Source organism: Chelmon rostratus, chromosome 10 (genome assembly GCF_017976325.1).
Source record: "Chelmon rostratus isolate fCheRos1 chromosome 10, fCheRos1.pri, whole genome shotgun sequence".
In the NCBI taxonomy this organism is placed as follows: Eukaryota; Metazoa; Chordata; class Actinopteri; order Chaetodontiformes; family Chaetodontidae; genus Chelmon; species Chelmon rostratus.
Genome location: NC_055667.1, coordinates 111,229 through 252,507, shown reverse-complemented (window position 1 = coordinate 252,507; position 141,279 = coordinate 111,229). Strand labels below are relative to the sequence as shown.

Here is a 141,279-nt window from a genome sequence, read left to right as displayed (position 1 = left end):
AAAATACAAAATAAAAGCTGATTATGTACATGTACATTTTATACAAAAGGGTATGTCAGAGAAAAAAAATAGGTAAAAAAAATATATATAGATATATATTGCTGCTAGAACTATAAATTCTGTAGAATTTCACAGATTATACACAAATTGCACATGGTGGACAAAGTGACTACAGCAATAATGATACTGCACTAAAATAAATATGTATATGTCACAGTAGAATACTATTATGTATTGATATGTAGAGTACTCAATGACAGTGGAGAGCAGTATTGCAAGGTAATAGGTGTATGATAAATCACTGCAAAAAGCAGTCTGAATATGGAAACCAGTGCTACATTAAGCAAAGCTGGAGTTGAGCACTCTAACAGCTGTTAGTATGAAGGACCTGCGATTGTCACACCGTGGTGAGGTTTGTCTCGTCTTGGGGTTTTTGTCTTGTTATTTCCTGTTTTATTTTGAAAGCCTAACTCTCCTCTCGTTTCAGAGCACCCATCCTCCTGTGTCATCGGTGTGTCCGTCCTGATTACCCACCTGTTCCTGATTACCCTCCATGTGTTAAATAGTCTTCCTTGTCTTGTGCCAGTGTGTCTTAGTCCGAGAACTGATTCACCCGTGCATGTCTTTGTCCTGTTCCCATAGCCACAGCATCTCTTCCAAGTGTTCCACAGCCCTCTTCGTGAGTGTTTTTTGTTTCTAAGTTTTATAGTTCAGATTTTGACTTTTTTGTTTCTCCAAGTTAACCCGTTTTGTAGTCCTCATTAAGAGAGTTTTTTGTTTGTTAGACTTTTCATTCTTAGTGTTAGTATTCCTCTGTTTTCTAAAGAGTGATTTTCATTTCAATAGATTTTCTAGTCAGGTTTTGTTTTCTGTTAGTTTGTTGTATTCTTCCTCCCTCGGGAGCGATTTCAGTTTGTAGTATTCATCGTAGTGTTTCTGTTATTTTGTTATCCTCTGCAAGAGCGTTTTATGTAAGTTCTTTTCATTTCTTAGTTCAGCATTATTGTGCATATCCTTAGTAGTATATATATAGATATCTAGATAATTTCATAGCTCCGTTTTCCTTTGCTAATCGAAGAGGTTTGGAATTCCGTGCTAATAAAAGCTGAGTCCTAATTGTGTGCCGGCCTGACATTACACACTGGCCAGTATGGACTCAGCAGAGGCCGGCCATCTCATGGCAGCGGTGCACACCCAGGAAGCTCGACTCTCCCGTCAAGAGGAGTTCCAGACGGCCATGGCTTCACAGCTATGCCAACTCTCCTCCCAAGTCCAGGACCTAGTCGATCACCTGCGGCAAACCTCCAGGGCTCCCGCTGCGCCTCAACCTCCTGCCGTCGCCACAGCCCCAGAGCCGGTTCATCCCTTCGTCAGGGCGGGCCCCAATCTGGCTCCACCGGAACGATACTTCGGGGAGCTGGGACAGTGTAAGGCCTTTATGATTGACTGCTCTATACACTTTGAACATTCTTTCCCCACTCCAAGATCGCCTTCATGATCCCGCACCTGACCGGTCGAGCCAGGGCTTGGGCGACGGCGGAGTGGGACCGAGACTCACTGCTATGTTATTCCCTCAAAGACTTTAAGGAGGCCTTAGTGAAAACTTTCAACCCGGTAACCACCAGCAGGGAGAAAGCCTGAGAGCACAGTGGGCTTAAACAGGGAAGCCACTCAGTCTGCGATTACGCCATCCATTTCCGCACTCTGGCGGCGGAAAGTGGATGGAACTGTATGACGTTTTTCTGAAGGGGCTGTCCACCAACATACAAGAAATGCTGATACCACTGTATTTGCCCCCGGATCTAGACTCCCTCATCGCCCTGGCCATTCGAACCGACAACCACATGCAAGAGCTCAAGCAGGGTCGGGGTAACCGACTCCCTGAGGAAAGATCCCCACGCGCCCCGAAACCCAGCTGGCCGGAGCCTCGCTCCCTGCTTCCTGAGCCCAGCCCCTTCCCACCTTCGGGGGGAGATACCGAACCCATGCAACTTGGCCTGGCACGACTGAACCCAGAGGAACGTCGAAGGAGATTGCTGAAAGGGCGGGCTTTTACTGGATCATCTCATCGCTTCATGTCCGACCAAGAGACTCAGGCCAGGGGGCGTGCGCACCACGTCGGATCACCCCTCACGAGTGCTCACCTCAGTCAAGGTAACACACCACGACACTACAACTAACCTCAAAGCACTCATTGACTCTGGGGCCAATGAAAATCTCATGTCCTGGTCCTTGGCTACCAAGCTGGGACTCACCCGTCTAAGCCGATAGACTCCCCTGTTATGGCCAGAGCTCTGGACGGAAAAAAACTGTTTTCCAAAACCCACACAACTGAACCTCTGGAGTTGCACATTCAGAGTCACAAGGAAATAACCAACTTTGTACTGTTCCAGTCTCCATCTCAGACTCTAGTTCTTGGCTACACCTGGTTATGCAAGCATAACCCACATTTAGACTGGAAGACAGGAGACATATTGGGGTGGGGACCGGACTGTCACGAACACTGTGAGTCAAACTCAGTGCACGTTAACTACAACCCTGCCATTAACCATTTTTCTGTTCATGTTACCACAGACCCAGAGGCCAACCTGAAATCTGTGCCTTCCTGTTATCACCACCTCAAGGAAGTATTTAGTAAAACCAAAGCCATGTCCCTTCTTCCTCATAGACCATATGACTGCGCAATTGACCTAATCCCCGGTTCTACTATTCCCAAGGGTCGACTGTACTCTGTTTTCAGGCCAGAGAAAGCTGCTATGAATGATTACATTCAAACCTCTCTCAAAGCGGGGCTCATCCATCCATCATCTTCTCTGGCCAGAGCGGGGTTTTTCTTCGTGGCCAAAAAAGACGGATCACTCCGACTATGTATAGACTACAGCCCTTTAAACGACATTACCATCAAAAATCGTTATCCGTTGCCCCTCATGTCATCTGTGCTTGACCAGCTCCAACAGGCAAAAGTGTTCACTAAACTAGACCTCAGAAATGCATACCATTTGGTCAGAATAAGAGAGGGCGGCAAATAGAAAACATGGTTCAATAAACCTAGTGGACACTATGAGTATCTTGTTATGCCTTTCGGTCTTACCAATGCCCCTGCTGTTTTTCAAGCTATGATAAATGACTTGTTAAGAGACTTCATTGATCAGTTTGTGTATGTTTACCTGGATGGTATTGTTATTTACTCGCCCAACCTTGAAACCCCCCCCAAAAAAACAAGTTGCCACACTATTACAACGATTACTTAAACATCAGCTGTATGTCAAAGCACTTAAGTTAGCGCTGTGACGGAATGGCCTATTCCCAATAGCCGCAAAAAGGTTCAGCAATTCCTTGGATTTGCAAACTTTTACAGGCGGTTTATCAGAGGCTCTCACCTACATCCTCAGTGTTGTCCAGAGGGCAGTCTAGGACAGAGTCAGCTCTCCTGACCAGTTTATTAAGTCTTTTCTGTCCCTGTCAGAGCTACGTAAAAGATTGCAGATGCAACCTCAGAGTCATAAAAAGTCTTTAGTAATGTCCTTTATCAGGGGTGTCCAAACTTTTTTCACTGAGGGCCACATACAGAAAAATATTGGAAGGGCTGGGCCACTTACCAGAGGTGAGGTATAGTGTTATATTATTGAATATGATTACAAAAAATAACTCCCTTCATCACAGCTTTCCATCAATGGGTTTTTATTGATTTATTCAGAAAAACGTTTGGCAGCTCATTCTCAGAAAAGCAGCTTCAGATTTCTTCTTAGTAATGTACGGAGAAAGAGCAATAAAGGGGAAAATGGGATGGATACGTTTCAAGCTTGTTATTTAAGTTATTTGGCCTATTAACACACGTATTGACGTAAATTAATAGACTGAATTGGACTTAATAGCAGAAGTGCATATAATTTTAGTGAGTTATTCTGGTGAGTATTAGCTGCGCTGGGTATTTAAATCAGTCGAGGTCCGATGCCACTCAGGCCAGACAAATGTCACTTGATCAAGGAGTGACTGAATCTGCATCAGTTGAGATCAGTTGATTTTGCACAGTGTGTGCGCTGTGCACAGCGATGTGTACTCTGGGTGTTAACAAGAAACACGCATATAAGAAAATGTTGCACAAAAGCAGAGTAGTGACAGAACTGATGCAGCATTATTGATATTTGTCGCACATGTACATACTAGTTATGTGCATGCATGCATATTAACATTAACATCATATCAACATATTTTTAACTCAGCTAAAGTCCGATGTGTAGAGGGAAAGGAGACATCACAGTACCCTGCGGAGCCCCAGTGCTGCAAACTGCCTTGCTACTATTGAAAGGAGTAAAACACACAAAATAGAGAAGAAATAGAATAGAATGAATCCTTGAATATCAAATGAAGGCAAATTGTTTCAGAAACATGTTATATGTCATCGGGTTTGGAAGCAAGAGCCTACGCTGACAAAGCTGTTTCCCAAATTATTCTGCTGTTGTTCACATAATCTAACCATGTCTGCTTTGTGTGTAATTGAATAGATTTGAACTGCCACTATATTGTGGTGGAGGGGTTTGAGTACTCGAATGCTCCTAGGAGCGATGTTGTCCGGGGCTTATTGCCCCAAGTAGGGTCAAGGCAAACAGATCCTAGGTGATGGGTCAGACTAAGAGCGGTACCACAGCCCCCGATGAAAGAAATAAAAACAAGGACCACTAGGTCTCCCAGACTGGCCTTACCGGGGCCCCACCCTGGAGCCAGGCCTGGGCACCTGGTGGCCGGGTCTTTGCCCACGGGCGTAGCCCGAAGGAGCGACGTGGGCCAGCCCTCTAGTAGGCCCATCACCCACAGGAGGGATCAGAAGGGGCCGATGTGGTGGGATTTGGGTGGCAGTCATGGGCAGGGGCCCCAACAGCCCAATCCCTGGACTCTGAATCTGGCAATGGTGACATGGAATGTCACCTCACTGGGGGGGAAGGAGCCCGAGCTATTGCGGGAGGTTTAGCGGTAGTGGCTAGATAGTTGGGCTCACCTCCACGCACGGTTTGGGTTCTGGAACCCATCTCTTCGAGAGAGGCTGGACTCTCTTCTACTCTGGAGTTGCCCGGGGTGAGAGGCGGCGGGCTGGTGTGCGCTTGCTTATAGCTCCTCACATTAGCTGCCATGTTGGAGTTTTCCCCGGTGAACGAGAGGGTCGCTGCCCTACGTCTTGTTGGGGATGGGGACAGGTGCCCCAGGTAGAGTACCCGCCCTTCTTGGAGTCCGTGGGAGGTATGCTGGAAAGTGCTCCGACTGGGGACTCCATTGTTCTACTGGCGGATTTCAATACTCACGTGGGCAGCAACAGTGTTTCCTGGAGGGGCGTGATTGGGAGGAACGGCCTTCCCGATCTGAACCCGAGCGGTGTTCTGCTATTGGACTTCTGCGCTAGTCACAGTTTGTCCACAACGAACACCATGTTCAAGCCTAAGGGTGTCCATAAGTGCACGTGGCACCAGGACACTCTCGGCCAATGAGGTCAATGATCGACTTTGTGGTTGTGTCATCTGACCTTCGGCCATATGTCTTGGACATTTGAGTGAAGAGAGGGACTGAGCTGTCAACTGATCACCACCTGGTGGTGAGTTGGATCCGCTGGCAGAGGAGAAAGCTGGAGATACTTGGCAGGCCCAAACTGGTAGTGAGGGTCTGTTGGCAACGTCTAGCAGAACCCTCTGTCAAAGGGGCTTTCAACTTGCACTTCCGGGAGAGCTTTGATCAGATCCTGAGGGAGGTTGGAGACATGGACCATGTTCTCCGCCTCCATTGTTGATGCAGCTGTTCGGAGCTGTGGCAGTAAGGTCTCTGGTGCCTGTCATGGCGGCAAACCCCGAACCCGGTGGTGGACACCAGAAGTAAGGGATGCCATCAAGCTGAAGAAGGAGTCCTATCGAGCGTGGCTGGTTCGTGGGACTCCTGAGGCAGCTGACGGATACCGGCAGGCCAAGCGTGCTGCGGCCCGGGCGGTTGTGGAAGCAAAAACTCGGGCATGGGAAAAGTGGAGGAGGAGGTCGGCCACAAAGGGATTCTGGTAAACCGTCCAGCGCCTCAGAAGGGGGAAGCAGTACCCTGCCAATACTGTTTACAGTGGAGGTGTGGAGTTTTTGACTTTGACTGGGGTATTGTCAGTTGGTGGAAAGAATACTTTGAGGATCTCCTCAATCCCATTGCCATGCCTTCCGTAGAGGAAGAAGAAGAAGTAGGGGCTGGGGACCCAGAGGTTGGCTCATCCATCACTCAGTTTGAGGTCACCGAAGTAGCTCGGAAGCTCCTAGGTGGCAAGGCACCGGGGGTGGATGAGATCCGCCCTGAGTACGACTGGGATCCTGTCCGATCAGGTGAACAGAGAAGGGTTAAATCAGAGCACTGATTGTCACAACCAGCTGTTACCAACACAGAAATGTACAAATAATCACAAACTGCTCTTTAACTGTATAATAGCATTTATTTACTCCAGCAATACTGATCAGCAACCAATTATTCTTCAGGCAATAAACATCAATTGTCTAACTACAACTATAACACAAGCAGCTGTAACACAAGCAACTACACTAGCAAACGTAAAGGCAGCAAGCAAGTGTGTTGCACGTGTCTGTGTGTGTGTGTGTGAGAGAGAGAGAGAGAGAGCATGAGAGGGGAAGAGGGAGGAGAAAGGGAGAAGGCAAGATGATAGGCATGACTGCTCAGTGACAACGTTACACGAGGTTCAAGACTGCAAGGTTTGATAAAGAAATATGAGAAACACAATGGGCATGGGACATGTTTATCAGTGGGTCTAGTCTAGTAGTGTAGTGATTATATTCTGGATTGTAAAGGGAGCCAGTGCAGATAGGCTAATACGGGAGAAATATGGTCTCTTTTTCTACTTTTTGACAGAACATGTGCTACAGCATCTTGGACCAGCTGGAGAGTCTGTGGTGACCCAGTGGGGCAGCCTAATAATAAAGAATTGCAATAAACCAGCCTAATAAATGTGTGAATTAGTTGTTCTGCATTGTTTTTAGAATTGAGGAAGTGTCCCATTTTTGCAATGTAATATAGGTGAAAAGGGGTAGTCCTTGAAATTTGTTTAATATTGGAGTTAAAGGACATGTCCCGATAACACCCAGCTGCCAGGGTAGCTATATCATTAGATAATGAGTTTCAAAGGTGTTTAGGGACAAGTACTAAAACTTCACTTTTGTCCAAGTTAAGTAGCAAAACAGTGCCGGTTATCCAAGTCCTGAAGACATGTTCGAAGTTTAGTTGATTGGTTTCACATGGCTTCATTGATAAATATGATAGGTGCCATCTGTATAGCAATGCAAATTTATGGAGTGCTTCCTTACAATATTGCCTAAAGGAAACATATTTAGGATTAATTAAATTGGTCCAAGCCTAGAACCTTGTGGAACTCCATAACTAACTTTGGTATGAACAAAGGAATTGTCTTTAACATGTACAAACTGAAGTTGATCTCATTAATAGGATTTAAACCATATGAGGGCATTTCCTTTAGTGCCACTTAAATGTTCCAGTCTGTAATACGATGTCATTATCAATGGTGTCAAATGCAACACTACAGAGACTACAAAGTCTTTTGTCTGGTGTAATTTGACAGTCATTTCTAATTTTGTAACCACTGCTGTCTCTGTACTATGATGCACTCTTAATCCGGACTGAAAACTCAAATAAACTATTGTTATATAAAAAGTCACAACTGATTAGCAACTGCTGTTTCAATGATTGTAGAGAGAAATGGGAGGCAAGATATAGGTCTATAATTGACTAAAACCCATGGGTTTCTGAGGTAGGCTTTTTAAGATTAGGTTTAATAACAGCATCTTCTAAAGGACTGTGGTACATAGCCCGTTGATAAGCGTTGATCATATCTAATAAAAAAGTGCCAATTAAGGCAAAACCTTTATTAGGTGGCCTAGCTGGGATGAGGTCTAAGACAGGTGGATGTTTCAGATGAAGACAATGATGAAGTTAGTTGGTCTAATCAGTAACCTGTTGACGACAAGAGGTGATGACTTTTGTCTCTAATAATGAAAATCTTATCATTAAAGAGGCTCATGAAGTCAGAGCTGTAGGAATACATGGCTCAGTAGATAGTTTATTTATCTCCAAGGAGAAATTCGCAAAGTTTGCAGTAGAGTTATGACTGTCAGACTTGGACTATGACTTTGGTATCTCAGACGATGACCCGACAAGGACAAAGGGAAGACACGGACTTAAATACACAAGGGGGAAACACTAATGACACACAGGTGGAAACGATCAGACAATCACACGGGAGGGAAAACACAGGAAGTAAAGCAACACAAAGACACATAAGATGGACCTTCAAAATAAAACAGGAAGTAACCAAAACCAGGCAAAGACAAGACACAATGGGAAACTTAACAAATATACAAACAAGACAAGGCAAGGGTTGAGACTAAGACAATACAAAAACTCTCTTACATAAAACGTGGCATGACTATAGACTAAGACAGGACTCAAGCACATAAAACATGGCATGACTAGAAGACATTAGGAATACACAGAGTAGAACAGAGAAACGAACATGAACAAAGAAGACACTACAATGAACACTTACAAACTGAATGAGGCAAAATAAACAAGAGAACACTTAACAAAAACCGACGTGCAAGGCACGGGTCATGACATATACAAAATGGCCACAGCATCAGGTCAGCATCGGCATGGATTTATACATCCACTGAGTGGATGACTAGCTGGTAGGGCTGTAACAATCTGAGTATTCATGCTGAAAACACCATGTTACAGAAATCACAGTTAGGCACACGTAGCTGCATGCACATACACTCACACTTATAAACACACACAAACATAGATGGACACACACACACTATCGAGACCTGCTTTTCCAGGTACCTAATATATGAACCTGAACTAACGATATGGTACTAATCAAACAACATGTTGTTCACAACCATTACTGTGTAGCTACATTGAATTAGTGCGTTTACCAAAGTGTTCATTTGCGGTATACCAGTATTATTTTGTTTTTCTGTGTTATGTCATGACACTCACTACATGTAATAACCTTTTTAATTCTAGAATTTCTACTGAGAACTTGTCCTGGTTGTTACTTAAAGGATTTGACCTTTGTGTTGACCTTTGTCATTCCAACAGTGGATCCATTAACAAACTGATTAATAAAAAAAAAATCTTTAACTTCAAATGGTGCATTACAGGGGTATTACACTAATTTAATATTACACCTTTACACACTTGTGGCTCTTTTCTCATAACTCTTTCTTTAGATCCAAACTCCACACGTTTGGAACTGACACTTCTTTTCTCCCTGTACGGTTTGAGAAGCTGAATAGTACTTCTCATCACTAGTCAGCTGACTTTTACTGTGTGTAAATTCAGTGAACTTCCCCTTCAATATACTCAATGTAAAACAAAAAACATTTTATGTTATGTTATTTAACTAGATAGATGGATAATTGCAGCAGCAATTCACATATCATAAAACACACGTAACGCACTACAACTAATAATAGCTTACTAATGTGACAATCCAGTCCTATAATGTTTATTATTGTTGTAGTGTTGTAGCAAAAGGTATGCTTTGCTGATCAACTCATAAGAGGACTATATCAGTGTTAGGGGACAACATGCTTTATGGCAATTCAACATGTTTTACATTTATGCCTCTGCAGGGCTGGATTGACTAGGGGGATTAACTACGCCCAGCATCATTAAGCTGTGGTTGAACTGTGGCCAAAACAGCACATATTTGCAGAGGACCCTCTAACAGTTTAAACCAGCCATGATTTTGGAGTTAAATGGAAAAATTGTTGCCAAATGTTGAATTTCATACTTATTTAAACAGAGCCTATATGCACGGAAATAATGACAAGAGTTCATTTATTTGCTTGAATTTTGTCATTTTCCAAATTGTTTTAAAAATGTATGGCATGTATGTCAGAAAGCTTGGAAAAATATTGTTTTAAAGTGTTTGTCCTCCTTCTATGTGCTTTTAGTGCCTCTTATATTTTAAGCAAGCGTTCCATTAAATGTTTTTTATTAATATTTGATTCATATATAATACTGAACTCAGGATTATTAATCTGTTAAGGGATTACCACTCTGACGATACACATTTTTCTTGCTTGCTGTGTTTTCTTCTCAGCCAATCAGTGCAGTGATCTCCTGCTCCACAGGAGGGACCAGGTCATGAAGATCCACTTAGTGCTGACGTCATTAAGCTGCTTACTGCAGCAGGTGAATGGAGGGAGAAACTGAGAAAGATCTGTTTACATTGATGTGGGACTAAATTATTGTATTGGTAGAATGTAGAATATACTATCGATCCGGATTCTTTCATACTGCAGACGTGAAGTCCGGAGTTTGTGAGTTATCCAAGCAGCCAGGATGGAGAGCAGTGGCAAGGTAAATGCTTTGTGATCAGTACATGGCAATGCTAGAAACTGACTAGTCTGCTGTTGGACCTCAAGTCTGTCAAGTTATGTAAGGCAGGTGATAGCAGGGCCTTCTTACAGTACATAAGACAAGGTCATACTGAGCAATAATAATATCTGATAACAGGCCAAATGAATGGTCACTGCAGAGCGCACACAAGAGCCCACACCATGTATTTCTTTCTTTACTTGTTTATTTATGCCTCATTAGAAGGACACCATGGGAGGAGATCACAGCCTGTTTTGGCTATATCCCAGTTCTACAGTATATAATAGTATGCACTTTTATTTTTGTTTACACCTTCAATGATTCATTGAAGGAATGTTTTTTTGCAGTTTTATTTGAAAAATCCACAGCTACCTGCTTTACACTTGTGTAAAGAAGTATTATCAGCTAAATTTAGGCCTACTTAAAGCATCCAAAAGCAACTCAAAATGCAGAAGTATGTGGCCCATCAATTATATTATAGCATGAATTATTAACAATGCATTATGAATTTTCTGCTTGTAATTTTAAGTACTGTTTGTTCAGTTGTGTAATTCTATCAGTTATCATCTACTATTTTATAAGCAAATCATAGGTTTTTTAGGTTTTGTATGTTGTATTGGGTGGTAATTGTCAACCAATTTAATTGGGCAGGGCCACGTTTTGTAAAATCTCTCTCTGTGTTTGTGTGTATGTGTAGGAAAGGTAATACAGTTGATTTTAAACTTTGAGTCCTTTGCCACACATGTGTTTAATGTCTTGATTTATGTAGACCTTTATCTGTTTCTGTATAAAAAAAAACAGGTGACACCCCATCTGATGATGGCTGTTGGGACAGCTACGATTGGCTCTTTCCAGTTTGGCTACAACACTGGTGTCATCAATGCTCCTCAGAATGTAAGTATTCTGTTGCCATTTTCATATATTGGTGCTTTGCTGATGCTATAGTGTATGGTCACTTCAAAGAAAACATAACAGAAAAACAGAGGATTAAAGGTTTTAGTATTGTAGTTATGGTCACTTTCAGGCTATGCATCAGTAAGTAAGTAAGACCCCACATTCACCTTGTATTGATATGCAATTTGTACCTGGAATTCTTGTCGGCTCTTTGATGCTGTAAATATATTGGTAAAAGTATTCAAGAACTTCACTCTTAAACACTGTAGTGTCACCAAAATCCCTTTGCACATATATGTCAAATCGATTCCATAAAGGGCGGTGTGGATGCAGGTTTTCGTTCCAACCAAGGAGGAGCACACCAGGCCAACCAATCAACATCAAGGGATCACTTAGTTATCAGCTAAAGACTGGGGTCAGCTGATTAGTTGATTCCAGCCAGGTGTGCTCCTCCTTGGTTGGAAGAAAAACCTACAGCCACACGGCCCTTTATGGAATCAGTTCGACATGCCTGCCTTAGCACGTCAATGGTCTCCGGGTTGTTATACTAGGAAAATGTCTCCATATTTAATGGTCTTAATATTTTTTTTTAGATAAAATGTAGTGGCGCCAAATTCACGTCAAACAGCAGGAAATTCCTGATATTTAAATAATTTTTTGCTTAATTGTTTCATTTTAAGCAGAATTCATTTACCATTAAGACCATTTAAAAAATGTTCTATTTTTCACATATTAGAGCATTGGTTTAGGTTACTTTCATCAACTGACATACAGATTCAAACACACAATACATCTTAGGCTTCTGCTTCTTCTAAGAAGAATGAAAGTTTCTTTTAATCAGTAGTTGAAAAGTGGGGTTCACTCTGAATATCACTTTATGGTGTTTAATGGTGCAGTCTTAAAAAAAATAATTTTAAGGAAATAGTGTCCATTTCTTTTATGACCAATGAGTGAAAATATATACAATCACATTTGACAGGTGTTGTTCTCCTGTAGCTCAGACATTTTCCAAACTAAAGTGATTTACTTTCATGGCACCACACTGTACATGCAAAGTTACTGAATATTTTTCCCAATACAAAATCCAAAAATTATGCAAAAGCATTTTTTCCCCAAACTAAGTGGTGTTGTATCACCAGCAGGACACCAAATGTGTCAGAAGTGATTTTGTTGACACTTCACTGTCATGTTTTTTTCCAAGCTAGGACCCAGAATGCTGCATACAGACACTGAGACAGGAAAGTTTGAAATGAACAATGTCTTTTAATTAAACAATTTCCAATCTTGAAACGTGAAACAGATGAATCAGACAATACAACAGTTATCTTAAACAGAGAACAGGCAAGCAGGTGAAGACTCCAGACTTAGTTCTCACCATAGAAGGATTCACACAAAACTCCAGAGCAAGGCTCAGAATAAACCTGAAGCAGGCGAGAAACAGGAGAGTCAGGAATGCTGGCAAGCAACCGTACAAACAGGCTACTAGAAATTGGAGTTGACAGTTATCACTGTTCACAACAGATGATTGAATGAAAACTGGGTGCAGAGCTAGGGGTTTAAATACAGGACAGCAGGTGGGTAATTGTCAGATGAGTGTCAGGTGTGCTCAGGTGATGAGACAGAGGTGTGGACAGGTCACACACCCACACACAGACAGAGGGAGACACACACACAGGCAAAAAGAAAACAGAGACACAAGGAAAAGGGGAGGCAGACTGCCAATTATGCCATTATGTAGAAGCATGTTTCCAAACTAAATGTTGTAGTATAACCAACAGGAGACCCCTGATATGTGAAGAGATTTTTGTGGCACTACACTGAATGATAGTGAAGTTCTTAAATATTCTTCCCAATAAAAATTTCCCCACAATATGCAAAAGGCTTAGAGACTAGCAAATCTTAGAGACTTCGAGTCTGTGAATATCTTTCCAACTTTACTGAAATTAAACACAAGAGGTCACACCACAATAAGTGCATTTACAGAGGGGATGTTGAGAACTTCCGTCTCTCTCCCTCTGTGTTTCTCTGCAGTGCATTTGCAATTGTTAGTCTCATGTCATGAAGAGGAGACAAGCAAGTTTAAATGGTATTTTTTCAATTGTTTATTCCTGAGCCAACTGTATATTGTTTTGTGCTTTAGATCATTGAGAGCTTCTACAATGAGACGTGGATTAGCAGGTTTTCAGAGCCCATCTCTTGGACCACTGTAACAGCTCTATGGTCAATCTCTGTGGCCATCTTCTCTGTGGGAGGAATGCTGGGCTCCTTCTCTGTCAGCCTCTTTGTCAACCGCTTTGGCAGGTAAAAAATCCCCATAAATAACAGCATTATTTATCACACCTTCCTTTAAAAATTACAAAATTAACCATTAACGAATGCCCTTATTTTCTCTAAAGGAGGAACTCCATGCTCATAGCCAATGTCCTCGCCTTTATTGCTGCTGTGTTTATGGGCTTTTCCAAGCTGGCTGCTTCCTTTGAGATGCTCATCATTGGACGTTTCATAGTGGGTGTCTACTCTGGCCTCTCCACTGGCTTTGTGCCCATTTATGTTGAGGAAATCTCCCCCACATCTCTCCGTGGAGCATTAGGAACTCTGCATCAGCTTGGTGTAGTGATTGGCATTCTCATGGCACAGGTGAGATCCTTAACTCTTGAATCATGATTACCCTCTTCCTTCCCCACTTTCAGTATCGTTAGCAATGAGAAATGAGAAAACTCAGTATAGTGTGATAGTAGCACCATTTAAAGCTTCATACTGACAGTGCATTTCAGTGCATGTGGGAAATGGCAGCTTAGAAAACTGCTATGCGAAGCCCAACACTGAAAAATGAACATAAGGTATAGTGGGTGACAACAAGAACAATTTACCACCGCACACAACCAAAAATATTAATGCCCAATCAAGAAAGTCAGAAACCTCAGAAGAATCTCAAAAGGTTCATCACTGATGCAGCTGGCTAGAGCTGGCTAGCAAGAAAATGGATACCTTCATTAACAGGCCACCAGTGAGCCCACATTGAGTCTTCTTGCCTCAGAGTTAAGAGCAATATGTGTTTTCATGCAGAATGTTGAGCATGACACAAATTAAGGCTACGGTGGAAGACATAGAAGGGAAACTCTGTAGACTAAAGCTCCCATATGGACGAGGCAGTAGATCGGTTCACTGCAGTAGAAGCACTGCACTGAAACACATCCAAACAACAAATTGAGAGAAATTGGAAAGACTAGAGCTCACACTCGGAGACTATATAAAAGCTCAACCAAAGGCAATTTGGAAACTAGAAAGGCTCCTATTCTCAAAATGTGATTCCCTGTGTGCAGTTAGATATCCAATCCCGACCAAATCATGAGCTTCAGCCACTGAATCAACTACAGCTTGGAGAGGAATAGTCTGATAGCAGAAGGCTGCCTGAATTTGTAGTCTGGACTTTGATAGGGATGAGGGCGCAGATTGTCCCAGACCCTAACCCTAAAATCACAGAGAACTGCAGAAGGAACCCACGACATTTTTCCGGCTCATCAGTGAAAGGCTGTAGGGTTTGTGGAATATGACTCTCTTACCAGCATGCATGCAGCTGGTAATGCAGATGCCACGGACTTGGTTGGTTGAACACCTGAGGCAGACAGGGGCACTAACCAGGCTGGGGAAGAGGTTGGAGACGTTAACAGAGATAATTAGTTCGTTGTTGCTGTTATAGCATGTATGAGGTAGAATTTAATTTAAATTTTTTTTTTTTTTATTTTATTCACTCTAGTAATCCCAAACTGGGAAATTAGTCTCTGCATTTCACCCATCGCTGATTTACTGAAACACACACATGCACATGCAACATGCAATGAGACACACAGGAGCAGTGGGCTGCTGCATCAGGCACCCGGGGAGCATATTGGGGGGTTAAGTGCCTTGCTCAAGGACACATCAGCCGGCTAATGGAGGGGGGGAGTGAATACTCCACCACACCCAAGTTTCTCTGCCAGTCCGGTGGGGGGAATCGAACTGGCGACCCTCCGGTCACAAGCTGCTTCTCCAACCTCTAGGCCACGACTGCCCCCCAGAAGGATGTTTTACATTAGTGCAAAGAAAAAAAAAACAGTATGTGTGTGAACATAGTGCTACATTATACAGTGTTTGAGTTGAATAACCTGATGGCTGTTGGAGTGAAGAACCTGCGGTAGCGTTCCTTCTTACAGAGTGGATTCAGCAGTCTGTTGCTGAAAAAGCTGTTCGGGGGGGAGGGAGGGGGAGCCCAACACCTACGCATCCTGACGTAGGTGTTGGGCTGCTGCAGGTGGGTCAGGGCTGTGTGCAGGGTGATGGAGACAGCATCCTCTGTGGACCGATTCCCTCTGTAGGCGAACTGAAGGCTGTCTAGGTCATGATTACCGGGGTCAGAGGAACAGGCCGGTAGTCATTCAGGCAGGTGATGGATGTCTTCTTCGATACCGGAATGATGGTGATTTTATTCCCTTATCTTTACTTTCCCTTATCTTTACTTGCTGCAATGCAAATTTGACATGCTCAATGACAATAAAAGGATTCTTGATTCTCTTGAATCTTCTTGATTCTTAAATGCCCTCTGATTAATCAGGAAGGAGTTGGGATGGGTTAGCCTGAACACAAGGGTGTGTTGAAATACCAACTACCTAATGAACATAATAAACACTGGTTTCCCCATCACAAGCATGGAGCGCAATTTTCATATTTGCATTTTGGGCAAGTTGCAGTCATATAAATATATTAACTGGTGACCCTATTGAAGCAGTATATCATACAGTCTTATTTGGCATACATTAAAAGCATGCTGTAAAAAACCCATGTCTGACCCATAAATGCATCATTTCTATTTGTCATGTAATTTGTTTTTTCAGGAGCTCAGTTTTAATTTGTAGTACTCCTCCTGTAGACATAGGGTTCTTGTGCTGTCTGAGGATGCTCATCTCAATCTCTCAATTTTTTGTCCAGCAGGGATAATGTTGGCGCACCAAAAAAACACACACTTTATTAACACACACTTTTTTTTTTCTCGTTCATTTCACGGAATATCACCATGGCAATGAGCATGTAGAGAAATATACGAAATTGCCTCCATACGTCCTATACCTTAAATTAAAATTATTCTTCATATTCTTTTGATCTGTCTATTGGTCGATGAAAACCAGCTGGTCCTACCTGACAAGGTTTTCATCAGCTGAATCATTGAACTGTCTGTGCCTTCCTTCCTTCTTACTGTCCAAGAATATTCAATACAGTCTCTGCTACCTAAGACAGCTGTTTAGCAGGTGGTCCACCCCCTAAAAAAATGCAGTTTATATTATTGTGTATCTAAGGCAACTTTGCCTAATTGTGTATCTAAGGCAACTTTGCCAGCAGTTGTAAGTAAGTGGTATAGCAACCATACTGTATGTGCACAAAGAATCCCATTTGAGTGCTGCAATCTCCCCTCTCACTTTAGACCACAACACATACCACTTTATCAATCCGTTAGGAACTTCATTTATGCAGAGCATCAATGTGTGTACAATTCACATACCCAGCAACACAGCACAACACAATGTACCACACACACATGGCAGCAGCAGTCCAACAGTAAGTCAAAAAGTTTAGCAAAGCACAATACATGACTGGGTAATAAACATTAAAAGAGTATGTTACAAAATTATACAGAAACCTAATAAATGCAGGCACAAAACTCGATGGGCTCTCTTGGTCCTGAATGTGAGTGATCTGTATCTCTGACCTGAGGCTAGAAGACTGTATTGGCTGTGAAGTGTGTGAGTGGTGTCTGAAGCTATTTGTGTTCCTTTTAATTTAGTCCTGCTGATGTAAATGCTGATGAGTGGTTCCAGCTCTAATCAAATTATTTTACTGTTCTTTGCTATGATTTTGTTTAGCAGATTGCGATGGATGTTGGACAGTGACCCAAACCAACCTGATACTGAAGGTTATTACTGATTGATGAGACATTTGTAAAAAGCTGTCAGGCTGACTGGTGAAGCTGAAACTGCTAAATCTGCCTTGACCACTTGGGTTAAAGAGATAAACAGACAGAGAGAGACAGAAGGCAAGAGAGGGAAGGGTCGAGAGGTGGACAGAAATGCAATGGCAGTAACAATGACTGCACTATTAATAGACCATTAACTATATGTATATACATGATCTGTTTATGTATGTACTTGTGATATATGTTCATATTAGTAACAGATATATGTCCATAATACAACACTATGGATCTGACTATGGATGTCAGCAGGGCCATGGCAGGAGATGTAGCTATAATTTACAAGGCAGGTTCAACCACTATCCATGGGAGCCTGCGAGACAAGAAAGCACAAAGACTCCAGGGAAGAAGCCAAGTTAGTAACATGCTGTGGTGAGACATGAATGCAAACAGATGGAGAGGGAGAGAAGAACAGAGGAGCTTGGTGTGTCACTGGGAGTCTCCTGAAAGTCTGATCCTATAGCAGCATAACTAGGGCCTGGTCCAAGGCAAGCCTGAGCCAGCCCCAACTGTAAGCTTTTCAAAAAGGAAAGTTTTAAGCCTACTCTTAAATGTAGAAAGGGTAGCTCCGTCTGAAAGTCATGATGCACACTGGTGTACATTGCTACATTGGTTACATTGGTGTTAAAAAATATTCCTGTGAATTTGGTCATGACCTATAACATATACAGTATAATGTTCAGTGTACTGTACAGTGTTGTATGTAAGCAGTATGCTGTGTGTGTTGCATAGATCTTTGGGATTGAATCCATTATGGGAAATGCCTCCCTCTGGCCTCTCCTCTTGGGTTTCACTCTGCTGCCGGCTGTGCTGCAGTCCATCCTGTTGCCCCTCTGCCCTGAGAGCCCCCGGTACCTCCTCATTAACTGCAACGAGGAGAGCAAAGCCCGCAGCAGTGAGATACACACACTTGAATACACACATTTTCCATACAGACATTTCACAAAAAACACATGCATAAACAAATAATAGCAGTCATGATGTTCACTGTTAAAACACACAAGTCACATGTTACTACAGCGAAATTAACTGGCACCAGTGCTTCCAGAAAGGTTGGTTAGTACCTCATCTTTTCATCACACATAGTCACACATAGCCAGGCTAACCTGGCAACCTCAATTTGTGGCAGTTTTAGAAATCCCATTCCAGGCTGACATACAACTGAACTACTGTCTTCCAGTCTTGATGAAACTGCGGGGCACTGATGAAGTGGGTGAGGACATGCAGGAGATGAAGGAGGAGAGCCAGCAGATGATGCGGGAGAAGAAGGTGACCATCCCTGAGCTGTTTCGCTCGCCCATTTACCGCCAGCCTATCTTTGTGGCGATCATGCTGCACCTCTCACAGCAGCTGTCTGGAATCAATGCTGTAAGTAAAAAGACCAAAGAGGAACCATTGTGTCCTTTTCATTAAGGTCTACTCCTGGTACAGTCTAATGCAGGTCAAGCTAACAACTGTATGTATCAGAGGGAAGTATATATTTGATAGTTTGTATCGTAGATTTTCCTGTACTAGATTCTTTGTACTCTGGAGGCAGATTAAGCTCAGTGCTATGACTTGTCTTCGTGTACTTCTTGATACAGACAGTACATGCATGCAAAATCCATAAACATTCATCTGCATGGGATTATTCTTTGCTGCAACATAATGATGGATTGCAATAGACAGGGCACCTCCCTGTGGAGGTATTCTAGGCAGGTCATCTGGGTCACCTTGCTTAGCCTGCTGCCACCAGTATTCAGAGTCAGACAAGCTGAAGCTGATGGATGAAGGGATGACATGGTAGTGCAATTTTTTTCTTTATTTTCATGTCTCGCATTGAGTCTTTAGATACTCAAGTATCTATCTATCTATCTATCTATCTATCTATCTATCTATCTATCTATCTTATTTTATTTTATTTTTTTACAGTAGTTCTAGTGAGTTCAATTCTGAGTTCACGTCTCCAGTCTAAAGTCCTAAAGAGCAGCATACACTCACTAACACGAATTCTAGCAAATGTAAAGTAACTGAGTCTTGTGTCATGTCATCATTCTCAGGTGTTTTACTACTCGACTGGGATCTTTGAGCGAGCAGGAGTGTCCCAGCCTGCCTATGCAACCATTGGTGCAGGAGTGGTCAACACCGCCTTCACTGTGGTTTCTGTAAGTCACAAAAGAACCATTTGAAAACAAAAAAAAACATCCATGATTTGTCAACATTATGCCTTTACTTTGTAGTAAGGTACTTTCTCCCACATGCAGTTGTTTGTGGTAGAGCGTATGGGCAGGAGGCCACTTCATCTCACTGGTTTGATGGGGATGGCACTCTCAGCAGTTTTTCTGACTGTTGCCATGGCGCTGTTGGTAAGTGTTTGAGATCACCTTTTCAAAATCGATGACATTTGTTTAAAAAAATGACTGAAAGTCTCTGTGGTGCGCTGTATTCCTCAGGACCACTTCAGATGGATGTCCTATGTCAGCATTGTGGCCATCTTCAGTTTTGTAGCCTTTTTTGAAATTGGCCCTGGCCCCATCCCCTGGTTCATTGTGGCTGAACTCTTCAGTCAGGGGCCCCGGCCTGCTGCCATTGCAGTTGCTGGTTTCTGCAATTGGTCTGCCAACTTCTTAGTGGGGATGTGCTTCCAGTATGTTGAGGTAAGGCAGCTTTGATTAAAAACTACCTTGGCATTGTATATCTATCCTCAGTTTATCTTCAGTTCATTCTGTTGACTACATGCTGTAGCTTGTGTCCATCATTAACAGGAAGTCATGTTATGCCTTTGATGTCCCTGCAGCAACTCTTGGGCCCCTATGTCTTCATCATCTTCACAATCCTGCTGCTTGGCTTCTTCGTTTTCACCTACTTCAAGGTGCCAGAGACCAAGGGCCGCACCTTTGATGAGATTGCAGCAGGTTTCCGCCAGTCTCCTGGTCAAGGTGCTGACAAGTACTCAGCCCCTGAAGAGTTCAACACTCTCAGGGGGGATGACCCTGACCTTTGAAAACTGCCATTCATGCAGACACTAACATGCATCAAAGCTACCTGTTACACTTTGGACACACTTTTAGAACACTACCGTCATGTCTCAGATATCCCATAAGAGAATGTTAGGATCAGTATTACAGAAGAGGTTCAGTTTTCACACAGACTGTAGTAAAGATGGATGACCTGAGAAATTCCCTGTTAGATATTTTGTGTTTCAGCACAGGCTGTTAAAATCCTGGAAGTGAGTAAATTGAGTCTGTGAGATGCTAGGATGTACTGCAGCAGAAAAAAAATAAGGTGGGATTATTAAAAATGTGGAGTTAAATTAAGTAGCAACATTCTAATTCAAAATAGAAAACTGAAAATTTGTACATAATATGAAACTCTCAATTTCTTTTGTCATGTGTGGTAAGTGGTTCCATTTTCTATATTGGAGTTAAAATGATCATATTGAAGCATTTGATGGACTGCTTATATTAAATGGATATTAATGTTCTCTGTTTCCCACAAGGTCACTGTGAAAAAGTCACAATAATAGAGAGCACCAGTAAGCATTGGTGCAACACTGATAAGGGTAAAGGGTAAACAGTGATTAAGGGGTTTCACTGGTTCTGGAAAAACTTTGCTGTGTAATTTTGACTTTCTATGTCATGACTATGAGACTTAATTTGAAATTTTAAACTCATAATAACTCATTTAGAACTATAAGTTTATTTCCACCCACCTGTTTTATGTGCATATTCAATTTATGCCTAAAAAAAGACCCTGACTGAAAACACTGTATGTTCAAAGACTTAGTGAATAAATGATGACTATGAAGAAACATGTGACTTTAAAAGTGGTCACTTCCAGTAAAAAGCTGAAAACAGTTTTAACTTGAGATCTTTTAATGACATCATCTGTCTTCTTCAGCAATGGCAACGACTGGAGAATGAGCTCCAGCTTCTGTTTATCTCCATCAAACAATGAACCCATACTCACAGAACAGGCGTGGATGGAAACACATGTTACGGTTTTTCCAATTTTCTGAAAATATTATTAAAATTTACACTACATTTGGCTTGAAACTTGAATTTCTTACAATTATGACTAAGATACTTTTTTTGATAACAGCTCTCTGCATGTGTGTGTACATGTGTTTGTGGATGTGTATTACACATGCTTGGGGGACATACACTAAATCTGTCAAAACAGTCACATTATGGGGACTCGCATTCCTTATGGGGACAGAATGCAAGCCCCCATAAAACATCAAATCAAATCATCATAAATCATTAAATTTTGAGTTGAGAAAATTCTTTAGGGAAAGGTTAGTTGTAGTGTACGGTCAGGGTAAGGGTTAGGCAAGTAGTGTTTATGGTTAGGGTTAAGTGTAAATCTATGTAATGTCCCCAAATGTGAGCATGACTGTGTGTGTGTGTGTGTGTGTGTGTGTGTGTGTGTGTGTGTGTGTGTGTGTATGTGTGTGTGATAGAGAGAGAGAGAGAGAGAGACCAAAACATAGCATAGTTTTTTTCTGTTAATTGGGCTTATAGTTGCTCTGAAAAAAACACAGGGAAAACCCTGATTTTTATAAATTGCGTCCACATTTTGCCAATTTCCACGATTTTCATGGAATTTTATGACTGATTCCATTTTATTGTCAAATTCTGCAATTCTGTCCATGTTTTTGGCATTGGGGAAAATATTTGGACCCTAGACGTGTTCTTGACAACGTGTGGATTTTTACAGAACTCAGATGGAGTTGTGCTTTATCTGGTTATGCCCCTTCTGAAGCATCAATACAACCATGTGGTCTCAACTCTTCTATTCACTAAGACAGAGGTTCCAGAGTACTCTAACCATCTTAGTGTCACGGATCAGGTTCAGAGGCCCAAACGCGGACAAAGACACAGCAGACAGAAGCGTCCAAATGAAAATATTTATTTACAATCAAAATGCTAACACAGGCAGTGGTGGTCAAAACTACAAAACAAAGCTACCTGTGCTCACTAGCAACTAGGTGAAAAACTACCAGAAAACAAAACTAGAATGGAGAACTGAACTGGTGATTGGGATGAGCTGCACCTGCCCTCCACCAGCGTGGCAGTCATGCTCACACTGCCAGGGAAAGAAGGGAGGGAGAGGTACTGCCACTAGATGGTGCCAGAGGTGGAGGGCATGACACTTAGAGTTTATCAGCTTTTATGTACAAGTGTATTAAGGGATGGGACTTTCTTTAACTTGTGGCACGGTATGTTTGGAAGTCGGGCTGATGATGGCTGTCGATTAGGAGCAGCAGAGGACTATCGACAGCCACAGAAAAGCTCCTACCAATGCAAGTATACCCCACACAGGTTCACTTCCAGAAAAAGGGCATGAACAGTGAGAAAATACTGAGAGTAATATTACAGGTTTGAATTTAGAATAGCCTGTTTAGAATGGCTGTAGAAAATGAGTTCAAGTCGTCTGAGTGGAATAAATTGCCACAAGAAAATTTAAATTCCATTCTATTTCATTCACATACCCCAGACAAGATGAGCTCTAACATGCAGTGACACAGTTTGCTCCAGATATAATTGACTGCTGTTCACTTTAGATTTGCACTTTTTCACTGAACTCATGAAACTTACTGAATGTTTTCTTTTAATCAGTAATGTCACAGTTTAGTTTGATAAGCAGGCCTCTCTAATCTGTCATGTTAGGTTTGTTGCAATAGATACACACCTCAATGACAACATTCATTCATGTTTTATATCCCTTTTCAATAAGTTCACATTAACAGTGGTTGGCCTGTTCATGTTCATAACTGGCCAATGAGACTTGGTTTGTGCAAGTCCAACCTCTGTACGGGGCAGTCCCAGCCCAAGAAGATAACTGTGAACCACACCCTGACAGAGATCCTGCAAGAGCTCTGCCACTCTGAGCCCAGCGCTGCCTTATTTTAGGCAGCGCTGGGCTGCGGAAGGCCTTTCTTCACCTTGGGTGCTACTGGAACCAGCTCAAGTCCTCACTAACTTACCTCATGGGCATCTGGGAGACAATATACAAGAAAAACATATCAGATCAGACTACTGCAATCTGTCATTGCTGTCATCAAGCAAAGTTTGGGAAAACTCTTACACTCCAACTCTTCTACATAAACAGGCTCATGAGAGTATGACATAAACAGACAGAGTATGCCATGCACTATTCATGACTGAATAAAACTTGTGCTGTTGCTGTTGATTTGCTCTTTCTTAATGAAAAAGTGATAAAAAATACAGAAAAAAACTCAAAGGTATGAATAAATTACTGAGAACAGTGCATCGTCTTCAACACTGAAGCAACTACACCCTTATTATGGCAATTAGAGGGTCCACTATGGCAAAAGTGAGAGTGTGCATTTTGCCTGTTCATGTGATGATGCAGTGAAGTAAAGTCAAACCGCAATCTCAGATCTCACTACATCAAACAGAAATGCCATTTCATTCACATTACTTAGGCATTAAAACTCAGGATCAGAAGACACAGCATTTGTTTGGATGTGCTTCACTCTTTCACTTGCCACATGAATTTATTATCATCCCTCAATATTTCAACCTTCAGTCTACCTGTTATTCACCTTCACAGGGAACAACAAAAAGCCTCTCTCGGGCTCATATGTAGCCACCCAGAGATACACACAAACAGGGGCAGTAACTTACCCAGTCATATACCCCTAGCAATAAGGTCATGCAATATGGAAACTAATCAGCAGAAATCCTAGGTATCTATTAGTGCATTAACCCCTTGGCGCCTGAATTTATTTAGAATTATATTAAAAAATTAATTCTTTGTGTTTTTGCTTTAGAGGAATCCAATGTGGATTAAAGCTGTGTGATGCAAATTCACGACAATCTGTCATGTCTCGTCAAATCTGTTAAGCGTTTTTGTTCACTAGCGTCATGTCTTGTCATACACTTCCTGTCTTATTGTGAAACCTAACTCTCCTCTCGTTTCAGGCCCTTGACTTCCCGGTGTGTTTCCCGCCTGTCTGATTGTCTACCCCGCCCTAATTGTCTCCACCTGTTCATTGTTACCTCGTGTATATATAGTCCGCGTCTCCCTTTGTCCTGTGCCAGATTGTCATGTGCTTTGTCCTGTACTCGCCTTGCTCTCTAGCGTCCTTGATCCTTGTCTGTGTAAGTCTAGGTGTCAGTATTGCCTTGAGATCTTTTGTTTGCTACTTTGCATCTAGTCTAGTTTGATATCTTTGTTTGTTACTTTGTATTCTACCTTGAGATTAGTTCAGCCCGTCTCTTTTGTTTGTACTTTGTTATCTCCTCAGCCTTCGAGCTTTGATCATTCATTTCTAGTTTGCCAGGTTATCCTTAGCGTTTTCTGTTGTACTTTGTGTCTCCCTCAGTTTGCGTTACATTGTTTATCCTGAGCGCTTTGAGTTTAATAAACCTTTATTTTTGAAACACTGCTGAGCTGTCTGTGGTCTGCATTTTGAGTCCTCAAATCTTGTGCCTCCGGGCTTGTCACAATCGGCGTTAAGGGGTTAACTGGAGAAAAGTGCTAATACTATTGCTTCCTTAGAAAGAAACCATCACACTTGCTCTATGATCCTAGTTTATGATCCCCTCTGAGTGTGGAGACTGTTCATCTTATTGATTGACTTGCTGATGATTATCTGCACTGATCCTGATGGCACGCACACACATTTCAGACATATGCATGACTGGCTCTGTCTCAAAACATTCAGAAATTTATGACACCAAAGCCAAATTAAATAAAATTTGTGCCACCAAATTAAAGTTAAAATACATTTTGTGTCCAAGACAACAGAGAGAAACAACATTGGTTCCACCACGTCTCTCTAACCCATGACATGCATTGATTGCAACTTTGTGCACACAGCACTTTCCTCACCTGGTAGACTGTTCCACGGCATCACATTTTCTTTGTCTGTTTTTTTTGTAAAACACATCATGAAAATTTAGAGATAAATTTCACCGACTACAAAGTGTGGGAAATATGGATGTGCTCTTTGGCAGAGAGTTAGATGAGAAGACTGACACCATTTGCATACCTGCTGCCTCCACCACATGCACTTTTTCGCCTCGGTCTCCAGTGGGTTGGACCCGATGAAGCTCCTGGCCTGGGCTGGTATTTGGTGGTGTTGGCCAGCCTGCCAGGCCATTTGGCGAACCTGCAGTCACCATCTTCCCTGGTCTGCTCTCAAACAAATCGCACCTTGCTGCCACCTAAAGCAGCCAGGTAGCAACCCACCCTGTGAAATCCCAGCCTGTCTGCTCTGCCCAGCACAGGGACACATCTGCGATGGCCAATGAGGTCGGTGTGTTAACCGCAGAAACTACTGCTTACAATCTGGCTGTCTGGTTTTACAAACCAACCAAGAAACCAAGAAAAAACAACCACTGAATACAGCATCTATACTTGAGTCAAACTTTGAAGTTATAATCCTTCAGAATTTACATTTCCCATTACTCAATCCTTATAAACAGTAATGTTGAATTTGTTATATTCGTTAAATCATGTTTCCCATTACGGCTCCAGAGAAGGAGCGATGGGATGTCTTCAGGGTGTGTTTATGTCAAGAACGAAGTACAGGAAGAAGGGTGAGGGATGAGAGGATGAAAGGTGAGATCTGGGTTGTGGATGAAGGGATTGAGTGTGACGATGGACCAGTGTGAGCTGCTGGCGTGGAGACAGGATGGAGCCAAGGAAAGTTGAGGCTCAGAGTGGGGGAACCGCCTCGTTGGATGTTCTCGGATTTTCAGTTAAAGCCCAGAGGAACTCCAAGAGAAAAGCCGCTCATGGGCATCTCTGATGTTGATGTAGAGGCAGCTCCAGAGCAGAATGGATGCGCAAAGTGTGTCTTCCGGATCGGGATACGATTTTGCCGGAGGCATGTTTCTGAATACATGGTAGAGGTGGTGAGTATTCTGGAATGAGAAATGGGAAGGTGAGACAGCAAGCAGGTTTTGTTGCCTGGGATGTGGAAGGCATGGATGATGAACTGTTGTCACAGAAGATGGAGGAGGGGGTAAGAGCTGTGAATTCAGGTGGTCGTTGAGAACCACGTGCTGCTGCGGTAGCCACAAAAACCTACGGAAGGGTTTGCATTTGTGAACAGGTGTATGTCTTCTGGCTTGGTGACGTTGTTGTCATAAAAGGAAGAGATCAGTGGGGATAGAACGGGTGCCACAGCTTTAGCTATATCTTGCATGCATCATCAAGCGTGATGTGGCCGTGGAGAGATGGAGCAGCAGCGACCTTGGGGAATGACGCAAATGGCATAGCTGAGGTAGCTTTGCAGTGAACAGAGTTAGCATTTGGGGCATCAGTGGGCCAAAAGGCAATCTGAAACAAGTAAGGCAATCTATATTTGTGAATTATGAATCATTTCATTGTCCACTATTTTCATTATTTTTATTATTGATTGAATTGTTTATTGCTAGGCAGTGATGCTAGGATTAAGACAGAGTTGAGGATGATGCCAAGAATTGTATGGATGTGCTGAGACAATCCCTTTGTCTGAGGAGAGGGGAACTCCATGGTGGCGTGACAATGAGAAGGTCATTTAGGTGATGGATGACGTATGGCAGTTTATCATGTTTTTAAGATCCAGCAGAGTTTTAGGGTGATGGATGTTGGGGTAGCAGGGTGCAGAAGATGGTGGAGAAGAATTTATTTGGGGCTGAGAGGCAGTGATCCACTGAGAGCAGTGGTGTGAGTGCATACTGTGGCTGGATGGGATGTTGTGCAGCACAGGTCACGATTCAGCAAAGAGTAAGCTGCAAGACCCTGCAATTGAGCTCATGATCAAGTGTTCCCCAGTAATTTCCTTGGTTGAATTGCTGTGGGCATCCGGCAGCTTGGAATGCAAAGATAATATGGTATGTATAGTCATGTATGCACTGTCACCACTGGGCTGCTCTGCTCAATCAAGGATAAGAACCTACCTATGTTTTTTTTTTTGCACATGTCCATGATGTCATATAAGTTTGTCACAACTGTGCGTAATATTGCTATTATCTCTGAAATCCTTGATTTGAGGCAATTTATGTGCCAACTTATGATTGGTCGAATGAGATGTCATTTGAAGCCTGAGACTCCAGAGTGTAACGGGAGGCAATATATCAGCCTTCTGAATACGTTTCTGGAAGTTGTAACAGGGAAAACAAGGCGAGGGGAAGACAAGCACTTTACCTTGCTAATTATAATTTTCCTGGTGTGGGACTAGCAATGTCTTATTTTAATTGGAAATGAGAACACATATCTCATATCTTGTTTTGGTCAAGGTATCTCAACTGCGGTGGATTATCTGGACCTTTGTGGATTTTACCAGACTGTTTGTCAGAGTGTTAACGATCTGTAGACGTAATTGTCAGGCCGGGACTCGATAGAGGACTCAGATGCAGAGATTTTGCAGCACACAGGTTTATTAGCACAAAAACCAGATCTCTTCAATGAGTGACAAACAGGCTATGAAATTAATCTGTGATTTTGTTTCCTGGGGAGTAGCAGAAATTACTCACTAAATAAAGCAAAGAAATAAGAACCAAAAAACGCTCCTAATGGAGGACGAAACTCAAAAGGCTATCAAACACAAAACACTCCAAAAGGGAGGAATTCAGACTGGAGAACTAGCAAACTCAAATACACTAGGATGAAACGAAAGAGGATCTACAACAGACTATGGAACAATGGCTATGAAACAAAAAGACACTCTGAGGACTAAGATACAACTACGAACAAAATAAAGAACAAGAAGGCAAAAGCTTAAGAAATACAATGTCTAAGAAACAAAAAACTCTCTTAAGGAGGACTATGGCTTGAAACGAACAAAAACAAGGAACAAGAAGGCAAGGAACTAAACTATGAAACTTACAAACAAAAAATCACTCTCAAAGAGGAAAACAGGCTTACGTGGTTGAATACTGTGGCTGTGGACAAAGACAGGCTTGGAGGACTCGACCTACGGACAAAGACACTCTGGCACAAGGCAAAGGAGACGCAGACTATTTGAACACATGGAGGGTAATGGTGAACAGGTGGAGACAATAGGTAATCAGGGCAGACACAATGGTGACACATGAGGAAGGGCAAGTGCTCTGAAACGAGAGGAGAATTACACTTTCAAAATAAAACAGGAAATGACAAGACAAAAAACTCAAGACGATACAAACCTCACCACGGTGTGACAGTATTCAGTGAGTTGCTTGAATTTGCATCACTTTTAAACACGGTTGTATACCTCTTGTTTTGATCATATCTTGAAATGGTTTGAAATTGATTTGCAGACACTTTTTTGAATAGAACTTTTCCTACAAGAAATCACATGAAATGGGAGGGACAGAAAATGTATGTAAAAAAGACTGAATAAGGAAGAGAAGAGAAGAGAAGAGAAGAGAAGAGAAGAGAAGAGAAGAGAAGAGAAGAGAAGAGAAGAGAAGAGAAGAGAATACATAAGATGGAAAATAAAACCACTGATATCATAGATGTGTGTGTTTCAGAGCTTTGGGACTTCATTGACATTGCATCCCATTTCTTTCAACGGTTTCTGGGAACCTCCAATAAACCAGCAGCAGATGATCATAGTGTTCTTGAAGGCAAATAGTGAACCAGGGAGTTAGCAATGTAGCTTGGTCCTAGCTCATTAGGGCTTTGTATACAAGGAGGGGGGAAAATCAATTCTAAATGTTACAGGAAGCCAGAATATCAAATGATATACAAAGCAGTGTTAAGTAATGTATCAATTGTCACACTGTGTTTACTGCTAATTTAAAAAAAACAAAACAAAAAACACCCAGTCATTATACTATCATGTGTTACTAATTAACCCTGTTAACTTGTGGAATAATCCATACTGGTGTTTTTCTACACCGTTTTCAGTCTTTTGTTGCCCTTGTCTCAACTTGTTTGAAATGTGACTTAAAGTTACTTTTATTAAACCAGCAAGTTTTTTCTCGATTGAAAATGACACAGGCATCTCCCAGAAGATAATAAGATGATGTGTAAGAGGCATCATTGTGGAAAACATATCTCTCAGCTTTTTTTTCTTTACATTTGAACAAAAAGTGGTATGTCCAAAATTATTCATACCCTTTGCAAACTGTCTATGGAAAAATCCAAAGTTCTATACCATTCCAAATAGTCCAAGCTCTTCTTAGGCATCCTAATTACCCTGATTCATTGGGAACAGCTGTTTTAGTCAACTCAACAGGTGAAAAACAGCAGCTCTCTGCAGCTGGTTTGTGGACAGTCATGGCTGTGCATTGTGGCTGCTCACAAGTCAGGAAAGGGCTATAAGGCCATATCTAAATGTTTTTATGTTCCAGTGGCCACAATGCAAAGTATTATTAAAGAACACAAGACGTTCCGCCTTGTGGAAAATCTCAGAGGACGTGGTCAGAAGCCAAAAGTGAGAGCTGTGCTGGCCATGAGGATAGTGAGGAACCTAATGCTTTGGGGGTGTTTTTCAGCCAATGGACCAGGGAACTTAATCACAGTAAATGGCGCCAATGAAAAAGAGCAATATATCAAGATTCTCAACAACAACATCAGGCAGTTCGTAGAGAAACTTGGCCTTGGGCACCAGTGGACATTTCAGCATGACAATGAGTCCTGACTTGAATTCAATTGGGAATCTGTGGAGGGAGCTAAAGATTAGGGTGATGGAAGGAGACCCTCCAACCTGAAAGAGTTGCAGCTCATCGCTTAGCATGAATGGGCAAAAATACTAGTGGAGACATGCAAAAAGCTGCTCAGCAATTATAGGAAGCGTTTGGTTGCTGTAATAGAAAATAAAGGCTTTTCTGTTGATTATTAAGAAAGGTATGGATAATTTTGGACAAACCACTTTTTGTTCAAATGTAAAACAAAAACAGAACTTTTTTTTCCACAATGATGCCTCTTGTACATCATCTTATTATCTTCTGGCAGGCAGATGTTGGCAGGGTTTGCCTTTTCTTGGTGACTCGTAGTAAAAGCAAGTATTTGTTTCCTTTATTCAAGTTCAGTGATGAGAAGCAGCACTGCTGCTCCTTTTTCCTTTTCATTGGAAGGAAAAAATAAAATGTGTTATAATGGTTTGCCACACTACTGACATTTGTTCGTCCATGACATCATTATCAAAAATAATAAGAACAGTTAAAGTTCAGCAGTGCAATAAAATGACTGTGCAGTTAGACTGTACTAGACTAAAGCCTCATTATCAGCAGCAACTGTTCCAACCTCAGCCATGAACTCTAACCCTGATTCAGCTTTTTCAGAAGAGCTCTGTGTATGCGCCACCAGCTCAGCTGTTGCCTCTCTGTGGATATGTACATACAGCTGCTGCTGTTTCGTTTTAAATAACCGTTAACAATTATACAATATGTACTGGGTCAGGACTACTATATTCAGTAGCTAGGAATCACTGGAGAAATAATAATATTGTATTTATCGTCCACAAACCCCTTCAGATAAAACATCTGGGGCCTGTTGCACAAAAGTAGGATTCAGACATCCAAGATAAGTTATTGAGCCTGGCTCAACCAATCCAAAACAACAGAGTTCAGGCTTAATTGGTTGCACAAACGCCAAACCAGGATAAGTAGACACAGATTCATCAAGCCAGGTGAAACCAATCCTGTATAAGTTGCAATCAATCACAGATTCACTGATTCACCATGGCATCTTGTGCAGCTTACTTGTCCCCGTTGGAGCAGGAGATAATTATGAAGGCATATGAAGAGGTGAAAGACCAAATTTAAAAAAAAGGAAACACCGCCACTGCCATAAAACAACAAGAGAAAGCGTGGCAAAGTATTGCAGATCGCCTGAATGCGTAAGTATTGCACAAACACACACTCACTACTCCTCTGAAACATCACAATTACAATCCAAATAGTTTATTAACATCCCCAAAAACGTCCTGAGGAAGGAGAGGGCCCCCAGAGTGCCATCAGACGTGGACTGGGACAATCCAGCCATCTTCCCGGATGACGACAGTGGTCGGCTGATCAGAGACCAATATGTTTTAAATGATTTCAGTTAAAGTGCATTCTATACATTTAAGTTGAATATGGCCTGCACTAGCAGAGGAATTTCTGTTCTTTTCTATTCATTTGGCCTATTATGCTGTGTACTGTGTGTCTACAGGCCTGACATTTGTCTGTTCATTTGTTAAGTATGGATTTGTCCTGCATTTATTCCAGTGTGCAGACATGCAGGGTGTTTTATATACAGACCTTTGAGAATGTGTATTTATTCTTGTGACGAATAATATGCTTTGATTCTGTGCTTTCTATCTTGTAGAGCACTGTGTGACTTCACTTTTGAAAGGAACTGATGGATTACTTGCTTTGATTTATTCTTCAATTCATGCTGATCTCAGATTCCATGAGCGAAAGGGAGTAGGAAGAAGTGTAAATTTATTAAACCCTACCCCTTAAGAACTATTACACTTTTATCAAAAAACTAATGACTGAAACATCCAGATTCATCCTCAACCTATACATGATCCATATATTCAGCAATTACCGATAAATAACGTGCACAGTATGCAGACATTGACATGTTGTGATTCACAGAACACACCCAAATACCTATTAGTCATTACTATATTTCCCAAGACTCAATTCTTTATACCTTTTTTAAAACTGACTTATGTTAGATATTTGTTTGATCTCTACACAGAATTTGTTCCATAGTTTTACTCCACAGATCGTAAAACAAAAAAAACGTTTCAGTGTAGTGCGCACTTTAAGAATCTTAAAATTTAACTCACCCCTTAATTTATAACATCCCTCTCTATCACAAACCGTGAGTTATTCTTTGCTTTATACATTATTTGCACAGTATGCATAGCATAGTATTTGCATATATATATATGATTGCAATTAATGATCACAAATGTTTAAATAATGACAGTGGGTCTCGTTGAATGTGATACTAAGAATGTGTAGTGGGAGGTGGAATAAATATTGGTTTCCATTTGTGGTAACTGCTGGCTGAGATACGGGATGAGATTAAATAGATCCTGGAATTTAGCCTGGTCTGGAGCAGGCTAGCTCCACAGAATATATCTCCATGGTAACTTATGTCAAAACATATCCCACTTCCCCCTATCCTGCTTTTGTGCAACCAGATCAAGATTAGGTTGATCTTGGATAACCAACATATCCCGGCTTAATCCCTTATCCTGGTTTTGTGCAACAGGCCCCTGTATGATAGCCTCAGATTATAACACCTGTTGCTTTTGTTGTAATTGTATTTTTTATGCTAAATCATAATGCCTGAAAGTCAGCATTTCCCAATCCAGCTTGCAAGTCATCCAGTTGCACTGCTCTCTCAGCCTGGGAGGTGTGTTAGGATATTAATATCAAATGATATACAAAGCAGTGTTGAGTAATCTATCTATAGTCACACTGTGTTTACTAGTGATTAAAAAAAAAAAACAAAGACCCCCCATGCAGAGTAAAGCTGATGATGTAAGGATGATGAGGAGGTCATTAGTTTTGCAGGTCATCATTCATCACCACTTTCATTTTCTAATTTGCGCAGTTGTCTCCACCTTTTGCCCCCAAACTCTTTGCCAAAACATTCAGAAAATCTGAGGTCATTAATAATTTGAGGGGCCATTCTTCACAATGGTCAGAAGTGCAGGCCACTTAAATTCAGCATGACTATAAGGGGGTATGGTCAGAGAACAATTTATAACAATATCAAGGGTTGTGAATGTGAGGCAGTAATTTAGAGTCTACCAGAAACTAGTCAACATGGGTTTGAATATTTTGCTTGTACATGTGAGTGGCAACCACGGTTATAGATTTTTAATTTCAGGATGTTTCAATAACGTAGCAACCTAGAACACTGCATTCCCAAATTGCAGGTTTACCTGTGGTCCTCGAAGTCTCCAAAAGCAGAATGGGAGTCAGAGCCTTCAGTTATCAAGCTACTCTCCTGTGGAACCATCCAGGGGGTAGACACCCTCTTTACATTTAAAAGTTAGATTAACAGTGGCGAGGGAAAACTTCCTTTTAGCAGGCAGAAACCTAAAGCAGAACCAGGCTCTGGCTGGGCGGCCATCTGCTTCAACCACTTGGGTGAGCGAGAGAGACGGAGAGAGAGAGAACCCTGAACCTATGAACCCTAATCCTAATGTAACATCCTTCGTCATCTATGTTCTCCTCCATCCATAACACGCATGAAAACAACTGTAAATCTGCATCTTATTGGTGTGGTCTTTGTTAGTCAAAGGATATTACTACATTGGCTCAGGAACACTTGTTTGTAAATGACTCCATTAAGTTTTTTATTTATATTTTATACACATTTGCAGCTATATGGTTTTCATAGTAATAACTCATTCGACGGATTATCATGAAATTGAATCCAGTGCAATCATCATCAGCACATTTTAATGTGTCCAATACGTTGATTGATGACCCAGTAACTGTAGAACTAATGACATTCCCATCAAGCTACGCTTTGTGTTTAATGCTAGCCAGTGCAAATGCTAGCCTGCTAACATTGAAAATACCAATCTTGTTAACATTATATCGAATACCAAACAGTGGCATGTTAGCATGCTGACCCTAACATTTAGCACCACTGTGTACTAAGTACAATCTCACACAGTCATGGAGTAGCTGCTTGCATGGTTTGTTTACAGAAGGTAAAAGGTACATTTATGCATCCACAGTTGGAATGCTAGTTGTAGTCCCTTATGCCATTCACAAATAAAAAATTATGGGAATTAATAATTGAAAAAGTCATAAAAATTAACTCGAATTATTAATTATAATTTATGGTGGAGTGCCAAGGATAAACTGAGGAGTCAAACAGCCTGAGGTCAGAAGCAGCTCTGTAGTCCGGTGGTTTGGCAGGGGACATTTCAGTCATTCCTGTGTTCCCAGGTTCCTATGTTCCCCAGATTTAATATGGTACATAATGGGGACATGTCAAAGGGCCGTATGTTCCCAGGGTTAGGGTTTTGACTCAAACACAATGAGAGGGTTAATGTGTTAACAGAAAACTGAACTGGGGAACAAAAAACCCTGGAAACAAAGGACCTTAGGAACATAGATAGCCATCAATACTTCATTATCACTTGCCAGACAGCAGAAACATCAACAAGCTGTGGCTAGGGTGAATATTGTTGTTTAGTACTCATTGGGCTTTGCGCAGGCACTTCACCTTGCCAGTATCACTGACGCTCAGTAGATGCATACCAGTGATGTTCTGGGTAGTTTTAATCACCTGCTGCGGAGCTCTCCTGTCCTAGGCCGTGATATTGTCTATTGTTCCTTATAATGTTTATTGTTACATACTAGACCTTATAAACTGCTCTGATTACTGTTCCATTACTGTTATAGAGAAGAACCAGTCAAAACATGGACAAGACACCGTGGCCTGAGGACATGAACATTCATTAGCATGGGCTCAGGAATGTAAACATAGAATAGTGAAATAAAATGGGGCTCAAAAACTAATCTAACAAGATTTTCAACAAGATTTCATGTCTTTGTTTAGCTCTACAATAAGCTGCCCTGCAGAAATGTTTACTGTGTTATTGATTAGGTCAATATTGTGATGTTCCCAGCAGGCTAACCCTAACCCTGTACATCTATGAGGTAAGGGCAACTCCTGTCTGTCTGATGTTGGTGGTATGGTCAACAGCCTCACGTTAAGGTAAGGCTTCCACTGTGTGTAGTGGTTAGCCTTATCTCCACAATCTCCTCCATTATTCTGTGGTGAAGATTTGTTATCATCAGATTAGTTAGGCTATGTGGAAAATCCCTTCCTGTGTCATGCACTGTAACTGTACTATGTCCTGGAGTTGTCTGGAATGTAATGGTGGTACTTCACTCTGAACACATAATACAGTCATTATAGCTGTAGCTATATTCCACACTCATTAGTAATAAAGGTGATGGATGCTCATCTGCATGATATGATAACACACACTGAGGTTACTTGCTACAGATAAACTATTCACTGAGCTTTAGAAAGCAGGCAGAACAAATAGATAAGATGTAAATTTAAAACATGTTAAGGCAGCAGGTAGATAGTATAACAGTGGTCTGTGGTACAATAGTCATCATCCAACTTGTCACAGCATCATGAGATTAAAAGTAGTTTCATTCATATACGTCTCTAGGTCAATAACAGTAGACATCATTAAAAATCATTTTAAAATCTAAATCAAAAATTGGATTTGAAGTATTTTCTTCTGTGAAATAAGAACAGCATATAGCATTTTCACAATTAATTTTGTGAAGTTTTTCAATGATATCTGCCCATCAGGAAACTCTTAAAGACAAGGTGACAGAACCCCAAACCTGTATGACAACAAGCATAATTTATACGCTGGGAGTGCTGTGGAGGATGAAGCTACTCATCATGGTGGTCAAAAATATCAAAGATGTTTTGAACAGAGCCCTGGGTCCTGTTTAGGCAAGACAATAAATTTCATTTTCCAACATATTTTCCATTCACTCAGAAAAAAGTATAAAAAGTCTTTAAAAAAATACCGCGAACTTCTTACTCAAGCTTTGTATTGTAAATAGCAGCTTTTGAGACTATGCATAAAATACCAACAATTCCATCATGTACTTTCTTCACCTAAAAATGTTTTCATTCAGAGACTGCTTCATTGTTGAATGGCACTGGAGGTTGATCGAGCAGCTCAAACATATCATCTATGACCTGCCACAGACAGTTGTCCAAAGGAAAGTCATTGTCTACCAGATTGACCAGGAAGTAGTTGTCGTGGATGTATTTGATAATCATCCGTGAAGGGGACTCGTCTTCATAGAGTTTGGCCCACTGCTCGATCCACAAGGCAAAGGCTTCATCCTGACGAAAACATGGGGGCAGGTTTGGTGTGAGGAACATGTAGTAAGCAAACACATGTGCTTCTTTGTTACTTGAGTTTTTTTTTTTTATTTATCACATCAACATGTCCCTGTTATCTCTCAGGGCACCAACCTTTTCATAATACAGACAAAATACACAAAGGTTATTTGTTAGTGTGAGTAGGGAGCCTGACCCGACCAGATTGACACAGATTTGGTACTTGTGTTAGGACTAGAAGTAAAAGCATTTCTCAACTTTCTTAACCTTGGAAATCCCTCCCATTTGTGCTTACCCACTGACTGAGTTTTTAACATGTACAGTCATCACATTGCAAATTTGATTGTATTAACTGTTTATTGCCTCATCAGTCTCTCTTTATATTCTTTATTTGATATTTCTGCTCACTTATCTTATTGTTCAGTCTCTTTACTTTGCCTTTTTGTATTTGTTGAGCTGTTTGTCCTTTTTTCCTAAGAAAGTGAATTGAGTGCACTGTTTAAACCGGAGTCAAATTCCTTGTATGTGCGCACATACTTAGTCAACAAAGCTGATTCAGATTCTGATGTGCTACTTCAAAGGTGAGGGGATGGTGTTCAGACAGTAATGTTTTCAAACACTTGACAACAATGAGTTTTGACTCAAACTTTACTGCAAAACTTTTTTGCAACAACCAACACTGCACCAAGTAATAAATCAAACTTTTATTGCTCTATCTGGCACAGTGAATGACTCAAAGACTAAAACTTGGATGGTATCTGCTTAATGGTACATATAAAATATTCACTTAATTACTACAGGTCAAATTTAAAGATCTTTTTTTTTTCCTAATTCAAATGAAAGAGGAAATATAATATTGAGAGATGTGTTCATTGATTAATGTAATATAATATGGCATTATGGTGTACTTGCCACCATTGGAGAAATACTTTATTTTTCCTACGTGTATGTCAAGTTACCTGACATTTTATTTAGTATAAACATTTCTTTTAAAGAACACCGCTGTTTTTTTTACAGAGATGTCTTATTAATACCACATATGTCAGATTTGTGTTATTGGTAAATATAAGAGTCAAGCTATGAATTAAGTTTTCCATCATAACGTTGCAGAAACAAATTCATATTTACCGATGCCTGCCATTCTAATCCAATGCATTGTAACATTCAACAAGAGATGAGTAAAATGGGTGAATTGCTTCATCACTATTCTGTTTCAGTCTCACAGTGCAAAAGTCATTTTATATCATCAACATCTTACCTTCCAATACATAAAGCTGACCGGGTCTGCTACAGTAGGCTGAACAATCTCCCTGCCAGGAAAGATCCCCCATGTCACAGCGTTAGGCTGCATGTCGGGGGCGTTTGTCAGGTTACGGCCCTGCACACAATATTCATTATACATATTGATATATATATATATATATATATACTCACACACAAACACAGAATGACACAGAAGAGCTTTCTGTTCAAACTTACGTGCACATTAACAATGTGGTAGTTTACACGGGGCTCATACTTCTTTAGTACTTTGAGGAGAGCAGTCACATTTTCACTGGAGGTGAAGAACTCCAGATAGGCCTGTTGGATTTAAAACAGGAGGATTATGACAAAATACCAGACAAAAACAACCCACTCCCAAACCACTCCAACCAAAGGCACAAACAAGACGAAAAAGTGTTCCTACTTTCTGAAAGACATAGCCTCCTGCAGGTCCCCAGCCTACGATAGGGTCTGTGGAGGGTTTGCCGTTGATGTTGGGCTGGGAGTTGATGGTGAGGACTCCTCGTCTGTTGACTTTTTCCAGCTCGTCTTTCAACAGGTTGGTCTCTGGGGCCAGAGGCTCATCATTCCATGGCAAACACATCACCTAGCAGAAGGGAGAACCTTCACCTGTGATCAACATGGTATATGGTCTTATATTTGATTAGAGTTATTAGCTACACAACTGGGATAGCTGTTTGTTTAAAAGGATTGATTTCACATTTTGGGAAGCACACTCTTTCTTCCTGAGAGTGAGATGTTCATATGGGTATCAGTCTCATGTCTGTGCGTCAGTCTCAGGATGTGGTTAAACCTGGTACACCCACCAGCACTTTCCAAAAAATAATGAACTATTCCTGTAAGACTGATCACTGAACTGAAATGTTTCGAACAATGTAAAGTTTAATCTCCTGAACCAAACATAGCGCTGATCACAGTATCACTTCTTTACTCATGCTGCCTTTATTTTAAGGTAAGAGCACATTAGGCAAGGTAAATGTATCTGAGATTAGGAAATTATACTGTGTTACAAGAACCAAATTATTTGGATGAGAATTGACAGGGCCTTAGCTGTCTAATATGATCACATTATGTCTGGATTAGTAAAACAATGTTTGAAGAACAGTCCCAGTTGGAACACTTTTGTGACTTTGACTTTTGGTTCTGTGGGGTGAAAAGTCCTTTAGAAGTCACACCAGCGACAATGGAACACACAAGAAAAACACATGTCAGTAGTTTCATGTGAGGAATTATCGGTCATCACCATTGTAGAAACAATATTCATAGTTCCACCTTGCCTACCTTGTGTCCACTGCAGTTTTGTTGGCCTGTGATGTAGCAGGTGAAGACCTCATAGACGCTCTCTTCATTCATCAGCTCCTCACCCCACATCTGCAGTAGTGCATCTTTGGATGACTTGCTCTTTAAGTAGAACAAGTAGTAGTCGTTTAACTCACCAAAAGCTGGAGAAGAGGAGTTTCCCCTGAAGAAATCAATGGCAGGACACCATTTAATCTTTTCAATGTATACTTCATACCAATTCACAAATTTTTCTCTAATCCAAATTAACGATGTCAAACTGTTGATAATAATTTAACAATTATTCAGTAAATAAAATGCACTAATGAGGGAGCTGACAGTCAAGTTTTGTCATGTAAAATCTGTGCATGTGTAATTGAGCTGACCATCTGCCGTTGGGGAACTCATCCCAGTCCTGGGTTCTGTAGATGTAACTCTTGGGTCTGGATGCCCAGAAGATGGGTCGAACATCTTCTACCTTCCGTTTGGGATGGGCACTTACTGCCCAGGGAAGGGGCCGCCTGGTAAGGAAAACAAGCTCTGAAACGTTGCCTGCAATTGTAATTCAAAATCACAAGTCTGCTCATTATTTGATGACTGATCTGATAGTGCTATCGCTAAAATTAAGGATGTGATGTCATCAGCATTTAATTTGATGCCATGTCTCACTACAACAGTGCACTGCTGTGACTAGATTAGTCCCTCTTAAATTGTTCATCTGATTGATAGTGCTGCATTGCATATGACACTTGACTCTATTGCCCCCCTGAAAAAGAAGATAACAAAACAGAAGAGGTTAGCTCGTTGGTACACCCCCCAAACCCGCAAATTGAAGCAAATGTCACAACAACTTTAAAGGAAATGGCGTTCCACCTATCAGACAGACAGTGATAATTCCATCAATCATAATTCCATTGAATCATGTATTCCCTTAAGGCTCACTAGTAATGACTTCATGAGCTCCTTCAATGATAAAATTCTCACTATTAGAGACAGAATTCAGCAACTTCAGTGGGTACAGATTTATCTTCAAATACAGATACCATAGAAGTAGCAGTTAAACCTGTTGTATTTTTAGACAGCTTTTCTCCTGTCGAGCTTCACAAACTAATCTCAACATGATCAACCTCTGTGTACACTAAAGCAAGTCATGGAGTTCCACAGGGTTCTGCGCTTGGACCGATCCTATTCACTCTATATATGCTTCCTTTAGGCAACAACAGGAAACATTCCATAATTTTTCATGTTATGCAGATGATACCTAGCTATATTTATCAATGAACAGGACACTATTGACTTAGCGGGAACTGATGTTACAGAATATCAACAAGGCAGAGGGATGACTGACCTGGGGTCTTCTATCCACAGGCCTAGTTGTCGGAGCACCTCCATGGTGGCAACTTCTCGATTCAGTGTGTAGAAATGGAGGCCTGGTACCTTGCCACTGTCCAGCAGCACACGGCACATCTCCACCGCCTGTTGAATTCCGTAGTTACGGATAGCAGCATCATTGTCTTTGATGGGCTCGATGACTTTGGTGATCTCTTCTGGTATCTCGAGCTTCGACAGCTTGACAAGCTGCCGCAGAGACTGGTATCCCTGAGAGAAAAACTAGTTAAAGTTCAACTTTTGCCCAGTGGATGGTCTTTTTGTCTTGACTATATCAGATAACAGATACACATGTTGGCTGCAGACACAAATTAGGCTTCACTTTATCTTAAATCTATAGAGCTTTTCAAGAGCACCAGACAGTTCCGCCTACACAAAAGATTGGTTCTGGTTTGTGGGGTAAAACTTTCAGGTATCTTGTGGGAAGGCTGGGTGATATGGCAAAAAATATGATCCCATTTTTTTCATACTGATAAATAGATATTTACCACAACATATAATCTGATAATGCTGCCAGTTTAAAGAGTACGCAGATAATGACTGAATTCTGAAGAAACCACATAGTTCATTAGTTAAACTTTAAAATGTAATTTATTAACATAAAAAATAACAAAAGAATATATTGAATAACATCTAAATGTAAACATGTAATTTTGCAAACCTGCTTTATTTGCCTTAACAAAATGCAAGTTTGCTTGCCTTTTAACTTGTTAAAATAATAATGTGATTGCTGGGATGGTAACTTTTCATGCGATGGTAAAAATCTGTTGCGTGTCCCGTTTGGTGGGCACTAACTGACTGAAGATTGAAGATCTTAATCTGCATGTCATCTGTGTTGATTGTTACCATTTCTGTCAACTTCCCCAGATTGCTTTGATTGATTCATCAAACAATATTTGGTATTTGATTTGATTTATTTTTTTTGTAAAGTGGACATTTAAATTTCTTTTTCCCCAGCAGAAATGTATAATGAAAAAGTCAACAGATTTGAACCATTTATCTGTTGGTGTTACAGGCAGCATTGATAAAAATGTAGTTGATATGGGAGAGTGTTTGCATTATGGCAGTTGCAATTCGACCAATGGACAATGGAGTTTAGAGTTGAGATGAAACATCTCTACAAACCAATTATCTCCTGTTACCAGTGAGCCAGTGGTAGCGATAACTTCTGTTCTGCAGAATCCCAGGCATCTTTTGACAGTGGGAGTGAACATGTTGCAGTTTGTGTCATTAGAGATTTTAGAGAAGGTTTTCATTAGATTAAAGGTTTCTTCTTACGAATGTCAGAATGTAAGTAATCACAAAGAGACAATATCTAGTGAGCGGCAGATATTGTCTCTTTGTGACGAAAATGCCTTGTTGATGCCAGAGGTCAGAGGAGAATGGCCAGACTGGTTTGAGCTGATAGAAAGGCAACAGTAACTCAAATAACCACTCGTTACAACCAAGGCAGAAGAGCATCTCTGAACGCACAGCACGTCGAAAATGGGCAAATGGGCTACAGCAGCAGAAGACCACACCGCATGCCACTCCTGTAAGCTAAGAACAGGAAACTGAGGCTACAATTCGCACAGGCTCACCAAAATTGGACAATAGAAGATTGGAAAAATGTTGCCTGGCCTGATGAGTCTCGATTTCTGCTGCGACATTCAGATGGTAGGGTCAGAATTTGGCGTCAACAACATGAAAGCATGGATCAATCCTGCCTTGTATTAACGGTTCAGGCTGCTGGTGGTGGTGTAATGGTATGGGGGATATTTTCTTGGCACACTTTGGGCCCCTTAGTACCAATTGAGCATCGTTTCAATGCCACAGCCTACCTGAGTATTGTTGTTGACCATATCTATCCCTTTATGACCACAGTGTGCCCATCTTCTGATGGCTACTTCCAGCAGGATAACGCACCATGTCATAAAGCTTGAATCATCTCAGATTGGTTTCTTGAACATGACAATGAGTTCACTGCACTCAAATGGCCTCCACAGTCACCAGATATCAATCCAATAGAGCACCTTTGGGATGTGGCGGAACGGGAGATTCGCATCATGGATGTGCAGGCGACAAATCTGCAGCAACTGCATGATGCTATCATGTCAATATGGACCAAACTCTCTGAGGAATGTTTCCAGTACCTTGTTGAATCTATGCCACGAAGGATTAAGGCAGTTCAGAAGGCAAAAGGGGGTCCATCCTGGTACTAGCAAGGTGTACCGGTGAGTGTGTGTGTGTATATATATAATACATACATACATACACACACACACACACACACACACACACATATATATATATATATATGCCGCCACCTTATTGTGGTGGAGGGGTTTGAGTACTTAAATGATCCTAGGAGCTATGTTGTCCAGGGCTTATGGCCCCTGGTAGGGTCTCCCAAGGAAATCAGATCCTAGGTGATGGGTCAGACTAAGAGCGGTTCCACAGCCCCCAATTAATGACATAAAAACAGGCTCGCAGGCGAGTGCCTGGTGGCCGGGACTTCACCCACGGGGTCCGGCCAGGCACAGCCCGAAGGAGCGACATGGGCCCACCCCACAGTAGGCCCATCACCTGCAGGAGGGATCAGAAGGGGCCGATGTGGTGGGATTTGGGCGCCAGTCACCTTCTCATTCAATGTGTTTTCTTTATTTTCATGGCTATTTACATTGTAGATTCTCACTGAAGGCATCAAAAATATTGAAGGAGTTCCCAGAGGTGTTTAGCACTTGTTAGCCCCTTTGCCCCCACCTGCGGTCCAGCTCACCGCAAACCATCTCGATTGGGTTCAGGTCCGGTGACTGTGGAGGCTGCAGCACTCCATCACTCTCCTTCTTTGTCAAATAGCCCTTACACAGCCTGGAGGTGTGTTTGGGGTCACTGTCCTGTTGAAAAATAAATGATCGTCCAACTAAACGCAAACCGGATGGCATGGCATGTCACTGCAGGATGTTGTGGTAGCCATGCTGGTTCAGTGTGCCTTCAATTTTGAATAAATCCCCAACAGTGTCAACAGCAAAACACCCCCACACCCCCACACCATCACACCTCCTCCTCCATGCTTCACAGTGGGAACCAGGCATGTGGAATCACCTTTTCTGCATCTCACAAAGACGCAACGGTAGGAACCAAAGATCTCAATTTGGACTCATCAGACCAAAGCACAGATTTCCACTGGTCGAATGTCTATTGCTTGTGTTTCTTGGCCCAAACAAATCTCTTCTGCTTGTTGCCTCTCCTTAGCAATGGTTTCCTAGCAGCTACTTGACCATGAAGTCCTGATACCTCTTGAAGCTCATCAAGAGAATGTCAAGAGTGTGCAAAGCAGTGTGTGTGTGTTTGTGTGTTTGTGGGAAATTCAGAAGGGAGGCCGTCAGGTCTTCGTGATTTATTATTCAGCTGTGGGAGAAAGGCTTGGAGTAGAGTTCATCTGACGAGTGACAAGGCTAGAGTGTTTTTGTATTGCTTAGGCAATTTAGGTCTGTCCAGATTGTTAAGGAAGGACTGTATGTCTGATGAGTCAGGCTCAATGTTCAAAAAATATAAATATTGGAAAATATCTGAAAAATTGTTTGCTTTTTTTGTGGGTTTTTAGTGGTTTTGCCTCCTGAATTGTTTGTGGTTGAGATGTTGCTCTTATTTGTGTTGTCACAGTAGCAGCTGATTTCAAAATTATAGTACTTAAGTTGTTGAATCAGAAATTGAGTTTTATTTTGTTTGTAGTTTGTCATTTCATCTAGCAGGAATTTGAAATGTTGTTGGTCATTTTTTATTTGTTTCTTGAGATAGTTTGAGTACATGTGTGCAACATGCTTAATCTTCTGTTCCAAATGCTTTTCTAGTTCCTGTTCTATTTTTTCTCGTTAGTTGAAAATTATATTGTCTGGCTTCTAATTGCTACCTTACCTTTTACCCATAGTACTTACGCCAAAATTTCTGGGGAGTCATTCAATTCCATAACGGATGCCCACTCTCTGTGCATAAAGGCAGCAAAATAATAATCTTTAAGGAATGAGGTATTGAAACACCAGCGGGGAGAATGTGGATTCATCGTTAAGGTGAGGGACACTGGTGCAAGGCCACTGATAATGACTGGATATACAATGGTCTAAGAGACCTTGATTACAAGTATATTACTGATCAAATAGAAGTCAGAATTGGGAGAATGGCTGGTGTAGTGGTGCATTGTTTTAATAGTTCGGTAGAATTCCAGTTCAGTTACCAGCTGTGTTTAACCGATCGATTATGGGATCAAAGTCACCATGAATTATGATATTTGTTGGCTCTTGTAATGTAGAGAAAAATGTGTCAAAAAGAGATGGATTGTCGGGGGCGCTGTTGTGCACATGAGAGGGTAGACAGGCTTTGGTAAAGCTCCTCAGCAATGAATCTAGATTACAATGAAAATACACCTTCTTTAACTCGATAACCCTTGTGAACTGATCCTTATAACTCAAGCTTCTAACTGCTATCAAAAATGCCAAAAAAGTTTGCGCCACAGAAGAAATTGAGTGAGGAAGTCTCAGACGATGAGTCTCCGAACAGTGGTAAGCTAGCCGAGCCACAGGCTAATCATGTGCCGGAGATTGCAGCTGTTCTTGTTGCCGTACACGAAATGAGTAACAAAATGGACGATCGATTTAACTCTCTGGAGACTTCTCTACAAGCTACTCAGGCTACTTTGATGGAGCATGCCAACCGCACTACAGCGGTGGAAAATGTGAGCAGCGATCATGACGACCGGCTACTCAAATTGGAGCAACAGGCTACAAGGCTGGTGAGTGCTAACAAGGTCCTGCAAGAGAAAGTTATCGATCTTGAAGCAAGATCCATACGTCAGAATATTAAATTTGTTGGCCTGCCAGAAAACGCTGAAAATGGTCGGCCGATTGATTTTGTGGCAAACTTATCTCTACCCTTCTCGGAAAGGAACATTTTCCAAGGCCCATAAAAGTTAACCGTGCACACATGCTCCGTAGCCAGCAAGCTAATAACGCCAACCGACCCTTTGTTTTGACCGCCAGGATTCATGATGACCGTATCAAGGAACTAATCACGCAGCTAGCAAAGCAACAGGCCCCTTTGATGTACCAGGGCCAGCACATCCAGATTTTCCCGGACTTTCCTTCGGACATTATGAAGCAGCTTCTACTTTTTGTTTTATCACCCAGCCTTATATTGTGCACACAGGAAATCATGTGGTGCTAGCAGAAGATTTGGTTGTCGATATTTGAGTTTGATTTCCTGTTATTCATTAGCCAACATATATACTGTAGATAATACTGGACAATTCTATCAGCCTAAATGTATTAGTTGACCTCCCTTCTGGATCAAATCCTGGAAAGTCCAAGATAACATAGTAGAGGACAAGTAAAACAAAGTCAAACAGCAGGAGCAGAGTGAGTTCTTTAAAATCAGACTACTGGCAAAAATTTTCAACAATATTCACTGCATTCTCCAAGACAAAGAACCCTGTTCAGCCTTTCCTCAATCGATTTTTGTCACATGTAAAACTGCTCTGAAGGTCTTAATGGATGTGAATATCCTACTGATACCCTACTAAAATTAATTAGCAATTTTTTCTATAGATAGATACTTGATTAATCTCCAAAGATAAATTTACATTTCCAGCAGCTCAAAGGGTGGAAACACAAGGGCATGCAAAAAAGAACAACTTTCAAGTAAGGAGGCAAAAAAACACTACAGAATACAAACTAACAATATAAGAAAAAAATAGTGTAATAAAAATAAAGATACAGAACGAAGCTATACAAAATAGTCTGGCGGTTTTTATTTAGTATGTTCTTTCTATTACCCTTTAGTTTATTTTATTAGTGAAGTAGAGCCACTTGTCTTTAATCAAACATGGCTGTGTGTGGGTGTGTGTGTGTGTGTGTGTGTGTGAGTGTGAGACAGAGTGAGAAGTGAGAAAAGGCCAATACAAAATGAAGACTGGTTCCTATGGTTTCTTGAAGTTGTAGGACTAGTTTCGAGCATGAGCTCATCAGAAATCAACATGTGATATATTCACAATAAAAAGTGCAGAGCAGTATTTCTGTTCTTGGAAGCCACAGTGAGTTACCTGAATTGGGAAGATTCCAGGTAGGACGGGACATGTAATACCAATCGCTCTGCAGTCATCCAGAAACTTGAGGAAAGTCTCTGCCCTGAAGAACAGTTGGGTGATGACAAAGTCTGCTCCAGCATCCACCTTCTCCTTAAGGTGTCTGAGATCCTCCTCATAGCTCTCTGCCTCAGGATGGCCTGTGGGGTATCCTGGATACACATGCATATTCAAATCACTAACTCACACTTCAAAAGGAATTCCACTTAGTCCACTTACTACTGACATGGAGGCACAAAACATACCAGCGACACAGATGTCAAAGTAATCATCAAACTCTGATCGGATATGTTTAACGAGGTCGATGGCGTAGTTGAAGCCTCCCTCCTCTTCCTCCCAGTCTGCTCCCACTGGGTCTGTGGAGATAGCAGAATATCACATCAGATAGCAGCCATATGTCATGAGGATTTCTTAGTCTATACTGAAAGGCTTTGTTCAGACTGAAGGCAAATCAGATTTGTTTCTCAAATCAAATTATGTAAGACAGGGGCTTTGTTCAGACTGGCAGGCCAAATCTGTGCTTTGTTCGGTCAAGATTGTATCCAGGTTGATTTTAGAGTATCTAGACAAAAAACAAGTGAAATGCAATTTTTGCAAATTAGATCCAAGCCACATTTGAAGGTGGTTTGAAATGGGATTCCAATCAGATTTCTACAGATGCGTCTCAGTCTAGATGCTCTGGCCACTCAAATCAGATTTAAAGTGTTTTGCATCATTACTAAAACAGACAACAACAGTCTTCTGCACCACAACTTGACAGTGCAATGGCAAGAAGGGCGAGATGATGGATCTCCATTTCTTATGTTTCTGCATTGAAAAGCCATGTTGCCAGTGCATAGATACTGAAGCTAGATTCAATCCATGAAACACAAGCGGTATTATGCCTATTAAGACCAGTGTGAGAGAACAAATATCTGACATTGTCCAATAAAGTTGAAATTTTAATTTCAAATTTAAGCTTTATTTTCACAATAAGAAATTATATAAAATTATGACTGTCAAAATTTTCTTAATTCTAGCAAATCACTGTCATAATATTACAATTTTTCTGTTAAAACATTACAAGTCTAATTTGTGTCTGTCTAATCCAAAGCACATTTTGCAGATTCACCACATGACTGAACTATATAACTTCACTGTTTAACATGCAGATATCAGAAAAACATACATTATTCACAGATCAGGTACATGTCTTCCTCTTATGTGCTATGTGCTAGGAGCAGCAGCTGCTTAAGTAACAGACTGCTGCATCCACCCTGTAAGAAGGAACGCTACAGCAGGTCCTTCATACCAACAGCTGTCCAGCGTTGCCTAACTTTTTTTCTATACTCGGACTGTTTTTTTTTGCAGTGATGTATGATCTATCATACACCTAGTACCTTGAAATACTACTCTTTCCACCCTCACGAGTACTGCAAATATCAATACACAATAGTATTCTACTGTGAGATATACATATTTACTTCTGTGCAATATCATTAATGCTGTAGTCACTTTATCCATTCCATGTGCAATCTGTCTATAGTTTGTGAAATTCAACGGTATTCCTGGCAGTATATTTTTTTGGCAATTTTTCTACAGTTCTTGCAGCAATATTTATTTTTTATGTATATATAGTTTTTACATACTTTTTTCTGACATAAGCCCTGTGTATAATTGTACATATGTATAGTCTGCTTTTATTTTGTATCTTGTATTTCTCTATTTCTATTGCTATTTTTTTGCAACTGCCATTACCTGCTGCTGGTAACAACTGAATTTCTGGGGATTAATAAATCTTATCCTTATCTGATCTTCATTTCAATGCAGTTCTCTTACTCAATTCACAACCAGCCTTTAAACAAAAGGTTAAATACTCCACACACTGTACAAACAACTGGATAAATAATGGAGTGCACATTTACTTCTGTATTCATAAAATTTCTTACCACTCAGAATCACAAAAGGAATGCACTACATGGTACCATCACTCCTGTAATTGTGAATGTAAACAAATGCCACTACTCTTACCTCCCCTAAGTGCCATGATGTTCTTGAGACCCAGATGCTTTGCTTTACCCAGGTAACCAGTAATCGTCCCTTTGGTTTGGTTGCAGCAGGTCAGGTGGAGAATACTCTCCAGGCCACAATAGTTGACCGCTGTGCTGGCAATCATCATGGATGAGGTTTCCTTGTCCGATCCCGGGTCTCCTGCTGGATGCCAGGTAATGTCGATGAACAAGGGCCCTCCAGAGCCCATACGGTCAAATCTGAAGAAAAACGACATTCAAAATTGTTTGATTGTTTGGTGACAATGTATAGTGCTTAGTTGCTAGAGATGAACCCTGACACTGATCTTTCACTCTCTTATCTAGAATGCCAGCTTATCAAAATGGGTCACTGACATGTAAGCCTACTAAGTATTAGAAAAGCCATTGTTGAACTAGGCAGATGTGGAGTTAGACAAAGTTATTTTGGAAATAACAAATTATAACTTTTCACAAGTTATTTAACCATGTCCTTGTGGCCCACCTATGTAATGCATGGGCTTCATAGCACAATTTTAAGTACATTGTATTTCCCGTATTTTCCAGTGTGTTTTCACATGCCTTGAGATGAGGTTGACAGCCCCACTGGCTGTGCGGGGAGGAAAGAATTCCAGCGAGAACCAGCGGTCTCCAGACTCCATCCTCCTCCGCATCTTGTCTCTTAGCCTGTCCGACCGGTCTGCATCGAGCACCGGCGTGGAACACCGAGAGCTCTCTTTGGAGCTCTCCCCGCTGCTGTTGCTTGCCCCACTGGAGTCACTCTTGGATGACTGCCAGCTGCCGTCCCCTGGTTGAACCTGGTTCACCATGATGGCAGATTAAACTGAAAGAAAAGAAGACACAAACGTGTCCAACTCCTTTCAATGATTTTTACATTTTAGCTGTAGGCCTACTTTGACAGTACAGGCAAAAAGTCATATCACATACTGTTGCTTTTTTGACAATGCACCACTTCAGACACCATGAAAAAATGTTGAACAATCATCAGTACAAATTCATAGTACTACGAGATAAGAAAAGTCCAGGTTAAAGTTACATTTTTAAAGTTCTGCTTGCCGGTTTCTGTACATAATCCACCAGGATTATATAAAACACCCCAACACACACACACACACCAAAACCTACCCGACCCTCTACAGCAAGGATCAACGTAGCTATACCGTGAGTGATTTGTACTTGTACAAACACAGTGGCACGAGCGGCTCGTTTTCTATCCAGGTATCTCTCATATGCACGTACACGCAGCTGACAAGTTTGGTACTAACAAACGCCTATTTAGAGCCTGCTAGCATGTCAGCTAAGTGACTCACGAGCGAGGCTGGCCTATTGGTGATTAACATTACAATAAAACAGAAGTACTTCAACAATCTTAAAGACAGACCCAGGAACGTTCTCTTTACGCAGGCTAAATTAAGCAACCATTGCTTATCCCACCTCCACCAGCCGTTCGTATTTGTGTTATTAGACTGCGTCCCATCCAAATCGGCAGATACTGCGAGGAGACACACATGGAGAGTTCAAAGACCTCCAGTGCAGTACGCGTGGCTTACACTAGAAGGTGCTGCATTTACATCACAAGGGAAAACATGGCGTTTATACACAACCGATGAAAGCAACGGGTGGTTGACTCTTCGGTTCGTGAATCATTCTAAAATTAATTTGACATTATTTATTATCAACCCGACTCTGACTCTAAAATTCTAAGAAACGTTTTCAATAACGTTACTTAACTCGTACACACGATGCGTTTGATTTTTGTATTATTTGGTTATTAATTTTGCAAATTCATACATATTCTTGTCAAGAGAGACTGAGAGATCGCAATATATATTCAATACAATTAACAAATGTTTATTATTTGTGACAGTTATGATGAACAGTTGTTTCAAATACCGTCCAGGCATGTCCAAACTATTCCACAAAGGGCCATACGGCTGCAGGTTTTCGTTCCAACCGTAGCACACCAGGCCAACCAATCACCATCAAGGGATCACTTAGTTATCAGCTGAAGACAGATCAGCTGATTAAATGGGTCGATCCTGGCGAGCTCCTCCTTGGCTGGAACGAAAACCTGCAGCCACACGGCCCTTTGTGGAATAGTTTGGAAATGCAGCATGAAATATCCTTTATTTGTGGGAAACAGAATTGCGCAATGTTGCATGCACATTAATAAAATCGCACCCCTAGCCAATCAAGTGGCTTTCCTTGCAATATCACAAAAAAACTCATGGCGGAATATTTCACTCACTTCTTGCATGTGATTTAAAGCTCTTAGGGCGCCCGTAGTTCATAGCCCTGTGCGTAAATTACACGTAGTTTTGACATTTTGGAACAACTTCCTACCTTCGGCTGCACATGAAACTGTAGAAGTGACGCTACATTTACATGTCGTGGGAAATATGAAAACATTTTAAAGACAGTGTCAATACTATAAAGATACGGTTTAAAATCCAAGTTTAGGACACCAATACCGCAAGGTATTTCATTTGATGTAGACATGCCGCCCGATGTACAACATAAAATATGTATTTTTCATAATATTTTTCAGGACCCAATCTCGATGATGATCTTAACCGTTTTACTATCGACCACGAACACAGCATGACACAACAACCAAGATGGCGTGCTGTGGAAACTGTTTTTGTTGCCAATGTTGCTGCAGAGAAGGAGGGACGCGGACACCCGAAGAACTGGTAAAGCAAGATGCAATACTGGGGTTAAACGGGGATCTCTTGATTATTTTATAATCAGATAAATTTCCTTATTATTTATCCTGAACTCTCCTCGGTGCTTTATTCTGGCTTGCGTGTGCCACCCTGCTGCTCATTGTCTGTGTTCTCTTGTCACGTTACTCGCTTTTTCAAGCAAGCCACAATTACCTTAAAGACATCCTGAATGCAAAACCAACAGCTAAGCTAAAGCAGGCAGCATCTCTCCTTTTAATGTAATTTCGCCTGAGGGAGATGTTGTTTGGTGTTTTCTTTGCACTTATGTAGAGAAAACCCTCTGACCAAACTCCATTTACAAAAATTGCAAATTAGGACTTCCTTTCTTTGAGAGATACCGAGATCCTGCTTGAGGCATTGACAGGTAGTCACACCGCAATGGTAGACTGAGGCACTTTTTTTTTGTTTGTTTAGCACTAGGAGCATAGACGTACATACGTAGACGCCGCATCGAGCGCTGAATCATACGTCGACGTCGCCGCCATATTGGATGTGGCAAAAGCTAGCGATCTGTGCGTCGGTGTGTGCCACGGTAGCTTGGTGACTACTGATGTGTCATCCACATCATTTGATCAGAGCTACCACTTGCTCACACTAAAAAAAAAAAAAAAAAAAAGGAGGGCTGATGATTCCTTCTGTGGGCACAGTAAAGATGGTCACATCGGCTGAGTGGTTTATTCACCATTCAATGTCAGGGCAAGCTGTCAAAGTAACCTTGATCTGTCAGTTTGCCCGGGCTGAGATTGGCTCTGAGGATGTGTTTTTTTTTCCTAGGCCAACACCATTTTGTGCTGTTGTCACTAGTTGTGTTTGTCTTCACAAACTGAGGTTGCACCACTCTTCAGTTGCAGAGTATCAACACACGGAATAAGCTGTGCCATTCTTTTCCAAGGTTTTTAGCTTCCAAACAAATACAGAGGGAGAGAGAGAGAGCAGTTTCAACACCCTTGCAAATATCAGCATTTGAGTCTGAGATCATAACAGCAGTCACAAAAAACTTCAAACTCTTGAAGTTGCTCTAGCAACCGCTTGACCGATTGCTAGAGCACCGAAGTTTAGTTTAGTTGTCCAAACAGACACATAGGTATTTGGATTGATGCACTTGTTCTGTGCATATGCCATGCATATGAGTGGATGCTAACAGATTCAGTAGTTGTTGACTTGGTGAATAGTATCCATTTTGTTTTATCAGAATTAAGCACTACCTTATGCTTATGCTGTTGGCGTTGGAGGGAATAAAAAAAAAGACTGCAGACAATATATAATAATCAATATACACATTGTTTGAGATCTGTTTGAAATGGTACTGTGCTTAGTGAGCAAAAAAAATGAGGAGAGAAAAGATTTGAGTTGATTATTCACCAAGGTTTCTAAGATTTCAACACAATTTGGAGATTTGGGCAATAATTATTAAGATCAGTTTTGTCACCACCTTTATGCAAAAGAAGGACATGAGCTGTTTTTCAGGCAGTAGACAGTAGGCAGTCATATTATTTCAGTATAGACAGACAGATTAAAGATATGAGTTATACATTTAGCAATCAGCAGCACTGTTTCAGAAAACAAGCACCCAAATTTCCTTGTCTCGCTTGTAAGAACAGTATCAGTGACGTCCCAAACACTAAAGGCAGGTATACTGAAACTGAAGAAATGGTACCTTGTGATGTAGCTTGTGGTTGATGTTATGATTCAGATTACTAAAACTATTATGAAAAAGATGATTAGAGGCAACAAAGTGATTATTAAAAGCAGTGCTAATTTCTTTAAGATCTATTAGTTGATCTTGCCCACTGCCAGTGTGAGTTGGAAACAAGCTGTTTACAATTAGAAAGTGATTTAACAACTTTCCTAAATTTACCTGGATCATGGGAAGAGCTGGTAAAAGAATGCAGGTAATGGGAGGGGTTTTTGGCGTGTCTAGGTCAGCTAGGTCAGCAGTGAACCACGGACTAGATCTGGCTTTTACCCTAATTTTTCTTAAAAGGAGCATGTTTATTAACAATTGAATTAAAAACATTAATAAAATAATTTAAAGCAAGTTCTGTGTCTGGGATTTTAATAATAGCCCATGTGGAGCTTGGGTACAAATCATGAAGAAAGGCTTGATCGTTAAATTTTTTTTGATGCCTCCTAGTAATCATATGTGAAGCTACTTTTTTAAGGGTCACGTCTCTGATGCCGGCTGTAATTTAGTGATCACTTATCCCAGGATCAAAAACACCACTAAGGATTCATTTATCAGGTTTGTTAGAGAGTATGATATCAAGTAAGATGTTTTTTTTGGACGTCATGTAGATTTGGTTGTGTGGGTTCAGAAATAAGTTGTGTCAAATTCATATCAATACAAATCTCTTTCAGCTTGTTTGATGCAGATTATAACCAGTCAAGATTGAGATCACCCAAAATAACAAGGTCTGAGGTTACTAGAGGCAATGCAATGCAGGATTAATGCAGGATTAAAGTAAGACACAACTTTCCAGAATCATGTTAGTTTCAACCAACAGCCACACACTATTAAATCACATTAGCTGGCAATGAAGAATAAAGCTTTAAATAGTCTAACTGTTGTCAATAGAAAAAGTCATACAGCGTATGCTTAACGTGCAATTGAATAATCGCAAGTATATGCCATTAACAGTAGGTGACAAGGAAAGAAACCAATGGTTTTTTTTTTCTGTCGACCACACGTCCTTTTCCTAACCTCCTCCACCTTTGGCCAAAAATGAGCACGGGCAAGTCTTTTCTACAGATTTTAATCTTGTTGCACATCTTGGCATTTTTGTACATCTTCCAAACTTGATTGTGGACTGTTCTTTTAGAAAACTGTAAGAAAATTGTGCTTGTGCACCATGTTTTGTAGTTGCTTGGCTGAGAGGGGGATGACCTTGGTCAGGATCCTAATCACATCCCCGCCGGTGTTTTCCTTAAGTTGCCACTTGGAAGATTTGATATTTGATATTCTCAACTTGATTTTGGCACACATCTTATTCTTCTTTTTGGTTGTTGAGTGGTTAATGAGTAGCCATGATCTTTGCAAGTTCCAGGTGGCAATTATGTATTTCCATATTCATATTCGGGACAGGAATTCACAAGTCTTAAACAAATATGTACACAGCATCTTAAAACATCTTAATATTTAAACATACTAAGTCAGTACACAAAGGCAAAACAGCAAAACTATATTGGTTTATTTTTCCACTGTTCCAACAATCACTGAACTCTGGCTTGGTTGAAATAAACCCTTAATTCATGTAGTTGGGACAGGAATGAGAGAGAGGGCGGACATCAAAGAAGCAGCAGGGGAAAACAGTGTGTACGCGTAGAGGAATAATTTTGCATCTAACTTAGGAATTATTTTTCACCTGACATAATGACCGGAAAGATTTAAATATGCTGGACATAAACAGATTTTCCTGGTTAAAAATGAAAAGGAATTACTGGACAAAAGAAGTTGGTTTTGTAAATCTTGTCCATCATGCAGTGCATGATTTTCGAGTTTCTTCAGTAAATTTGATCAGTCATCTGACCAGACACCTGTCCAGTCTTCCCTGCTGCAACCCACAGCATAGATCATGGATTACCTCACCAACTAACCACAGTATGTGAGGACACAGGACTTTGAGTCCAATTTAGTTGTCTGCAGAACTGGGGCCACACAGGGACCAGTCCTGGCTCCCTTCCTCTTCACCCTCTACACTGCAGCCTTCATGCACAAATCAGTGCCACCTGCAAGATTTCCCAGCTTGGGATAAATAAAGTCTATCTATCTATCTATCTATCTATCTATCTATCTATCTATCTATCTATCTATCTATCTATCTATCTATCTATCTATCTATCTATCCATCTATCCATCTATCCATCCATCCATCCATCCATCCATCCATGACTCTACAATCATCGACCCCAACACAGATGGAGATGACAGGGGTACAGACAATTGTCCCAGGAATTTGTGAATTGGTGCGAGCAGAAGTGCCACTGAAATCCACTAATTGATCATCATGGCATCAATAAAAAAATCAACAATATAGCGTCAGATTAACAAAAGTTCAGATTAATTTATAATCATTACATTTCTAAACCCTCAAATGAGAAAACATAGGTTACTGGCCAGCTGGTCTCATTTGAAAACATACTGCTGCCATCTAAAGCAAAAGCAACAAAAAGCACCCTGGTACAAGTATGGCTGGCATGTGTTAGCATACAGTAGAAGCAATGCAGGATACATACCACAGCATCACAATGCATGGTCTTCATCAGTGAAATCGTTTCAACATAATCCAAAGTCTCTGTCAGATTCTTTTCAAAAGAAAAAATAGAAGTGTTCGGTTGGCCTGTGAGTATAGTTGCCTTGTTGCTTGTTTTGATCTGGAAAACAAGTGTTCAAATGTGTAGCCTGCTATTGGAAGAGAAATTAGTACCCAAAGTAAACATTTAATGTTTGGGAAAATGTCTTTTGGACAGGAGAACCTGCATTAGTGAAAAAATGACCCCCACTTTCCTTTTTGTCTGCTGTATAGTCAGTTCAGGACCAACAGAGAGGTCCAGAATAGTACTCAACAAAGTAGTAAATCATAGTTGCTCCAGATAGGTGCGGATCGTCCAGTTGTGATATGAGAGTCAGTAAACCTTGAAGGGTAGTTCTTTTGTTCCAGGTTGCAATATCCCTGTTGCAAACCTTGTTCTGACTCATCACATCACCTGTAAGCCCTTTCCGGGGCTTTGGGGTGAGAAGTCAAATTTGGGTTAGAGGAACCTGAAGATCCCAGGGCCATGGCTGGAGCAGTTGATATTGGGTTAGGGGAGTTGGAGGAGGAACATCTCTGGCACCATCTGAGTTTTCCCTAGATGTCTCTTAAGTCAGACCTGTCAACCTTCCTGGTTTTCACAGAATTCTCCAGTATTTTATCCTACTTTCCTGCTGTCATCCTCTTTACATACAGTATATTCCTGCAAAGCTCCTGTATTTTTAACCTTTCTTGAAAAAAAAAAAAAAAAAAAAAAAAAAAGGTTTTCTGTAACGTTGATGGCAGGCATAACTGCCTATTTGATGTGTTTGCTACATTCCCCTCCAGTACAGCAGGTGGCAGTATGTAGAACATTAGCATTAGGTAACATCTATTTATATTCACTCAAAGGGCACCCAACATTAAAACAAGAAGAATAAGGATGATGAATATGACAGAGGGATTACCTGACAAAAAGGCTTAAAGTTCGTAGTATGTCACCAAATAGGAGGAGGCTTACTCTTATGTTGGTTAAAGTCATGCTTTTTGTAAAACATGCCACATGGATTTTAGTGTGTCAGATGGAGAGAAAAGCGACTGTTTATCAGATATTGCCATGTTGCTGTTGTTCCTACAACATCATAATTAATGTTGCTACAGAACTATCATTGCCTTGCAGCTGACAAAAGAGCGACTAAGCAGCTCATGATGGATGAATGGGTCAACCATGGGACTTTTATCTGGGAGACAGGAGGTTTGTGTGGATGTTTTTAGACTTGACTTTTAGACTTGGTTCACTTATTTTTTTCAGTTTATTTTTTCAGTTATCTGCTGCACTTTGGCTAGGCTTAGGCAACAAGGCTGGGTTTGGCAAGAAAAAAAATGCTTGGTTAGTTTAAGGAGAAGATGATAGTTTGAGCTAAAAGGGACCCTTCACAATGTTAGAAAGTAACTAGTCATTTTTCCTGTCTTTTTCCCACAGTCGCAAAGCTTAGACATAACAACAATGGTACTAGAGCAATAATCCATCGCAATGATGGTCCTCAAGCAACATAATTTTAAATTTTCTCACTACTAGTCTGTCTCAAAGTCTTAAGTGAAGCATAATGTGTAAGTGATGTGTACATATCCTTCAAATAATAAACTGTCTGTAACCTTGTGTACATCTAAGAGGTATGCCAACAGTGGTAGGGGGTGGGATTGCCTAGGGCGGGGCGCCCTAAAATGTTCCTTATTTTCAAATACCAGTGTTGATAGGTATTTTCTTACATCTCTGTTGTCCGTTTTCTAGATTTAGATGCCATCGGCACATCCGGACACACCCATAGCAACACGTGTATTAACAACATTTAGATGTTTATGATTCAACAGTATTCCTTTAATATAGCATGTATGTTACACGGCATTATGTTTTGTCTCGTCGTGTCTGTTAAGCAGTTTGTTTCACTAGCGTCAAGTTTTGTCTCGCACTTCCTGTTTTATTGTGAAACCCTAACTCTCCTCTCGTTTCAGATCCTGACTTCCTGGTGTGTTTTCCCGCCTGTCTGATTGTCCGCTCCGCCATGATTGTCTCCACCTGTTCTTTGTCACCTCATGTATATATAGTCTGCATCTCCCCTTGTCCTGTGCCAGATTGTCTTGTTGCCATCGTGTTTCATGTCAGTCCAGTGTCTATTCCTTGTTCGTATAGTTTCCTTGAGAGAGTTTTTGATTTCCTTGCCTTTTGAGAACTAAAAAATATCCTTAGCGTCTTTTGTTTGTATTTTGAGATCAGTGCGCCTTTTGTTCATCACTTTTGTAAAGTACCTTTTTGTTATTAAAACCAGCCTTGTGCTTTTTTACCCCGGTCTGTCTGAGTTGTGCATTTGAGTCCTGATCCTCGTGCCTGAGCTCTTGTGTCACATTAGCATTTTACTCTATACACCAACAACGTTTATGTTTAAGTTACCTACCAATAGTCGTCTACTATCCAAACAGTTTTTTCTTTAAATTTTACTTGGGAGGTTACATATCTGTGAGCTCACTCTGTTATATTAGCTGAATTCTGAGTCTGACAAGCTCCTCTAATCAAGCAAGAAAGGCAATACAGTGTCATAATTTTCTTACAACTGAGCAAGCTATTTATAATCAAACTGTAGCAGAACTCTCAACAGTCTCCATGTTGTGAATACTTGAACATTCAGCTAACAACATTGTTTGTAACTGGCTTAATTTCTGGTAAACTGTCCCTGCTCTGTATTTTAATTATAGATTACTGTATTCAAAGTATCGTTCTTTTTCCTGAAGACAATCCTTGGGGAATTCCGAGATGAAGAAGATGAGATTCTACCCAGGAAAGACTATGAGGTGAGAAACTTGGGTGGGGGGGGGGTCATTAGAAGATGCTGTGCCTTGTACAGATGAGTCAATGTAGTTACACAACATTTGTTTTGCTTTCACAGAGTTTGGATTATGACCGGATCATCAATGAGCCCCATGTGGAGGTTCTGGAGGGGATGGACAACAAGGTAAAACAAGCCAAAAGTGTCTTTTGCTCAGTTGTGGACAAAATAATTACAGAGTATGCAGATAGGATTTGATTTGTGTGTGTGGAAGATGCATGTTTATTGTTTTATATGTGCAATGATTAAGGATCTACACAGGGCTACTGATAAAGAGGTGCTTGCTATAGCTGTTGGAAGAGGTTCCAGAGGCTGTGTGTGCTCTGCAATGTGCTATAATGTGTCTATCCCTATCTTCATGGGCAGAAATTTGTCATATAACATATGTGGAGATGATGTTGATACCATAGCAATGACATGCTATCAGTGTACACCTACTAACAACAACATAAAATGGGGATATTTTTTTTTTGTTAGCGCACACACAGAATGGACAGCTAGCAAGCCATGAGGAGATATTCACTGAACTTGACAATTTGATTAGATTGATAGCTTACCCCACCTTTAATCCTCAGTTTGAGATATATTTAATATAAAGTGCTTTTATAAATATTTTTTCATCTGCCAATAGAAAGCCAAAAAGTATGAAGCAGTAAGGTGGATGATGATGTTTGCTATTGGAGTCACTGTGGGACTGGTAGGTGCATTTCAGATTCCTTTTCATTTGCTGGATTCTGAAAATGCTACCGATGACCAGGGAACATTGCCTTCATGTCTCTTTCAGGTGGGCCTGTTTGTACATTCCTTTGTACACCTCTTCACCAAAATCAAATTTACTCTGGTTGGTGATTGTATCCTTTAACTTGCCTCAGCAATTTCTAAATATGCAACAGCTGTATTCACTCTCTCAACTCTGTCTAACTTTTTTAGCATGCCTGGACTCTCCAGACTGGTGGGGGTCTAACTACTGTGTTTAAGACACATTTTAATTTCCGCCCGCTTAACCGATTTGTGCAGTTAATTCAAGTAGTACTCGTCAGTCCCCTCTTAACTGCTCTTGCGTATCACCACCAATCAAATCAAGTGCTGAACCTTGGTGATTTTACACTGGTCTTATCGTCTTATTTCCGATCTCCAATATGTAGATAATTGATGCTTATCTGTTGGATTATAGTGCTGTCATATTTGATGCATGTCTGCCTCTCGGTCCTAAATCTTATCTTCCTGTATGTTGCTTTCACTACATTGACTCTTTGAGTGCCATTGACTTCACTGACCTGCTTTAAACATGCAGTGGTCAAGCCCCTTCTGAAAGATCCCACTTTAGTTAATGCAGTAGCAAAGCCAGCTTTTTCCAACTTACTACTATTGCCAAAATCGAGCCATTTCTCTCTTTCAAAGATCTTGGACTTGGACTACTGCAACACGCTGCATACTAGGATTAGTCAGTCACATCTAGAAGCCTCTTAGCTTGAGCTCAAGAGTGACTGCCCTTTTGCTGTTGCAGCCCATAGGCCGTGGAACATCACACCCCTCCCTGTTTGGTCTGCCCCTTCCACTGACTCTTTTAAATTCAGGCTCAAAACTTTCTTCATTCGTTAGTGTTTGAATCCTCCTGATGCACCTGATATGTGACTTGTTCCTATGCCTGTGTATTGTTTATTTGTGCCAATGAGCTGTTTGTTTTGATGTGTATGTTAGTGTTTCTTATACTTGTGATTTTAACTACCTGCTCTGGTCTGTACAGCACTTCAGTCAGCATGGGCTGATTTTTAAATGTGCTTTATGAATACATTCGACTTGACTTTCTTAACAGTAATTCTGTGAAGAAATGGTCATATTAATACAAGAATGTAACATAATTTTACAACATAAAAGTTGTAATATTCACATAATATTAGAATCTTATCTCATTATATTATGACATTAAGACTTGATTCATCAAAATGAAGACTTTATTCGTTTAACATTCTCTGTACATTACCAGGACAGTAAGGTATATATGTTATCTTGTTTCCTTTCGTCTTGTGGTCTGCAGTCATTCCAGTGGATTTAGTATACAGAATGTGCAGAAGATTGGTTGTCTCCTTTCACAATCATATGCACTGTATATAGTGCCAAAAGGGCACTAACAATAGACCTGAAAAAAAGATGGATGATTAATTATGATCAATTTCAGTGGTTCTTCTACCTTATCTTAACACGTCCAGCTGTAGAGAAGTGCAGTGACAAAGGCTGTCTCTCTCTGTCTCTACTGGAGCTCCTGGCATTCAACATGACCTTCATCTTTATCGCCAGTGTGCTCGTCCTCATTGAGGTAAGACTGCTCAGATACACTTGGATTTTCCAATTGATTGATCCAATTATTTGCTTCTGATATTTAATATCTACAACAGGAAAATAATTCCCTACCCCTATCAAGGGCCATTTCAATTTTTATAACATCCTTTGAGAGAAAAACTCAGTAGCACCCACCCAGAGTTTTCCATAGGGGTTGCACAAATGGTCACTGGTGATTGGGCAGCAACTGCGAATGTTATTATGCAGATGTGACAGGGTGACCAAGAGCTGGTAGAGTTGATGATGCTACTACTAGCTGGTTTTCCAGGGTTGGCTCAGTCAGTCTTGCATGGAAAGTCTTAGCCAAGAGTTCAGTTTTGAAAATAACTTTTTATGTCCTGAAATCTCTCACCAAATGCCTGAAGGAGTTTTGAACACTCACCAGCATATTCAGATGTCATAGCAGGCTTTTGTTCTTGCAGAGGAGGAAACTGTGTGTTTCCAGTTATACTTGCCACAGCTTTAGTATTTTGATTCAGACGATCTCACATTTGAAAGCAGAGAGCTGAGAAGTTGGCTGGAAATTGAGGTTTTGCTCTGAGAGGTACATGATAATGTCCACCATGAAGGCCAAATCTCACAGACACTTGCTATCACTTTCTGTGAGTTGTCATGGCAGGTTTTTCCTTTGTGTCTATGAATTATTCCAGACAAATGGACACTTTGGAAATATTTGACTTTGCGGTGCTAGCAGCTCCACAGTAGCAACAAGGCACTCCTTCACAAGGTCCCCTCCTGAATGAGGTTTCAGCTTCTTAGCTATTAGCTCTCTCACAACAAAATTTCCCTCCATAATATTGTCTCTCTCAAAGTATTCTCTTGTGAAAACTGCTTGATGAGCATGCAAAGACTACGCAAGAGTGTTAACTCATCCAAGTACAGCTGTCTTTGCAGCTCATCCAGTTTAGCAGACACTAGTGACACTAAGATTGGCCTGTGAGCTTATCCCCACAATGTAACTTAGACACACTGACTTGCCTTTTACTTCACAAAAAAAAGTTTGTCCATTTCTCTTGAGGAGTGGAACATTCTGCATCTACTTTTGCTTTGTGTCAAACTGCATCAGTTTGCTACGTGTGTGTTCATGACCACTGAGAAGAACATGTTAGTCTACCAGGTATTAATAGATTGTGATGTAAAATTTGTTTGTTATAATAGAGGATACAGTACACATTTGTTGAATCATGTGATGATGCTAACATGCTATGTTTTGGTGCCCTATATCAGCCAGTGGCTGCAGGTTCGGGGATCCCTGAAATCAAAAGTTACTTGAACGGAGTTAAAATTCCTGGAATCGTCCGGCTACGAACTTTTCTCTGCAAGGCCACTGGAGTCCTGTTCAGTGTGGCTGGAGGTAATGTACGGCAGAGGGGTTTGTACATAAAAATACTTTTGGATTACAGTGGTTGACAGCTGACATCGTTGCCCCAAATCCTGGCAAAGACATGGGGAAAAAAGCAATTGGGCTGTCCCATGATATTATATATTTCCTACCAAAATGTAAGTAAATGTATATTCATGTATTCTTGTCCAATCTGATCAAAGATAATCAGTGCAGTTCTTCTTATTCAGTGATTATGTAAAGGAAACTTGATCTATATACTTACTAAACCATAACCATTTAATGCGTTTACATAGCTATATCACGTGATCCACCGTGTAAACCATGTGATGTTACATAAACAGAGTGGTAGACAATAACTAAGTACAGTTGCTCATGTACTTTTTTAAGTTCAATTCTGGTGTTGACTATTTCCATTTTCTTCACTTTGTACTCCTACTTCACTAGAGGGAAATATTACACTTTTCACTGCACTTTATTTATCTGACAGCTATAGTTACAAGTTACTTTGACTAGAACCACCAAGGTTAGTGTCTTGTGACCTCTTACTTAAAGTTACTTGCTGGGCCCCTTGTTTCTTGTAAGGAATTCCACTAAAGAGACATTCCCCCTCCAAAGATCCCAGTAGATCTGTATCATAACTTTAAACACATGAAACAATGACAGAATACTTCATGGATTAGACATCATGTCAGCTGTCACCTTCAGCTATGTCACTTGTATCATTTATGTCCAGTGCTGTTAATGTGTCAGTGATGAGCAGGTGGGTAGACAGTGCCTCTGACTTGGTGTGTGTCCACTCAGGTCTGTTTGTTGGGAAAGAAGGTCCAATGATACACAGTGGAGCAATTGTGGGAGCTGGCCTTCCTCAGGTACATTGCCACACATCCTAAACACAATTTAAACTTATAATATATAATGTATGTCTGAAATTAACATGTTAAGATTCATATGTCTGATATTATACGTTGGTATATCTATGTATATACAGTGTATACTCAAAGTTTTCAGACCCTCACAGGTAGAGATGCACTGATACCGCTGGTAGGGATCTGGTAGGAGCAGGTTTGACTATTATCAGATATTAAGAAGAGTTATTGATACCAAAAACTGCATTGATATCAAATTATTAATGTGAATTAATAACAACGGGGGACCCTGAGATTGGGGACCAATAACCAAACAGTGGATACACTGGGGCAGTGTCCATGATCACATGCACATATTATTCAGATTTTAAGATCCATGGGACTGTAGCCAACCTCCCTGGACTTGGCCGTTTGTTATACCTGGGTTAGTGCCTCTACAGTCATTTGTGTATAATGTGTACAGAACCAGTGAGATAACAGAGCCACTCCGGTGGAAATTGTCTTGGATGAACTGAGGTAACCGTCGACTCTGACCCTTTGAAGTCTGTCTGTCAGAAATGAGAGTATCCAGAGAATAAGGTGTGGGTTGACATCCATCTGGGGCAGCTTTCGTCCCATCAGGTGAGGTTGCAAAGGTGCTAGAGAAGTCCATAAAGACCAGTCTAATGAGTGGCTTCTCAAGATAGGTATAGGCGCCATGCAGCAACATTATAACAGCGTCATCCACACCCTTGTGCTGTTTGTATGCAAACTGAAAGGTGTCAGCAGGCATACTGACCTTCTTCTAATGCTTGGAAAGAATAAGGCTTTCAAGGCCTTTCATGACCAGAGATGTTAACAGCACAGGCCTGTAGTTATTGTCACAGGTAGGGTTGCTTTTTTTGGCTACAGGATAGATGATTGAAGACTTCCAGAGTGAGGTGTTAGAATGTTCTGACAGAGAGCGGTTGAAGAGATGACAGAAGACACCAGCCAGCTGGCTAAAACAGGCCTTCAGCAACCAGCCACAGATCTGGTCAGGTCCTGGTACTTTGTTTGGTTTCATCCTCTTCAGCATGAGTTCAGCCTCCCCCTGCCACAGCTCCAGGTTTGCTTACGTGGGTAATATTGGGGTGAGCTCTCTCAAACACTCCTCCTCTCCTTTCCCGCTTCCTCGTCAGAGCTATCCACTGGTGATCATGGGCCAGTCCACACTTTCTCCAAACCAATTCTCCACAGTTTTCAATTGTCCAAGTTCGGTGCTGGGTAACCCAAATTTCACAGAAGCAATAGGTTGCCGTGGGTATACTGCAGAATTTCGTCTCCATGTGTCCCTGTTATTGCCGTATACTTACATACAATATGTCCAAGTAGGACTGGCATTAACACTGACCAGACAAACTAACAGTGAGACACTCTCCACCTGTCACCTGCCGCCATCCTTTAAATGTACAATACCGTTTATGTAACTTCAGTAATACTGATCAACAATCAATAATAATATAAGACAAGATAAAACTTTATTTATCCCCAGTCAGGGAAATTTGGGCATTACAGCAGCATTGAAAGCAGTGGGAAGAAAAAAAAAGCAGTGGGAAGAAAAAAATAGCAGCAGAGGTAGAGAACATTCGAAAATAACAAAATAAAAAGTAGACTAAATATATATATGTACATATTATACAAGCAAAATGGAATTGACTATATAAAAGAAAAATAAAATATGTAGAAATAAATACAGATAAGAAATGTGTAAAAAGTGTGTATTGCCTCAGTAGCTGTGAAAAAAAACAATTTAAGCTGCCTTCCAATTACAAATAACAATAAATAGTGTTACTACTATTGCACAGAAGAATAAAATATACAAAACATTAAACGCTATGTAATATTGCACACAATGTAAAAGGAAGTATGTAATATTGCACAAAAGTTTGGATATGAGCGTAATTAAAACCGTAAATGCTATGTAATATTACACAAAATGTAAAAGTAAATATGTAATTTTGCACAAAAGTATGGATATGAGTGTTATTGGTCAAACAAAATCAACTTAGTCTTATGTTAAGTGATGCTGGAGTTGAATAATCTGACAGCTGATGGAATGAAGGACCTGCGTTAGCGTTCCTTCTTACACACTGGATGCAACAGCCTGTTACTAAAGGAGCTGCTAAGGGCCCGCACTGTGTCATGCAGGGGGTGGGAGGGGTTGTCCATGATCGATGTCAGCTTGGCTAACATCCTCTTCTCACCTTGGAGTCTTGTTTGGAGTCTCATTTCAGTATTGAGATCAATAACGTAAATTAACTTAAACTTAGGCTGAAATGAGTTTCCTCCGCAGGGTGGCGGGGCGCTCCCTTAGAGATAGGGTGAGGAGCTCTGTCACTCGGGAGGAGCTCAGAGTAGAGCCGCTGCTCCTCCACGTCGAGAGGAGCCAGCTGAGGTGGCTCGGGCATCTTCAACGGATGCCTCCTGGACGCCTTCCTGGGAGGGTGTTCCGGGCATGCCCCACCGGGAAGAGGCCCCGGGGAAGACCCAGGACACGCTGGAGGGACTATGTCACTCGGCTGGCCTGGGAACGCCTCGGGGTCCCCCCGGAAGAGCTGGAGGAAGTGTCTGGGGAGAGGGAAGTCTGGGCCTCCCTGCTTAGACTGCTGCCCCCACGACCCGGCCCCGGATAAGCGGAAGAGAATGGATGGATGGATGGAACTTAAACTTAAATAGAGGGCAGTCCAGGACAGAGCCAGCTCTCCTGACCAATTTATTAAGTCTCTTTCTGTCCCTCTCAGAGCTTCTGCAGCCCCAGCAGACCACTGTGTAGAAGACTGCAGATGATAGAAAGTCCTCAGTAATGCCCTACATACTCCAAAGGACCTTAGTCTTCTCAGGAGATGTAGATGACTTTAGCCCTTCCTGCATCAGTATTATTGGACCAGTCCAGTTTATTGTTTAGGTGTACACCAAGTTATTTGTACTACTCCACGATCTCAATGTCAAAACCCTGGATGCACACCGGTGTAGTCTGTGGTGCTTTCCTGCGGAAGTCAATCACCATCTCCTTGGTCTTGCCGGCATTGATGTGCAGGTGGTTTAATCCACACCAGTCGACAAAGTAAGTAATGACCTCCCTATATTCCAAATTGTTCCCCTGCGATACACATCTGACAATGGCTGTATCGTCTGAGAACTTCTGGAGGTGGCAGCTGGATGTGTTGTGTCTGAAGTCCGATGTGTAGAGGGTGAAGAAGAAAGAAGAGAGCACAGTACCCTGCGGAGCCCCAGTGCTGCAAACTGCCACATCCGACACACAGCTACCAGTGCTCTCCAGGTGGGAAAGAGAGCGATGGAGCAGGTAGATGATAGCGTCTTCCACGCCAATGCCTGGTCGGTATGCAAACTGTCGGGGGTACAGCTCGCTGCCCACCAGTTGACGAAGACGGTTAAGTATAATCCTTTCCAGTGTCTTCATCTGGTGGGAAGTTAAGGCTACCAGCCTGAAGTGGTTGGGCAACCTGGGATGCACAGTCTTTGCACTGGACCCTGACAGGAAGTTTTCCACAGGGCAGGAACTCTCTCAGGGCTGAGGCTCAAGTTGAAGATGTGCTGAACAACTCCACAGAGCTGATCTGCACAATCCCTGAGCAGTCTGGAGCTGATGCCATCAGCTTCCTCATCTTCGTCCTCTTGAGCTCCTTCCTCAGCTGTTATGTAGAGGTTGGGTGGTGGACAGGGGGGTGGCTCCTGTTGGGTGAGGAGGAGAACTGGGTCTGTAGTCTGTGATATGGATTGGAGGGGGGTGAAGTGGTGTGAAAACGGAGCTGCTGGTGTCAGGGAGGAACTGGGGGGAGGGGATGCTGAGAGGTAACGCCATCTGGTGTGGGCTCCGGTGGATGGGGGAGGGAACGGGGGTAAAATCAAACCTGTTAAAGAACAGGTTCAGCTCATTTGCCCATTCCCGGTCTCCAGATTCTGGGCCCCTGCCTTTGTCACTGCTATGGCCTGAGATGGTTTTAAGGCCCCTCCAAACCTCTCTGGTGTTGTTCCCCTGCAGGCACTCCTCCAGCTTCCTCCTATAGCTCTCCTTGCCTTTCCTGGTCTCTCTTTTCAGCTCCCTCTGCACCCTCTTCAACTCAGTTCTGTCCCCAGACTTAAAAAAAACCCTTTTCTTCTTATTCAGTAGGGTTTTCAGTTCAGGGGACACCCAGGGTTTGTTATTTGGAAAACGCCATACCTTTCTGGTGGGCACCGTGTTGTCCACATAGTAGTCTGAGATGCATGTTGTCAAACTGTCAATGTCCTCCCCGTGAGGACTGCACAACACTTCGCAGTCGGTGATGTCAAAACAGTCCCTCAGTGCCATACTGGACTCATCTGACCATGTCTTCACATTCCTAATGGTTGGCCGTTGTTTACTCACCAAAGGTATGTAAGTAGGTTGCAGATGAACCAGGTTGTGATCAGATCTGCCCAGGGGGGTGAAGAGCTGTAAGCATCCTTGGTGTTTGCATACAGTAAATCCAGTGTTTTATTGTCTCCGGTGTGACGTTTGACATACTGGGTGAAGGTGGCAAATGGCTTCTCGCGTTGTTGTGTTTCCTGTAATGTATTAAATCATCGTCTGTCAGTATTTCCAAATTGTTTTGCATTTGTTGTTTGTTCCATACTCCATTGCCAGTTCTTCAAAAAGTAAAACCAAAATGCTGCGACACATCAGCTCTAAAGCCAATGGAGCATCCTCAATCTCGTTTTTGTTTTTGGCACATTCATCCGTTTTCTTGTTGGGTTTATTTTTAGCAGTGCTTGGCTTGCACCGTCTGTCTTCTTGACTATTATGATTGCACCCTGTATAGTAAATAGCCATGTAATGTCAGGGTAGATATCGTCACAGTCCCATGACGGCATCAAGCCAGGAATGTTCACTGTAAGGCCAACGTGTGAATGATGACCTCTCTACCTCCTGAGACACAGAAGCCCCATTAGTCCTGTGTCTTCTTATACTGTCAACTGTTTGTTCGTGAGGTAATTCACAATCCATGCTGTGAGGTGGTGGTCCAGCCCTGTGCTCTCCAACTCGTCCATCAGATTCATGGGTTACATAGTTTTCAAGTCACTGGAGATATCAAAAACATGATTCTCACAGTGCTCCCAGCCTTTCCCAGGAGGAGGAGGAGGTAGATGCCATCCACCTCAGTGCCAGGTTGAGATGCAAAGTGGAGCGGGTCCATTATGGTCTCACCAGGAGCCAGAGATCGTCAATAGAACTGGAACGATATGCTTATCTCCCAATTTGATACTATCATGATACTTGGGTGCCGATTTGATATGTATTGCAGTTCCTAAGTACTGCGATTATACAAGTATTGTGATTTGATATTACTATGATGGATTTTTTTGTTGTTTTTTTTGAAAACTAGATCATGGGAAAACGTTAAATCAGACAGTTATAGAAACTACATCACTGTTATACTGCATGTAAAAGTAGTAAAAAAAAAAAAAAAGGAAAACAAAACAAAACCAATAACCTATGTTGATCCTGCTGGACTCTGACCCTGCTGACCCGTTCTGGAGTTTACTGATGGTGCCTTGACCCTGCTTCTCCTCCAGGGAATGGGACAACCCACCCCAAACTTATTATTATTGTTAGCAGAGGTAGTAGTGTTAGTACTGGCAGTGGTGGGCGTAGTAGTACCAGTGGTAGTAGCTGTAGTAGCAGCACTGGTAGGAGCAACATTAGAAGTAGCAGCAGTGTACTTTTTCTCTCAATGTAATCTTTCTTTTCACTACTATTTTAATCTCCCCTCCTATACTCTCCTTCTCTCTTTCATTCATCCATCATCTCCAGAGATCACCTGTTCAGATCACGCGCACACACACACACACCAGCAAAAACCAAAATCAAACCAACACAAGAGCTAAAATAAACCTGTTCTAATTATTCTAATGTTCTTAATGTTGTTAATGTTCTTTGCCACTGCTTTAACACAGCCCTTGATGCATTTGACACTTACTGGTTTAAGTGTGTTCATCAGATTTTCTCCCTCCATCAGTTTCAGAGCATAACTTTCAAGAGGATCAAATTCGATTTCCCCTACTTCCGAAGTGACAGGTATGGCTGTGGTACACAATCTTATTAACAAAACACTGCACACTGTTGACTCCTTCCCTCAAAGTGAAAAAATGGTGCAAATATTGTCAAACATAGCCCATCATGTTGTCTTTGCTGTTCTTCAGGGACAAGCGAGACTTTGTGTCAGCGGGCGCTGCTGCTGGAGTAGCTGCTGCCTTTGGTGCTCCTATAGGTGGCATGCTCTTCAGTCTGGAGGAGGGCTCTTCTTTCTGGAACCAGTCCCTCACTTGGAAAGTGGTACATTAACTTATTCAATCAACACCAAGAGGGTCAAGACATTCCTGTTCTTTCTGCTGACCCTGTAGTGTTTGGCCAAACTAGCAGCGTTGCTACAGGAATGACAGTGTCAGTCCATCAATATCTCAACAACTATTAGATCTATGCATTTTTGTACAGACATTCATGTTCCCCAAAAGATGAGTCCTAATGGTTTATGTCCTGACTTTTCTGCCAAACTATGGTGGTGTTCCCCTAACTTCTTTGACTTCACTTTGTCCAATATGTTGGTTCACGACCAAATACTCGCAAAACTAATGACATTCAGCCTCAGCTGTTGTGCATGATGCTGCCTCCCAAATGCTAAAACCCCCAAGCTAAGATGTTGAAGGTGGTTGAGGATGGATACTCAGTGGCGCTATGAAACTTGTTACTGTGTCAATGTAATGTTCAGAGCTAATGAGCTTGGGGTTGTTACTAGGATATACAGTATGTAGAGTAACATTGTTTATTTTAGCTTAACACCCAATTCACTAAGTGGAAAACATATATGTAAATATGTACTGTATGCAGAAAAGACTGAAGGTTCATTAATTGAGCGCTGTGGCACACATGACGTCAAGAGCTGTGAGTAGCTGTGAGGCGATATCAATATCAACTCACTGCCTCAGTCTGTCTGTGAGAAAGCTTGGCTATACAATTACATGTACATAGCATGGGGTACTAACCATCGACTATGACTAACTGTTTTCTGTCTTCAGCTCGTCTGTTTTATTTTATTACAGCTCTTCTGCTCCATGTCAGCCACTTTCACCCTCAACTTCTTCCGTTCAGGAATCAACTTCGACAAGTGGGGCTCCTTCCAGGAACCTGGTCTGCTCAACTTTGGAGAGTTTAAGGTACTTGGCCTCAGCAGCCTTCATGTTGAAGTATCCTTGGGCAAGATACTGAACCTCAAATTGCTCCTGATAATGCTCCCGTTGTTAGCCTAGCTACCATTGTGTGAATGGGTGAATGCAGGCTTGTGTTGTAAAAGCACTTTGATTGGTCGTTATATAAAAGCGCTATATAAATACAGTCCATTTCACCATTCATTGTCAGTTTTATATAACATGATACAGTGATATTTCAGCTTAACCCTTTTGCAAAACTCCTTGTTCCTCAGTGTCAAGATGGAGATAAGAACTGCCACCTGTGGACAGCAGTAGACCTGGCCTTTTTTGTCGTGATGGGGGTGGTGGGTGGCCTGCTGGGTGCACTCTTCAACTGCATGAACAAGAGCCTAGCCAAGTATCGTATTAGACAAATTCACCCCAAGGCCAAGTTTATCAGGTGATTGCTGCATCACCTTTCACATAGGGAACAGTCCATCTTCATACAAATTATCATGTCTATCAATCAATTTTTCACTTATTTCACTGTGTGTAATGCTGCTGCTGCACTGCAATTTCCCAGCTTGGGATAAATAAAGTCTACCTACCTACCTACCTACCTACCTTCCTTCCTTCCTTCCTTCCTTCCTTAATTATCAGTTGTGTTTTTAAAAGCAAATATTTGAAAATGTGACACTAATTTTCTCTTAAGCTTGTAAGCATAGAAGTTGATCTGATTCTTGCATTTAACAGAATTCTAGAGAGTCTGCTAGTTGCCATGGTGACAACAGTGGTGATATTTGCAGCTTCAATACTGTTGGGTGAATGTCGTGACCTTTCCTCCCCAACAACCCATAACACCACAGTGAGTATCAGGTCTTTTCTCCACCCTTGCACTACTAAACACAAGTTTCTAAAGACTAATCTCACACGGTTGACTGAATCAATCAAAGTTCAGTGCAGTGTTCATGAAAGCAGAGGCTAAATCAGGGTACCTGCAGGTCTTGAAAAAAGCACTGAATACACTTTCCTCATAAAAAAAGCCTTACAAGTTATTAAGTCTTAAATGTAACTTGCAAGTCATAAATATTTCCTCTTGCCTGCAGTAGGCAATAATGGTAGTTCTAAAATGTTTCTTTATGTTGCGTAAGTCTTAAAAAGTCTTAAATTGAACGTTTGAGTTTTCTTTTCAGCTGTCCAGCAGTGACGACATCAACTCAACCAGCCGCCAGTTCTTCTGCACCAACAAGACCTACAATGACATGGCCACGTTGTTCTTCAACCCACAAGAGGCTGCCATTCATCAGCTTTTCCACCAGGAAGGTGAGATGAGCATACACTCACATTCTAACAGCTCTATGCTCATTAAATCATATCATTTTTTAATTTGCCCTTGAATTTTCTGGCATTTAAACAAATAAATCAATTTTCATTTATGTATTTCTTATTTTGTCTGTATTTTTATTGGGGGTCCAATCACCAGTGGTGATGCACCTGAACTTTTGCTGGAAATATAGGTACTCTATAATAAAGTCATACACATATCATATCTTGCAATATATATATAGCACATTCAAATGCTTTATATGCTCTTTACATGAAGCTTCATCGAGTGGAATAGCCCAAACACATTTCAGCCAATAAAAATTTGGCTTTGTAAAGTGAGTACATATTTACGAAACCCACTTTTGCATCCACTCTAAAACCAAATATGAATTTCTTTTATTGTCTGTTTGTTAGTTACACTAATAGATTCCCAAAACTCATATCCAATATGTTGCCCAGTATTACAGCAAATCTTTTCAGTTCTTTTTGTTTCATAGATAATATACACACTGAAATTAATTTAATAAATAATAAAGGCCGCAAACGGCAATGATCAGGGTCCAAACAGATCAACAATCATTTGGATGCTTCTTTCTTAATTTTATTCACTTTATTAATCCCAAATTGGGAAATTATTCTCTGCATTTCACCCATATTGGGGGGTTAGGTGCCTTGCTCAAGGGCACATCAGCCGGCTAATGGAGGGGGGGAGTGGATACTCCACCACACCCTAGGCCACTGCTGCCCACCTATTTAATTGACAAGAGGCACAACTCCTGATTTTCTTTCAAATGATTAATTGTGGTCATCACCATATGCTCTGTTGAGGTATAAACATCTTTCAGAAGCTGATGTAGCTTAGCTGAATTTTCAGGATGTGTTTGACATCATTTAATTTGTTGTTATTTTGATAAACATTTAATGGCTTGTATAGTTGAAATGGATTGATGTCTCGAAATAACTTTAACAACTTAAGATCTGTGAAGTCTGGAGATGGTCCTGATCGTCTGTGGACAATTGACCCAGCAGTTTCTCATGAGATGTTAAAAATAGGATTTTGAGAAAATTGAAAAAAATGACATTTTCAGACCAGAACACCAGATGCAGATGCATAATTATGGAAATGTAACGTTGAAATTCTGAAGGAAATCATACATAATTCTGCTTGTTTTAGATATATTTTGATGAAGTTTGATCAAACATTTGGCAAAATGTAATATGTTTTGCATACAATACTAAGTACATACAGTGAGACACTGAATGTCACTGCGGACTCAGTATTTGGCATGTCTGAAAGCCATTTGAAATATGATGTCAAGTATTCAGAGAATTTTGGTAGCATTTGAATACCTTGTGGCAATATAGATGTTTATGATTTTGTAGATTTTAAAAAATATAGAGTGACAGACAAACTTTTGTCACAATAATGTGCTGAAAATATAAATTCTGTATGACATGCAGGTGATTGACAGATTTCATTTATGACGTTAAGATTTGTTGTATTAAGTCATTCCCTCTTGAATCAATCAGTCAGGATTGTATGCATTGACGTAGTCATAACCCTAGATCATGTAAATCCTTGTAACCAATTACAAGATACAGACCTGATCAAAATCTTAAGACCAGTTAAAAAATAGCTAGAATTTACCTTTTGCACATTAGGATCTTAATGAGGTTTTGAGTAGAGCTACAATATGCAAAAGCAAGAAAGGGGAGTGTGACAGAAGCACTTTGAAAAAGTAATTTATTGAAAACAACAAGTAAACTGAAATAGGCTGTATATCAGCTGATCAAAAGTTTAAGACCACAGGCTATAAAAGCCAAAATCTGCTCAAAATTCTCATTTTCTGTCAGGCATTCACACAGTCATGCCCTCCTGATGGCTAAAGCTAAGAAGCTTTCTCTTCTGGTCTGGTGGTCGGATAATCGAGCTGCATAAGCAAGGCCTCTCGCAGCATGCCATTGCTGCTGAGGTTGGACGCAGTAAGACAGTCATTCTAAATGTTTTGAAAGATCCTGAGCATTATGGAACAAAAAAGTCAAGTGGTAGACCAAAAAAAAATTACACCTGCGCTGAGGATCCGATTGGCTGTCCGTCAAAGACCTCTTCTCCTTCAACGCCTCAAAACTGCCCGTTTAGACTTTGCCAAAAGTTTTGTTCTCTGATGAGAAAAAATTTAACCTTGACGGTCCAGATGGCTTCCAACGTTACTGGCATGACAAGGAGATCCCACCTGAGATGTTTTCTACCCGGCACAGTGGAGGGGGGTCCATCATGATCTGGGGTGCTTTTTCATTCACTGGAGCTCATCCCTCATGACTGAGGGCCCTCGTCTGTTTGGTAATAGCTGGGTTTTTCAACAGGACAACTGCTGCAGTTCACAGTGCTCCCTTGACGAAGGACTTCCTCAGGGAGAATAACATCACTCTTTTGGACCATCCCGCATGTTCCCCTGATTTAAATCCGGGAACATTTGGAGATGGATGGCAAGGGAAGTTTATAAAAATGGCCAACAGTTCCAGACAGTTGATGCCCTTTGTGAAGCCATCTTCACCACTTGGAGCAATGCTCCCAGTAGCTTCCTGGACACCTTCTTGGCCTCTCTGATGCCGCGTGACAGGTTGGCTCTCGCTGTCCTCAGGCCCTCCTCGTCTCCTTCTCTAAAGGCAGTGTTATGAGCCTTCAGCAGCCTGTGGACCTCTCCTGTCAGCCATGGCTTTTGATTGGCCCGAACAGTGATGGTGTTACTGTTACATCATTGATGCATTTGGTGATGTAAGCAGTGACGACATCTGTGTACTCCTGGAGGTCGGTGATGTTGTTGTAGGTGGCACCCTGTTTAAACACGTCCCAGTTTGTGGTGTTAAAACAGTCCTGAAGTTCCTCCAAAGACCCTTCAGGCCACACTCGCACCTCTTTCAGAATTGGTTTGGTGACTTTAACCAGTGGTCTGTATGCTGGCATTAGCATAACAGTGATGTGGTCAAAGGCGCCGAGGTGTGGGAGGGGAAGGGCCCTGTAAGCTCGTCTCTGGGTGGTGTAAACCTGGTCCAGTGTGTTATGTCCACGTGTTGGAAAGTCTATGTGTTTTTGTAGCTTCGGAAACACCCTCTTTGGGTCTGCATGGTTGAAATCCCCAGCCAGGATGAGGAAGGCATCTGGATGGGCAGTCTGCTGCTCACTGACGTGTTGGTACAGTTCATTCAATGCCTCACTCATGTTGTTTTCATTGGAGCTCGGAGGGATGTAAACAACCACAAGCAGTATGGCTGTAAACTCCCTCGGGAGGTAAAAGGGTCGGCATTTTATGACCATAAACTCCACCAGTAGTGAGCAGTGTTTGCAGATCACAACAGCGTCACGACACCAGTCATTGTTGATGTAAACACAGAGTCCCCCGCCGCGTGTCTTACCTCCCTCAGCGAGAGCTCTGTCTGCTCGATAGCAGGTTAGCCGCTCGAGCTAAATGGTATGGTCTGTTACGATGTTGTTGAGCCAAGTTTCCGTAAACACATAAACACAGCACTCTCCCGCAGACTTCTGGGTTGTCCGTAGAAGGCGTAGGTAGTCCAGTTTGTTAACCAGAGAGCGTACGTTGGCCAGCATGATGGTGGGGATAGCCGGCTTGTGTGGGCTAGCTGCTAGCCTGGCTCGGATACCTCCGCGCTTACCCCGCTTCTGCTTCCTCCTACGCCGCTTGTGTCGCCTCCACTGTGGGCGAGGTGCAGGACTGGGGGACGGTGTTGTTGCAGGCCTCCGGAGCAGACCGCAGTCTCGTAGCTCTTCCTCTTGCATGGGGTTTAGCTTGTGAAAACTGGTCCTATCGACATTTAGCAGAAACTCCTGACTGTACTTATGCTTGTAGACAGGTAGACGCGACAAAGACTGTGACTCACACGACGAAAAACATTAAAAACACAAAAATTCTGTCACAATTTACCCAGCAACAAAAGACTGGGTAAATTGTGGACTGCTCCAAAAATCCCTGTTTGGAATAGGTTTATTTGTAACAAGTGATAGTATCATGGGTATCATCGGTAAACAGTTTCTTTGCAAATGATTGCAAGATAAGATAAGATACGATAAAACTGTATTTATCCCCAGGGAAATTTGGGCATTACAGTAGCATTAAAAGCAGTGGTAAGAAAAAAATAGCAGCAGAGGTAGAGAACATTTGAAAAAAAACATGTTTTTTTTCAAATGTTCTCTACCTCTGCTGCTATTTTTTTCTTACCACTGCTTTTAATGCTAAGATACGATAAAACTGTATTTATCCCCAGGGAAATTTGGGCATTACAGTAGCATTAAAAGCAGTGGTAAGAACATTTGAAAAAAAACATATATATGTTTTTTTTCAAATGTTCTCTACCTCTGCTGCTAAAAAACATATATATGTTTTTTTTCAAATGTTCTCTACCTCTGCTGCTAAAAAACATATATATGTTTTTTTTCAAATGTTCTCTACCTCTGCTGCTATTTTTTTCTTACCACTGCTTTTAATGCTACTGTAATGCCCAAATTTCCCTGGGGATAAATACAGTTTTATCGTATCTTATCTTGCAATCATTTGCAAAGAAACTGTTTACCGATGATACCCATGATACTATCACTTGTTACAAATAAACCTATTCCAAACAGGGATTTTTGGAGCAGTCCACAATTTACCCAGTCTTTTGTTGCTGGGTAAATTGTGACAGAATTTTTGTGTTTTTAATGTTTTTCGTCGTGTGAGTCACAGTCTTTGTCGCGTCTACCTGTCTACAAGCATAAGTACAGTCAGGAGTTTCTGCTAAATGTCGATAGGACCAGTTTTCACAAGCTAAACCCCATGCAAGAGGAAGAGCTACGAGACTGCGGTCTGCTCCGGAGGCCTGCAACAACACCGTCCCCCAGTCCTGCACCTCGCCCACAGTGGAGGCGACACAAGCGGCGTAGGAGGAAGCAGAAGCGGGGTAAGCGCGGAGGTATCCGAGCCAGGCTAGCAGCTAGCCCACACAAGCCGGCTATCCCCACCATCATGCTGGGGGGGATATATATATATATATATATATATATATATAAATATAAAAAAAGTGTGTATTGCCCCAGTAGCTGTGGAAAAAAAAATGCTGCCTTGCGAACAATGATAGTTTATTTATTTACAATTTACACAGCGTGAACTTTTTTGGAATCAGGGTTGTAAAAGGGCAATAGAATTCTGCATGAGTCCAGTGAATTGTCCTGTAATAGCAAATACTCACGGCTTCATATTGCTTAGTTTCACGTATATTATTCACCAAGTGGTCATAATGAACACCTGTCTCCTGTTCTTCCGATCAGGTACCTTCAGCCCTGTGACTCTGTCAGTGTTCTTCCTACTGTACTTCCTATTGGCCTGTTGGACCTATGGTGTGTCTGTACCTAGCGGCCTCTTTGTCCCCTCACTGCTCTGTGGGGCGGCTTTTGGACGTCTGGTTGCCAACATCCTCAAAGTGTAAGAACATTGTTTTTCTACTGTTCTAATGACCAAGGTTTGGCTGTCCCCTCTACCTGATAATGACTAAGAAATATCACAAATGTCAAAATGCATCAGAATTGTTTTCAATATAGCGAATTATCTCCCAAGTGACTGCTGTCTATGAGTGAATGTCAGAATTTTTAAGAGTTCAGTAGAATATTTTTTTCAACAACATTTCACACATATGATCCATTAAATGGTCTCAGTTAGTATAGCTAGAATAAAAATAAAAAATAAAAATACAAAACCAGGAAAGTTATATTTATTCAGTGTTCTCATCCTCAGCACCAAACAGCAGACAGACACAGTTAGAGACTAACTGGTGAACGTCAAAGCATTTAGCAGCTTAAGAGCCAGATATTTCCCTTAGGAGTTGGTAGACATTGAAAAGAAAGTGAATATTGGACTTGCATTTCATCAAGTAGTTCATCAAGTGGACACAAACACCACTCCAAGTGAATTATTATGTTGCTGTGTAGCTGCTGGATGTGAAAAATGTGGCTTTAGTTTGTGATAGAGTTCTTCTGCCCCCATTTAGCCAAAAAGTAATTCTTCAATAAAGTTCACAACAGACTCGTTTTATGGGTTAGGTTAACAAACAATCTGGGGCAAGAATGTTTTGTGATGTTAAGAAATTGTTCAATATTTTTGGAAATTAGCTTATAGAACTATTGTTAGGTATTTTTTAAAAAACAATTAAAGTATATCTTATCTTATCTTATTTTTGAAGAATAAATTGGATAGAGCCAGGCTCGCCGTTTCAGCTGTTTCTTGTCATCATACAAAGGGACGCTAGTTAAGGGGAATATTGGAAAAAATTACAAAAACAATGAAAACCTAAAGTGACTAAACAAAGACCTATAATGGCGCATAGAAGTGAAGCATCCCTGCTGCTAATTCAGTTTCACAGCCCACATGGTGAAATCTGCTGACTGGATGAGTTTCACTCACTGACAGTCATGACTGTTAGCACATGCATGCTAACTGTGGGAGCCTGTTGGCTCACGTCATTATGCACTTCACCACACACGCTCAGTACTGTTTCTCACCCTCCTCTCATCACGCATTCTCAAGTGACTGGAGTGATACTGGTTTATATTGTGTGTCTGTCTTTTAGGAAACTGGGAATGAAAATCTACTCTGGGACCTTCGCTCTCATTGGAGCAGCCGCCTTTCTTGGAGGCGTAGTCAGAATGACCATCAGTCTGACTGTCATCCTCATTGAATCTACCAATGAAATCACATATGGGCTGCCGATCATGATAACTCTTATGGTATAATATGAATAGAGGTGTTGATGGGTATGTTACAGTATTTCCTGGATTCATGTGATAAATGGTTCTGTGTTGACTATCAGGTTGCCAAGTGGACTGGAGATTTCTTCAACAAGGGCATCTATGACATCCACATCCAGCTGAGAGGAGTGCCTCTGCTGGAGTGGGAGACTGAGATTGAGATGGACAAGTAAGAGTTGTTCAACAAATAACTGAACTAAGGACTCTATGTTTGTGCAGGGGTGTGATGCAAAGTGCTGGTCTGTGCCAGGTGGTGTTTTCCTGAGGAACACTGAGGTTTTGTCTTCGTCTGTGCCAGTTTGGTAGTTTGCTGACTTGCTGCATGCAGCAGAGGGTGTGTTACTGGCAATCCAGCAGTGCACTGCTATTTTGGTGCCAAAGATGTGATTGCATCTCATGTGGTCCACTGCCCACTTGCTCAGAACAAGTCAACTGTGTAGCACACACAGCAAACCTGTCCTCTGTAATATTCTAGTCACTTTATTTGGTGAAGGTATGTACACCGACATAAACCTCTCTAAAATCACAGCAAGCCCTTTATTCATGCTTTGCTCATCTGTTTTATTCTACATTGTTCAACCAGCTGATCCCATCCATCCATCCATCCATCCATCCATCCATCCATCCATCCTTCACCGGACGTAGGGCTGTGACCCTCTCGTTCACCGGGGAAAACTCCAACACATGGCGGCTAAGGTGGGGGGCTATAAGCAAGCCCACACCAGCCCGGCACGGGCAACTCCACAGTAGAAGTAGAGTCCAGCCTCTCTCAAGGAGTTGGGTCCCAGACTGTGAGTGGAGGTGAGCCCGACTATCTCTAGCCGGTACCGCTCGCCCTCCTGCACTAGCTCAGGCTCATCCCCCCCCAGCGAGGTGACATTCCATGTCCCCATTACGAGATTCAGAGTCCAGGGATTGGGCCGTCAGAGCCCCCTCCCACGACTGCCACCCAAATCCCAACGCATCGGCCCCTTCTGATCCCTCCTGCGGGTGATGGGCCTACTGGAGGGCAGGCCCACGTCACTCTTTCGGGCTGTGCCCGGCCGGGCCCCCGTGGGCGAAGGCCCGGCTACCAGACGCTCGTCTGCAAGCCCCAACCCCAGGCCTGGCTCCAGGGTGGGGCCCCAGTAATGCCAATCTGGGCGACGCAGTCTTCCTTGTTGTTTGAATCATCACTGGGGGCTCTGGAACTGTTCTTAGTCTGACCTGTCACCGAGGACCTGTTGCCCCTGTAAGCCTTGGGAGACGCTTACAGGGGCAATAAGCCCCGGACAACATAGCTCCTAGGATCATTCGAGTACTCAAACCTCTCCACCACAATAAGGTGGCGGTTCAAGGAGGGGACCAGCTAATCCCATTACGTGTTATTTTCATGATGGAATAAACACCAGAGAGACAGAATAAAGATAAATTAGTAATTCCTACCGGCAATTGTCATCCAAAACAGCTAGCAGTCCACACTGAAGTATTTTCTTTTACTGATGAGGTTTACATTTACCATTTACCAGCCTGTTGGAGTAACTGACTCACTGAAAACATTTCAAGGTCAATTAAACCTTCTCTCCTCATTATTAACGCCCTCAAGACCGTCTGTTCCTGCTCGTCTTCCCCATAGTGTCCAAAAGCAGCAGCTTACCGAGAGTAACTGCACACCTCCTCATCTCTTTTTTTTTTTTACCAAACTAGCACATTTTTAGCTACAAGTAGACAAGACAGACTGTGATCATCAACATGGTTTGACAGAGTAGAATCATGAGTGTTTTTACATTTTATAGTTTGTTTGTGTCAACAAGGAGATTGTTATCCATATTTACTTATTTGTGGATCATAAGTAGGATCAACATTGTATAACTGCACACTTGGAGATTAAACAGGCAATAGTTTGATTCCCAGTCTGTCAGTACTGAAGGTAGCTTTTCTTTACGTAAAGTAGAATAAAATTGCAGAAAACAGTGCAGTAGACATGGTGCCCGCCAGATCTTGATCCTGTTGAGAAAAGTGAATTCAGCTTAAAAAGAGTCATCGTCTGCTCTGGGCAGAATATTTGAGGTGTTGTAGTCGTATTTGAAGCTATGTACATTCTTAGTGTAAGTGCTAAGTTTGCCACTCAAATTCTGACCCTTCAAGTTTGACATTGAAGATCAGCTTTCATCAGCTTCAGGTCAAACATTCCCCCTTTAAAGGTTGATATAGAGTGAACTCTAAGAACAGTGCTCATCCTGTGTGTTTGTTATCTGTGAGTACTCTTTCCTTCATCTTTCATAGGCTGACAGCCAGTGATATCATGGAGCCCAACTTGACCTATGTCTACCCCCACACCCGGGTCCAGTCTTTAGTCAGCATCCTACGCACCACGGTCTATCATGCCTTCCCTGTGGTCACTGAAAACCGGCAGAACGAACGGGACTTCATGAAGGGAAACATCCTGGTCAGCAACAACATCCTCTTCAAGGTACGTCCTGTGCCATTTAACATTTTTAGTTCCGTATCCAGAGGGAGTTGGATAGAGGGGGGTGGGGGTTGAGGATATTTCAACAGATAGGAATGACCTTGTGGATTTCAAACATCTCTCTAATGATGCTGCCACCCAGCCAACAATGTGCTCTGTATGGCTAAAGCATGAAAATAAAAATTGTGTTGTAGATATTCTCAAATTTTATCTCAATATTCTCTTTTGTTCCAATCATTTTCTCCTTGTCTTCTAAGTGCTTCTTTTGTGTGACTTTTAATCTCTACTTTCCCTTTTTACAGCACTACAATCATGATTTGTATGTAGAACCAGTAGATGGCAGTAGAGGTTTGTTTGTGATGTCAGCAGCAGTGGACCATGTATAAAACCTCAGTTTGCTCTCTCTTCTACAAAGACAATTGCTTCAAATATAGAATAAAGCCAGATTTATTCTGGTTGCATTAGGCCAGAATAAATCCAATAATGGACTGCTTCATGGCAATATTCGATTTACAGGGTACTTCACTGGATTAGTTCCTGTCCGACTAGTTCTATCAATTAAATTTCCTGAAAATATACTGCACCATAATGTATGTATTGATGTTGCAATGTAACGTTAGATATACAGGGATAAACGTTTTTATCCATCTTGCATTCTCAGTCAAAATGGTGTGAACCTTCATTGTCGTATGTAGAAATCCAGTGTGATGTCCCGTGCGGGGGAACAGAGACGGCGCTGCCAGTCCATGAAGTCATACCCATCGAGCGAGCTCAGGAATGTTTGTGATGAGCAAAACGCTGTGGCAGAGCCAGCAGAGGAGGGAGAGGACCTGCTGCAGCAGATGTTAGAGAGGAGGTAGGACAGACACACAGGCACACCAGTGTACAGTCACTGTTTTAACTGTTCAGGTAATTCACATTTAGATAGGGTGGAGTGTAAGTTACTGACAACTAAACATTAGTGTTTACTGAAATACTGAGTACACTGAAATTAAAAGTTTAAAGCTGTTTGCTCTTTAGATTATTGTACTCTTTATAGCATGCAAGATTTTTAATGCCTTAATAAAAACAAATCAATCATAGAAATAAAGTGAAACAGTGCATTTTGTTGGTTTTTTTTATGTGTGCATTTACTGAGCAAGTAAATGCAAACATACTAAGTATGTTTTTTAGTCAAAACAAAGTAAAGATGTGTATTACATTTCAGTGTTGTCAAGCAGTAATCTAAAGTGCAATATGTCTAACATATGTATAATAATACAATAAATCATATTATAGAAGCTGAATATGACCATAGTTTTGTTGGAGTTTCAAACACAAGGGACTGCTTGGAAAATGAGCCTTGTCTCAGTGTTATAGCGCTGAACCAGCCTCCTGTAATTGTTGTATTGTTGCTGTCCACATGCAGGTATGCTCCCTACCCCAACCTGTACCCAGATCAGTCTCCCAGTGAGGAGTGGACCATGGAAGAACGCTTCAGACCGCTCACATTCCACGGTCTCATCCTGCGCTCCCAGCTGGTCAACCTGCTCATCAGAGGGGTCTGCTACACTGAAAACCAGTCGGTCTGTCACACACTAACAAAGATACACATTCTTTCACAAATTTTTTATATACATCCCACTGAAAGTCTATCCGTACCATCCATCACAGAGCGCAACTCAGCCCAGGCTGTCCTATGCAGAGATGACTGAAGATTACCCACGCTACCCTGACATCCATGACTTGGACCTCGCCCTGCTCAATCCCCGCATGATAGTGGTATGACCAATTTAAACACTGAGCTAGGGGAGTACTTCCTGAGCGAAAATGTCAAATTCAACAAGATTTTTCAATATTTAAAAAAACACTTGAAAAAACATGACATTTCCTGTTTTCCCAGGATGTCACACCCTACATGAACCCATGTCCCTATACAGTGTCACCCAACACCCGCATTTCTCAGGTGTTCAACCTGTTTAGGACCATGGGACTGCGACACTTACCAGTGGTCAATGCTGTCGGAGAAGTAAGTAGTCATGAAAAAGAGTTGTTGAAAAGGTTTTAGTTCCTCTAGTATCAGCTTTTATTAAAAGACTGATACCAAGCTTTTAAGCCAATGTTTATTATAATAAGTAATGTTGTTGTGTTTCAATCCAACATGCAGTGGTTTATGATGTATCTGGCTAAATGCTTGTTTTATTGTCTGGCATGTGTTTCAGATTGTTGGAATAATCACAAGACATAATTTAACCCACGAGTTCCTTGCGGCCAAACTTCGACAGCACTACATCACTATTTGATCTGACTCTGGACATCCTGCCATCCTTCCAACCCCCAGACCCTGTTCAGCCTGGTCCTGAGCTTTTGTCTCTGTCCATTTCTACTTGCATGTTGGGATTCCCAAAAACATAAGGGACAATCACATCCATACATATATTCCCTAAGGTACAGTTGGAACACGGTTGTTCACTAAGTGAAACCATTCAGTTGTATTTCACTCTAAACATGTTCAGTGTTGAGGTGTTCAGTTTTCTAACCTCACACTGGGCTGGACACATATGGTGTATGTGTATGGTTTATGATCTGTATAGAACAAGTTTAAAAAGTCACAAATGTCCCATAAATTATCCATAATGATGGCTGATAATTCACTCACTTGCTGTGCATTCAGATTGTGAGGAACAGGACTGAGGGATGTACTCGGGAAATTGATAATAAAACAGGTTTTTTTTTTTGTTTTTTTTTAAATCAACTGAGTAACATTGCCTTGCGAGCAGCAGCACACTGTAGTTTATTGATTGGCCCAACATGAATCGTATTCTTTTAACTTAAGTTCCACTTCTCATTTTTCTCCCTCGTCATCCACACAGATGAAGGTCAAAGGTCTGGTGATGAGCTCATTAATTGCTATTTCTGCTGGTTGGAGACGCAATTGACCAATTAGAGCTTTGTAGGTAGAATTTGGAATTAAGAAGTCATCGTCTTACATAGCTAGCTAGCCACAGTACCTTCATCAATGAAAAGATGCAACAGGAAAATAGCTACAAAATGGCAACAACTTTGGATGAGATTGTTGTCAGACAATATAGTAACTCTAAAATGTGGACCAGTCTTCTTAATCATCATGAAAAATGTTCCTTGCAACCATAATCATGGCTTGTGAGTCCACTGAAAATGAGAATTAACGAAAGAGAAAATGCACTGTCTGTCTTACACATTGCATGCCCTGTTGACCTGCCAGTAAACTTTACAATTGTTGTCTTTGCTAACACAACATCATGTGCTTGCATGCTCATGAATCATCTGAGGGGTCATGTGAAGAGGCATTTTAGTTTCCTCACTTGGAATGGAAAAATCTTGAAATCTATAAAGGTAAGGCTGTTCGCTGTTTGCCAGTTTGAACTTAGTAGTTTGAAAAAGTGACAGCTACTCACAGTTTGAAGCCTGGCATATAACAATTTACCAAAGTGAAATACCACTTGCCAAGGGGTCCTTACTACCTTCATACCTTCATTACCTTTTTAATTATGCTTTATTATGGTTGTCACTGTAGCACTTTTATTTTTCACTTTTGTCTGTATATTTTTATTCACTTGGGAGGAACTGGAATATATGCATTAAAAGCAGGCCAACATTCCCTCACAGTCTGTGAATAAACTAGACCTCAGTAGCTCTTGGAGGAGTTTGCTTAGTGACCATGTCGGTTCATTTCATTTTGGACACATAGGGCAGTTTGTAAACACGCAATCATTGTTTTGCACTTGTGACATGAAGTGATACTGTCACTTTCTTTCAGTCAGTTCAGTGTTAAAAAGAGTCAGGGCTAAGGGGACTTTATGATTGACTGTCTCGGTTTGAAAGACAAACTGCAAACATTGTAAAAACTAATGTCTAAAATGTACATATTAGTCCCCTGCCATTAGATTTTCAGCAGTATAGTAACTTTCTTGTCCATTGTCTTAGTACCTCATTTCATTGTCATTCCTGAAAGGGACTACAATTGTTAAAGGAGCAAAATTAAGTAAAGCAAGTGGAATTGCATGCTAGGTTGATGAATTGTTAACAACCACAATGGCACACACTACATGTACATCAAACATTCCTTATTTGTTCTGTGTCTCTGCTTTATATTTATTGATCTACAATTTTATTTTTATGATTTGGTGCCTGTGCTATGAATGATTGTATCATGTTAGCTGCATTTCTAAATGCTCTGAGGGTGTCCTGCGCAATATCCTTCATAGTCTAGGCATTGCTCACTTGTTTAAAATGATTATTTTTACGTTACAAATTCTGAATTCTACATATGGCATAGCAGGGGTTGTGCAAAATATGAGATCAAGAAAAACACTGGGCAGCACTTGTCCTGCTGTGAAGCCAGACCTAAGGGACTTTTTGTTTCAGAAGACTTTGTGGATATTTAGATTAGCACCCTGTACTTGTTAATGAATTTGTAGTTTCTACAAACGTAGACATCTGGCACATGGCAAAAAGCTGAAGCCATGGAACAAAAAAGCAGGGAGACCTCTGTCTAGTGCCTTTAAATAATAAAGGACCATCTGTTTTGTCAGTCATACAAAGTGTGTCTGTATGGTTTTTTTTTTTGTTTGTTTGTTCTTTTCAAAAAGCCAAATTGGTTAACATATTAATTGAGTTCACAATGGGCAGAAAAATAACTAAAAATACTATTTTGACAGATGGTTGACTGATTAGTTGAGAAAATGATAATTGTTGGTTGCAGTGCAAGTGGAAAAATGACTAAGTATACTGAAACTAGATAAAAAGCATATTAAATACAGTCGATTTTTATGTGCACAGTAGATAGTATTGGTCCACAATGCACTGCACAAAGGAAACAGAGGAGCTACTCACAGTTGTGACTGATGGTGACAGCAGCAGGAAAAGATGTTTTGTTTTCTCTTTGTGTAATTTGCCCGTGATAAAAAAAAAAGATGTGTGTTCAGTTGTCATGTAAGCAGCAATTTTAGTTCATTGGTTAGCCCAACAACTATTGGATGTTCCTCTTAGGATGAATTGTGAAAACTGATGACCTTCTGACTTTTCATCAAGCGCCATGATCAGGCCAGCATTATAATTGTCCAAAACTTTTGATTATCACCCAATACCTGCAACACTACAGCTGTCAGTGATAACACAAAATGATGATGTTGAGTAAGTGTCTTTAATGTGAAATATGAATGAACTGTGAACTCAGTATTGAATACTACTGAGTGTATGTTATATAGGGAACAGTGAATGAGTGAACTATGGAGAGGTTTTGGACTTGAACATAGAGCCTCTAGCATGGCTGTAGACTCTTCTTCTAGTCTATACAATGTGTACAACATACTAATTGAATATAAAGCAAGACGACTAAGTATAGTATGGATTTAGGACACACTGAATGTTAACATGCTGATGTCAAGCAGGTAAGTCTAGACCATATTTGCCATTTCTACAAAATTTGCTTTAGATATTTAAGGTCTCCGGAGATTGATTCCCAATGTGAGGGTCTTAGTGGTGGTAGGGGAAAGGAGTACGAACAGGAATATCTTGACCCTTCCTGTGGTGCCACTATGAGACCAGATTAGTATCTATGAGTGTATTGTTTAGCATGAGCTTAGCGTGTATAGAGGACACCTAAATGTTTGTATACAGTCACTTTTTATGACTGTCAGACAATGAGTGTGTATTTTCCAGCCAGGAGCTGCTGCCCAGTGAAAATTGTCATCTGGTCAACATGAACAGATAAGAGATGACCGTTTAACAACTTTTGACCTGTTAGCATGTAAGGTGACAGAGTGGCTATTATTTTTTTCCATTAGGAAGTATCAATGGGAGGAACATGGGTTATGGGATTACGAAAAGCTTTATATGGTATATAATGAGACATTTCAAACCAAGGGAAATGAGAGGATATGTCAATACCACTGAACACATATTGTAAATTTAACATAAAATTGTCTACATTAATAATTAACCATACTCCATAAAGTCAGCTATTGAAACAGAAGTTTATTTACCATGGTCAGAGATTCTGCCTTTCTGTACTGAAAATTGTGATTGGGGAAATGAAGAACTGCCAGGCTGCAAGGCTTGGTTTGAGATCGGAGTCCTTGAACAAACTGTTAATTTACTGTCTGGTTAGCAACCAAGCTCCTTCAAGACATTTAACATTTATCCAGACAACTAAGGGGGAGCAGCCGTGGCCTAGAGGCTGGAGAAGCGGCTTGTGGTCGGGGTTCGATTCCCCGGACCGGCAGAAAAATGTGGATGTGGTGGAGCATCCCCCCCCCATTAGATGGCTGATGTGCCCTTGGGCAAGGCACTTAACCCCCCGGGCGCCTGATTGCAGCCCACTGCTCCTGTGCGTGTTTCACTGCATGGTGCATGTTTCCGTGTGTGTGTGTGTTTCCCCAGTGATGGGTTAAATGCAGAGAGTAATTTCCCAGTCTTGGGATCAATAAAGTAAATGAACTTTTAAAAAAAACTAAAACGAAATATATTAGTAGCAGAAAAAACACTGTCAGCCTTAACTTTTAGCAATACCTTCATTTGTTTTTCTGCACAATAAAAACACACTACCAGCATGGCTATACTAGCATGGCTGTAGACTCTTGGGCTCTTTGATGGCAGTGTGGGACAATGGTGTGTGCTGGCAGAAAGACCAGGGCTCAGTTTCACAAAGATAGTTTAAAGTCAATAGTGATCTTAGATCAGTCAATACAAGTTAGACCAGGGGTCACCAACCTTTTTGAAACTAAGTGCTACTTCCTGGCTACTGATTAATGCGAAGGGCTACCAGTTTGATACAGACTTCTGAAATAATGCTCAATTTACCTTTAACTATATGTTGTTATTAACAATTAACGATATTTATCTAATGTGAAGACACTGATCATGTTGATGATTTCTCACAATAAATATAAACAATGCTTTAACAAGATAGGAAACAGGTAAATAGCAATATGCAACACTTTATTTCTATATTTTCTTCAAGTGCAAGTGTTTTTCAAATTTAACTTCAAATGATTACTTCTACAACAGTCCCAGGAAATCACAATGTCCCATTTTCACTAGCCACTAACAAATCATGAATGATTTTGCGCCATGTTTGTACGAATAATAAATCATGTAAAATAAAAAATTAACTTTCAAATTTTTTAATAAATCTGACTCGTCACACTGGATGCTAAACCACCTGCACCTCACCAGATCATGGTCCAGCTGGTCGGCCGAGTTCCCGGGCATCGCAGACACTCATCTTACCATTGTAATTGCCCCCAGTTGAACATCAGTGAAGTGGCGATTACATCGGTTCCATATTTCTCGTCTTCAAGTACAGCTTTAGCAATTCTTTGACAACCTCCCCATCTGAAAAGGCCTTCTTCATCGTGAAAATTATATGTTTGCTTTCTTTTTCTGCCATATTTCTGGGGGTCAGTCATCTCCTAATTTTCGCTGCACCCGCTAACTTGTTTCCACCATATATGATCTCCATCAAATGCTATGTTTTGCTCATGCTCCCAGTACTGACCTTTGAACTATACTAGGTCAACTATACTAGGTCAGAGTTCATTTCATTCTTTTTATATGTTGTCATTTCCAGTTTACATGTAAGCGCGATTTAACAAGAATAGCAAACTGGGGTTTGCTAGCAATGGTCTGCAGCGAGTGATGAGAAGAGTTTGGAGATAGCAGGAAACTTTTGAAATACAGTAAGGACATAGTCTGTCCTCTTATTTGACCAAAAAAAATATTCCGAGGAGACCACTCCTCTGTCAATCATTTGTAGATTCTAATTAAAAATGCTCATAATTCCAAGAAAATAAATATTAAAGATAATAGAGCTTAAGGTGAAGTGATGGATGTGGCTATAGATTTTATCACAAAGAAGTGGCTAAGACACTATTGTTTTATTCTGCTGTTTGTTGTGTGAGCACATTTTTTGTTTTTAAATGTATTCCCTTCTGTTTTTACTGCACCGTCAGACCTGACAGGCTACACCCTGATTGGAAGACTTACTAATAGTTATATGTTATATGTACTGGCCACTACCTGGAGCATCTCTGGGTCAGTTGAACGTGGCGGTGCTGTTTGGATTGTGTAGGAGCAGTGTGAACTGGCACTAGGGGGGGTGACTCTGGGACGCCGGAGTTCACTGCCTAACCTCCTGGAGGTGTAGTGGGACTAAGTAGGCGAAACACTGTTGAAGGGAGGTTTCCACCTGATGACCCCCAGAGACGTGTTAGGAATCACTGCTCTTTGGCAGGTATAGAGGCAGATTAGAGCTCCAAGGTTCTTCACTGAGAATGAATCCTCTTTTTGAGCACAAGTATCTTGTGTTTAAATTAACTCACAACTAGCTTGACTAGTGACTGTTGTGAATAGAGCAGCTGACAACAAGGGAAAGACCATGTGACTGCTTGGAAAGACAGCTGACAGGAGGGAAAAGACCCCACAGGTGCTGGTATGGGCTAGCAACCCATGGCAGCAGTGGCAAGCCTTAACCTTGCTACAACCAGACTTAGCTACAACCAATATAAGGAAAATACCCCAAGAGTCAGCGAGAGCAGGGGTGGAAGATGACTCACAGGTGGATTGCATGGTAACGAACAGGATAACGGATATGACTATGCCTTGGATACATGACTCAGTGAGGGATGGGGGCACGGACCCATCTCTTAGGGCCAGAGGTAGCAGTACTCAGGTGACAGGGAAGGCAACTAAGGAGAGCAAAAGTTGTGCAGCAGAGGATAAGAAGCTTCAAGTTTGCCCATGTGGCTGGCAGAAAATAACATCAATCCGAGGCCTTAGAACTCATCAGGGAAGGAGGAAGTGTTTAGCGGTGGAAGGGCAGAGTGGCCGCATCGACCAGTATTTCTTGAGAAGTCAGTCGAATCAGTCGGATGAAGTCCAGCGACAGGTAGAAAACCACAGTTCGCAGGATATCAGTAACACTATCCCTGGAGAGGAGGAGGTACGGAGAGGGGATGCAGTTGGTGTTGAGGGCAACAGGCCAGCCAAGGAGAGAAGCATGGAGCAGAAAGCTAGAGTTAGGTGGCCGAGGGCTAATGATAGCAAAGAGTGGGAGGCAGTTGATAGAGATTTATCAGTCATATTAAGCAGGCTTAGAGGAGATGTAGTGGAGAAATTGGATAAAATTGGAGATGTGATCTACTCCTATGGTCGAGAGAGATTTGGGGTGCTTGTCAAAAGGAAAGGCGAGAGGGTGCAGGTCGGCAAGTCTAGGCGGCAAAGAGAAATAGAGAAGTTAGTAAAGGAAAGGAGGCAGTTAAGAAAGCAGTGGAGGAAGGCGACAGAAGAAGAAAGGGAGGGAATTAAGGTGTTGCAGGAGGAACTGAGAAGCAGGTTAGCAGTACTCAGAAGGGCAGAACACCTTAGGGAGAAGAGAAAGAAGAAGGAACGTGCAAGGTCAGCATTTTTTAGGAACCCCTTTAATTTTGTGAAAGGCTTGTTTAATCAAGAAAAAGGAGGGCAACTTAAGGCAACGAAATCAGAGATTGAACAGTATTTGAAGTCGACGTATTCAGATTCAAAGGAGAATAGGAACATAGGTCTTCCACCTGACATGCCACCATTAGGGGAAGTGGAGCAGGAGATGGATGTGAGCCCACCTAGGTGGAGAGAAGTGGTGGAGGTGGTTAGGCGTGCAAAGGCTTCTTCGGCCCCAGGGCCTAATGGAGTCCTCTACCGTGTCTATAAGAGTGCACCTGGCATCTTAAGGACACTATGGAGATACCTGAGAATAGTTTGGGAGAAACAAAGTATTCCAAGAGCATGGCGCAGGGCAGGAGGTGTCTTCATCCCTAAGGAGAAGGAGTCAACGGACCTTAGCCAGTTTCGGATGATTTCTCTCCTAAATGTTGAGGGAAAGATTTTCTTTTGTATCGTAGCACAGAGGCTGGCTAAATACTTAGAAAGGAATGAGAAAAGAGACTTGAATGTTGTATTTTTAGATCTGGCTAATGCGTTTGGGTCAGTGCCACATAACCTTATTTGGAGTTCCTTTGACTACTTTAAAGTGCCGGAGATAGTTGTTGACTTGGTGAAAGCATATTTCCCAGACATCAGACTGTGTGCAAGTATCGCAGAGCTCAGTTAAGCAGTTAATCAGTTAAGAGTCTAGGACGGTGGTACAATGTGGACCTGAATGATGTTGAACAGGTTGTGCAATTTAGAAAGGATGTTGCAGAAGGGCTGGAGAGAATAGATAAATCAGGGCTCCCAGGAAAACTGAGGTTGTGGTGCTTGCAGTTTGGCTTGTATCCTAGGTTAATGTGGCCAATGTCAGTATATGAAGTCCCATTATCTGTAGCAGAGAGAATGGAAAGGCTAGTTAGCTCTTATATTAGAAAATGGTTGGGTGCTCCCAGGTGCTTAAGCAATGTAGCTTTGTATGGGAAAGGAATGCTTCAGCTGCCAGTATCCAGTCTAACAGAGGAGTTTAAATGCACTAAGGTTAGGACAGAACTTTTATTATCTGGGAGTAAGGACATGTTAGTTAGCAATGTGGTTCCGAATCCTTCTGGGGGGAGGAAATGGAACCCAAGGGCAGCAGTGCAGGAGGCAGAGGCAGCTCTTAGGCATGCAGAAATAGTAGGAAATGTTCAATTTGGCCGGGGAGGCTTGGGGCTTGGCCCAGGCAAACCAGTGTGGAATAAAGCAGGTCTAAAGGAGAAAAGAAAGCTTGTAGTGGAACAGGTGCGTAGGCAGGAGGAGTTGTTAAGAGGGGCAAAAGCAGTTGGTCAAGCCAAACAGGGACAATGGTTGAATTGGGAAGGTGTTGAGAAGAGGAAACTTAGTTGGAGGGACCTGTGGAATATGGAGGAAGGCCGTATTAAATTTCTGATAGGGGCGACATACGATGTGTTGCCAACCCCGCAGAACCTAAGTCTCTGGGTACAGGGCGATCAATCGTGCCCACTCTGCTCAGGTACAGCAAGTTTAAAGCACATTTTGTCAGGTTGTAGAATTAGCTTATCACAAGGCCGGTATACATGGCGGCATAATCGGGTGCTGAGAAGCTTAGCCGCAGGCATTGAGGAGAGAAGGAAGCAGGTGAATTCTGGAAGTTCTAGAAAGGAGAGGTTAGATGTGCAGTTTGTTCGAGAGGGGGAGAAAAATAGAGCTGCTAAGTCAGGGAGAAAGCAGGTAGGTGGCTGCCTGGTAGGGGCTGATGATTGGCAAATGCAGGTCGACTTGGGAGGAAAGCTAGTTGTGCCCCAGGAAATAGTTTATAGTAATCTGAGGCCAGACATTGTCTTATGGTCCATGAGTAAAAAGACTGTGTATTTTATTGAGTTAACAGTCCCTTGGGAAAATTCAGTGGAGGCAGCTTATGAAAGGAAGAAGACTAAGTATGCAGATTTAAAGACAGAATCTGAGCAGAGGGGATGGAAGACCAGGGTCTGTCCGGTTGAAGTGGGGTGTAGAGGTTTTGTTGCAGGGTCAGCTGTTTCACTGTTGAGGGAGCTGGGAGTGCATGGGCAAAATTTAAGAAAGACAGTGAGGGAGATGTCAGATGAGGCTGCTAGGTCTAGTCAGTGGATATGGATCAGGAGAAATAACAGTAGTTGGGGGGTGAAATAGGGACAGTGGGGGGGGGGGGGGGGGGGGGGGGGGGACATGCATGCCTAACCCGGCAAGAGAAGAGGTTAATGTCTGAACAAGACACCTCTCCTCTGCTCTGCTTTCCCCGCCCCATCTTCTCGCTCTGCCAATAGGAAGAGAACCAGGAAGTTTAGATAAGGTGGGGGTGTGGCCAGCTAGAGTCTCTCTTTGGGACCATGCGGCCTGTTCAGGTGAGTTTGCGTGGTAAGACACAGAGTTGGCTTGTTTTTTGATCTTTTTGGTTGTTTTCCTGTTTTGTTTGCTTCTTGAAGGAAATGTTAGGGTTTGTTTTCCTGCTCTGTTTGCTTTTTGAAGGAAATGGTAGGGTTTGCTGCTTCTTGAAGGAAATGTTAGAAGAGGCTGTTAAATCTAGTCTGTGGTTTAGGCCTCCACCTTCAGCACCTTCTAAATTTTCCACCCCCTACCCGAACAAGGGTCTGTATCCAATCCCTACTTTCATCTTTTGACTCTACCTCTTTATTTTCTATCCCCTACCCGAACCAGGGTTTGTATTCCCACCCCGCTTTTTCTTGGTGCAGTTGGTGAGAGGCAGGGGTAGATGATGGTAGTGTGGCAATCGGCAGTTACATGTGGCATCTAGGCCTGTGGTAGCATTGTAGCAGCTAACAATAGCTAAAGCGGTGAGAGTATGATAGTATCTTAGCAGTTAGTATTGGTAGCTAGCAATTAACATTAACAGTATAGGTGAATCTAGCTTTATTGTCTTCTTCTGTTCCTCTTAGCAGGTAGCGGTTAGCACGTAACATTAGCTAAATGGTAGCATCGGAACTGTATTGTCTTCTTCTGTTCTTCGTAGCGGTTAGCATTAGCATTAGCAATAGTTAAATGGTAGCATCGGTACTGGCCACTACCTGGAGCATCTCTGGGTCAGTTGAACGTGGCGGTGCTGTTTGGATTGTGTAGGAGCAGTGTGAACTGGCACTAGGGGGGGTGACTCTGGGACGCCGGAGTTCACTGCCTAACCTCCTGGAGGTGTAGTGGGACTAAGTAGGCGAAACACTGTTGAAGGGAGGTTTCCACCTGATGACCCCCAGAGACGTGTTAGAATCACTGCTCTTTGGCAGGTATAGAGGCAGATTAGAGCTCCAAGGTTCTTCACTGAGAATGAATCCTCTTTTTGAGCACAAGTATCTTGTGTTTAAATTAACTGTAAGCTGAAACCTTTGGTAAAAGGAATTAATTAAATGCATCCACTAAATCCTTTAAGTGCCCCATTTTATTAAGTGGCTTATTCAACCAGTTCCAATTCTCTATGTCTGAAGGTAATGAAAGTAAATGTGACATCCATCCATCCATTATCTATACACCGCTGAATCCTTTGCAGGGTCACGGGGGGGGCTGGAGCCTATCCCAGCCATCTCTTGGGCGAAGGCAGGGGACACCCTGGGCAGGTCGCCAGTCTACCACAGGGCTATATACAGACATACAGACAAACCACCATGCACACACTCATTCACACCTACGGACAATTTAGAATTACCAATTAACCTGAGCATGTTTTTGGACTGTGGGAGGAAGCCGGAGAACCCGGTGAAAACCCACGCTGCACAGAGAGAACATGCAAACTCCACACAGAAAGATCCCAGGCGGGATCGAACCAGGGACCTTCTAGCTGTGAGGCAACGCTGCTAACCACCGAGCCACCGTGCAGCCCTAAATGTGACATTTGTTATTGATTATGCCTAAAATATCTCCTGAAGGCAGTGGGAGATGTGTGACTGTCATGACCCGTGCCATGCACGGTGTTTTTTTGTTTAGTTTTCCCTTGTGATCTTTGCCGTTGCCCCATTCATTTAGTAAGTGTTTGTCCATGTGCTGCTTTTGTTCACATCCAGGCCATGTTTCATATTAGTGTATTCCTAATGTCGTCTAAGTCTTGCCATGTTTTATGTAAGAGTTTTTGCATTGTCTTAGTCTCTACCCTTGCCCTGTCGTGTTTGCGTGTTTGTGTTTTTGTTAAGTTTCCCATTGTGTGTTGTCTTTGTCTGGGATTTCTCACATCCTGTTTTATTTTGAAGGTTCATGTTGTGTGTCTTTGGTTTACTTTACTTCCTGTGTTTTCCCTCCCATACGATTGTCTGATTGTTTCCACCTGGGTGTCATTAGTGTTTCCTCCTTGTGTATTTAAGTCCGTGTCTTCCCCCCCTGTCCTTGTTGGGTCATTGTCTGCGCTACCTTGCTTTCTTGTCCATGTTGTGTTTCAGGTAATTGTCTCCTTGGTTTGTCTTTGTCCTTTGTTTGTCTTTGTCCTTTGTTTGTCTTTGTCCTTTGTTTGCTACAGTCCCTGTAAGTTTGTTTCTTGTCTTTGTTCCTGTCCATGCCTTGTTTCAGGTTAGTGTTCCACCGTCTTTAATGTTTCCCATAGTGCCTCAGTGAGTGTTATTTTGTTGTGTTATCTTTGTTCATGTCCGAGTCTCTGTTAATGTCTGTGTTAATACTCAGTTGGTCTGTGTTCATGTCCGTGCCGTGTTCTGAGTTTTCCTTAAATTGTAATTTCTAGCTAGTTATAGCCGATTTTCAGTTCTTTGTTAGATCGTTCCTTGGTTTTGTTTTATTTAATAGTAGTGTTATTTTCCTCAGAGTTTTCAATAAGTGATTTTTGTTTCTGTTGTTTTGTTAAGTTCTCAAGGTCTTTCATAGCTTGCTGATTTGTTCTCCTCGTTAAAGAGTGATTTTCTGTTTGATTTTGTTACTTAGATTCTTGTTCCTCCGTTTTTAGGAGTGTATTTTGAGTTAGTTTTCTTATCTAGTTCTTTCAGTTGGTCAGTTCTGTTTCATAGCCCTTTGTGATTTCCTCCTTTGGGAGCGCTTTTGGTTTTCTAATTTTGTAGCTGTAGTGTTTTAGTCTTGCCATGTTTCATGTATGTGTGTTTCTAGTATTGTCTTAGTCGTGCCATGTTTTATGTAAACGCAAGTTACTAGTCTCGTCTGTGTCTAAAGTTGTCTCGTTCTAAGTTAGTTAGTTCTTGTGCTGTCCCTGTCTCACCCATGCCCCTTTGTGTTAGTGTGTTGCTATTGCTCAGTTTTTCCCTGTGTTGCCTTGTTGTAAGTATAGCCCTTGTCCCTAGTCTGTGTTAATCATAGTAACCTTAGTAGTGTCTCTCTTTGTGTTTAATAAATTTAATTATTCGTACCAAGCACCCTCGAGTCTGCATCTGGGTTCGGCCCATAGTTCCCCTTAGTCCCCAACTCCCTGACAGTGACATATGTGAAAGTGAGCCTAACGTACTTTACAGTTTACACTTTATATCATTTCATTACTATCACTAGATTTTCAAATGCTGACATGATGCTTCTCTGTCATTATTCCGCATAACTTTGTTGATACATTGTAGTTTTAATTATAGTGCAATGGTACGATCTGTTCTAGCATTATAGTGAGTGTATTTGAATTTTCAGTATAATAGGGACTGTGACTGTATGCAGGTGGAGCGGAGGTACTGTAACACAATTACGTCAGACTTGACACACCTAGCACAAACACTGCTGTGCTGTTATTTGCTATTACAGCTATTTACTACTGTGAAATCTGAGGCTATCATCTCGTTGGACCAGATGGTTTCAGGATATTGCAGTGACTGATAATTTTTCACTTTAAATTCAACTTATTTTTAGCCAGAGGGTTTATCTACTCAACCGCAGTGAACACATCAGAAAGATGCATTTATGACACTTTGTATTCCACCTGCTGTGTGTGACCCTAAACACTCAAACATGATGAGAGATGATATTTATGAGAGGCTCTCCTGGGATGATTGAATGCCATGCAGTCATTTACCTATTTCACCCAGCCAGTAACAAACGTCACCTTTAACCTGTGGGCTAATTGCACCATGTCCTGTCTAACAGACTGTGTGATGGGTGAGTGGATGTGTATAGAGGTGAAAAATATTTACAAAAAATATCAATATACTGGATTAGCAAGATAAGAGTAGAAAAACACACAATGTATGTAATTGTTGGGAATCTGTTTTTAGTCATGCAAAATATATCCACACAGTGTGCTGTTGTCTGGCACTAGTGAACAAACATCATGATTTAAGATAGTTTTACTCCCGTGTGATTGTAATATAATATACATGTGTTAAAATTACTCACAGAAGTGTTCTAATGGTGGTGGTTAAGTAAGTCAGATGTAATGGGATGAGCTATAAGAGTTCAGATGAGTCACTGGTACACCACCTTGACCCTCCCTCACAGGAGCTCTGCAATTTGCTTCATTGTTTCTTTTCTAGTTTCAATTCACAGCTATTCCACTGCAGCCTGCCCTCCCTGCTGCTGCAAACTGTCTCTCGAACCTTGACCTCTTACATGTCTTAATTTTCAGCTCATTCAGATCTATGCCCTTCACAGAGTCCATCTTAACTCATAAGTAGAACAGCTGTTTTTAAAATGTCATTGGTCACATAATGCTGATGACCTGCTTTCACTTTTTTTAGCTTTTATACTCCATCCATGAGCCATCTCAGTTTAAAGTCCTTATATTCTGCAATAGATTGATCCATGATGGTTTATATATTTCAGTGTGCTGGTAAATGATGGTAGCGTCACAACTATTTGTGTTCCTGACAGATTGATTTTTGACGTTTCATGACATACACTATCATTGGGTTAGGTTGCTCATGGCTAAAGAATATAGCATATATTGAATTATTGTAGGGTTAGGGTTCACTTACATGAATTTACAGTGAGAAACTGAGAGCTTGTGACAGCTTTAAATCTAAACAGTGTCACACCGTGGTGAGGTCTGTCTTGTTTTGGGGTTTTGTCTTGTCATTTCCTATTTTATTTTGAAGGTCTAACTCTCCTCTCGTTTCAGAGCACTTGCCCTTCCTCATGTGTCCCCTGTGTCCGCCTCGATCACCTGTTGTCTCCACCTGTTCCTGATTACCCTCCATGTGTTAAATAGTCTTCATCTCCCTTGTCTTGTGCCAGTGTGTCTTTGTCCGAAGGTCGATTCACCCGTGCCTGCTTTTGCCCATTGTCATCGCCATTGCCATTGCCATTGCCACAGCGTTATTTCTCGTAAGCCTTGTTCCTCTTCATGAGTGTTTTTTGTTGTAACTTTGATAATCTACTTTTCTGTTTTTCTTTTCATACTCATAGCTTAGCCGAATTGTGTTCCTCGATTATGAGTGATTTTCTGTTTGTTTTGTTAGTTAGAAGCTTGTGCCTCCAGTTTTTTAGGAGTGTTTTGTTTTGGTAGATTTTCTAAATCGACTCGTTTTTGTTGCTCAGTATATTATTTCATAGCCATTGTGGTTATCCTCCTTCGGGAGCATTTTTGTTTTCCAATTTCATAGCCTTAGAGATTTTTTTCTTAGCCTCAATTAGAGCGCATTCTGTTATCTTGTTTATTCTCATGTATATTTTTATATTGCTAGTGATTCCCTGTACTTCTTCTAGAATAAGTCTCATAGCCCATTTGTTTGACACGAAGCGAAGGGGTTACTTGGTTGCCTGAATAAATCTGAGTAAAATCTCTGCATCTGAGTCCTGTTCTGTGTCTCGGCCTGACAGTACACACTGGCCAGTATGGACTCAACAGAGACACCGCCGCGGTTCAGGATCAGGAGGCTTGTCTCTCCCGTCAGGAGGAGTTCCAGGCCGCCATGGCTTTGCAATTAGGCCAACTGTCTTCACAGGTGCGAGACCTGATCGATCTCCTCCGGCAACCTGCCAGGACCTCCGTGACACCACAGCCTACCGCCGCACCCACTCTGGTTCAGAGTCTACCCATCGCCGGAGTGGGACCCAAGCTTGCTCCACCGATACTCAACGATATTCTGGGGAACCGGGTCAGTGCAAAGCATTCCTGATAGACTGTTCTATTCATTTTGAACATTCTCCCTTTGCATTTCCCTCAGAGCGATCGAAAGTCGCTTTCATATAATTTGCTAACAAATTATTAATAAGTAGTAAATTTACCTCAATAGTAAACTACTTCATAAAGTATTGTAGCCTGTTCATAATGGGCTGTAAATGATAAATGGACTGTATTTATATAGCACTTTTCACAACACATGGCTGGGGTTCTCAACTACCCAAGCTGAGCCGGATGGGTTCAGGGCCTCCTTCCCACAAATTAGAAACACTCGAATAATTATCTGTAGTCAAGAGAGTAAGACTTTATTGATCTCACAATGGAGAAATTCACTCTTTTATTCACTAATTTTCACAAGTGCACATTAACCTGGGCTAGTTCCAGGAGCAACAAAAAGTCAAAAAAAGGAACTAACACTAACTCCTCAATCTATAGCCATTCCCATCAATATTCACTTTTGACCTGTCATGACAATATTGCTTCACTGCCATTGCTTTCCACTGCCCTCTGAAATGTACTGGTGTCTGCCTTCCCCAATAGTAAAGTACCAGACACCATTTTATTCAAAAGCACACTCACAGCATGACACATCTCTCAGTCTGTTATCATTATATTATAGTTTACTTAAGGTCACAAAAAACAATTTGCATAGCAACAAGAAAATGCGAAAAATATGCAATTATGGTGAGAGTAAATGTATAGTAAATATTTATTTTTGATTACCCATGAATAGATACAGATTGAACATGGATTACACATTTCCACAGTAATGCCCCCCTTTGTGACTGACAATTCAAACCTGTACTTACTACTGTCTGTTGCCACAAGCTGCTGTCTTGGCCGTGTTTTAGTGTAGATCAATATGAGTATATGGTGTGGCAAAATAATATGTGGTGTGGAGTAATATAAATATGTGGTGTTGAGTACCTGTAGCAGTCTTTGCAGGTGTTTTGTACACTGTAGGCCAGGCATGTCCAAACTATTCCATAAAGGGCCATGTGGCTGCTTTGAGGTTTTAGGTCACCCAATTATCAGCTGAAGACTGAGATCAGTTGATTAAGTAATTTCAGCCTGGTGAGGTCCTCTTTGGTTGGAATGAAAAACGCAGCCACATGGCACTTTATGGAATACTTTGGACATGCCTGCTATAGAAGGTCGTCACTGTGGAAAGGATATTCGCATATGTGATTCAATTTTATTTATATAGCTCATATATATCTCAGGACACTTTACATATAGAGCAGGTACAGACCAAACTCTTTCATCTCATCTACAGAAACCCAACAATTCCATCATGAGCAAGCACTTGGCAACAGTAGCGAGGAAAAACTTCCTTTTAGGAGGCAGAAACCTCGAGCAGAACCAGGCTTATCTCTAGAAATCTGACTGAATTGATTAGTTAACCAAACCAGTGACAACCCAGAGGAGGAGTTATATGTAAAAACTTAATGGAAATTAACACCACCACTGCAACACAACAACATGACAGAGTTGAATGTGGACTCCTTAATATCAGATGTTCGTCTTCTAAAGCTGTATTAATAAATTAGTTTTTATCAGATCATTATATTGATTTATTTTGTCTGACTGAAAACTGAAACCAGGGGCCTGTTGCTCGAAAATAGGATTTAGACATCCAGGATAAGTTATTGAGCCTGGCTCAACCAATCCAAAACAGAGTTCAGGCTTAATTGGTTGCACAAATGCCAAGCCAGGATAAGCAGACACGGATTTATCAAGCCAGGTGAAACCAATCCTGGATAAGTTGCAGCACACAGCTCTTCAAATAGGGCCTGCAATCAATCACAGATTCACTGATTCACCATGGCACCTCGTGCAGCTTACTTCTCTCTGTTGGAGCAGGAGATAATTATGGAGGCATATGAAGAGGTGAAAGACCAAATTTAAAAAAAAGGAAACGCCGCCACTGCCATAAAAGAACGAGAGAAAGCGTGGCAAAGTATTGCAGATCGCCTGAATGCGTAAGTATTGTACAAACACACACTCACTACTTCCGGAAAACCATCACAATTACAATCCAAATAGTTTATTAACCCATAAGAACCTAGACCCATTTCTGCTTTTAGGAAAATTATGGGGGACATAAGACAGACTAAATAGAACACATTTCTGACATTTGTTTCAAAACACCACCACCTACTGTTCAAGATCTCAAATGATGTGTCACATTGGGCGTTGAGAACTCGAATTATTTCATGTTTTAGGAAAATTTGGACATGTGACACCTGTGTCACCGTGGGTTCTTATGGGTTAACATGCCCAAAAACGTAGTTGTATTCTGATTATGAAACAGCTGGAACTACCAGTGAAATTGACTGCAGATGTGAGTGAAATCATGTAAATGCAGCTCCATATTTGCTCCTCATGCTCCTCTGTTGTTTCATTCATTATGTGTGTGTGTGTGTGTCCTTTGTTCATTTTTTAATTTAATTTATTATTTTCAGATTAAACATGACTGGGCCCAAACGAACTTGGCAGCAAGTCAAGATAAAGTACAAGAACATCCTGCAGAACGGTAAGTGCCCTGGCAATATTATGCATGTACATACTTTGTACCCAGAGGGTGCCTGCTCACATATTGTCTGTACTTATAGCAATTAACAAAAAAAAAAAAAACACAAGCAAGGCACGGGTGGTGGGTCACCACTAGCTGACCTAACCCCTCAGGTCCTTTCACAGCATTAACGTTCAGGTGAACATGACTTTATGACATTAATGAACACTGTACATTGCTTGTGATGTGCATTGATTTGTTTAATAGTCTACATCTTATAATTACAGATGGTCTGCAATGGTGACTACCTGATCAGCAAAGCCAGGCCACTTTGCCTGATGGCGCACGCTGCTGGGGGACAGAGGGTATGCCTGTGAGCCTTTTTGCCTCACATCTTACGCAGACCCTCAGGGAGCACAGCAGGCATATAACAATGCCCATGCCAGGACAAGGGGTCGGATCGAGATGACCTTTGGCCTCCTGAAGGCACTCTTCCAATGTCTGCACCATCTGAGGGTCAGTCCAGACAGAGCATGCAATATTACTGTGGCTTGTGCTGTCCTCCATAATGTGGCCTGTCTGAGGAAGGAGACGGCCCCCAGAGTGCCCTCAGATGACGACAGTGGTTGGCTGATCAGAGACCAATATATTTTAAATTATTTAAGTTAAAGTGCATTCTGTACATTTAAGTTGAATATGGCCTGGAATAGCAGATAGCTATTCATTTGGCCTATTGTGCTGTGTACTGTGTGTGTACAGGCCTAACATTTGTATGTTCATTTGTTAAGTATGGATTTGTCCTGCATTTATTCCAGTGTGCAGACATGCAGGGTGTTTTATATACAGACCTTTGAGAATGTGTATTTATTCTTGTGATGAATAATATGCTTTGATTCTGTGCTTTCTATCTTGTAGAGCACTGTGTGACTTCACTTTTGAAAGGAACTGATGGATTACTTGCTTTGATTCATTCTATTCAATAAAGGAACGTCATGTCATCATGTTACTGTATGTGTATTTTTATATTGATTCCTTTTTTTCGAACATGTACTGAAAAAAACAAAGCAAACAAAGTGATAGTAATAAAAATAAAGAAGAAAAAAAGGTGTCACCCTCTTCAATTCATGTTGATCTCAGATTACATGAGCGAAAGGGAGTAGGAAGAAGTGTAAATTTATTAAACCCTACCCCTTAAGTACTATTACATTTTTATCAAAAAAACTCATGACTGAAACATCCAGATTCATCCTCAACCTATACATGATCCACATATTCAGCAATTACCGATAAATAAGGTGCACAGTATGCAGACATTGACAGTTACATTATGGAAAGAAAAAAGTGTTGTGATTCACAAAACACACCCAAATACCTATTAGTCATTACTATATCTCGCAAGAATCAATTTTTTATACCTTTTTTTAAACTGACTTATGTTAGATATTTGTTTTATCTCTACACACAATTTGTTCCATAGTTTTACTCCATAGATCGTAACACAAAAACTTTTTAATGAAGTGCGCACTTTAAGAATCTTAAAATTTAACTCACCCCTTAATTTATAACATCCCTCTCTATCACAAAACAGTTTCTGAACATTAGCTGGCAGTAAGTTATTCTTTGCTTTATACATTATTTGCATAGTATGCATAGCATAGTATATGCATATATATATATGATTGCAATTAATGTTTAAATAATGACAGTGGGTCTCGTTGAATGTGATAAAAATGTGTAGTGGGAGGTGGAATAAATATTGGTTTCCATTTGTGGTAACTGCTGGCTGAGATACAGGATGAGATTAAATAGATCCTGGAGCTCCACAGAATATATCTCCATGGTAACTTATGTCAAAACATATCCCACTTCCTCTTATCCCACTTTTGTGCAACCAGATCAAGGATAAGTTGATCCAGGATAACCAACATATCCTGGATTAATCCCTTATCCTAGTTTTGTGCAACAGGCCCCTGGCTGTGTCACGATGTGTATGTCAGCCTTTATGAAGCTACTCTCCCGAGTCATATTAATACTCATGTTCCTCAAGGCAGTGGTCGAGGAGGTGGAGTTGCAGCCATTTTTGACTCAAGCCTATTAATCACCAACAACAACAATAACAACTCATCTCTAATGGAGCCCCTGCCACCCTGCAGAGGAAACTCATTTCAGCCGCTTGTATCCAAGATCTCATTCTTTCGGTCATGACCCAAAGTTCATGACCATGGGTGAGGGTAAGAACGTAGATTGACTGGTAAATCGAGAGCTTTGTCTTTCAGCTCAGCTCCTTCTTCACCATGACAGACCGGTACTACGACCGCATTACTGCTGCCGCCACACCAATCCACCTGTCAATCTCACGCTCCATCCTTCCTTCACTCGTGAACAAGACCCCAAGATACTTGAACTCCTCCACTCGAGGCAGGAGCTCTCCTCCAACCCAGAGGGGGCAAGCCACCTTTTTCCGGTCGAGAACCATGGCTTTGGACTTGGAGGTGCTGATTCTCAACCGCCCCAACACATGCTGGAGGTCCTGGTTCGAAGAAGCCAACAGGACAACATCATCCGCAAAAAGCAGAGATGAGATCCTGTGGTCCCCAAACCAGACTCCCTCTAGCCCTTGGCTGCGCCTAGAAATTCTGTCCATAAACGTAATGAACAGAACCGGTGACAAAGGGCAGCCCTGCCGGAGTCCAACATGCACTGGGAACAGGTCTGACTTGAAGATGTTTTACCATTAGTTGGCTCGTCTTCATTAGACATGATCAGCCTGTCTCTGTCAACAGGCTACGTACCACAGTCCAGTTGCTCATCAGCTGTGCGTTCTTCTACATAATAGTTTATTTGAGGATTTCCAGTTAAGATTTAGAGTATATCTGTCAGGGTGGAATGGCTGAACAAGGCTAGGGGACCCAGGAGCAGACCAAAGACAAAAAGTCAATCAAAATGTAGTTTATTCAGGCAAAGGTGTCGAAAGGGATGAGGCAGAGAATCAGAGTCAGAGAATCAGAGTCAGGCAGAGTTCAAAGCACAGGCAATGTACAGGCAGAGGCACAGAGGGCGTGGGCAAAATCTCAGAGTCAAGGACAGGCAGAGTTCAGAATACTGGCAATAAATGATTAGGCAAATCTTCACAAAAAACAAAAACATAGGCAAGGCTCACAGGCAGTAAGTTGCAAAAGGCCAAAAACACAAGCAAAGAAAAGAGGCAGAAATGTCCCAAAATTGACCAAAAACAGAAAAAGGCTCACATGGCAAAACTCAAAAACAGCTCCAAAAAGCTTCAAATAACAAAGACAAAACTCACGTGGCAAGAAGGGTCACAACAAGGCAAAAACAGACAAGGCAAGGCTTGAGCACGAGCAACAGGAGCAGAGTACACTTACGAGTAACAAACAACAATCTTGCAATGACCATAGTCCTTGTCTTAGTTTTAAAGCCGTGGCTGATTAGCAGAGTGGAAGCAGGTGTAGCCGGGCCGTGGTAGGTGATTGATTGCAGGAGGTGTGGTGTGGTTTTGGACTCAACATCTTCTCCTATTGCTTCATTAAAAGAACCCAGAGGACCAGAGAGATTTTTTACAGACACATCCTCGACAATCCCCATTGATTGAATCCCCAGCACGAACCATGGGTTGGTTATCTGGCTGCTGCTGTTGTAGTCAACAGCTGCTGTTGTGGTTGCAGTTGCAGTTGTGGTCCTTGATTGGGCTGTCTTGGGCTTGTCTTGATTGGTTGCTTCATTGGTAGCCTTTGCTGGCCAATTGTTTGTTTTGGTTTTGCCTCTTTCTTCTCTTTTCTATGTCATTCCACATGATGCACTGTGCACTTAGTGAACAGTGGAGACTCAGTTTTCATCAGCACACTGTCCAGACCGCATTGGCTGTGGCATGCTTTTCTTGACCATCTGTTTGAGCAAGTTCTCTGTGGTCATATTAACGTTCCATGTGTTTGTTTCGTCCTTCCATCTACACTGGAACATGTGCAGAAACTTCTGCACAGACTCACCCTTTCTAGTTTAGAGGGGTCCATTTTCTCTAGATATCTCCCCTGTTGGGTATTTCCTTGCCACGTATTAGTAGGGCTTTAATTTGTCATTTGGTGTTGTAGCCTTACTAGTTCTGCTATTGATCTATCCAACTTTTTACTGATTTCACTGTAGCATCCTCTCCACTGCTCTGTTGTTCTCAGTGTGCATTTTGTCGGCTTGTTTCTTGTCCTCAATTTATAGACTCCTACATACTTACTAAAACGGTGGGCAGCGACCTCCACAATGTGGCTGGTTGAGACGGCAGATATGGACTTGAGTCCAGTCAAAGCTCCAAAGCTCCAAAGAAAAGATATTTGGTTAACAGCTGATTTATTACAGAGTTGCAGCACATTCAGTGTACACAAGTAGTCTTTTGCTGTGTTTGTGGTCTATAAAGAATAAGTAAAAAAGAATGCTATTAGGAATATCAATACAACCCACAATATAATGAAAAAAACTAAGACATGTAATAATAAAATTGTAATCTCACAAACATGACATTACTTCACTGATGGTTAATGTAATATAATAACATCACACAAACCCAAGTAGTCATAATCCATTAGCGCACAATGTTAACATTAGCTGCTACTCGAACCAACATGAATAATTTACAATGAATTAAGGTAATTAAGGCGATACATTGTGGACAAGGAAGTGCAGATTCACATTCCATATACTTACGCTACAAATTAACTTATAAACACGTCTACATAAATAACAGACAGTGAAATTAACTGCGCTGGTATATTAAAAGAGTTATGAAAATTAAGCCAGTGAAACAATTAACAAGTGAGCCACGAGGAAATCATAAGCAACTCCATCATTTACAAAGTTAGAATTATAGCTTCTAAAATATAACATGTCTTTAAATATTCTTAACAAGCTCTAAAGGTATGGTACTCGCATTATCCTTTCCTCCTGCTTTCTTCTCTAGGGCCTCAGGTAATCTGCCCTATCAGTCTCTGCTTCTAAGTTTAAGTCTGCTCACCTCAATTTTTTTCTCAACTCTGCGTATGTTGCTCCCTGTCTGGATTTTGTTGTGTCTGCGGCCTGGGGCTCTCAAATTTCAGACTTCATTGCTGTTTTAACCTTAGTCTTTGGATCTTCCACTCTCACTGTCATTTTAGCCTTTCCCAGAAGCTGCATTTGCCCTTCCAACTCTAGTGTCTCTTCTTAACCCTCTTCTAATCCATCCTGCTTTCTGATACCAAGAAATGTCCTTTTTGAGATTTTGATTTTTATCTCCCAGGTATGGTTGTGGGTCTGGTGTTGACTCCAATCACTCTTCTTTCTGGTTTCTCTTCTGATCCTGATCTCTTAACTGCTCAGCATGTCCCTCATTGTCCTGATTGACTGTCTGTATTGCTCTCCCTCTTGTTTAAACCATCCCAGCACCTCTCTTTTTTGTAACCTTTTGTTGCTGGTGTCTTTGTGATATTTGATGTTTATTTCCACTTCATCACAACAGGCAATGTCAAAGGTGCCGTCTATTGGCCGCTGTTGGTCGCACACAGTTCTTCTGTGTGTAGTGAGGTAGAGCACCTGACATTGTGAGGTAGTGCTTTTGAATGCACCTCCAGACTCCAGTCTTCAGTAGCCACTCCCTTAATGACAGCCAGCCTATATAAGGGCTGAGTGAGCACATGCTCCTTCTTTTGGTTGCTGGTTCCTGTGAGTGGTGGCTACTGTTTGCTGCACTGGTAGGTATGGGAGCCTTTTTCAGTTTAGTTGTCACGTTATTTCTTCCCTGCACTTTTATTTAAAACCCCTTTTTCCCTCTTAGTAAGGCTGAAGGTAGCAGTGGTGTCTGAGCCCTCTCCCTGCTGTAGTGGTCTGGTACTATAGGTGGTAAGTAGGGTTGTGCTTTTTAAACTTTCAAAAGCAGTGTTGTGAACCAGTATTAATCTCATTTTCACTTTATTATAGGTTCACGTTACTGCTGTTTTGCCCTTGTAGCGTCCTTGTGTTTTGCCCCTTTAGAGTTCTTTTGTTTTGCCCTTTTAGCGTCCTTGTGTTTTGCCCCTTTTAGAGTTCTTTTGTTTTGCCCTTTTTGAGTCCTTGTGTTTAGCCCTTCCAGGGCCTTTGTGTTTTGTCCTTTTTAGAGCCTTTGTGTTTGGCCCTCGTTTTGTTTGTTTGGTTGTTTGGTTTCCTGTTTTGCTTTCTTGTATTTTGTGCTTAGTTTCTCATTTTGATTTGCTTTTACATCATATTGAGTTATTTCTTTGAATATATTAAAATATCTGGGTTGCCGTATTTGTTAATTTTGTTATTAGTATTTGTTTCTTTTAGTGAGGTGGAGCGCCATTTTGTTGGGGAGGCTAGCTACCCCGGCTAAGGGCACTACACATTGCATGTAAGTAAAGGCACCGGGACACGATTGTTGAGATTGCTGTGAGGATTGCTGCGAGGTTTGCTGTGTTTCACTAGTGGTGGCACCTTTAGGCACCCCTGCATAGTCTGCCTCCCCACTGATGGCCTCTGCTCACTCTTACCCTTAGGTTATGTTGGGCTGAGTATTTTTAGGTATGTTATTATATCTCTGGTTTTTAGATCGTATTTGTTAAGGCCTTTTTTAGATAATATTGCCATAAAGAAATGTTATTAATCCCTTCCAGTGTTTGTTTATTGAGTTTTAGTTTGACTAGTTAATTTTTCCCTTTTCGTTTGCAGCTTCAGCCCTGCCTGTTTATATAGATTTTCAATAAATACTTCATTCATTTTAAACAATACGTCTCTGTCCTGTTTCAGAACGAATCTGTGTGCTTTACTAATCTCCCAACTGTTAATATTCTTGAGGTATTTCCTGGGGTGCAATTCCCCAGGTGGCGTTGTCGGTTCTCCCCTCTCATACTAGTTTGTGACCTTTCTCCCCTCCCTCCGCCACATGTGCCATTTTTTGTGTATATTTGTATACTTTAGAATTAGCTTTTTTTGATCTGAGATTTGTTTTATTATTTGTCCCACCCTTTCTCATTTCTTTGCCGTGCACTAATTGATGATGAACTGGGAATCTCCTCATCTGACTTTCTTGTCCTAATCAACACTATAATTTTCACTGCTGTAACTCCTGTTTTGTATTTTGTGCTTAAATTGAATTCTGTGGTCAGGTAATCTACAACATTGCTCCCTCTTCACTTGATTATACTACTTGATTGTCTCCCACCCAACTGACCTTCGGCAAAAAGTGATGCATAACCAAGGATTGATCAATTGTCCTTTTCACCCCTCAATGGTAAATCCCTCTAGTACTCATAAAAATTGATCAACTGGAAAAGTTACTACCCCGTACGGGTCCTGACAGAGCCTGTCCCATATTCAAGATTCAAGATTCTTTATTGTCATTGAGCATGACATGTCAATGAAATTTGCATTGCAACCCCCATGTTAGAAACAAGATAATAAGAAAGATGAGAAAGAATAACATTAAGATAACTACAATAAAATAAACCAACATGCAATAGAAATATTCGTAAATGCAATTAAAAATATACCAGAATGAAAATATACTAAGGCAATAAAAATATACTAAACAATAAACAATAAAATATGCCAGTGAAATGTGCCAACAGAATAAAATATACAAACAGAATAGAATATACACAGTGAAATGTACCAACAGAATAAAACATACCAGTGAAATGTACCGACAGCAGCTGAAATATACTAAAATGCATGTAAACAGTAAACAATAAAATATACCAATGAAATGAAATACCAATGAAAATGAAATGTCCCAATATACTAAAATGTATATAATTTAGTTAAGTTTATGTGTGTACTTAAATGTTAAGTACACAGAATGTGCAGGTGGAGGTGTAGGTGTAAAAGTGCGGTGTGCAGTGGTTCACAGTTCTCATGCACTCTCACTCCAGTGAGGGGCTGCTGGGGGTGATAGCTCTGACAGCTCTGGGGAAGAAGCTGTCCCTCAGTCTGTTGGTGGTGGTGCGGATGTTCCTGTACCGCTTTCCTGATGGAAGCGGTACAAACAGTCTGTGGCCCGGATGGCTGGGGTCCGTGGCGATGGATCTTGCCCTCTCCTGACCCGGCCTTCATATATAGAGTCTAGGTCAGGATGGGGGCAGCCCATGATGCCCTGTGCAGTTTTGACCACCCGTGCCAGTTGTTTCCTCTCCTGTGCTGTGCAGCTGCCATACCACATTGTCATAATAAGGCAGAGGATGCTTTCAATTGTGGCCCTGTAAAAGTTGACGAGCAACCTAGAGGAGAGTCCAGCCCGTTTCAGTTTCCTGAGGAAGAAGAGCCTTTGTTGTGCCTTCTTCACCAGGCGGGAGGTGTTCATGGACCAGGAAAGATCAGATGTGATGTGAAGGCCCAGGAACATGATGTTGTCCACACGCTCCACCACTTCTCTGTCCATGAGGAGGGGGCGTGATCCGTCTTACTGGACCTCCTGAAATCCACAATGACCTCCTTGGTCTTCCCTGTGTTCAGCACCAGGTTGTTGGCTGAACACCACTGGGTGACCTGGCGTATCTCCTCTCTGTAGTGGGTCTCGTTATTATCTGAGATGAGACCCACTACTGTAGTGTCCACCGCAAACTTCAGGACTGTGTTGGTGGGGTGGATGGCAGCACAGTCGTGAGTAAACAGGGTAAAGAGGGCTGGGCTGAGCAAACAACCCTGTGGCGTGCCCGTGCTGAGGACCAGAGGGGATGATGTTATGTTCCCTGAGGCCTGTTGGTGAGAGTCTCTGATCCAGTGGCACAGAGACGCAGGCAGACCCACCGCATGTAGCTTCAGCGCCAGCTTGTCTGGGAAGATGGTGTTGAAAGCTGAGCTAAAGTCTACAAATAGCATCCTGACGTAGGTGTTAGGCTGCTGCAGGTGAGTCAGGGCTGTGTGCAGGGTGCCGATTCCCTCTGTAGGAGAACTGAAGGCTGTCTAGGTCCGAGGGGATGAAGCCTGTGATGTACCTGAGAATAATCCACTCAAAGCACTTAATGATTACCAGGGTCAGAGCAACAGGCCGGTAGTCATTCAGGCAGGTGATGGATGTCTTCTTAGGTACCGGAATGATCGTGGAGGACTTGAGGCACTCAGGAACCATAGACAGCTGCAGGGACAGGTTGAAAATGTCCAGGAACACTCCTGCTAGCTGGTCAGCGCATGTCCTCAAAGGCTTGCCTGACACCTTATCCGGTCCTGTAGCTCTGCGGGGGTTGATCCTCCTCAGGGTGGATGTCACCTGGTGCTGCTGCAGGACGAGGGGCTGGTGCTGCTCCTCCAGCCGGGGTAGGTGTGTAGCTTCTCTGCTGCCTGATGTGTCGAAGCGGGCAAAGAAGCTGTTAAGTTGTCAGGCAGGGTGGGGTTGTGCCTGGCGACCTGAGTGTTAGGCTTGTAGTCCGTTATGGTTCTGATGCCTCGCCACATGTTCTGTGGGTTGTTGGTATGGTATTGAAGTGATCTTCAATTTTGTTTTTGTACTGGAGCTTGGCCTGCTTAATTCCTTTCTTCAGCTCTGCTCGAGCCCTGCCTGTCTCCAACAAACAAACAAAAACGTAAACACACAAAGCCAATGTGTTAGCAGTCCAAAATTGTTTTAGAATAGAACTCCATCCAACATCAGGAAAATCCTTCTGCACATGTCTCATATTTCTCCACTTTGTAATTTTGCCAAAGTTACAGATTAATCAGCTGCCATCATTCAGTACCTTCTGAATCTTTGTATGTGTTTTCAAGCCAAAAACTTGTTCTTATTTCTCATGTTTCTGTTTCTTCCATCTAATGTTCACTGCCTATCTAAAGGCTGTAACCCACAAACCACAAAAGCAAGAACAAATATTATCAAAAACATTTTAGCTCCTGTGTGTGTCTGTTGTTTAATTTCCTTGCACCACCCTATCTGGTTGCATTAATGCTCAGTCAGATTGCAAACTTCAAACAACAGTGCGTGCAACAGTGCGTGCATTGATACCCTGTCTCTGGTGTCTGACATGTAACATACACTAGGGGGTCTTGACTGAATGGATCCTCAGGGAGGCACTTCAAGATAAAAGTTGCTGCATGTCCACTGCTGTGACACACAACAAATTGTCCTACATATACTCTCATCACCTCTACAGCTTCTGTATTCAATCTACATTTCTGCCATGCAAATAAAGCATATACAGGCGATTCCATGACTTCTTCAAAGTACATCCTTTTCCTGTTTACTCTCAATCCCCTATTGCAAGATGGTGGCGCATGCAGACGCAGCAGCTCGTAGCTCCCGTGTTTACGTTTTATGTTTGTTTGTTTTTACTCGTTTCCATGTTTACCACTGGAAGCTCTGACACAGTACAGCAAGTCCGAACTGTTGAACTTTGGAGTACAGTTCGGACTGTACACTACACCGGAGCTGCTATGGACCCCAGAGCCCACCACCATCCCCCCGCTGCTGCCAAGGAGACAGAGGAGCCACTGTCAACAAAAGTGTGGCAAGAGAGCCGGCTTGCGTGCTAGGCTACAAGCTAACCCTCATAGACCGGCTCTCCCCAGTCTCTTCCTCACAAACGCCAGGTCTCTCGCCAACAAAATGCAACTGTGGCGGGGCGCTCTCTGTTCCGGGCGGACAGGACTGCTGCTTCAGGTAAGAGCAGAGGTGGAAGTTTGGCGCTGTATGTACACAATGCCTGGTGTACAGCCACACACACGGTCCTGATTCCTGATTTGGAATACCTGCAGTGAAATGCCGACCGTTCAAGCTGGTTAGAGAACTCTCGTCCGTTGTTATTGTGGCCGCCTTCATCCCACGGCGGGCTAATGCTAAGTTAGCATTAGAGGAGCTGTACTGCCTAATCAGTGGGCAGATGAACGACAATCCAGAGGCGGGGGACTTTAATCATGTTGAACTGAAGGTGGTGTTTCCCAAATTTCACAAATACATAAACTTTCCTACCAGAGACAGCAACATTTTCGATAAGGTTTACTGCAACATCCCTGCTGCTTACAAGGCTGCAGCAGCTCCACACCTGGGCATCTCAGACCACATCTCAGTGAAACTTATTCCTGCCTACAATCCTCTGGCCTGCAGAACAAAGCTGACCACCGGGACAGTACAGATATAGACTGAGGAGGCCTCCTCTGCACTTCAGGACTGCTTTGAGCTCACAGACTGGACTGTGTTCAGAGAAGAGGCAGACCTTAAAGAGCATACATCATCTGTATTGTCCTATGTTCAGTTCTGCATTGATGCTGTCCTCCCTGTCAAGACCACCATAGTGCTTCCCAACCAGAAACCATGGCTGGACAGCACAGTACGGTCCCTGCTGAAAACCCGGGATACTGCCTACAGAGCTGGTGACAGGCTGGCTTATAGCAGGGCTCGAGCAGAGCAGAAGAAAAGAATTAAGCAGGCCAAGCTCCGGGACAAAAACAAAATTGAAGATCACTTCAATAACAATAACCCCCAGAACATGTGGAGAGGCATCAGAACCATGACAAACTATAAGCCTAACACTCAGCTGGCCAGCCACGACCCCACCCTGCCTGACACCTTAAACAGCTTCTTTGCCCGCTTCGACACATCAGGCAGCAGAGAAGCCATACACCTACCCCGGCTGGAGGAGCAGCACCAGCCCCTCGTCCTGCAGCACCAGGTGACATCCACCCTGTGTGAGTGTCTCAAGTCCTCCACCATCATTCCGGTACCAAAGAAGATATCCATCACCTGCCTGAATGATTACCAGCCTGTTGCTCTGACCCCGGTAATCATGAAGTGCTTTGAGCGGATTATTCTCATGTACATCAGAGACTTCATCCCCTCGGACCTAGACAGCCTTCAGTTCAGCTTTCAACACCGTCATCCGAGACAAGCTGGCACTGAAGCTACACGCAGTGGGTCTGCCTGTGTCACTGTGCCACTGGATCAGAGACTTTCTCACCAACAGGCCTCAGGTGGTGAAAATAGGTAATGCAACATCATCCCCTCTGGTCCTCAGCACGGGCACGCCACAGGGTTGTGTGCTCAGCCAAGCCCTCTTTACCCTTTCTACTCACGACTGTGCTGCCATCCACCCCACCAACACAGTCCTGAAGTTTGCGGTGGGCACTACAGTAGTGGGTCTCATCTCAAATAACAACAAGACCCACTACAGAGAGGAGATACACCAGCTCACCCAGTGGTGTTCAGCCAACAATCTGGTGCTGAACACAGGGAAGACCAAGGAGGTCATTGTGGACTTCAGGAGGACCAGTCACTTGATACATAAGAACGTGTTAGATGTCAATGTGAAAGAGCTGTAATGGCTCACAGAATTCCAGCAAGGTTTGAAAAGTTCAGTTTTTGGATGTGAAAGATATTACAAAAAAGAAGGAAGACGCTTTACTGGGGTTTCTTTCCCTTCCCTGCCTAATGTGTACATCTGTAAAGTGGTGGTAACTTTTTAACAATGTAACCATTAGTGTCCATGTGATTTTTTTATTGGTCATTGTGTACATGTCTATCTCTACAGATGAGATGTCATCCATTTTCTATGCTTGTAGAAACGTGAGGTGTAGTATCTGTTTAAAATATTTCTGTATTTTTTCTGTCTCTCTCTCTTTAGAATGAAACTGTTAAAAAGAGGAGGGAGTGCATCCTCAGGGCACTTGGTATCTATCTGAACGAAGACCCCAACATCCTCTTCAAATTTAATTTTATTCACTTTATTAACCCCAAACTGGGAAATTATTCTCTGCATTTCACCCATCACTGTAAACACACACATGCACATGCAACATGCAGTGAACACACAGGAGCAGTGGGCTGCCACATCAGGCGCCCGGGGAGCATATGGGGGGGTCAAGTGCCTTGCTCAAGGGCACATCAGCCGGCTAATGAGGGGGGGGGGGGGGGGGGGGGGGGATACTCCACCACACCCGAGTTTCTCTGCCAGTCCGGTGGGGGGCGACCCTCCGGTCACAAGCCACTTCTCCAACCTCTAGGCCACGGCTGCCAAAGAATACCTGGTTGGTAATTTTAATTTAATTTTAATTGTTTCTACCTGTATTAAACCAAGCCTTGAATAACTAATCTTGTAGCTTTGTTATAATTTGCATGGAATTTTTTAAAAGTTTTTTCTAAATACGCTCACTGTGTATTTTATTAGAAACACCTGTGCAATCTAATACAACAACTCTGCCATACATTCTACTTTTACTAAGCTTATACATGTATTTTTTTTGCTGGCATTGTCAGACAGATGATGATTCTACTTTTTTTTTATTTACTGACGTCTTAGTGGTGTACTGGAGTGCATTATATTGAAAAGTGTTATACAGTGTTATATTTAACACATTTTTTAAATTGGATGAAAACCTGTTTTAATTACTTGAACTTAAATGTATTATTTTACTGCTACAAATAAGGTACATGTTTAAAGGACAAATGTAAAATATGTAGCCTGTACATATATTCTTTAAATCCATACAAAATAACTGAATTAGATTAGCGTAAGCTTACATATCTCTTGTTGATCAGAAGTTATTTTATTTAGTTGGGTCAAATCACCTTGTGCTACTGTAATACAAGTCCATAAAGTTAATTAAAAGCAAAAATGTTATGTTCATCTAACATAATACACTTTTGTGGAACCTGTTGACAAAATAAATTTAATTAAAGCCAATGTTTCATTTTTTGAGTGTAGGATTGTGCCCCTGTTGTTCAAACAAAAACCACACAATTTCTGAGAAAGAGATTGTAAGTAACCATATATCGTTTGTTACATCCCTACAGCTGATACAGCAGTATTGGCATTTTTCCACAGCATTACATGTGTAAGCAAAAATCATTGAAGAATGATTCTTGAACGTATTCTACTCATGCTGGTTTATGTAATTTACTGTAATCTTAGTAGTGTGGATGTTTTACACCCCAGATTAGCTGCATCTGTTTCAGTTCAGTCTGATACACAATTGTTTTTCTTCCTGTCCTCCCTTCCTCTCTCCCTCCCCCTCTCCACTAATGTCAGACACACTCACTTGTCCTGAGGTGTGGAGGGCAGCTGAGATCATTAGAGGAAATTACTCTTGTGTTGCATACCAGCTCTGATAATAAAACTGTCACAAGGGGGGACAGCGTGATGACTGCAGTGCTGAAGTGATTAGAGAGAACACATTTTCTCTCTGACTCACTCACTGCCCTCCCTCACTGATCTACCTTCTTCTCCCTTTGTTTTCCTTCTTTGGTTATATCATGTTTTTTAATTATGCTAAATGAGAAATATCATGCTTGGATGTTTGGCTTTCTGAACTGTATTACCATAATTGTAATTGTAATTAATTTGTGTGCATCTTCAAAGATCAGGTCAATCAATTACTTTATCTCTTCCAGGAGTCTGAGCTCTATTTTGGTGGCAGCCATTTAGCCTGTTTATGCCAATTCAAAATGTGGCAGCCATCGGTTTGCTAGTGTTCCTCACTAGCTGTTGAATATACTGTAGAATACACTTGCACTTACTTGATTGTGTTATTGGTTTAGGAAAATATGTGTGATCCTCGCCTTAGTATATTTATGACTGTTGCTACTCTTGCAACACCCTTATGTCCCTTCGGTCCTCTGACCAGCATCCACTAAAGGATAGGTTCACATTTATACAAGTCTGTCTTAAAACAATACTCACAAGCCCATTGGTACCAAGTGATCACCTCCTGTAGGGCTTCAAGTCTAAGTGATGGGGGACAAAATTCACTGTCATTGTTCTGTGTAAAAATACTCTGTAGCTAATATGAGGCTTCAAGTGTTATGGTTTAGGGGTTTTGCTTATTCTGTTTCCAGTTTTATTTTGAAGGTTACTCTCATGCCTGATGTTTGTTTTTGCTTTCTGTCTCTGTGTGTTTTCCCAACTGTACCACCTATGTTTCATAAGTTAATTAGCCTCCTTTATATTTAAATCCACAAGTTTTCCCTCTGTCAGTTGTCAGTTCGTCTGTTTTTGTTGCTTGCCAGTATTTTCACCTGGGGTTTCTCCTACTTGAATGATTTGTTTTTTGTATGTCACCTATTCTCTGAGATTAACCTGAGCCTGCTTCCTCAGATTTTGTTGCCTACCTGTTTTTGTGGCTTGGTATCAGCTTTTCATTCTTACAGTTTGCTTATGTTTTTTTTCATCTGCTCATCTGAAGTCCTGCATTTGGATCCACCCACTTGTTTCCTGGTGCCAATGCATGCACAACTGTGACATCAACAGTCCGAATTACTCAAATCAAGTGGATGTCTATTATTGTAAATATCCCTGTTTGTGTTCCGATTTCTCCACTGCAACTTTGCAATGTAACTGTCCTCTGAGGAAACGCAAATAATTTCACTAAATTTATTTTTGTTTTGTTTTTTTTTGATGACACTACCAGTTTCACACTATTGACACTTTGAGGGAACATATCTTAAAAAAGAAATAACATGTGGTTTTTGGCTCCAAATAGAAATGAAAATGACGTATAGGCCTATATATGTTTTGTACAATGTATGGTACAATGGCCAATATACCAGGCATGTCTAGAATAAATTAGATAACACTTTATTGATCTCACAATGGAGAAATTCACTAACAAGTACATCTACATATGGCAGCAACAGGCACACCAAACAAAATCTTAAAACCCAACATCCTCCCTCCTCAACCTCACCACAATTATGAATCAAGGAGTTAGTTAAGACTGGTACAGTGAAACAGTCAAATTGATAAACTATTAAACAACATCCATAGACATCATCACTCAGGTGTCTATCAGCAATGAGACAGACCACATGCTGCTTCTTTAAACATGCCACTGGTCTTTTAACAGATGGTGGCATGGTCAAACACATCGTAGCAATCATAGACCATTTGGTACCTGTCTCAGCAATCTTACATTTGTTAATGTTCAGCCACAGCTAGTCATTAGCTAACAAATCCTTTTTGGTTTGTGAACTGTGAAAGTGAAAAGTTTTTCTATTTTAAGTTTTCAGTTGAGCCCTGGCTAAACAACACTATTGGTGTGGCAACACTAATATCAGTCAGTCAGACAAAACAGGAGGAGGGACTGCAGAAAATACATCATTTGAATATCTTGCTCTTGAGCTCAACGCAGAATTATCAGTGCTTATCATTACATGGTATTGGCCATGGAGACATTTGTTGCTGTTTACGCCGGAATTCTCAGAGCTGATTGCACTTGGTATCACTAAATATGATAGATCTCCTGAATGGAGACCTGAATATTCATATCAACTAAAAGCACATACTGCTGTTTGCCAGTCAGTAAGTCAACAATCCAGGACAAGTGCAGCATCCACATGCATCATTGTCAGTTTCTTACTCTGTAGAGCCGGCCGGATTGTATTGAAAGTCGAAAAACATGACCCTTAAAGTGCTTACTGGCTTGTTCAAGTGGGCATAGGCGTGGTTGAGCAGGTAAACAATGCCATCCTCAAATTCCAGTCTGGGCTGGTAGGTGAACTGGAGGGGGTCAAACAGTGGCTTCACTATGGGTCAGAGCTGCTCCAGGATGAGTCTCTCCAGGGTCCTCATTATGTAGGAGGTCAGTGCCCAGTGGTCAGTAGCCCTTGAAGTCACTGTGACGCTACATTTTTGACGCAGGAACCACAAGAAAGAAAATGAGCAATTTTTTAAAAGAAAAGCTAAACACTTATCTTTTCACTTTTGCCTTTAACTAGCTATGACTTTCCTGATACAGGCCTGAAACTTTTGTGCTTTGCCTCACACTAATGCACAACTGCACTTCTTCTGGGAGCCAGAGCCTTTAGCTATCAAGCTCCTCTCCTGTGGAACCATCTTCCAGTAGTTGTCTGGGAGGCAGACACCCTCTCTACATTTATTCATTCACTTCAGTTTCATTATTTCATTCAGTAATTATGTAGACTATATTTTGATAATGTAGTAGAAATTGGTCACTATGGGTAGACTGATATAAGTGTGGCCTATATCAGTGAAATTAGAATTATACAAGGAACACAATGTGCACATTTTGTTTTGCTACCCCTCAGGGTTCATGATTTATTAGCAAAAATGTAAAAAGCGTAACAACTGACCACATGGTGGCACTGTGTTATAATATGTTAAGGGGACACCTGTCCATTAAGCATACATACTTTATCACTTGTAGTTGTTGAGAATTTCAATTTTTACCATTCCTCCCAGAATTCCATTCTAAATTTTAGTACTTCAAAAATTATATAAAATCATTGAAACATGTTACCATAAAGAAAAGTAATTCTATACATCTCTTTTAGAATAAGCATTAATGTCCTTGGTTTGAGTGCATTTTAGAGAGAGAGAGAGAGAGAGAGAGAGAAATTGGGGTCAATTGAAATTGTGAATTGAACAGCTCATTTGCAACAACAAGGTTGAATTTAATAATAGTTCAAACAGACAGAGGTCAGAAAACAGCTGAATCTTTTAAAAGGTAGAACAAAATTGATTAGAAGCATGGATGTCCTTATGTATCTGTGTGTGTGTGTGTGTGTGTGTGTGAGAGAGAGAGAGAGTGCCAGGTAGGTTAAACTGACTTAAAACTATAACAGCTGAAGTCTAATAATAGCTAGAAAGGACAGAGATTCAGCTGCTAAAAGTGGCTTCACATCAATCGACAGTCGGACGTATGAGAGGCCCCATCAGTGATTTTTCATACTTTATCTCACAACACCACAATCCCACGTGTACACCACTTTACACTTCTACACAGACACTATCCGACTCTCATGTGCAGTCACACTTTAGTTGATTTACTATCATTCTCTCCTACACAGATTACTACTCTCTTTAGCACAGAAAACAATACCCTCTTATATGCATCATAATACTCTCATACACACAACACTATTGTCTCTAACACAGAAAACTATGTTCTTATTATACTCTGAAATGATTTATATAAGGGAGGATACTATTACAAGTAAAAGCATGGTGTATATGTAACTGGGGAAACAATGTATGTAACATATTTGACACAGAATAACAGTATATGTAAGAGAGATTAGTAGTACATGTGAATGAGAATAGTTGTGTAAGAAACAGAATTGCCTTAATGTTTGCCAAGTGATGTGACCACAATAAGAAACTCAGCTATATGTCGGTGGATGGGCTCCAAAGCCAGGGAATAGGTGAGTTCATTCAGTAAAGTTAAATCAATATTTCTATTGCTGTGAATAATGTTTTAATTGAACCTTCTTAGTGATTCCAAGCTAACGTTAACTTAACTGTCAGCAGTGGGGCAATGAAAATGAGACATTATCTGTGGGCTTTATTTTCTTATATAATATATATGCCCTCTTTGTGGTTGACTTGTAACATTAGCTAACTTAACTGATGTGATGGCCAGCTAATAATGTCACATGGCCAGTGGATACGATGCTGGCAACATGCTAGCTACAGAATAGCATATCCCTATTATTTTAGTTAACGTTAGCTAATTGTAGTGTTATTGTTCATGACTAAAATATAAAAAATCCATGACCATTTTAATCTGTCATGCTATTCTTTTTTAAATTAGTAATCCATTATTTGTGATAAAACTGCTCAATAACAGCTCTGTAGTTTATTTTAACATTAATGTTTATTTGTCAGCAAGGACAGTGATATCATTGTGTGGCCTGAAACTAACTACATTTTATATTTGGGCCTATAAGGCTTCCTCTGCTCACTTCTCTCACCTTTGGGAGAAGGATAGGGAGAGGGGCTGGATGTGGTGTGAGTCCGTTGGACTAAGTAGGTATCCCTGGGTGACAGGATAGAGCAAGCCCCTCACTTTTGGAGAGATAAGAGACAAACCTCACACCTTGTTTGACCTAGCTATGTGGCATGGAGCATTATCCTGCTGGAAAAACCAGTCCACAGCGTTGGGGAACCTTTCAGAGCAGAAGGAAGCAAGATTTCTTGGAACAGATGTGAGACTCTCCTCTCCTCCTCTGCACTTCAGGACTGCTTTGAGCTCACCGACTGGACTGTGTTCAGAGAAGAGTCAGACCTTGAGGAGTATACATCATCTGTATTGTCCTTTGTTCAGTTCTGCACTGATGCTGTCCTCCCCGTCAAGACCATTACAGTGTTTCCCAACCAGAAACCATGGCTGGACAGCACAGTGCGGTCCCTGCTGAAAGCCCGGAACACTGCCTACAGAGACAGGCTGGCTTGTAGCAGGGCTCGAGCAGAGCTGAAGAAAGGAATTAAGCAGGCCAAGCTCCAGTACAAAAACAAAATTGAAGATCACTTTAATAACAACAACCCACAGAACACGTGGAGAGGCATCAGAACCATAACAGACTACAAGCCTAACACTCAGCTTGCCAGCCACGACCCCACCCTGCCTGACACCTTAAACAGCTTCTTTGCCCGCTTCGACACATCAGGCAGCAGAGAAGCCAAACACCTACCCCGGCTGGAGGAGCAGCACCAGCCCCTCGTCCTGCAGCAGCACCAGGTGACATCCACCCTGAGGAGACAAACACCCGCAGAGCTACAGGACCGAATAAGGTGTCAGGCCAGACTTTGAGGACATGCGCTGACCAGCTAGCAGGAGTGTTTCTGGACATCTTCAATCTGTCCCTGCAGCTGTCTATGGTTCCTGAGTGCCTCAAGTCCTCCACCATCATTCTGGTACCTCAGACCTACACAGCCTTCAGTTCGCCTACAGAGGGAATTGGTCCACAGAAGATGCTGTCTCCATCACCCTGCACACAGCCCTGACCCACCTGCAGCAGCCCAACACCTACGTCAGGATGCTATTTGTAGACTTTAGCTCAGCTTTTAACACAGTCATCCCAGACAAGCTGGCACTGAAGCTACACGCAGTGGGTCTGCCTGCGTCTCTGTGCCACTGGATCAGAGACTTTCTCACCAACAGGCCTCAGGTGGTGAGAATAGGGAACATCACATCATCCCCTCTGGTCCTCAGCACAGGCACGCCACAGGGTTGTGTGCTCAGCCCAGCCCTCTTTACCCTGTTTACTCACGACTGTCCTGCTATCCACCCCTCCAACACAGTTGAGAAGTTTGCAGACGACACTAAATTAGTGGGTCTCATCTCAGATAACAACGAGACCCACTACAGAGGAGATACACCAGCTCACCCAGTGGTGTTCAGCCAACAACCTGGTGTTGAACAAAGGGAAGACCAAGGAGGTCATTGTGGATTTCAGGAGGTCCAGGAAGACGGATCACGCCCCCCTCCTCATGGACGGAGAAGTGGTGGAGCGTGTAGACAGTTTCATGTTCCTGTACCTCCACATCACATCTGATCTTTCCTGGTCCATGAACACCTCCTGCCTGGTGAAGAAAGCACAACAAAGGCTCTTCTTCCTCAGGAAACTCAAATGGGCTGGACCCTCCTCTCGGTTGCTCGTCAACTTTTACAGATTCACAATTGAAAGCATCCTCTGCCTTAGTGTGGTATGGCAGCTGCACGGCACAGAAGAGGAAACAACTGGCACGGGTGGTCAAAACTGCACAGGGCATCATGGGCTGCCCCCTTCCTGACCTAGACTCTATATATGAAGGCCGGGTCAGGAAGAGGGCAAGATCCATCGCCACGGACCCCAGCCATCCGGGCCACAGACTGTTTGTACCGCTTCCATCAGGAAAGCGGTACAGGAACATCCGCACCACCACCAACAGACTGAGGGACAGCTTCTTCCCCAGAGCTGTCAGAGCGTTCACCCCCAGCAGCCCCTCACTGGAGTGAGAGACTGTGAGAACTATGAGACACTGCACACTTTTACTTTTACTTTTTACTTTTTACACCTTCACCTCCACCTCCACCTGCACCTTCTGTGTATTTAACATTTAAGTACACACACACTTAACTAAATTATATGTTGTGGTTTGTATTTCCGGTGCACTTATTTTTCAAGGTCCACTTCCTGTGTTGTTGTGTGTGCGGCTAACTTTCTTTGTCTCTGGAGGCACCCTTCCCCCCCGCGGCGTCGAGGAGTGATTGGACACACCTGAAATCCCTTCCGCAATGAAGTCGCCTATTTCTAGGCTGCTGAGACGCTCCTCGAGGCCAGAGTATACACCGTCATATCGTGGTACCAGTCGGCTCTAAACCTGCTTGTGGTAAACTATTGATCTTTCAGTGTTGAACTTTTCATGTGGAGTAATTTTGGTCTCCTCTTTCTTTGTTTTCCAGTGCCTCTCATGCCTGCACAGCCCAGCACTCTCTGGACCTCCTTTTTTTGAGTTTTGTTTGTGGACCTCCTGCCTCGTGTGCTTATATTGATTGTTTGTTGAGTAAATAAATCACTGTTAACCTTCTCCGTTTCCGCTCCTGGGTCTCCCTGCACCCTACACGTCACATTATATACATTTTAGTATATTGGTACATTTCATTTCATTGGTATATTTTATTGTTTACTGTTTATATACATTTTAGTATATTTCAGCTGCTGTGGGTACATTTCACTGGTATATTTTATTCTGTTGGCACAATTCACTGGTATATTTTATTGTTTATTGTTAAGTACATTTTTATTGCCCTAGTATATTTTCATTCTGGTATATTTATTGCATTTACGAATATTTTTTATTGCATGTTGGTTTATTTTATTGTAGTTATCTTAATTTTATTCTTTCTAATCTTTCTTATCTTGTTTCTAACATGGGGGTTGCAATGCAAATTTCATTGACATGTCAAGCTCAATGACAATAAAGAATCTTGAATCTTGGTCCAATCCTTATGTCTTTTGCAAACCTCAGTCTGGCTCTTCTTCGCTTGTCATTGATGAAGGGCTTTTCTCTAGCTTTACACAACTTGAGCCCTGCCCCTAGGAGCCTGTTTCAAACTGTTCTCTCTGTGCACTTCACCCCAGCTGCCATTTGCCATTCTTTTTGTCGGTCACTTGATGGCATCCTATGGTTGCTGAAGACATTCAAATGAGTTGACGGTCATCCCATTCAGTGGAGAGTTGTTTTCACCCCCTGCTGGTCTGCAGCTTTGTTGTCCCCAATGTCTGCTGCTTGACCTTGTTCTTATGAACCGCCGTCTTAGAAGTGTCAAAGATGCAACCTGACGCTCACTGTATCCCTCTGGCAGTGAAGCCAGAATTTAACCCTTCTTTTCCTCCCTCAAAACTTTTCTTTCAACTCTTTTGGCATGGTCAATACTTAGTTTTTGATTCCAATTACTTTTGAGGTACTACTAGCACTGTTTTTGCCATCCAGCTGGTCATATTGCAAGTGGCTAGTGATGACCACAGCAGTGGTTTTCATACTTTTCTTTGTTAAATAAGATGTGGTTCAGGTGATCACCTAATCAGTACCTCATTAAGCAGAATGAGGTGTGCTTTCAGAAACATTTGCAGTGGTCTCTTAATTTTTTTTCCAGATATGTATATATTCACAGTCCCAAGCAGGAGGACCTGAAGGGTTCAGAGATCTTATGAGCTCATGTATCATTTCATATCTGAAATTTTCAAAAGAGCCATCTCATGGCCAAGTTTGATCAAACTTCCATTACCTGAGCACAAAATGCGGTTGTACAATACGTTTTTCATACTTTTGACAAAGCACAGACAAAACATGATCCACGAACATAGAAAAACTCAAAAGACAAGAAAAGTTAAATAATATCAACAACAGACATGGCAAATTAAAAAATAATAATCTTAAATCTGAAATTAAAGTCAATGAGTATGAGAATTAAAAAATTAAAAACAACAACAACAAAAAACATCATGATGCAAGTCAAAATCCAATCAGTCGTGCTACTTGTAAAGGGTCACCCAATACATACAGCCTTGGCTTAAAATTAAAATCGTTCTAAAAAAATGTCCTAAGTTTGTGGAACCATTTCTCAAAGCCCTGAAACACTGGGACCTCCCACAGGACATACATTGAGTCTGGGATTTGACACATCCAGCACTCCGCCAAGTCCCTCAAGCCTAATCTATGAAGTCAGGAAGGTGTCCAGTAAAATTAGTTACGAATTTTGAATATCCTTTGACTTTAAGTTCTAACAGGTCCCCTCCCACTCCTGTACACTCAGTGAAAGTCCCAGATTCCTTTCCCAGGCAGCCTTTAAAGCATTAGACACTGTAGGGACTGTGAATAATAAAATGATGCCTGGTTCCATACACTATAGTAATGCGAGAAAGAACGTTTGTATTTTCAGGGACATTCCTAGGTAAACCTGTGCTAGAACATGTTTTAATTGTGAATATTGCCAGATTTTAGATCTGGCATCAACAAGTTTAGCCTTTTAAAAGTTTTTAAAGGATTTTCTTCATATAGATGTCCAAGTGTGAAACTGCCACTATCCACCCACTCTTTCCATAGGAAAAGGAGGTTTGCCTATTGGTAATTTCAGATTCAACCATATGCCTGATTCTGTATTAAGACAAGGGTTGATATTATAGGTATGAAAAATTATCCTCCAAGAATCCCACAAATGGGATATGGTAGGATGGGACTGATACAGAGGGGACAATTTGGTAGACAGGCAGTTCAACAGAGAGAGAGGAGAGCCTATCAGTCACCTATGACCTGGAAAAGGGATATTGGGGAGTAAGAGATCAATAGGAGAACTACAGATTTTGATCAGTTTACTTTTTAACCAGAGTCTTGAAAATTGGTCAGTAGAATTAAGCAAAGCTGGAATGGACTTCACTAGATCAGACAAAAATGACAAGCAAAAATAAATGGCTCATTAACATTATAGAGAGAAAAGAAACATGATCCAGAAAAACTATAAACAAATTACTCTACTCTATATAATTACTTTATTTACAGAAAATACTTTTTTTCCAAAACAAAAAAACACAAGCCAATTTTAAAACAGCATGTACTTGTTTGTTCTTTTTCTTTCTACTATACTGTCTAAGACACAGGGGGTTGGGGTCACACAGAGCCACAAACCCGCAAGCAGCTCAAAACAAGTAACATACACTGAAATGAAAACGACAGTAACTTCCATTTAGGAATTGCCTAAGCTAAGCTGAGAGAAACCCAAACAACAAAAAACAAAGAAACTTCAGCCTCAAGTGTGCTTTACAATTTAAACCCACATATGCCTGTGGATATTCTAGACTGAAGGCCCTGAAGTTTGTAAAACCCACATCTGTTCAAAAATCTGCAATTTCCACATAATTTAACATGCCATTTAAATCCTTGGAATTCTTAAAATAACCATCACTTACTTGTCTTTCCTCTGGAAAGATGAATCACAGACTCTCAGAAAACCCACTGAACATCTGGCCAGGATCATCAGCCTTTCCTGAATTGGACAGCACATTCTGTAATCCTGAACAACCCCCAAATATGCTGTGGAAATTGTCTAAAGTCACTCAAGTACACATCGAATAACATACATATAGCTGTATTAAAAAAAGATAGTAAAACATATATTATTATAACAAGGTCAGTGGCGAAATTCATAGACAGTCAAATTAATGTGGTTCATACTTTCCATGTAAGGGCTTCTTAAATGTGCATGTATATCCGTGCTCGCCATGCTAGACAAAGGTTAAGGAAAAGAGAAAGCAACAAAATCAAAACCAGCATGTTGCAAAAATGAATACAGCCCAACAGGGTTGCAAAATTGCTCCCAGCAAGCATAGTTGTTGGCTTGTCTCTATAGAGTCATCGTCTCATTGTCATACTCTAATGTCTCATTTGGAGAAGTGGAATGGGGAGAGATTGTAAGCCAAATTATTTTATCTTTATTCCAATTCTTGATGATAATGCTCTAAGGACAAGGAATGCTGCAATCTTGACTTTTCTCTGTATAATTGTTGCTAAAAATAGACTCACCTTCTACTCAAGTCATTCGCTTTTGGCGCCGTCCCAGGTGGCAGCCTGTAGCAGCAGCTCCCGTCGTGTTTTTTAAGTTTTCATTTATTTGTCCGTTCGTTCTTTTTTTCTGTTTTTCTGATCAATCACAACCTGTTTGTTAGAGTTGTGACAATGGCTGGACTTAAGTTTGCGACCCTTCTCCGTGTTTTTCTTCTACTTTCCCTACTTTTTGTAACTGGGAACTATGCCGACGGCAGCGGTGGGATCATTGTTTTCATGCGCGAACAGCTGATTGCACTGTGTAAACCTGTGCTGCTGCCCGGAGACAGACCTGTGGTCCCGCAGGAGTTACGGAGGAGAAGCCGGGGCTGCAGGTCTGGAGTGAAAAGGAGGGAAAAAAGGAGAAGACACAAACCAGCGGTCCTGGCGATTATAACGGGAAATGGGAGGTCTTTGGGGAATAAAATGGATGAGCTGGCAGCGCTGGTGAAGACCCAGAGGGAATACCGTGAGTGTAGCTTATTTTGCTTCAGTGAAACATGGCTGCACTCACACATCCCGGACAGCAGCGTTGAGGTCCCAGGATACAGTTTGGTGTGGGGAGACAGAGACTTTTCCAAAAGTCTGAAGAAAAAGGGTGGAGGACTTGCACTTTATGTCAGTGAGAGGTGGTGCAACCCCGTACATGTTAACGTGAAGGAATGTCTCTGTACCCCCGACATTGAACTGCTGGCTGTGGGAATGCGCCCGTATTATTTACCGAGGGAGTTCACGTCCACCATTGTTATCGCTGTTTACATCCCCCCGTCAGCTGATGCAGCGGTAGCCTGTGACGTCATCAGCTCCACCGCCGCTAACCTACTGACTGAACACCCGGATTAATTCATGGTTATTACAGGTGATTTTAATCATGCTTCACTGAACAACACCTTAAATAACTTTCATCAGTACATCGACTGCCCCACCAGAGAAAATAAAACCCTGGATCTTCTTTATGCCAACACCACTGACGCATATGACGCCACTGCCCTCCCCCCCCTCTTGGCAGGTCAGACCACAACTTGGTCAGGAAGACTCCAAGGTATGTCCCTCTGGTGAAAAGACAACCCAAGCACACCAGGACAGTAAGGAAGTGGACACATGATGCCACTGAAGCACTGCAGGACTGCTTTGAGTCGACAGACTGGGATGTACTCTGTGAGCCACATGGGGAGGACATTGACAACATGACCGACTGCATCACAGAATACATCAGATTCTGTTTGGACACCACCATGCCAGCCCGGACTGTATGCTGCTTCTCCAACAACAAGCCCTGGATCACCAGCGACCTGAAGGCACTGCTGAACGAGAAGAAGAGGGCTTTCAGGTCTGGAGACAGAGAGGAGCAGAGGAGAGTGCAGCATGGACTGGAGATATGCTGAGGAAGTGCAAGGACAACTACAGGAAGCTGGAAGCCAAACTCCAACAGAACAGTGTGAGAGATGTGTGGCCGGGAATGAAGCACATCACAGGGATGAAGGGGAAGGACAGGCGAACATCAGTGAGCCTGGATAGAGCAAACCAGTTTTTTAACAGGTTTAGCTCACCTCCTGCCACCTCTCAGATGCCCCCTGCCACCCACACACACACCCACACTGTCCCAAATGGCTAGCACCACCCCCCAGTATTCTCCCGCACATCACCTCTCCATCTGCACCCTCCTCCTCCCCTTCCCCCATTGAGGACACCAGCACTAACCACCAAACTGTGACGTCAGGCCAGGTAAAGAGGCAGCTGGAAAGACTCAATCAGCGAAAGGCAGCAGGCCCCGATGGCATCACACCTAGGATCCTGAAGACCTGTGCTAGCCAGCTGTCTCTTGTACTGGAACATCTGTTCAACCTGAGCCTGAGTCAGGAGAAAGTCCCAAAGCTGTGGAAGACGTCCTGCCTGGTTCCAGTCCCCAAGAAGCCGAGGCCATCCGACCTAGCTGACTACAGACCAGTCGCCCTCACATCCCATGTGATGAAAGTCCTGGAGAGACTGGTCCTAGCCCAGCTGAGTCCACAGGTGAAGACATTCCTGGACCCCCTGCAGTTTGCCTATCAGCCCCATTTAGGAGTCGATGACGCTGTCATTTACCTGCTGCAACGAGCCCATATGCATCTTGATGGTGGAGGAGGCACTGTAAGGATCACATTCTTTGATTTCTCCGGTTCCTTCAACACCATTCAACCTCTACTATTGGGTGAGAAGCTGCAGGGGATGGGTGTTAACGACGCAGTGATCTCCTGGATTACTGACTACTTGACAGGCCGGCCACAGTTTGTCCGTCTGGGCAGCGGGCTGTCTGATTTGGTGGTCAGTGATGCAGGAGCTCCACAGGGGACTGTGCTTTCTCCCTTCCTCTTCACCTTATACACCACTGACTTTAAGTACAACTCTGAGTCATGTCACCTGCAGAAGTTCTCTGATGACTCAGCTGTTGTCGGGTGTATAAGAGAGGGAGAGGAGGGGGAGTACAGGACACTGATAGACAACTTTGTTGAGTGGTCCGAACAGAACCACCTGAGGCTGAACATCAGCAAAACCAGAGAGATGGTGATCGACTTCAGGAGGAAGAAGACACCTTCACAGCCACTACGGATCAAAGGGGAGGTGGTGGAGGACTACAAATACCTTGGAGTGGTGATCGACAACAGACTGGACTGGAAATCCAACACAGAGACTGTGTACAAGAAGGGGATGAGCAGACTCTACGTCCTGAGGAAACTGAGATCCTTCAACGTGTGCAGCAAAATGTTGGAGATCTTCTACCAGTCTGTGGTTGCCAGCGCCATCTTCTTTGCTGTTGTATGTTGGGGCAGCAGCATCAGAGCCAGCGATACCAACAGACTTGATAAGATCATCAAGAAAGCTGGCTCTGTACTTAGACTCAGACTCGAGTCTTTTGAGACTGTGGTGGAGAGGAGGACGCTGAATAAACTGCTATCCATCATGGACAATGATCAGCACCCTCTCCATCACACAGTGGACAGACAGCAGAGCACCTTCTCCCACAGGCTGCTACAGCTCTGCTGTCGAAGGGACAGATACAGGAAATCTTTCCTGCCACATGCCATTGCACTGCATCTTATCACTACTGTTTGCTACTTTTGAAATTTTATTATTATGTATATAATTTTTTACTGCTTGGTATTTTGACACTTTATCCATATATATATATATATATATATATATATATATATATATATACTATATAGTTTGTTCTTTATAGTCCTATTTCACAAATTTTCACTTTTTCACACTGTTGGAAAAGGACAAGGCACGTTTATGGTTATGTTTCACCAACAGCATCACCTGAGCCAGATACACTGTGACAGATATTTAACATGCTAATGGCAGCACCGAGGACCAACTCTGTCATGGTTATAACACATTTTCTGACACTAACTGGACACAGTGTCCAGTGCTGTGTGGTGTAAGCAGGGAATGTGGCACCTGATAAATGATGGGACAGAGAGACAGTCATGGATGCCATCCTGTCAACACTGTTGCAGCACTTGCTCCCCTTAACAGATTAGTTTATCACCAACATACTGCTGGAAGATTACTCTGCCCTCAACCAGCTGCTTGAGCAGAATGTCGTTCTACTTTTCAATGAAACATAAAGAGTTTCACTGAAGAGTGAACCCTTCGTACCCTCTGATATTGAGATATGTGTAACTCATTAGCTTGCTGTTGAAGTTAAGAATGAAATAATTAAACCAATTCACAGGGTGCCCCTGGGATGTGTTCAAGGGCGTCTGCTTTTTTGGAGGGGATAAAGCTGATTGTTCACTGAAAATTATTAACCAATGTTTTTTATGTGTTTTAGATGTTGGAATTGGAAATAGTGTATGATGGATGTGTATTTTTCTTTTCAATCTGACTTTTTTCATTCTTCCTTGCCTTCTGTCATTTTACAGCTTACTCATTTTCACCTAAAGGTAATCATTGACCACCTTGCCAAAAATAGAAGTCAGAACTTTCCTAAATGTTGGAAATATTGCATTGCTTGAGGTTATTGTGAATTTCAAAAGATATAAGTCTCATAATTTTCCTGTAACAAAATCATTTATTAGTTGTAGCTGGAGAAGATCAGAGGGATGTGCAGAGTTAAAAAAGCTTACAAGGAGCTCATACTGAGGTCACATTTGGAAGGGTCATTGTCAAAATGATAAGGCTCTGACATATGGTCTGTGCTGCACCATGACTCAGCTTTCATCCATTTCTGTGATTTTTTCCAGTTTATATAAGTATCTGTATTAATTCATATAACTCTACCATAAACATAACTGTCCCTTAAATTAGACCAACGACACCAGGGAAGCCCAGTACGTCAATGAAAGCCCTTTTGTGAGCCTGCAAGGTGTGGACATCCAGTGGAAATGATACAGACTGTGCCACAATATGAGGCTGTGAAAGCGCTGTTATTGTTTGTGTGATCAGCTCTGCTGATGGAAGGTTGTGACAGACCCAAATCATCACAGCTGCATTTTTCCATTTGGACAATATCTCAGTGTTATGGTCACTTTCAATTCTGGCGTTATTATAGTATATATATTATAGTTATTGCATTGGGTGGGAGATGCGCTGAGAAAATCACAGGTGCCAACCTGCCCTCCATTCAGGGCTTATGCACCTCTAGCCTGAGGAAATGAGCAGGAAGCACCACTGAAGACCCCTCACATCCTGTACCCAAACCATTCCAACTTTTCCCTTCTGGTTGGTGCTACAGATCACTGGATATAAGTATCTGTATTAATTCATATAACTCTACCATAAACATAAGGTTCATATAACTCTACCATAAACATAAGGTTCTTTTATTAGTTTTTAAATGTCTTAATGGTCTTGGGCCCACTTATTTATCTGACATGCTTTTATCATATCAACCCTCGCGGGTCCTGAGGTCCTCCGGCACTGGACTTTTAATTATTCCTAGAGTTAATACAAAAATGGAATAGCCTGCCGGAGAGCATCAGGACTGCAGAGACTGTTGATGTTTTTAAAAGGAGGCTCAAGACTCACCTTTTTGGTTTGGCCTTTAACTGATCTCTTTTAAACTTTGAATTCTTCTATTATGCTATTTTTACTTCTTATATTTCTTGTTCTTGTTCTTAGACTTGTTCTTAGTTATGCACTTTATCAGTATTACATCTTAAAATCTTATTACTTTTATTTATTACTTACTATTTATTAGTCTACATTTTTAACTTTCTTAAAGCTTCTAATTTTTGTGCATTATACCTGCTTTTATCTTTAATTTATTTGGTTATTTATCTATTTATTTATTTTTTCTTTAGTCTTTTAATTTTTAGCTTCAGTGTTTCCTCATGTGGGGGCCTCCACACTGGGGTGTATGCCTGGTCTGGACACGGGGGCCGTTGCTTGGAAGCCGCCTGGGCCCGAGGGACTTGGGTGGCTCTGCATTAAATGCGGAGTCTGCCCCTGTCCATCGACGTCTGGGTGGTCTCTGTGGCGGCGCTCCCGGTGGACGCAGGCTGTGGCGCTTCCCAGTGTGGATGGCTCCCATAGGTGTTTCCTCACATGGTTCCTCAGTGCCCTGCCATGTCTCAGCACTGTGTGTGTATGTGTGTGTATATGTGTGTGTGTGTTTTGTGAGTGTTTGTGTGAGCGCATGTGTGTATACCTGGAAGTGGGATATTGTCTGTCATATTATGCTTTTATTCTCTCTGTTGTTGTATTCTTTTATCTTGTGAAGCACTTTGTGTTGCATTTTAAATGGATGAAAAGTGCTATATAAATAAAGTTTGATTTCATTTGATTTGACTGGATGCCAAAACAACCAGACACAAAAACAGTTTCTTCTGACAAGCTGTCACCAACAGTCAGCTAGTCATACAGTGCTACTAAGCCACTGACACTTTAAAACATGAACTGACTGGCAATTTATAATCCATTAATGCACAGATTTTAACATGTGCATTCATCATTCACTGTCACTGTCAACATAAATACCTGCACATTGTTGATTTCATTGTATATCCTGTTTATTGCCACATCATTTGTAAATATTGTTTGTTGTTTATATCATATTTTTTGCACTAGTTAACTTATTGTTCAGTGTTTTGGTTTGTTTGTGTGTGTGAGTGTGTCCTCGCTAAGCTGTGTGTTCTTCTTTCTTAGGCACGTACAATGAGTGCAATGTTTAAAGCGGAGTCTGAGTTTTTCCTGACACATATCCAGGTCCCATTCCACTCAGTCTCAGTCAAGATATCTGATAATGATATATTTGAAGTAAATGACCCATGGGAATCTGCAATCAACAGTAAATGCTGTTCAGCGAAAATTGACATAACATCATTGACACAAAAAAGGTGTGACTGTGCATCTCCCACTCTTGCTGCCTTTACGTTCATGCATTCACTTTTACACCTTGATCACAACTTCACAGTGCATAGGCATAAAAAGTACTGTAAGTCTCTCAGTCGTTTAAAGTCATGGCAAAGAAAAGTGTCCTGTAATTTGCTTCCAAACAGTCTTTTTTAACAGTATACCACACCATTAAGAGAAACATAGTTGATGTTACTTCGGTGTCACTTCAATCCATCATCCTCATGGCTGAAGGTACAGTAGAACACCATTTTAACCTTCATGGAATCTATTAGCGCTGCTGTCTATTCCTGTCCTAGACTGATCACAGACTCCCACGCTGTTACATCATGCCCATCATTCCCACCGGCTATGGAAAGATTAGCATACACATGTTGTAAATGTGACCCCTCTAGTACCACCTTTACACAGATAAGGTTATTTTCGCACAACAAGGATGGTGTCGCATATATCTAGCATTAGTTCATGCTATTTTTAACCCAATCACCTAAATAAACTAAGGCAGAGTTTTTTTTCAGTCACTGTTACTGTATGTTAGTGGTTTTTTACATCTTGACCTTATTTTGTTCTTAATATGAGAAACAGTGTAACATACTAATATACAAACAGCAAAAAAAAAAAAGCATAATAAACACAATTAATCCTGACAACCTCCATTTGACTGGGTCAGACTGTGCATGTGTGTACAGATTAGTGCTGTAGATATCCACTCTCAAGTTATTAAAATGAGTCATACAGCACTGTTGCAGGGGAGTAGCTGGAAACGTGACCAGAACTCATGAAACCACCTGGTTGTGGAACAAGAAGTTCTTTATTATGGTTTCTAAGTAACTCTGGGCTGCTATCAAGTAATGATAGGGGGCTTTACTTCTCCTTAGCTGTGCCTCTAGTCACCATACTGGGAAGAAGATGCCCTTCATTAATTCATTCATGCTTTTAATTCATTACATCTGTTAATGTTTGAGCTGAAGTCATTGATCTAAAGTGGCATACAAACTGCTGGAAAGCTAAATTGATATTACAGCTCAGATAGTGGTAAATCATATACATTCAATTATTATTATTATTAATTCACCCTTTGTTTTATAGAAAGGAGCCTTTAGATCCAGATTACATATAATGTATATGTTTAAATGTATTAAATGGAGTCTGAAATTTTTCAAAATAAATTAAATGAATAAATACTCATAAAAACAGATTAAATATATAACCATGAAGTTGTGGAATACTCAAATGTTTATTCTTGTTTGTTTCACAGTTTAATGCAGGCCATTTTTTATTTCTCTTCCCAATGACCATTTTATTTCATAATGGCACTTTTCATAATGAGAAACAAGGCAGTTAAGTGTGTGTGAATACATGCTTTTACAATGTGTTGTCAGCAATAACACTAAATAAAGGAGTTCTTGTACCATTTTGTATTGATTTATTGGTTGTTGTTCTTAATTTTGAACACTTTTAGTCTCCAAAAGCCATTATGTAGTGGAGGCTCCAAAGAATGAGGGACAGTGTATAAAGGTTTAAATGATAGCATGAGCTTTACATTTGAAGAACTGTGTCTTCGGCTTCAAAATTTCACTCAGTGTAAGCAGATTTTCAAAGAAGAGAAGAACTAAAGATTCCCAAAAATAATTTCAACAACACAGAAGCTACTTAATGAGAAAGAAGGTCAACTTCATGTTAAGGTTAATATATATAATACAGAATACAGTTAAAGACAATGACAGGGTGCAGTCAGTTAAACAGTGTTTTTCCAAAGCAACAAAACACGAAAATATATGTGAGTGTTGAGCTCTGCATATGCCTCCACGACATAATTCTCACACAGATGCAAAGAGCTGCTTAAAATGTCATTAAAACCTCTTTAGCCCTCCCCTTCCCCCATTAATGACTTCCCACTGAGTCCTGACAGATATCAATGGCATCACCTCAGGCTGCCAGAACCCCCACAGTCACTATTGCCCTGGCAACAACACACAAAGAACCAAAAGCAACCTGGTGCCGACACATATTGGCTGCTCACACTCAAACACGCTGCATTTACAAAGGTGAAACACTAATTTGAAGGCAACAAATCTCCTGCAAGCCATTTTGAGTTTCTCCACAGAAGCCTGATGACTACATAACACCTCCCACAGTCTACCTGTGAATTGTTATCTGCTCATTTGAGTATATGAAAAGCACATGGATGATGACTCATTTGCCATTAAACCTTCGGGGGTTCAGGGGAACAAAGATTGAACCCAGATGCAGAAACAAGTTTTAACTAAAGGAAACCAAAATCCAAAACTTAGGTCAATAAGGAAAACACTCACACGGGTAAGATGGGCATAACTTAGGGAACAAAGACAACACTGGGAAACACTGAACAAACACTGACAAGAAACGTAGCATGGCTCATGGACAAAACACTAGGGGGAGAAGGAAAAAAAACTTACTTGAAACGTGGCATGGCTAAAGACTAAGAAAACACACAAGAAAAACATGCACATAACAATAGGACACAAGGAACACAAAATTGCCTTATATGCAGATGATATCCTTGTGTTTTTGTCCTCTCCTCAACTTTCAATTTCTGCAATTATGGATATTTTCTATAGGTTTAGTCACATGGCTATAAAATAAATTTCAACAAATCAGAAGCTATGCCACTGGGAACCCTAAATACCACGGATGTTCAGGAGAATTTCCCTTTCAGATGGTCAAGATCTGGCTTTAATTATTTGGGAATAAAGGTGTCTCCAGATCTGAGAGATCTGAGAGATAAGATTAAATTTTTCCCCTATCTGAGCCATAGTCAAGAGAGACCTGGAGCATTGGCAGAACATACCCCTGTCCCTGTTCGGTCGTATCAGTCTCATTAAGAATGTGCTCCCACGACTCTTATACCCCTTGCAAATGCTTCCACTATATCTATCTAAGAAAATTAACCTAGACTTAGAGAAGGCTTTTTCCAAATTTATCTGGCAAGGCAAAAAACCTAGGCAACGGCTTAAGATATTACAATCACATACAGACACGGGTGGTCTTTCTATGCCTAATATGTTGTTCTATAACTGGGCCTGTCATGCACGCCACCTCTGGCTGTGGTTACACTTATATATTAAGAGAGAGACCTGTATTGACTCCTGGGCCTGTCACCCTCACTCCCCTTGGAGCTTAGTCATGTGTGAGGCAAAGAAGATAAATCCCGAAATAAAATGTAATCCTATCATTTACAACAGAATCAGGATATGGCATGACACGTCTAAATTCCTGGGAAGAAAAAATATGAAGTCCTTACTGTCTCCCATAACCCAAAACCCTGATTTTGCTCCAGGGGTTAATTCACCTATATTCCTCTTCTGGAGGGACAGGGGAATTCACGTAATTGGAGATCTATTGAGAGATAATACATTACTTTCCTTCCAGCAATTACAAAATACATTCAGTATCCCCAAGCACTTTTTATTTGGCTATTTACAAATTATACATTTTCTATCTTCAGAGACCATCTCTCTCACTGCTAACACCTCTTACAGTAATATTGAGAGATTTCTTCTAGAACGCAAAAACACTTTATAGCATCATTTTACACATTTTTGGGTTCTTCTGTCACATACCTTGTACCAGACATCTCTCATAAATGGGAAAAAGAGTGGAACAACGAATACACGAACAACGAATAACAACAAGATACTTCACAGGTTGCATATTACTCCTGTTATTTTAAACAAAATTAATAATTCCATTTCCCCTCTGTGTATTAAGTGCAATTCAGAAAGGGGGACATATTTCCACAACTTTGGACACACGCACTTTATCACACACACATCCATAGGCTGGACTCCATCACACACACATCTAAATGCTGGACTTTATCACACACACATCTATAGGCTGGACCCAAGTGTGGACAAACCGACTATTGCACACTGTTATTTTGCACAACTGCACTACTATGCACATATTTAACTGCTTGAATGAATGTTTTTTTAATGTGAATTATTTACTTGAAAAAACAGTAGCCACCCAGCTCTCTCAATAACTTGTATGAACAGTTCCAGTCTGGTTTCCGCCCCTTCCATAGGACAGAAACAGCACTCATTAAAATAACAAACGATCTCCTACGGGCAGCTGATTCTGGCCTCCTCACTATTCTCATCCTCCTTGACCTGAGCGCAGCATTTGATACCATCTGTCACAACAACACTCCACTGAACAGGTTATCTTCCATCGGCATTACTCACACCCCACTTCACTGGTTCACATCCTATCTCACAGATCGCACACAGTTTATTCAACTCAAATCTTTCCGGTCCAACCTTTCCTCCGTCAGTACAGGTGTGCCCCGGGCTCTGTACTGGGGCCCCTGCTCTTCATTATCTACCTCCTCCCCCTTGGCAATATCTTCCGAAAACATAACATTCATTTCCACTGCTACGCGGATGACACCCAGCTCTACCTCTCAATTAAACCTTCTTCCACTCTCCCCCCCCCCCCCCCCCCCCCCCCCCCTACTGACTGCATTACTGAAATAAAAACCTAGCTCACCTCAAATTTCCTCCAATTAAACAGTGACAAAACTGAGGTTCTCCTCATCGGCACTAAATCAACACTATCCAAAACAGACAGCTTTTCTATTCAAATTGACAACTCCTCTATCTCCCCCTCCCCACATGTTAAGAGTCTGGGTGTCATCCTCGACAGCTCCCTGTCTTTCAAATCGCACATCAATAATGTTATCCAGTCTACTTACTTCCACCTACGCAACATTAATCGCCTTGATTTCCAGATTTTGGGCACTTATTTCAAAGGTAGTCAGTGGGATATTCAAATTAAAAATCAAGAAAGACCCTGGCGTTTTCCTTCTAGGCCTTCCCTCTAGGGATCTACATCTCACAGCATTACAGTATAAGCTCCTTGAAAAACTGCTTCTAGCTGCTCGAAAGTGTATACTGCGAAACTGGATTAAACCTCTCCCACCTAATATCACCCTTTGGTACAGAGAGATCTTTGGCATCCTCCCCCATGAAAGGTTGGAGGCTGTTGTAAAGGGTAAAGATGAGTTATTTTTAAATGTTTGGACACCCTTCCTAGATTATATACCTGCAGACCTAAAAAAAATTCTATTGATGGGCAGACAGTTTTCTGAATGGAATAAGGCCTCTCCAATGCAGGGATACAATGTGCAATAGGCTGCTGATGACTGGCTGCCCTTAACTTTCAATTACATACTGTGGACTGGAAATAAATTAGGACTGTAATTGTTATTTTTCTGGCTAACAAACACAAACACTAAAGATGGTGGACAAACATTTAGATGATTCTAGGCATGGCGAAAAAAACACACAACACTAAAAGACGCTGGACAAACACTCACAAGATTTGTGGCATGGGAAGCTAACACAGACAACACTAAAGAACACTTACATGAAACGTGGCATGGACATGAACAAAGACAACACAAATGTGGTGGGGTGAGGTGAGAATGTCACCAAGTAGTTTGAGGGGGAGAACTGACAACGCCACCTGGGGAATTGCACCCCAGGAAATACCTCAAGAATATTGATTGGAAGATTAGTAAAGCACACAGATTCGTTCTGAAACAGGACAGATACTTATTGTTTAAATTAAATCAATTATTTATTGAAAATCACTATAAACAGGCAGGGCTGGAACTGCAAAGGAAGCGGGAAAAATTATCGAATCAAAATAAAACTAAATCAACTAACACTGAAAGGGATTATAAAGATTTTTATTACAATATTGTCTAAAAAAAGGCTTGAACAAATACAATCTAAAAACCAGAAATGTGATAAAATACCTAAAAAACCCCAATACAACCTAAAGAAAAGAGTGAGGAGAGACCATCAGTGGGGAGGCAGACTACTATGCAGGGGTGCCGAAAGGTGCCACCACTATTCACCTCAGTGAAACACAGCAAACCTCACAGCAATCTTAAGAACAATTGTGTCCCGGTGCCTTTACATACATGCAATGTGTAGGAACCTTATCCGGGTGCCTAGCCTCCCCAACAAAATGGTGTTCCACTTAACTAAAAGAAAAATACGAATAACAAAATTGACAAATACAGCAACCCAAATGTTTTATTATATTCAAAGAAATAACTCAATAGGATGTAAAAGCAAATCAGGATGAGAACAAAACTAAGCGCAGAATACAAAAAGCAAAACAGGAAACCAAACAACAAAACAGAAGCAAAATGAGGGCAAAACACAAAGGCTCTACAAGGGCAAAACAGCCGTTAGAAACAGTGCTATACCTCGCTACACAAGGAAAGACAAAGACTGAGGGGAAGACACAGGCTTAAATACACAAGGGAGGACAACTAATGACACACAGGTGAAACAAATCAGACAATTACAAAGGTGGAAAAACACAGGACACCACTGGGTGAGCTGGTGTAATTCCTCTCTATAGTGGGTCTCGTTGTTATTTGAGATAAGACCCACTACTGTCCGCAAACTTCACAACTGTGTTGGTGGGGTGGATGGCAGCACAGTCGTGAGTTAACAGGGTAAAGAGGGCTGGGCTGAGCACACAACCCTGTGGCGTGCCCGTGCTGAGGACCAAAGGAGATGATGTTACGTTCCCTATTCTCACCACCTGAGGCTTGTTGGTGTGTAAGTCGCTGATCCAGTGGCACAGAGACGCAGGCAGACCCACTGCGTGTAGCTTCAGTGCCAGCTTGTCTGGGAAGACGGTGTTGAAAGCTGAGCTAAAGTCTACAAATAGCATCCTGTGTGTTGGGCTGCTGCAGGTGAGTCAGGGCTGTGTGCAGGGTGATGGAGACAGCATCCTCTGTGGACTGATTCCCTCTGTAGGAGAACTGAAGGCTGTCTAGGTCCGAGGGGATGAAGCCTCTAATGTACCTGAGAATAATCTGCTCAAAACACTTCATGATTACCGGGGTCAGAGCAACAGGCCGGTAGTCATTCAGGTAGGTGATGGATGTCTTCTTAGGTACCGGATTGATGGTGGAGGACTTGAGGCACTCAGGAACTATAGACAGCTGCAGGGACAATTTCAAGATGTCCAGGAACACTCCTCCTAGCTGGTCAGCGCATGTCCTCAAAGTCTTGCCTGACACCTTATCCGGTCCTGTAGCTCTGCGGGTGTTGATCCTCCTCAGGGTGGATGTCACCTGGTGCTGCTGCAGGGCGAGGGGCTGGTGCTGCTCCCCCACTAGGTGTATGGCTTCTCTGCTGCCTGATGTGTCGAAGCAAAGAAGCTGTTTAAGGTGTCAGGCAGGGTGGGGTCGTGGCTGGCAAGGTGAGGCTTGTAGTCCGTCATGGTTCTGATGCCTCTCTGTTCTGGGGGTTGTTGTTATTGAAATGATCTTCAATTTTGTTTTTGTACTGGAGCTTGGCCTGCTTAATTCCTTTCTTCAGCTCTGCTCGAGCCCTGCTATAAGCCAGCCTGTCACCAGCCATGGTTTCTGGTCTTAACGGGGAGGACAGCATCAGTGCAGAACTCCCTTCCTCTAGGTCTGCCTCTTCTCTGAACACAGTCCAGTCTGTCAACTCAAAGCAGTCCTGAAGTGCAGAGGCCTCCTCAGTCTATATCTGTACTGTCCCGGTGGTTGGCTTTGTTCTGCAGGCCAGAGGCTTGTAGGCAGGAATGAGTTTCACTGAGATGTGGTCTGACATGCCCAGGTGTGGAGCTGCTGCAGCCTTGTAAGCAGCAGGGATGTTGCAGTAAACCTGATCCAAAATGTTACTGTCTCTGGTAGGAAAGTTTATGTATTTGTGAAATCTGGGAAACACCACCTTCGGTTCAACATGATTCACAATCACAGCCACCTCCGGGTTGTCATTCATCTGCCCACTGATTAGGCAGTACAGCTCCTCTAATGCTAACTTAGCATTAGCCCGTGGTGGGATGTAGGCGGCCACGATAACAAGGAGACGAGAGATCTGTTACCAGCTTGAATGATCGGCATTTCACCGCCAGGTATTCCAAATCAGGAGAGGAGAACTTGCTGATGGTGCGTGTGGATGTACCTCCGCCTCTGCTCTTACCTGAAGCTGCAGTCCTGTCCGCCCAGAACAGCATCCGGGATGTTGTCGTCCAGCCAGGTCTCTGTGACAACGGTGACACAGCTGTCCATCTGGTGAGAGACTATCCTTAGACGGACCTGTCGATTTTGTTGGCGTGAGACCTGGCGTTAGTGAGGAAGAGACTGGGGAGAGCCGGTCTGTGAGGGTTTGCATGTAGCCTAGCATGCAAGCAGGCTCTCTTGCCCCGCTTTTGTTTACGGTGCCTCCTCCGTTTCCTTGGCAGCAGCGGGGGGATGGTGGTGGGCTCTGAGGTCCGTAGCAGCTGGAATAAAGTCCAGTTTAGGGGGTGTGTGGAGTCCGAACTGTACTCCAAAGTTCAACAGTTTGGACCTGCTGAACTGTGTCAGAGCTTCCAGAAGGGTGGTGAACAAACAACCAAACAAAAAAACAAACAAACAAAAATGTAAACACGGGAGCTAGGAGCTGCTGCGTCTGCATGCACTGCCATCATCTGGCTGTATTACCTGCTGAGGGAGTTCTCCCGTGTCATCGCGATAACTGTGCACATCCCCCCCTCGGCCGACGCAGCAGCAGCATGCCAGTTCCTACACACTGTCGTCTCACAGCTTCCTCCCAGGCCTTCCTCCTCATCTCTAGAGATTTCAATCATGCTTCCCTGTCCTCAACTCTCCCCACCTTCACCCACTATGTGAAATGCCTCAACAGAGACAATAAAACACTGGATTTACTGTATGCAAACACCAAGGATGTTTACAGCACTTCACCCCTCCCCCCACTAGGCAGATCTGATCACAACCTGGTTCATCTGCAACCTACTTACATACCTTTGGTGAGTAAACAACGGCCAACCATTAGGTATGTGAAGACATGGTCAGATGAGTCCAGTATGGCACTGAGGGACTGTTTTGACACCACCAACTGGGAAGTGTTGTGCAGTCCTCATGGGGAGGACATTGACAGTTTGACAACATGCATCACAGACTACATTTTGTCAGGTTGTAGAATTAGCTTATCACAAGGCCGGTATACATGGTGGCATAATTAGGTGCTGAGAAGCTTAGCTGCAGGCATTGAAGAGAGAAGGAAGCAGGTGAATTCTGGAAGTTATAGAAAGGAGAGGTTAGTTGTGCAGTTTGTTTGAGAGGGGGAGAAAAATAGAGCTGCTAAGTCAGGGAGAAGGCAGATAGGTGGCTGCCTGGCAGGGGCTGATGATTGGCAAATGCAGGTGGACTTGGGAGGAAAGCTAGTTGTGCCCCAGGAAATACTTTATAGTATGCAGATTTAAAGACAGAATCTGAGCAGAGGGGATGGAAGACCAGGGTTTGCCCAGTGGAAGTGGGGTGTAGAGGTTTTGTTGCAGGGTCAGCTGTTTCACTGTTGAGGGAGCTGGGAGTGCAGTGGCAAAATTTGAGGAAGACAGTGAGGGAGATGTCAGATGAGGGTGCTAGGTCTAGTCAGTGGATATGGATTAGGAGAAATAATAGTAGTTGTGGGGTGAAATAAAGGCAGTGAGGGAGTAGGGGAGGCAGAGGACATGCCTAATCTGGCAGGAGAAGAGGTTAGAGTCTGAACAAGACACCTCTCCTCTACTCTCCTTTCCCGGCCGCATCTCCTCTCTCCCAATAAGAAGAGTTTCAGGAAGAGGAAGTGTAGATAAGGTTAGGAGCAATAATAGTAGATGGGGGTGAAATAAAGGCAGTGAGGGAGTAGGGGAGGCAGAGGACTTGCCTAATCCGCAGGAGAAGAGGTTAAAGCAGAGCAGAGCAGAGGAGAGGTGTCTTGTTCAGAACAAGACACCTCTCCTCTGCTCTGCTTTCCCCG

General features: G+C 41.9%; 3 protein-coding genes across 8 annotated transcripts; 2 read left to right on the top strand and 1 right to left on the bottom strand.

Moving 5' to 3' along the window:
* The first annotated feature begins 10,267 nt into the window (after positions 1-10,267).
* Positions 10,268-21,310, top strand: LOC121613379 (solute carrier family 2, facilitated glucose transporter member 1-like). The gene is made up of 10 exons (XM_041946752.1): positions 10,268-10,416; positions 11,236-11,328; positions 13,469-13,629; positions 13,725-13,965; positions 18,062-18,224; positions 18,510-18,697; positions 19,369-19,473; positions 19,573-19,674; positions 19,762-19,965; positions 20,106-21,310. Exons 1-10 carry the CDS (start codon positions 10,399-10,401, stop codon positions 20,310-20,312), a joined length of 1,482 nt encoding a protein of 493 aa, XP_041802686.1. The 5' UTR covers positions 10,268-10,398; the 3' UTR covers positions 20,313-21,310.
* Positions 21,311-33,557: 12,247 nt separating this feature from the next.
* On the bottom strand, positions 33,558-50,531 carry mthfr (methylenetetrahydrofolate reductase (NAD(P)H)). Of its 4 annotated transcripts, none has more exons than XM_041946357.1 (12): positions 50,451-50,531; positions 48,764-49,025; positions 48,186-48,424; positions 46,421-46,531; positions 46,134-46,327; positions 40,020-40,270; positions 39,058-39,192; positions 38,675-38,855; positions 37,797-37,979; positions 37,589-37,690; positions 37,368-37,487; positions 33,558-36,112 (listed from the first exon to the last, which is right to left on the bottom strand). In XM_041946357.1, exons 2-12 carry the CDS (start codon positions 49,009-49,011, stop codon positions 35,891-35,893), a joined length of 1,986 nt encoding a protein of 661 aa, XP_041802291.1. In that variant the 5' UTR covers positions 49,012-49,025; positions 50,451-50,531; the 3' UTR covers positions 33,558-35,890. The 4 variants fall into 4 exon arrangements, with proteins under 4 accessions (XP_041802291.1, XP_041802290.1, XP_041802289.1 ...); XM_041946356.1 differs by lacking the exon at positions 50,451-50,531 and adding an exon at positions 50,096-50,137; XM_041946355.1 differs by lacking the exon at positions 50,451-50,531 and adding an exon at positions 49,584-49,781.
* A 24-nt stretch (positions 50,532-50,555) lies between these two features.
* Positions 50,556-84,896, top strand: clcn6 (chloride channel 6). Of its 3 annotated transcripts, XM_041946352.1 has the most exons (24): positions 50,837-50,895; positions 57,171-57,184; positions 57,945-58,004; positions 58,100-58,165; positions 58,671-58,736; positions 58,824-58,890; positions 60,250-60,356; positions 61,607-61,733; positions 62,526-62,593; positions 68,611-68,669; positions 68,795-68,927; positions 69,692-69,805; positions 70,072-70,238; positions 70,532-70,643; positions 70,972-71,101; positions 76,425-76,578; positions 77,720-77,876; positions 77,960-78,066; positions 80,163-80,349; positions 81,042-81,202; positions 81,755-81,911; positions 82,000-82,107; positions 82,229-82,354; positions 82,548-84,896. In XM_041946352.1, exons 1-24 carry the CDS (start codon positions 50,853-50,855, stop codon positions 82,626-82,628), a joined length of 2,571 nt encoding a protein of 856 aa, XP_041802286.1. In that variant the 5' UTR covers positions 50,837-50,852; the 3' UTR covers positions 82,629-84,896. The 3 variants fall into 3 exon arrangements, with proteins under 3 accessions (XP_041802285.1, XP_041802287.1, XP_041802286.1); XM_041946351.1 differs by lacking the exon at positions 57,171-57,184 and having other exon boundaries at positions 50,556-50,895; XM_041946353.1 differs by lacking the exons at positions 57,171-57,184; positions 58,671-58,736; positions 58,824-58,890 and having other exon boundaries at positions 50,557-50,895; positions 60,300-60,356.
* The last annotated feature ends 56,383 nt before the right edge of the window (positions 84,897-141,279 follow it).

Bases quoted from the DNA above. Each gene is read 5' to 3' on its own strand.
- clcn6 (XM_041946351.1), top strand. From the start codon at position 50,821: ATGGCGTGCTGTGGAAACTGTTTTTGTTGCCAATGTTGCTGCAGAGAA. The intron at 58,737-58,823 runs GTAGGTGCATTT...TGTCTCTTTCAG, and splicing joins TTGGAGTCACTGTGGGACTG to GTGGGCCTGTTTGTACATTC. The intron at 68,670-68,794 runs GTATGGCTGTGG...GCTGTTCTTCAG, and splicing joins CCCTACTTCCGAAGTGACAG to GGACAAGCGAGACTTTGTGT.
- mthfr (XM_041946357.1), bottom strand. From the start codon at position 49,011: ATGGTGAACCAGGTTCAACCAGGGGACGGCAGCTGGCAGTCATCCAAG. The intron at 46,532-48,185 runs GTAAGAGTAGTG...CTATCTCCACAG, and splicing joins CATCATGGCACTTAGGGGAG to ACCCAGTGGGAGCAGACTGG. The intron at 36,113-37,367 runs GTAAGATGTTGA...TGTTTTCGTCAG, and splicing joins TCAGCTTTATGTATTGGAAG to GATGAAGCCTTTGCCTTGTG.
- LOC121613379 (XM_041946752.1), top strand. The intron at 11,329-13,468 runs GTAAGTATTCTG...TTTGTGCTTTAG, and splicing joins TCATCAATGCTCCTCAGAAT to ATCATTGAGAGCTTCTACAA. The intron at 19,675-19,761 runs GTAAGTGTTTGA...TGTATTCCTCAG, and splicing joins CTGTTGCCATGGCGCTGTTG to GACCACTTCAGATGGATGTC.